At 40.6% G+C, this 144,179-nt stretch overlaps 1 protein-coding gene across 2 annotated transcripts; it reads left to right on the top strand.

The window, feature by feature from the left end:
• The first annotated feature begins 64,580 nt into the window (after positions 1–64,580).
• TFAP2D (transcription factor AP-2 delta) lies at positions 64,581–138,689 on the top strand. Of its 2 annotated transcripts, XM_080389158.1 has the most exons (8): positions 64,581–87,487; positions 87,851–88,348; positions 92,009–92,069; positions 103,689–103,854; positions 106,638–106,756; positions 114,023–114,164; positions 121,007–121,120; positions 136,126–138,689. In XM_080389158.1, the coding sequence occupies exons 2-8, from the start codon at positions 87,884–87,886 to the stop codon at positions 136,343–136,345; spliced, it is 1,287 nt and encodes a 428-aa protein (XP_080245284.1). In that variant the 5' UTR covers positions 64,581–87,487; positions 87,851–87,883; the 3' UTR covers positions 136,346–138,689. The 2 variants fall into 2 exon arrangements, with proteins under 2 accessions (XP_080245284.1, XP_080245283.1); XM_080389157.1 differs by having other exon boundaries at positions 64,581–88,348.
• Positions 138,690–144,179: the final 5,490 nt, after the last annotated feature.

Here is a 144,179-nt window from a genome sequence, read left to right as displayed (position 1 = left end):
TATTTCTGTTGTTATATTCTGCCATGATGCAAATAATATGGAGTAACGATAATTCCTAGAAATATTTCCCATCTTAAAGCAGAGCAAGAAATCAGAATCTAGCAGATCTTTGGGAGATGGAACTTGGAACAACCGAAGAGCTGAAATCCAGAAAAACCACACGGCTAGAATGATTTCACAGCCTTTCTGGTTACAAAATACTATTTACTTTCAACAGGGTATTATTTCACCACCACCACCACCCCCCCCAAAAAAAAAAATCATGTCAATAAAGGCTATTCCCTCTTCATTACAGATTTCATTTCAGTTCTCATGGTGGTTTTAAGAAAATACATAAAATTAGATGTTAGGGGGCAGAAAAAAATCTATTCTGCAAAGATTAGTACAGAAAAACAAAACAGGTACAAACATTAATCTCTGGCTGCTCTTTTGCTAGAAGTACACATTTTAAAAAGACATGCAGAAGTTTTACAGTGGAAGTCCTCTGCCTTCCTTCTCCTTTCTCATTTTAGTTTTGTTTCCCTGTATCCTCCTGTTTTAAAGGTGGTCCCGAGTTCATGTATATATGTGTGTCTATATATAATAACATATTAATAACATCTCAATTAGATATGTATTGTAATGGGCTCATTAGTATAAGTGTATGTGATTGGCCTCTGTTCTGCTACAGAACTGAAGTTAATCAGATAAACTTCAAAGGGCAAACTGAAGGATTATGCCTTACCTCATGGGGAAACAGTCCTTCCTTTGAAGTACCTGTTGGCATCCAGAAAGTTCTGTCAAGTCATCAATACATTTTAACTACCTTAGGGTAGTTCCTTACCTTTTCCCTATGATGTAAAAGCCTTCCTTTTTCCCTAGTGTAAATATTCTGCTTAGCACAATGAGATCTGGAACCCCAGCTGATACCCTGGATACCATCACCACAACCAGAATCAACCAGTCATCAAACATTTTCTTTTTTAATAGCTAAAAGAAGTAATTTGGTTGTTCACAAGTTATATAAATATAGCCAGAAAATAGAGATGATATTAGGAAGGCTCCAACCTCCAGCTTAAGAGATACCCATGCAAGTACTAGGCAGGGTTATCCTTGTTAATTAAGAATCAATTTTTCTACATATCTAAGAGTTCACTCAGTTTGATGATTAAATAAAAACTGACACCTAAATAACATGCCTGCATTTTAGTACTACCAGTAGACAAGTCAGGCATTCTCTGTTTATCCAACAGCAAACCACTGTTATTTGCAAAACAAAAAAGCAACACAGTGAGAACATTGAAAACCTTTCTTTTTTTTTCTTTTTTTAACTGCTCAGACTAAACTACACATAAACAGCCCATCATTTCTTCCCTGCCAACTGATTATGCAGCCATGTTGTTTGAAAGCTTGCATAATTTACATTAGCATGCCTAAGATCTCAGGTGACTATGCCTTTGAGGCCAGCATGATAGCCCCAGTGGACCAAGATTTGATATTCTTCCCAATATCTGACCCTTTTTTCCTTGTTAATTATAGGCAGACTTCCCTGGCCTGAGCCCGGATCTGCACCTGTTTCCCATCTCTGAGCAGCTGCTAATTAGGTTGCAAATGGCGGTGCTGGGCTGAGCCAGCCGCACATGCTTCAGCAGTCTATTGATCAGATTGGCATGCCATGCATACAACAATTGTTACCTTCTGAACCCACTTCCCACAATAAAAGCTGCTTGCAGACACCACATTGTATTGAGATAAAAATTGTAGCACTTCTTACACTGGTGATATGAAATGATGCTGCTCCAATGGAATAAGGGACAACAGAGGATGAATTTTGGATTCAAAACTCCTTTGTGCAAAGAGAACTAACATATCTTGAGTTACATATATTTAATGTGGGAGCATGACTCCAACAGAGCATCTAAAAATATGATAATGTTACAGTGATATTTGTTAATGTTTTTCTGAAAGTAATTTATTTGTCTTTTTGGTCCCAGGGCAAAGTGACTTCTGAACCTTAGCTCAGAAATGGAGCTGTGAATGATCCTAAAAATCTTATGCTGAATAATCCTAAAAGTTTTATTTTGATTAGCAGTCCTTTATATATTGAAGCTCAGAAGAAATCTGCATATGTAAGAATATTGGAATCAGTACAGTATTATAGGAGTAACTGCTGATAAACCAGTATGTATCAGCTGCAGAAACAGCTTCTCTTTTTCATTTAAAATGAGGAAACAGTGGTGAAAAAAGTTTCATCTAATGCTGAGAGTTAAAATATAAGTTAGGTGTATGTTTCTCTCCCTCAATTATAAGTAGCATTCAGACACCCATCTCAGATGTGGACTGTTGTGCTGTACACATCTTGAGTTGGATGAGATTAATCCTGTGCAACAAATGACACATAAATAAATGCCTTAAACTTCCTCAGTCTTGTCCAAAGAGAGTAAGCTGATGATCATCATGGTAACCCTGGTTCAATGCACTTTCCTCTAGGATAAAGCATGTGATATTGCTGCCCTTTCCAAGCCTTTCAGATTGACTTCTCACTACATATTTTTCCATAGTGTAGAAGTCAGTTTGTGATTAAGGCAACTCAATTTAGGTGTCTGCATATTTATAGGTATGATGGCTGCCTATGTTTCTGTTTTAGTTAATAGAAATCTAATTGGTACAGTCAAGAGAGGCCAGTTTGGCTGCCACCTTGCTAAAATATAAAAATTTACGGTCATCAGAGATACTTTAGGATATTTGAAACATTTACATGGATCTGGCAAATGTGGTGTCACCGCTATGTGATTCTCTCACTATTCTGGAGCAAGAGCTGGAAAACCAGTGGGTATTTCAAATGAGACTAGATGTGGTTATGTATACCAATGAATTGACTGCTATTTACCAGTTGTCTACTGGATACAACAGGAGTTTAGGTGCCTGGGGCACATCTAGATACCTGTATGAACATACCTAAACTTAGTTGTCTTCATCTGGAGCTGAATGGTGACGCATGAACAGGGTCATCATTCAAATGTTGGAGTTTTCTTCTTAACAAGATAGTCTAGAGCATTGAAGTCTGCATGAAGCCAAAGGATGTGTAAGAAATTAACACCTTTCAAAAACAACAGCTGGAGGTCCAGTAAAATGCTTCACAGAATCTAAAATGCCATTAGACTTTGCAAGGATTGAATGCTGTTCTACAGTAGCTTGATTCATTTCCCTAAAGACGGGTTTCTACTTCCATTTAAGACACCCTAAGGTGATGTGCCTGATCTTCAGCTACTGTCCAGAGTCTTCTGTGGATTCTGTGTCATGTCTGCCCGTCCCACGGAGCTGTGCTAGGTGCCCTAGGGCTCTTGAAATGGCACTAGATGAATGACCATGAAGATGATGAGAAGGCTGGAGCACCTCTCCTATGAAGACAGGCTGAGAGAGTTGAGGTTGTTCAGCCTGGAGAAGAGAAGGCTCCAATGAGACCTTAGAGCACCTTCCAGTACCTAACGGGGCCAACAAGAAAGTTGGAGAGGGACTTTTTACAAGGGTATGTAGTGACAGAGGACAAAAGGAAACAGCTTTAAGCTAAAAGAGGGTAGATTTAAATTAGATATGAGGAAGAAATTCTTCACTATGAGAGTGGTGAGACACTGGACCAGGCTGCCCAAAGCAGCTGTGGATGCCCCATCCCTGGAAATGTTCAAGGCCAGGTTGGACGGGGCTTTGAGTAATCTGGTCTAGTAGAAGGTGTCCCTGACTATGGCAGGTGGGTTGAAACTGGATGATCTTTAAGGTCCCTTCCAACCCAAACCATTCTATGATTCCAGACACCACATTTTAGGGAGCTGAATCCAACCCTACATCTAGTGTTACTTTGTGGGAAAGGTCTTGAGAATAATATTCACTGTGAAGTAGCTTCGTCTCAGCTAAACTGGGATGGATAGTCACTGGGACAGAAGAAACAACATCTCAAAGCAGTGGGCTGATTTTGTAGTGATATTTAGTGAATTAAGCTAAAATTTAAAAGTGGCAGTGGTATTGGTCCTCAGAGATAAAAGGAAGTACATTAAAGGCACACAAATGTTAATTTATTTGCACTCTTATACTGAACTTTTCTTATTTTAATTTCAGGGGGGTGGGGGGTGTGGAATTTTATTTCCAGCCCAAATACTGCAAGGGTATTCAGAGCAGCTGAAGGAGGAGTTCCTCATAGAATTAGGCAACTCCATCCCATTCCAAGACATGTCTAAAGTGGGTGGGATAAGTTATCCATGAAGAGTGTAGAAATCCTCAGTTTTTTCACAATAAATGCCCAGCTTTTGGAAATAATATGTGAATTGCTCCAAAACTTTACAGATACAGAAAATGTGGTATAGAGAAGCTAAAGTGACTTGCTTGAGCAGGTAAGAAAGGTCTCTGCAAGTTTGGAAGGGATTCCAAAAGTATCCCAATCATTTTTCTGTCACTGTGTACCCAATCACATTATTCCACCTAGCTGGGGACATATATAATTCCATGTGGTCATAATCATAAATTTCAGTGGATCTTCCACTGTGGTCAAGGAATCGTTGTTACCAATGGACTGCATAACAGAACCTGCTCCATGGTTCTAGCTCTTAAATAAAATAAAATAAAATAAAACAATAATATTAACATTATTTTTCAAATGATTGTGTCAACAAGAGCAAGTACAAGAGGAAATGGTCTGCAATAGTCTGAGAAACTCATGTGTCTTTATCCAATCCTACATCAACTTACTATGAGCAATGTACCCATCGCCTGAAAACTGAGACATATGCAGTCCAAACGGTTCTTTGCCAAAGGAAATATTCTGAAGCAATTTTGCATGGAATGAAGAATAAATCAAAGATTTTCATAAATAGAAAATCATATGAAACTCACCCTATAAATAATGCACTGTGAATTATTTGCTTGTCTTAGGATCTATGGGCCAGATTCCCACCTGGTGTAAATCCTCCTCATTCTGTTGGCTTCAGTGAAGCTATGCTGATTTACACCAGTTGAGTAGCTGACCCAATGTGTTGATGAAGAAAATTTCATCAGCATAATAGGACAGGAGATGCTTTGAAAAAAAGAGTGACATGCATGAAACCAGTAACAAAACAGTTCACCAGCTGTTCACAATCTTAATATGTCTCTGGATGGTAGAAACTAGATAGAAACCCCTTTGTGCAAGCTAATAGTGTGCTAGGAAACTGCAGCAGGTGAAAACACAATAATCATCTTCCCATTTTTCAGGAAATGATGATCTGAAACAATAGTTGGCAGCATAAATCTTGTCAGACTGTTGTTTTACAAAATCCAGCATTTCCTCTACTTTGAATTTGTATTAGCAGAGGATGAATCATTGATGCTGTCGGATCCCCTCATTTTTCATATACAGCAGAATTAATTATTTTCATATATCATGTCATGAGCTTTCTCTATTTTTACATTTTCCCACTGCAGTTGAATCAAAGTGAATATTTCATAGGGATTCCTTTTCTGTAGGGTTTGACCATAAATCAGATTTGCTGCAATCTATCTGCAGAGGTGACCTGTTTTCTCAAAGCTAACACGGAAAAAAAAAAAAAAAGAAAAAAAGAAAAAACCCTAACCCCTAACTAAATGAAACCCAACCAAAATATTCTTTTAATTACAGACACACAATAATGAATATTATAAAAAATTGGCATCACTTACCTTTTATTAAATGTTTAAATACACAAAAGTGTGGCATGAAGTTAGTTTTAATATTTTGAACAGACTTGGGATATACTCTGTCTTAAGCCAAGGAAAAAAGGAAGCAGAAAAGGTAGTGGATAAATCTACATCAACACATGACTGAACAGGAGTGGTTATGTTATAGTTAAGTGCACCATGAAAGATTTGGAAAACTCTGGTCTTAGCTTTAGGCTTAAAGTAATTAGCAATTTTTGCATATATGAATCAGTGGAGATTCTGAATCCAACTTTAAGGGCATTAAAGTTTTTAATACAATCCCTTATCTTGTGTTCAGAGGCAATGTAGGAAGGAACATCAGGGGATCAGTAAGTACCTGATATAGTAAAGTAGTACTTGTACCCTTGCATTTCAGTGAATTGATTCTTCTAGGACTGAATCAGACTTAAACCCCAAATGTGAAAGCTGACCAAGATCTGAATTTATTGGCAGATTCTAATTATTAGGTCAAAGCGATTCAGGAAAAGTATTTGCAAAGAGAGAAAAAAATGAGATTAAATGAGAAAAAAATTACTGTTCCTTTTTGGGTGGAATCTTGGCCAAGTATGAATGATACGATGGACTGTAATAACAAGGAGCTGGACCTGATAACCAATGTCATGCTCTTGGGAGACCAGATCCAAAAGGCAGGAAAAACATCTAGGATTTCCAGTTGCTCAAACTTTTTCTTTTTTTCCTCCTTTCTTTCTTTCTTTCTTTTCCTTTCTTTCTTTCTTTCTTTCTCTCTCTCTTTCTTTCTTTCTTTCTTTCTTTCTTTCTTTCTTTCTTTCTTTCTTTCTTTTTCTTTCTTTCTTTCTTTCTTTCTTTCTTTCTTTTTGTTCCCCACTGCCTCAAAGTGTGTCATTATTAATATACTCCTTGTCTTTTAGGGAAAGTCATCTATGATTAAGTATCTGTGGTTATGCTTTGCAGTTACTATCTATGAAAACTGAATTTAGGAGTTCCTGAGTTAAAAAAAAAAATCTTGTTTACTTTTTGATCTGGAAAACTTAGTCACATTTATCCAAATCAATAAGATATTAAAAAACCTTCTTCATAGTCCATTAGAAGACACAAATCCATTCTCTCAACATAGATTATCCACTGGGCTGACAAAATGTTAAAATGTTGGGTTTGAACCTGGAGATGTTTAATCATGACACTGAAAAGCAAAATGCTTGGATGAAACAGAAACGTTCTGCAAACATCAGTTCATCTCAGCAAGGATCTCATGACTTAGTTGATCCATCGTATAGCACAAAGAACAAAGCAAAAAGATTTGCTGAAAATTTGAGTCTGTGACTAGCCCATAAGCATGCATGCTCACACACACAGATTAATGTGCTGAATACACTCTTTACCCTAATTGCTTATCCTGTCAGTCTGTTCTCTGCTTGTTTTATTATTCTACTTCACTTCCACAGTAGATAAGCACAGACAGTGACCCGCTCTGACAGTAAAGCATAGATACCTATGGTGGGATACCGACAAAAGTTGGGCACATAAATCTAAATCTGTCATTATCAGATCCTCTCTCCATTTATTGAAGCTTCTCAGGTGCTTGACGCATGATCTGGAACTGCTCTGAAAGGCTTCAGTCTCAACATACCAGATCCCCTTCAGCACCCAGCTCTTGTGCAGGTTCCTCCAAGATCACAAAGTGGTGTTCATTCATTTCTATTAAGAAACATAAGCCAAAGAGGAAAACCAATGTATTTACTGGATCAGGCTTTTGGCAAAACACAGCAGCAACTGTACCTTCTTAAGGTACAGCAGCCTGCAGGTGTTTCCCCTTTTTTTCCCGTGATCCAGCTATGCAGTGCGTAAATTTACTATCCCTAAGCCCTTGCAGGAGTTCAAACTTTTTGTGCACTCATCTCAAAACTCCCTAATGAACTTCAGGCAAAATTAGAGACATTAATTTAAACACTTTTTCTTCTTCCCATCCCAGCTAAGTGCCTGAACAAATACGGAGAGCTAACATCTTTCTCAAGCTTTCCCTTTTTCTTAGTTATTCCTTCATTCTTTCATGACAAGTAGAATGGCTTTGCTAGAAAAGGTGAGGAATCACCTCCAAAAGAGGCTATTAGTCATTGCTTAGTTAGACAATGTTAGAAAAATGGGCAGAGGAGGAAATGAAAATGGATCTCTTCTTGGACACAATATTTTCTCTTCTAGGTAGAGAAAGCAGCAGTGTAAGTTCTTTCAGCTGTGTTTCGAATACATGTTACTAAAGAAATATCTTGGATTCAATCTTCAGTAGAGAGAACTGAGGTCAGTCCAAAGAACCTGCTATAGCAGGGGGTCAGACCAGATGGTCTCCAGAAGTCCCTTCCAACACTGACCATTCTCTGATTCTGTGAAACATCTCATACAAGTACCAAAACATATGTTAAAGTTTCAGTACTTGTCTGTGAGGACTGGAATTGTAACATGTCATTCCCATTAGCCTTTCCTGCCTGCTACCCCTAGACAACAACTTCTGCATGATGGCTTCCCGAGGAAAATCCCAAACCAATGAGCTTATTGAAAGAGCAATGCTAATCTGATTACAAATGCAAGTAGCAGCGCACACTAAAAACAAACTAAAACCAAAAAAAGTCGAAATCCTTTCTTTGAATATCTGCCTTAAACGTACTGAAACAACGCTGGCAGCCAGAGACTTGGAAAACCGCATTTATTGATTTGCTTCTTAGCAAATCTTAGCAGTCCAATTGGTTGTAACTATTTGGGCACCGATTCACCAAGCATCGTGCATGTTTGGACCCATGCCAGTATTTAAAAGCAGTTATATGTGAGCTGTACATCAAAGCAGGGAGAGGAAGGGAGAGTAAACGAGAGCCTGTGCAACTTCTTAGTGAGGTGTCAGTTATGTCTCTGTTGTAACCCTCCTTCTCCGGGTCACTTTCTTTTGCCACCTTGACCTGTGTACAAAGAAGAATGTAAATGCACAAAATATACACAACTTAAAAGTAAAAAGCCATTATCCATTGCTTAAATACAGAAGATAGCTGAGGTTAATGAGCTGCTATTCTAAGCATTGGTATGCTCACCGTCACTGATAAGACCCAAACTGATCAGTCACAAGGTAAAAGGGTCAGCCTTCTTGATGTTCCTGGGTGATTTTCTATCTTTTCCTTTATTATTTCATGCTGTTCTATGCTGTTATTTTCCCTCCTGAATAACTGAGCTTCTTCCTATCCCCATTTCAACAATCTTACTTCAGTTTGCAATTTTACTTTTCCTTTCTTGTACGGTGCTACTCAACATATGTGCTCACAGGGTTTTTTTCTGCCATTTTTAGATTAGATATGAAAGGAAGATCTGCATTAAATGAGTTTACTTGTTATTAACAAGGAATATTAATAAAAGTTATATCTTGATTAAATCATCCTGTTTAATTTTCAGGTGTGACTAAACAGATTCCCAAGGGTTTTTTCTCCAGAGCAGTGACACAGGAATGTTACTAAACGTCTTTTAAAACATGGTAATTTAAGACATGGTCAGAGAATGACGAGCACATGTTGTTGTCTGTAAACACTGGTGAAAACACACACTTGGACTCCTCTGAAAAAAAAGAAAAAGGAAAAAAAAATCAAGTTTATCCTTTTTAAATAAATCTGGTCATGGGCACATAGCAAGGCATAAACGGAGGCCACAAAATCATCACAGATGAAGAAATTGAGATCTAGCTCTAGAAAAGTACAAGCCCCATAAATCATGTGTTATATCAACTGACACTCGTCACATTAGTCCCTGTGTGACTAAGCTCCCCTTCCAGACAATGGTCATCTCCATTTAACCAGCAGAAAATTCCCAAGAACCTTCTGAAGATTGTTTCACTTGCTTAACCACATCAGAGTTGCCTTAGGGTGTCTGAGACATCTGCATGGTCATGTTGGGTATAGTACAGGACCTATAGGAGACCCATGACCTGGAAAAACAAGATCATGAGGGATAACCTCAGCCATCTCAAAAGGCACTAGATGAACACTTCTGGGCAACTGAACTATATTGACTGAATTCCCATTGTGAACAATGGAAGCTTAGAGATGCAGTACTTATGCAAGCATCTACATTGCAAACACCTAAATTTAGGTGTGTTAATTTTGAACCGAATCATATCCTAGGTGATTAGTATGAAGTAGACATTGAGTAGTCAGCTGGCTAAACACAAGCATTTAGTGCCATTTGGGAAAGCCTAAAGTATTGCACCTGGACTCCAGCTGCAACTCTTAAGTCTCAGATGGCACTAGGAACCACAGTATGTGTAGGCTATTAAACTGAGCCACTAAATTTTAGATGGCTAAAATTAGGTTAGATGAATCCTGCTTTCAGGGCCTCAGGATGCTACTTTTAAATCTTCTACACCCTATTAATCTGACACCCAAAGGCTAAGACTGGGAATAAAAATTATGCCCTTCATAGGCTTCTAAATGCAAGGGATACATTATTACTCCTCAATAGGAACTAAGGCCTGAGGATATTTTACATCCTGAAGTATTACAAAGGCATTCAGTGTATGAGCTTCTGTAAGCATGAAATGCTGCATCCAGACAAACATGATTTATAATAACTTTAGGTGTCTTAGAGAGGCATAAGCTTGGTCAATACATTGGGTGGATAGAATGGGGGGCAGACTGTTTATTCAGAGGTGGTACTACTCTAAAACTGGTCGTCATCATTTTTGCATGGTTCTAGTGATATACTTTCAAAGATTAAATTATTCAAACTCTCATCAGGGTCTGATGCTACTTTTTGAAGAATAATTTATTATCTGAAGACTTTATTACGTCTTCCACTACTTCAGATTTCTGCAAAACTACTGTTAAAATAGACTGGCTAAATTGCACTTGGAGTTACTACATTTTCTTCCCAATATCCTGTCTTGTTCCCATATCCTGCTGTATTTCCAATTCTGGATTTTTTGATAAAACCAAGCAAATAGAATTTTGGACAAATATAAGTTGAGATGAATGCACAACAGCTAGATCCAGTAGATTACCAAGCAGTTCAATATAAGAACTAAAAATCCTGCTGCTGCTTTAGTACCATAACCAGCATTCTAGCTATGTAAAAATTAATAATGACTGACATACTGATGCCTAGAAAACATTTAAAATCAAAGGCAGGCCCCTTTTCTCGAAGTCCTTGATTGTATCAATGCTCTGTGCATTAACATTTCTGGTATTTCTTTTTTCCTTTCTTATTAAATATCTTCAGTGATAGGTCCTTGACAAAGAAATAAATTATCAATTCCAAAGTAAGTTTTTCTTAAAATCTTGTTTATTTACACGTCTATGGATATGTACACATACATATTCCTAGAAGGGAGTAAGACTCCTTGACATGACGTCATGCTTCCAACAGCCACAGTGCTGCCATGTTTAGGTGAGGATCATTAAAAGACTCTCTTGGCTAACTAATACTATTTTCCAACTTAAAGAAGCATAAAGTCACAATAACTAGAAGTCATTGGCCTTAGCTGTACAGATCTGGGACAGTATTTGGTGTGAAATAAAGGACACAGCTCAACTGAATCATGTGTTATGGTCAGGTATCATCACCCAAAGTTCCTTTGTGCTCAGATGAAACAAATAGGTTCTTCTAGTTATGAATCATCTGATTCATATTGGGTATTTTTTGTCTTTGGATGAGATGAACCACTCTCTAGAGGCAAAAAAAAATAATTTAGCAGTGACTTCTTAACAGCCTCTGCTGTTAACTACAGCAGATTATTACAGGCTAAGAGAGTGTATTTCTGAAGTTCACTAAGAAAACCTTGTCTCCAAGAAATCTAAAAATTTCCCCAGCACCATGCTGAAGATAAAGAATAATAAAGTCTCTCTGACTTCTGATTATCATATTTAGACATCAAATCCAGGGGTTGCAGTGCTTTCGAAGATGTATCACAAACAAAATCCCTCCAGCTTTTCCTTTAAATCTCTATTTCACTCCTGTAAGCACAAACAGTACTGTCTGCATTCTTGTCATTTATAGTTATGGTGCAGGTCTCTGCGTTTTCTTCCCAATTACTCCACCTTCTCTATTCTCCCCTTCCTTATGTAATCCATTTAGTTTCCTCTACCTGCCTCTTCAGGGAATCTTGGTATTATTTTTATACAATGTATTCTTGTAATTTTGACTGCTATGGTATAACAGTAGTGCAGGAAACTAAAAATATCCTCTAGGTAGTTTGGGCATTTGGAAAAGAAAGATGTTCTAAGTCAGAATAGACACTGAAGCTGTGTCTGAATCAAAAACCCAAGTCTAAAGTAACAATCTTATTAAGGGGTATTAAACACTCCATTGTTTCAGCATTCTTATTTCAAATCATTTTATTTGGGCTATTGTTACATAAAAATATGAAATATTTATTAAATTGGACTAAAACAGTCTGCATGAATAAAATGAATAAAATGAATAAAAAGAATAAAATATTTGAATACAGTGTAGATGTTTTTTTTAATAGGTAAGATCAGAAAGATAATGGAAAAGAAAATAGATATACTCCTTCCCGCCTCTTCCCTCATTCTTTTTATCAGTATTAAAGATTTCAATAATAGCAAAATGTGAGTTTTGGAATGAAAAACTGGTGTTTCATTTTTTCTTTCTTTGTAGACCTGTTCCTCATGCCAACAAGACCTGCTTATGACCCCTTAATCTATGAATCAAAAGCCACGGAAATAAAATATAAAAAGATAATGTTTTCCTCAAGCACTTCGCTGAATTGCTGAGCTTGACTAGTTATAAATCTGTAAATACTGTGGCTGAACTGACACTTGACAGGAGCCACAATGGTAAAAAAACTCCTTACTATTCTTTAAGAAAAGAAGAAAATGAGAAAAAAAAGAAGATGCAAAAAAGGAAATCACAGCTTAGAGGCTTACTCAAAGTTGAAACGTTAGTCACTCAATTGTGTCATGTTGTGTACTAATGAGCGGAACTCTGTACAAACTCTATCACCTTCTGATTAACTTTTGCCATTTCCAGTTTTCTGATCTTAAACTACTACACTAGTAGATGTGGAACACCTATTTCACTCCAGAGCCCACTGCTCTTCTGGTATGTTAAAAAAACTGCTGGGACAACTTCTTGCTTTATTTTCCTTGAAGTATGGGATGCTTACCAGGAGAGAAAAATAAACATTTGCCCATGCACAGACAGAGGTGACCAGAAATTCTTCTTTCAATTGGCTCCATCCAAATAAAACCTAAAAATACAGCTACTCTTAATATAAACAGGAGTCAAAACGGGATCTACCAGCAAGTAGTAAACAAGGAAGAGAAGATGTACTTTTCATAGTTAAACAAACGTTGAGCCAACTTGTCTAAATAATAGCAGTGAACTATTCTATGAAATATTTATTCTCCAATTCAAAACCTGTTGGGACTTTTCTAGATCTTTTGTTTCCATATATGGAGAAGATCAGGTCAGATTATAGTTTTACTTTAGAATCTGTAAATCACGATGCTATATCCAACACCTCCCCGTCACAAATAGAATCACCCAAGAGGACAGGAACCATCAGTGTCATTCACACGATGAGCTAACCATCCACACTGATCGGTTAAACTGGGATTACAGGTGAACCTGGGACAAAAGCGAACGTATTGCAATAATCTTAATGACTGATTGATTTATACTGAAATAAAGCCTTGAAAGTAGCAGTCTTTGATTATGTGGGGGAAAAAAATTGTTTCAAACTTATAATGAAATCTCATCAACTTCATTGAGTCCATTTGTATGCCTGCAGGTTCACCTGTGTGAAACACCACACAAATTTATGCAAACTTTAATTCTGTTCTCCACGGGTTTCTATACCTCTTTTATCCCAGAATTCTCTCAGAGGCTTTCAAGGTGTGCCAATAACTGGTGAGTAGAAGCTACTACCTGCAGCTTGCTTTCTCACTGTCTCCTGAGAAAGAGAATTGTTTGAGCAGAAGAATGAATCATTTCATCCAGAATTTAACTTTGGCCTTTTTTTTTTCCTCCTAATCTACACACTACCTTGAAAGTGATATAGTTTTATATCAACAAAATGTTTTATGAAAGGTCTTATGAGGTCATTCAGCAGCATATGGACTTCAGTTTTCATGGTCAGTAGTTACACGTGGCCAGAGTTGCTCTAGTTACATCTGTGAAGTCCTTTTTTCCTTGGTACTTAAAATCTTATGCTTCAAGTAGCACTGTCAGGCAGATATATGGCACAGGAAGAGAATCCAAGGAACTCAGCATCTGTTGGAACTGCCCTCTATTTTGTCCATGCCATGAAGCAAACACCCTTCTGCAGGACAGCCCTGAAGGCTCCCTTTCAGCCAGCAACTCCATACAATCATATCAAGCACATGATATCCAGAACTGAGTAAACGCTTCTGCAGTGCTAGACTTGTACATGTCGGAGGTACAGGTTTGGCTCCAAGGGACAGAACCAGTTGTCAATATTTAAGACTTGACTGGCCTGTATTGTTGATTTTAACATTGCTTTTAGAAACTTATTTGTGCTGAGGACTCTCCTGTTACGGGCGATAGGATTGTGTTTCACAATGTAAAAGATTCCTGGCTTGAGCCATGAAAAAGTCTGCATCAGTCACCGATATTTCTTCCACAGGCCATGGAGAAAGAAAGGGCTTTTCAGAGTGTGATTCATCCTATTCTAACAGGCTTATCTGAAATAGATAGAACAATCGGTCTCTGGAGATGCCTGACTCTTGACTGCAGAAAAAGTCAAAACTGATCTAGAATAGATGTTTAACATTTAGGCAACTTTATTTAGGCAAGGTGACTACCACCTGATTTTAGCAGCCCTGACTCAAAGTCTTGTTATATATGCAGAAAAGACCCATAAAGAAAGCAGCACATCTTCATTTCACAGTCAGGGAAGGATGTGGTAAAAAGGGTGGCATTTCCATGTGCACTTCAGTGACACAGGAACCCAAATCTCAGAATATTACTTAGATCCTTGCAAAAATGGACCAGCAAGATCAAATAACTCACATAAAGTCACACACAATGTCTGTGCATAGGCAAGAACTGAAGCCAGCTCTCCGGAGTCCTGAGCCACTGCTCAACCTCCATCCTTCCTTCAGCAGTCTCATGACCTGACTAAACATCACTGTGAGGGTCCTTTTCTTTTCTTTTTGAAGGAAAAAACCTGCGCAGGTCTCTGAAAATAAGCTAGTTTCTTCTGCTTTACACATTGAAATTAAAATCTATTTAAGAAAAAACTACAAGACATAGTGCAATTTTAAAGTCATTTGGCAAACTGATTCTGTCAAGAAAGCTTAGGTTCATTCTGTTTGCTTGCAACAGCTTTTTTTTTCTATAACTCTGCTGTTCTTGTTCTTTTAATACATTTGGGAGGCCTGTCAAGGCCTATCCACTCTCTAAATAGCTTTGCAGATTAAATTTTTAACTCTACTCTCTTCATGCAGATGTATATTTCTGACAAAGAATTGCACTGACATGTCATCTCCCATCTTTCTCACAAGAGAGGAAATAGCTACGTGCCAGTACTGTTTGAAACTCTGACTCTCCCCAGCAAACAATAAAATAAAATAATTATAATTATAAAACCCTGCATGAAGAAAACCTACTTCTTCTTTATCTGAGCCTTTGCTACGCTAATTTCATTTGTCATAGCAGTTTTGGGCTTTTTTCTTCTTCACCTTCAGCAATACTTGTAACCAACTAATGAGAAACTGGGGAATATGGGGCAGAAGAGAAATGGGTTTTGTTGATTTTGCTGCTGCTAGAGGCACACCTGAACTTCTAACCAAAACCAGTGCAGTACACCCAACTCTTGTTCTCACTTGGAAACATTTTTTCATATACACTGGGTTTTTTACACATAAATACCAATAAAATCCTACTCCACTGCAGATGCCCTGCCTAGGGAAAGGAATGCCCTGCCTTCATAGGAATGAGGGGTTTTCTGATTTAGTAGACCAGGATGCCCAATTAAGGACTTTTCAATCCCAGTTGTTTCCTAGAAGGGGCAATAAACAGTAAGGAGGTGACAAACTGAATTTCAGTTTGCAGAATCCATCCCCAGATTAGGTATGTAAATTAAACGGGTCTTCAATGTTTCGTGCAGTTTGCCATCCTAGGTTCAGTTTCCCTCTCCCCACAGAATCAATTGCATGTAAATAGGTCGTTGCTTATGCATAAGTCATTGCTTATGAATTCTTATTATCAAACACTTCTTTGGGACTCAAGATGCTTTTCTGAGATAAATATAGAGCAGAAATGGATGAACATGGAAGAAAAAACACTGGTAAAGATAATGGGAGATCTCTGGGGTAGCTCCACTGCATCTAGTACAAATGCCCATTAAAGAGTCTGAGTATTTATGGTCATAAATACTTACTCAAGGTGTGGAGGAATCAGCAGGAATACTTCATGAACCAAGATTATTAAAAAATAAAGGAGGTTGCACTTTCATGGAGCCATTATGTGACAGAACTGTTACTTTGAGAACAACTGAGAACTGCCAGTGTTTGTCAGCTTAGGGTATTTTCACATCCCTGTGCAGTCCTGGAGACAGGAATTAGGTAGGGTATGTCCTCTTCCCATTTTATTATAGTGTGCCTAGTTTGTGTCTCCCATTTAGAGGTTTGGGTTAAAATTTATTCTTATAGTTGGAATGCTGAGACAGTTTTTATCCATTGGTCACACTGGAAAATTCTCATTTTTAGTTTTATTTTATTCTATGCTATATTATTTACAGCAGGAGGGAAGTGTCTTCTTTTAACATAGGGCATACCATGCTTCCTAGGATTATTGTATTATTTTCATGAACAAATTCCCTGCTATTGTAGAGTTATTGGCCTTTGGTAATGTTCTTGCTATCCCCTGTTCACTTTGTCATATTATGACAAAATTTTGATCATGCACAGCAATCTGTATTACAGCTACCACCTATTTTCTATAAGGTATGAGGAAGTGTCTTATGGGCAACTGTGTACAATAGGGTGCATAGCTGACATTGTGGTTGACGCCTATTTTGTGGTTGCCCATTTCCTCAGGACATGAAACATCTAGTCTTTGAAGTCCAATATTCTGATCTTGCACTTGTGTTTCATGATGTCATATACGGTTGTTCTGTGCATTGTGGCATTTGTGTTTTAATTAATAAAATGGTTTCAGAATTGGAGACTGTGACATCAGGTACGTTGTAGAAGACAAAAGCATCATCCAAACTGGTAAAATATAAATTCAATTTATAGATATATGAATGTACAGATACAAATTTAATTAACACCTACTTGTTTTGTTATAAAGTATTAGCATATTAAGTTCTTATAACTAATAATAGTCATTTTTTTAAAAAAAATCAAGATAAATCCATGTCAGAGAAAATAAACAAGCAATTCCTGTATGTATGTTGTTGTGATATTTTTACATACTTTTGTGCAGGGTCTTTACTAAATTTCACCTCTATGCGATTAAAAGCAATCATAAAAGCAAATAATCAACTGCAAAGCTTTAACAGTTTGCCATTAATACTGAAATAAGTATTTTCAATCTGAGTGCTCAAAGTTAAACTCTGAAAATTATCTGGATGTTTATCTGCTAAGACTATGCACTCTGTGCTGAAAATGTTGGGGATCCCACTCTTCTATAGCATTTTTGGTGAATTTCTCCTGTCTTCGGAGGTTCTAGATTGTTCCTATTGCTCTGGATCAATTAAACCTTCCATGGAGCTTAGGGAGTGTTTCCTATGAATTCAATAGGAGCAAGATTTTGTCACAGTGTTGGAATAGGTTAAAATAATAACAATGATGTATTTTGAAGTAATTTTCTTTTTGCTTGTAATATGCTGTCATGCTTGTCTTTTTCCTTTCAGAAAACGTCTTGCTGAGAACTCATATGCTAGCATGTTTTTATCACTCTAATGGACTTCAACAATTCACTACTGAATGGAAATGATACTTGTTCAGATCTTGCCCTCAAAAAAACTGTTTCCCTTTCTTAGGATCACAGTCGAACTGCAAGCATCGTGGCTATTCAAGAGCAGTCACAGAAAAGCTCCATTACCCTTTTACATTGGAAATTGAGTTAAGGAAAGGAAAAAGCAAAAATCCTCAGGGTTATTGATTGTTAAATAACTAAAAATCTTTTGAAGCTCTGGATTTCAATGGCTTTAATGACCCACTCAATAAGTCTGTGGGAAACTGAGGAACTGAGACAAAATACTTCACATTCGATCATCAGCCACTCAGCTGCTTAACTTGGTTTCTGATGATACATTTTAAAGTGATGGAGTTCATTACTCTGCCGATTACCCTATGTGACCATCTACCAGAAAGAAATAAAGGTTTTCACTCATCTCTGTCTGGAAACAGGGGTTGGATATTTTTTTCGGACTCAAATACAAGCATTTCTTATCATAGCACTGGAGTTTGATATGTAATGTGCTTCTTGTGTGTGTATGCTGTTCAGCTCATCTCAGCCCATAAAAGATGCTAATATTCACTGAAAATAAAGCAAAACATCAAAAAAAGGAGTAGGGGGAATCCGTTGTCATAGAATCGTAGAATCATTTAGGTTGGAAAGGACCCTTCAGATCATCAAGTCAACCATTAACCCAGCACTGCCAAGTCTACCACTAAACCATGTCCCTAAGCACCACACCTACACATCTTAAATACCCACCACCACCCCGGGGATGGTGACTCAACCACTTCTCTGGGCAGCCTGGTGCAATGCTTAACAACCCTTTCAGTGAAGAAATTCTTTCTAATCTTCAACCTAAACCTCCCTTGGCACAACTTGAGGCTGTTTCCTCTTGTCCTATTGTTTCTTACTTGGGAAAAGGGAGCAACACCCCTATGCCTACAGCTTCCTCTCAGGTAGAGCAATAACATTTCCCGAGCTTCCTCTTCCCCAGGCTGAACCCCCCCAGGTCCCTCAGCCACTCCTCATCAGCCCTGTGCCCCAGCCCCTGTCCCAGCCCCCTGCCCGGCTCTGGACACGTTCCAGCCCCTCCACGTCCCCCTGCAGTGAGGGGCCCAAAGCTGAACACAGGGGTCCAGGGGCGGCCTCACCAGTGCCCAGAGCAGGGGGACGGTCATGTTCCTAAAATCAGTCTCATGAAATGTGAAAAATTGCATCTATTTAGCTGTTCAAACCAACTCAAGAATTTGGGGTGTCAAATATGTAATATTTTTAATATGGGAGCATTGAATCTTAGAGTATTCAAACATATGGCACATACACACACCCAAAACAGTCCAGAACCTGAATTACAGGATTACATTACAAATTTAAAAAATGATTTTTTATTGGGCAGTGATTACTCTGCATTGTTCTGCTGTAGTCCTCAGTCCTTTGTTTAACCTTTGAGAGGTGTTGAAATACATTGTGATTTGATGTGTGGTTGGGGAGAGAGGCTGAAGTAAACAAGGCTTTCTGTAGTGGAGCTTCTGAGCCAGTTGTGATGGAAAAGAGAATTAAAGGACTGAGTAAAAGGTTTTATTAGTAATTTAAATGTTCATCTTTTTTTTTTTTTTTTTTGGGGGGGTGGGTTCTGATTCATCTGCTACCATGAAGCAGGTGAAGACTTTAAGCCACAGTTCAAGAGTGAAGTTGACAATTTGTTGAAAAAGTGTTACATTTGAGAAAGTATCCAAATCTGTTTTGCTTTTACTCACATCTTCCTTAAGGAATTTCAGTGCAGAGCATAAGGTCTGTCAGAACAATATTTTAGAGGAATAAATCTATCAAAAGCAAAATAGTTTCAATATGAGAAAAAAAATTGCATTTGCAAAATACCATTGCATTTCTCATTTTCTGCATCCATTTCCATTCAAGGGATTTGAATTCCACATAAAAGCTGACAACATTTAAAACACTAAAAGCAGGTTATTTCCATTTCTTCCTTCATTTCTGAAAGTCCTGAAGGGCTCAATGATCATCAAAGTTCAAGTGATCCTGTAGATCGGTTGTGCTCAGCACTGTGCTCACACACACATAAATCCCTGCCTGTAAATCCAATATTTTCAATCAAAAGGCCCTGCTAAACAGAAAAGAAAAAGGTGTGAGATCATACCCCTCTGAAGATGGTGGTTCCACTCTGTCACAGTAAGACAGTTGAATGACATAGGAGGTCTAAGAGTGGAAAGGTTTCCTTATAACTAGAGGATTTCAGGATTTAACAAGCTAATTTATTTATTCATGGGCTAGTTTTAACTTTTCTGAGTGAAGCTGTAATAGCTACCAGGGAAGAGCTGAGGGATCCAGGTAGCAATTTTTGCACATTATAAAAGGAAGAAGGTTTGATTCTTCACATATATTCTCATTCTTGGTGTGGTATTAAAAATATTATTTTGCATTTCTTTTTCAGAGAGGCTCTCAGTTCACCTTCGAGAGAGATGGAATTGCTGGTATGTCACCTCTTAGGAAAGGTTTCAGCCCGATAAATGATAGCAAAGCAGATCTGCACAAACAGATGCACACTCTGTTTTGCCTATGTTAGTTGTACTCTTTATGGCACTTGTAAATTAAGGAACAGAATGTTATACAGAAGAATATTAAACAAAAATGCTGTTACATTTTACATGTTCCCTGCACCCATTTGGTTTTGCCTTGATCTATTCTCCTTCAAACTCATTCCTTGTCAGACCACCTTGTTCCGTGCTGTTTCTCTTCTTGCAAATATTGATCTCTATTGATCTGGACCATAGTAATTAAATATTTTCTCAAAGAAATGAGCATTTCTGTTTCCACCATGACCTTCCTCATCTGTGCAAGTGTTTTAGGCAAGAAATCTTCTGCTCCCTTTTTGATGCAAACTTGACCTCTGTTGTCTTAGTTGGAAAATGCACTTGATTTCTAACAAGAGCTTTCAAAATGTAACACTGCTGATTTGTTGGATAATGAAATCCAAATTGTTCCACAAAAAAGGTGCAATTATACAGCGTGTAATACACAAATAAATTGACTTAATGTTACATTATAATGAAAACTGTGCAAAATCCTCTACACAAGCACAATAAAATAATAAAAAGTAATAGAACAGGTAATAGATGTAAAATAAATGCTAAAAAAGTAGTTCAAATCATTTTCATACCAGTCAAAAGATACTGAGAAGGGCGCATCCAATCACAATAAAACACCAGAATGAAACACTTCTAAATAGTAATATAAATTTTTGTGGACACTTCATGTCCCATGATGTGGAATTGACATATAGTTTGATTTTCTTTTTCCTAATGTAAGCCACAGTTTTACAGTCCTAGTGAAAACATTTTATTGCTGGGGATGTATTAGACATGGTTCATTTCCCTTCTCAGTATGGCTTTAATTTTCCACATCCATGGCTTGACACAGACCCAAACACCAGAAGATGGTTGTCTGCTATAAAGTGTTTGGTTTTCTTTGATTGCTTTACAATTTAATCTATAGTTCATTCCATTAACCCTTTCCATTTTAATGCCACAAAAGTCTTCCCCCTCTCCTTAATATAAAGATAAACTTCCCCTGAAACAGTTATGCTCTCATGTCCAGAGGATTACAAAGAGAACTGGAAGGAGATCGGGACTGGGGGGGATGAGCTGTCTCTTTCTTAGTTAACTTCCCAATGGCCATATGTAATCGGTGAAATAATTGAATGCACCACACCAACAGGATTTTCCCTTCTGTTTTCATAATACATTCATAATTATTCATTCATTTGGTTTGGTCATATTCATACCAACACACAGAGCCAAGAAAGTGCCACTGTCATTCTAACTTTCTCCTCAATCCCTGCTCTTCAGGGGGGAAAAGAAAAAAACCACGTTCCCGTCTGCAGTGTTGTCACATCCGATATCCAGTTCCTTCCGGCAGAGAAAGTGTATCTGGGAGGGTCACCAGATCAGCCTGTGCCTCGGGGCTCCTCGCCTAAAGTACAAAAGACTCGACTCAACTCATGTTAGTCATCTAGGTGGCCTATCGGTGGTGACGGACTGCCAGCTCGGTCTGTGGGCTAGCCGTGATAACTGCCTTGAAATGCTAAGTGCTTAATTAAGGACCTTTCATATCAGTTATTGAGGGCTCCATCTCCCATAGCCCAGGGCATTGTACTTTACAGAGGACTCCCCAGAGCCACCTCCAACTTTATTGCAGTGACAAGTTAAAAAAAAAAAAAAAAAAAAAAAAAAAAAGAAAAGAAAAAAAAAGGAGAAAAAAAAAGGGAAAGAAAGAAAGAAAAGAAACAAGTGGTTTTAATCCTCTTGCAAGCTCCCAAAATCTAAATACAAGCAGACAGCTGAGACGACATCACGATCCCCCTACTAAAAATAGATTTTTTTACTGTTTATGAGAATATTGCTTGCTCGTGTTTTGGGTAAGGTACGGAATCATCCCTGACAAGATGATCAGACCACTTGTCTTAACCCACAGTGAAATTTTGCAGCGTGCATCTCTTCCCTTCCCGGTGAACACTCCATACCAGCTGAAGGGACATGTTTATTTAAAAGCAGAAAAAACAGATGTTTGTGGCTAAACCTTGTATAATTAATACTTGCTTTTCATAAACAGCAGATCCAGTTCTGTCAAGGAAGGGAAGAAATATTTCACAACGGACTAAGTAGCTGCAGGTCTGGAAAGAAATACCTTTTGTTTCTGTCTGCAGTAGAAAAGCCCTGCGTGAGCGATCCGTTCCGCTTTTGATTACTCATGAGGTTATCTATCAGCAGTAACTCCGCTGAAGTCATTAAAGTTACACCACTGTGAAACTACCGTAAGGTCAATCAAAGTCAGACCCCCAGCTTTCATTCAGGAGGTTCATAGATGGGAGGAACGCAGTGGATACAGTTCTTATTGTACACCAGTTACATACCAGGATTACTTTTAATTTGAAGCAATGTAAGAGAAGTTCAGAATCAGGACAAAGGACAAAAGGTTGCTCTCTGTCCCTTTAGCACCAAATCAAAGCAGCATCCATAATGTAATCCTAGGTGGAAACTAGAATCAACAAGATTAATCATGGTCATAACAGAACTAATTGCCACCTCCTTTACCTGCACTTACAATGCAGCTGGGGGGTTGAACTGAGCGCAAAACCGAAGTAATCAAAACCTAAATACAGTCCAAAAAGCTGCTTGGAAAGAGTTCTCTGCAAGTTAAACTTGAGTTTGTAGAGCCTTTGGGGACCTCTTGAGCCTGCATTTGGGCTACTCCAAGTGCTACAGGCTGGACAGAACTTTGTGAAGACATCCAAACGGGTGCACCGCTCCTGTGTCCCAGCAAGGAACATGTGCGTAATGTTGCAATGCAGATGTAGCCAACCTCCTTGCCATCATCCCCAGCAAGCTAATTTCTTAGGAAGCCAAGGAGGTAACAAACAGCAAATAACCAAATCCAAAATTCCAGCAGCTGTAGGCTGACAATTCTTCTTTTCATATCTTTTCTCCAATATGCCGCCTTATACTTCCTTTTTTTTTTTTTTTTTTTTAACCAACTCACTTTGAATTCTTTCATGTACCTGCAGCTCTGCATCTCCTTAGTTGCCAACTGATATGGAAGCACTGGGTGTCTAAAAGCAGGTTACACCAATATGATTTATTTTGTAAATGCAAATGACAAGTATTTAAAGTAAAATGGCACTTCTTAAACCTAACTAGAGTAATATATTATCAGCACAACCACATAATCATTTTAAAGCTACAGGATTTTCTTCCTCGGTCTGTATATATTTTAATACAGACCAAGGTTTGTATTTTATATTTAAATTTGAATATGGTACCCTAAATATACTAAATATATATTACATTCGGTATGTGATACTCTGTCTATTGTATTTAGTATACTAAATTTAAACATCATATACACAGTTTATGTTTTATAAATAGTTTATGAATGGTACTAATCAAAAAAATAGACCAAGTTTATCCTGGGGCTTCCTTAGTTTTCCACTAAGAGTTTAGGCAGGGCTCAAGTAGCAAAGATCAGTGTTATCTGAGATACACATTACTGCATCTAGGAGAGAGCTCCTGGAGCCTTGTTCATATGAAATATTCTCACACTCCTTCTGCACTTCACAATCTCCAAATAAAGGAGAAAAGATTAAACCTATTGCTTGTTCATTGTGGTGAGATTCTTTGAAATGAAAAAAAGCTGTATAAATGGAAGATGTGATTGCTTCTTCATCTGAATTTGTAATTAAAGTCACTTCTCTTTCAAGGCAGAAATCAGGGAGCCTTCTCCTTGTGTACAGTTTTTCATGCCTAATTTAGCAGATTATATTTCTCCCACATCCTGTGACAGTTAAATAAACAGGCGTAGGAAATATCTTTAAAATCATTTAAGGTTCTTCATTAAAAAAAAAAAAAAAAAAAGTAAAATAAAAGGACAACACACAATATACACCCAGAAAATGGGAATACTAAGGCCATTGTTTAATTTCTGAGGCCAGGTTAAGGGGAGGATTATTGATGATTCAGAGCTTGAGCATCTGTGCTCACTCAACAGTGTGATACTGACAATTATTAACTACAAAACTGTTGTAGTGGGGTAAGAGTAAATAAGCTATCACCGCGGAGCCACACACGAGAGCCGCATTCCTCCGGACCGTATTTTACTGCAGCAGGCTCCACCTGATGACAGCTACAATCAACAGTGGCTCCAGGCAGCTGCTTTGCTGCAGGCCACATTCAATTATGTCGGCCCGTATTAGTCCCTGGCGAAGCTGTCACCTTCCAGCCTGTGAAGTGATAGCATGAAGAGTCTCCTCAAGTCTCTGCAGTTCTGCCTTCAGTTAGGGTAGCAAGGGGAAGCGACGTGAAAAAAAGACCATTAGCACTGTGACTGCTTGCAGCATTCATTTTGCTCGTGGAGGGGGGGAAAAAAATAGCTTAGGTGAGCTGGATTTGGAAGGGTGTCTGGTGTTGGATAATTGCAGGGGTTTTTTTCCCCATAATTCTTTTTTTCCCCGACAGGGTTGAGGTTAGGAACAGAATCTGTTACCTTTCCTGGATTTTTGGAGTTACTCAGCCTTGTGGAGAGCAACTCAGACCATACTTAACGGCAGCAGGAAACTGTGCCGTATGTTGCCTTTTTACAATATTTTCCCAAGCAATCCCACGGCATTTCAGGAGGTAGGAAGTCCTGAAGGAACCTTTGCTTTTAGCTGCTCAGCATCTCCCGGCCCAGAACAGCTTCACAAAGCCTCCCGTGGGCAGGTGGGGAAGCACACAGACCATGGGGGGATTTTGAGACAGAGGAGAGGGGGTTTCACTGCCAAGTGAGTCAGGTTATGCCAGGACCAAGGCAACCTGATGGGGAAACAGATGACTTCTCTGTGCCACCACCTCTAGACCTCTGCATCTCCAGCACTGAGACTGCAGGCTGGAAATGCTGGACCCATGGCTGTAGAGCACTCAGCACCATACAAACCTGAAGGCAGATAATACACAGCGAACCAATGGATTTGTATTTCCCTCTCCCATTACCACAGCTTTGATGTGGGCTGTGCAGTTTTCCTAGCCAGTGGGTAACTGTGCTCATGTGCAGGCACTTCCAGAAAAACCCAAGCTCCCTCTGCCCAGAAATTTCACATCCCAGCTTTCAGAGGTACGACAGCAATGATATTAATAGACTATGGTAATAGTTTTGCAATATATATGATATCTAGTGTGTATGCATTTGTGACAATAATGTACTAACATTACTTACTGATGATACTGAAGAGATAAACAGTCAAGTGGCTGACCACACAGCACTGGAAATAACCTTCCATTTAATTTAATGAAAGCAAAACAGGTGAGGTTTTTTCCCCTTTAAGAAAGACAATATAAGCCATAAGACAGGTGGTGTTTTTTTTCCCACAGTCATCTTCAAGTTATAATATTCCACTAGCCTGATTTGATGAACATTCTCTCTATTTTATTTCAAGACACTGTTCTGCCTCTCTGCATATTTTGCTTCTTCACAGAAGACAAATCCACTACATTACAATTCCATTTTTAAGGAGCTGTTTTCAACAGTGCTTAATTCCTTCATACAGGTTACTGAACAATTTGAATGGGGTAAACGCCTGACATACAACCTACTGCCTAAAAAATCTGCTGGAGCTCTTACTGTCCTCTTGAAGAAATGTAACTTGGGACTGTAACATGCTTATAATATTAATTAATCATGTATTAGCCCTTTTTCAATTACTAATACAGGCAAACCTTAATACAAAGCATGCTTAGAAATGACTTGCACTTGAGCTGTAAAAGGAGACTTGTTTCCTGCAGTGTTGCTATCCTTGTAAGAAAGGACCGGCACAGGAAAGAAGCTGGATTTTAGCAGCCTGCTTCTGCCTATGAAAGTGTATTGTGGCGTGCCTCAGTTTCCCTATCTTCAAAAGAAGCAGTAGCACAACTCTATTTTGCACTACCGTTGAAAAATCTCGATTCTTTCCTTTCTGAAAAACAGCAAAGAAGCCCAATCTCATTCCACACAATTTCACAAGCACAGAAACCTTCCTTTTCACAGATTTTTAAAAGTGAAACATAATCATTTGCCTCAGTGCAGCAAAATAAAATTCTAAAAGTCCTACTAAGCCCAAAAAAGCTGCACAAGGAACAGATTGAGCAAGTGCACCTGGGGATAAATGCATTATGGACTTAGATCCATTATCACACCTCTTCTCGTCACAGCCACTCTCCGAACCCCACAGGAAATCATTCATTGAGACGCGGAATGTCATTTTAGTTGTAGCATTAATTTCCCAGCTGCTGGTAAAGATATATTGTGCTCCTTCATTGCGTATAAAAGAAAATGAGCACAACTCCATTTGATAACTTCGCTACTGGATGTAGGTTTTATTAAGGGCCAGGATCTCTGTAGTGTAAATGTTGGTAACATGCATGTTTCGTTCTAAAGATGGGCCCTTTGATTTTATTGTCTCTCCAAGCAGTGAATAACATGCATTGACATGCTGATGAGGAGGTTCTAAATGAAGAATATGGCCATAACTAAAATGATATTATTCTGTCCCCTCAAGGAAAGGTTTTGCTCTCAAATCCCAGCAGGAGGCACTTGTGATAAAACTCAATTTGGGACATTATCCTCCTCATGTTTATTTACTTTTCCCTTTTTTTATATATACAATCAATATGAAAATGGAGCCAAATGTATGTAATACCACATAAAACCAACTGTTTTCTCCCTCTCTCTTTTTTCTTTATACAGCAGATTGAATCCTAAAAGCTTCTACCAATCTGAGTACCGTGGAGCTAGGTTTTTTTTTCTCCTGCATTTGTACAGATAAAAGGCAGAAAATATACTTGGTAGCAGCGTGCAGTCTGGTTCTTTAGTTAGATCCGCATGGCTTATTTTAGACACCTGAGTTAAGATGAAACCTGTAACATCCCGGAGAGTTTATTTCTTTCCACTGATTACTCAGAGACACTATAATGAGTACCACAGATTTATATTTCTATGCTGCAAATGTTTGAATTTGGTGAGATGAATCCTCACCCTATTGTCCAAGGGACTGGTGTTCTTGGAGGACAAGACCTGGAGCTGTGGCCCATAGTAACTAGAAGCATCCACTACTGGTAGATACTTCTAGTATTTACTGTTATGGGTTTGTCCAAATGCAAGAAGCCACATGCATCCATGTGTCTGGGGTGCATTCTGTTAGCACAGATGAAACTGGTCTCAGCCCTGTGGTACTCTGCCCACCTGGTTCTCTCAGCTATCACTTTAAGAGGATGTTCAACAGTGGAAATTAGTTCATGCCCAAATACAAACATTATAAATGTATATAGTATATAGATGTTTATATAAATATAAATATTGACCAGCAACTTGCACATGAGCCAGCAGTGTGCTCTTGTGGCCAAGAAGGCCAAGGGGATCTTGGGGTGCATGAGAAGGAACGTGTCCAGCAGATGGAGGGAGGATGTCCTTCCCCTTTCTTGTACCCTGGTGAGGCCACACTTGGAGTACTGTGTCCAGTGCTGGGCTCCCCAGTTCAAGAGAGACAGGGAACTGCTGGGGAGGGGCCAGGGAGGGGGCAGCGAAGGGCCACAAAGATGATGAGGGGACCAGAGCATCTCCCTGATGAGGAAAGGCTGAGAGAGCTGGGCCTGTTTAACCTAGAGAAGACTGAGAGGGCATCTCATCAATGAATACAAATACCTTAAGGGCAAGGGTCAAGAGGAAGGGGCCAGGCTCTTTTCAGTGGTGCCCAGCGACAGGAGGAGCAACTGGCACAAACTGCAACACAGGCAGTTCCACCTGAATATGAGCAAGAACTTCTTTACCTTGTTACCTTCAGGGTAACAGAACACTGGAACAGGCTGCCCAGAGAAGCCGTGGAGTCTCCTTCTCTGGACACATTCAAAACCTGCCTGGATGCAATTCTGTGCGACCTGCTCTAGGTGAACCTGCTTTAGCAAGGGATTGCACCAGATGATCTCCAGAGACCTCTTCCAACCCTGACCATTCTGTGATTCTTTGATTACCTTAGAGAAATTCCTCCTCTGAACTATAAACAATGATTTTTCAAGGAAAACAGCCGGATTTTTTTTACAAAGTTCCTTGTAAATGTGGCTCTAATTTTGCTTTTGTCTTTGCCAGATCAGTTTTCAATGTTTAAACCCTGGGAATCCTGATCTCGATCATAGACTCGTGCAACTAAGTTAAGTCCCAGTGAAGTAACCCTGTCATATGTATGCAGAGCTAGAACAAGCCTCACTATCCTAAACAGAGGGTATATTTCCGCAGTGAATTTAAGGTAACCTAAGGCTGTTTTCAAAGGGATGATTCCATCTTCTCAACAGTCTCCACTACGGCGTCACAGAGGTCCTGAAATATCAGAATCAGGATATCAGGCAAATAGTTCTTCTAAATACAAGAGAGATTAAAAAAAAACAACCCTGTAGTTTTCATCTAGTGCCTATCTGATCCACCTGATTACTCGGCCACATGATTGCCAATTCAGGGTAAGGAAAAGGAACAGAAGAATTGCTCCAGAATTGCTTCTGAAGGAATTGCTCCCTTAATTAATTGCATGGACTTAGACAAGATTGATTTGTGCTTCTCATTAAACCATAGTCTTAAAAACAATTCTGAGCAGAGCTCTTTTCCATTACTCAGTTTCCATGAAAAAAAATAAACCCATCTTCAGGAAAATCAGAGTCAAGTCAATGGGAATAGTTTAAGCCAATATTGTGAGGATGTTGTGAGCTCTCCAATTTCCAAAGGAGGGATTTCCATCAGAGAGGAATGAGTCAAAAACATTTATCACTACATGGCTGGAAACTGCAATAATGTGACTTGGCATCATCAACTCCCTCCCCTTCAAAAGCCTGAACAACGTCCGTTTTTAATCTTCTACCTTTACATCTTTTTACACTGCAGTGGAAATGTTGCCTGGCAGGAGGAAGAATTGACAGATGCTCTGTGTATTATGTAGATGACCATACTGAAATACTACAACTGGAACTGTAGCAGGTGAAGAAGACCCTCTCACTTAGCCAAGCTCTATATTTATTAATAAGTCAGTATTAAACCGCTGACTGGCCCAGGAACTACATGGTCATTAAGACTTTCATGTGCATTAGGAAAAAAATAGACTTATTAACTGAACTTCATGCACCAAAATGCCTGTTCAGATGCATGGCTACTGTTAGAAGCTCAGCTACCCATACCCAAATTAAAACAAGCATCTATTGGAGTAAGAATTGTTCCCTCTAAGTATGTATATATACTAATAGCAATAGTTCTACACTTCAGAACAACTAACCCATAATTGCAAATTATGTTGTGATTACAGTCAAGGGACACACCCCTAGGAGAAGGGTCCATCACACCATTTCTGTCCCTTTTCTAGGAGTCAGGCTCCTGGGCTCCTTATGGCTTGAGGACGTTCTCATTCTTGAGTGTTAATTTGTAACCTTCAGAAAAAGGGATGGTTCCCCTTTGGGAATGCCTGCGGGTTAGGGCAGTCCCATGAAATGGAAGAAAGGTGGTTTAGGATCCTTTCCTGCCAGAGAGGATGTAGAGGCTGTTTTCTTTCTGGAGAGATGTAGATTACTAAAAAAAAAAAAAAAAAAAAAAAAATGTGAGGTACCACAATAGGCTAATTGCATTTCTCAGGCTGCTTCAAAAAACTAAAATTTAAGTAGTTTTTTTGTTTAAAACTAGAGAAGCATAAAAGAGTCATCTGATGGCAATTTCCCAGAAGACCAAACATGGTGGTTACTACTGGGGTTAGATTTTTACATTAAGAGAAAGAAGAAAAATAGATGGTAGGAGGGAGTTTCTGCTGGTGATGTACATGAAATTCAGGTGCCTAAATCCCCAAATGAGGAAAATTTAGATTAACTGAACCAGCTTCCCAATATTATGTATTCTGTAGTAAAGTTTACTTAAGGCCTAACTGTGATTGTGCCACAAAGTGTCTCGATGCTGACAGAACTCAACAAGTCAATACCTATATGGCTCCTGGCATCCTCAAATTCAGCCTTCTTCCACCTGTCTCACTTGAGGACCTTGCTTTAGTAGGTGTTCTTAGAGCACATCATAAAGCTGGATTATGTTCAAAACATGGTCACACCATCTCCTGTGTCCTCCCTTCCTAGAGTTCCCCTGCTTTTTATGGGTCAGACATGGAGGTGTTAGCTAAATTCCTTCCTGTAGAAGCAGAGATTAAACCCAGGTTTACCGTATATGAAGTAGACACTTTTAAGGTGTGATTCCTCTGATCCATCCTGGAAGAGTGTCTTTATTTCTCTGGACTATAAAGACACTCTCAAGTAAGTGACTCATTCTTACATAGACACTTGCACAACAGATTTCCAGATTAGGTTGGACTGATCCCGAATGCACTCATTTATGACCAACATGGAAATGCTCCAGTGACCATCTCTAACATCATTGCTTTCCTTTCCCCCACATTTCCTACCTTAAGGCATTTTCTTGTCCCCACTTCAGGAAGTGAGAATGGTTCTTTCACTGTAGTTTTGCTTTTCCTTCCCCATTTCCAAACTCATGAGTTTTGCCAGATATTGAAGTGTGATATTCCACAGATCAATTCACATAAGTGTAACTGAGAATAATGTATGTTCAGGCAACATGATAAAAAAAGGGTTGTAGCAGTGAGCTGCCTCCTAGGGTGTATGTCCTCTAGCAAGGATCGTTTGATGATAGGGTTCTGGCAAAAGTCAACACCTTATCCACAACATCATGAAATCTTTCTTTGTGGCCTCATGTACCAAGTCTCACCTGCCCTGGAAGAAAAATCATGACACTGTTCCTCACAGACTTGAGATGGTGGCACCAGAAGGAGGGTGCAGAAAAAGGGAACAATAAAATGGGCCTAATATGTGGCATGTACAGGCTGACACACCTCATCCTGAAGTTACAGTGCTCTTTGGGATTATGGCAATGCTAGTAAATGTAATACTGCAGGGTATGGATGCAGATATTGGATGTTGACCACCTTTGCTTTTAACTTGTTAAGTTGAAGCCTGGTACACAGTTAAGAAGGGCAAAGAGGTCACTGCCAAATAACATGTTAATATGAGCCATTTCCAAGCTGGTGTTTGGAAGAGGTCGTCCTATTTTGGAAACTGGAGGAATATTGCAGTACAAACGTAGAGTATGCAAGATGACCTCACATGGAGAGCGAGGAAAGCCTTATTCTCTAGCCACAGTTATACAAACTGTGCGTCACTGAGTTCTTTCTCCTTCTGGTCTCTTCAGTCCTTTCAGGGCTGGGAGTTTAGGGGACTCCTTCCAGAGCCAGACATTGTCTCTGTCTCATTACTTACAATAATGTTGCCTATTCAGCTTATCTCTCTCCCTCTATATGTAAATATATATATATATGGCGCACACATGGGCACTTTCAGGGTGAGTGTCTCAATTTGGAGAAGTTTCGGACCTGTGCTACACTTAAAACAAGTCTGAAGAATTTGAGACAGGGTGGATATTAGCTGTGCATAATTTGAACCTGCAACTAAAGTCCAGTAGATCTGAGATATTCAGGATGTGTGCTTTGGGCATTCCCTCCATGCATGAGCAGTGAGACCAATTCTACAGATTCAATAGGACTCACTCCATATGATCACTCAGCCTGTGCATAGATGGTGGCCATCTGTAGAGGAGTTCCAGATAGCAGTCTAGTCCGGATAGGATTGTTCTAGTCCAGGTTGTTGAATGCTGAAATCAGACACAAGCATGTTATACCTCAAAAGAGAAGGAAAGAACATAAACCTGATCTGAACTTTCCCCTCTCATATGCTAAAGGTAGGTAAAATGATGACTGATGTGGAGAAAGTGAATAGGAAAGGTTTATTCATTGTTTCTAACAATATAGAAATCTAGATGGCATGCAACAAAATTCCCCAGTAACTAGTTTTAACCAAGCAAAACTAATTGCATTTGCCATACACAGTTAAACTGTGGAAAAACTGATCGCAGTGTGCTGTGGAGTCCAAATGGTAAATAGATTTAAAAAATGGTGAGGTAAAGTCATGGCAAAAAAGTCCATCAGAGGCATCATCATAACTGGTCTCTCAACATCCCCAAGGCAAGAAAAGTCCCAGGAAGGCATGATATGGAAAATGGTTCATTTTTGTATGCATTTCTGTGACACCAGTCAGAGGCAGGACATCAAGTTAAGTGGACTTTTGGTCTGATGTAGATTCCTGTGCTTTTATAGCCTGGGAAATATTCTGAGATATCACCCACAAGACAAACAGTGTACTAAGCCTCTAGACTGCATTTTTACACCATTAATTTCTTTACTGAAATGTTGTATAGGAACACACTTTTTTTCTAACTCATGCCAAAGTTTTCTTTGCGTGCCCGTATCCCCTCCTAGTCAACAGGATTGTGTTCACACCAAGCCTGATGCACATGCAGCTCTTACAAAGGTCATATGGATGCTCCATAGGCCGTGAATCTGACAGCATTTCAAGTGTGATGCTCCTTGGTTTGCTCAGCTGCTGGCACTGTAAAAATATGTTGTCCACTGGACAACGTAGCTTGTCCTGATACAAAATCAACGCCTTTTAGAAATGTTATCTGTCAGCACCTTGACAACTCGTTCATCAAGTCACCTCATGCTAGGAATGTCAATATATAACCTGGTGTTTAGGGGATTGACTGGGAAGGTAGGAATGGTGACACCCTGTGTCCTCATAGAAAAAAGAGCAACACCCCATATTCTGAGTGAATACTCTTAACCCAGGGCTTCCAGATAGAAATGTCATGTCCTTTTCCAAAGGAGACTTGCGAGACAGTGTTCCAGACTGCAGAAGGGTTATGGATGGCTGACCCTGATTAGCCAGAGAATCCAGGCCATGAACCCCGCAGAACACCATGAGGATGAAAGCTGCCCTCCTCTTCACACTCCCAGCCAGCTGCTGGTGAGAGTCCTTGGTCAGAGGGATGGTTCCCATTCAGGGTCCACACCATTCCCCATCCATTATGTACTCTGACTGCCTAACACAGATGTGTTTCACAGGCAGCCGAGACGAGCTTGTTGATGTTGAAGATGCACGGCCACCTTCGTGCTCCTCCTTCTCCTGCTTTTCCCCATGCTCATCCCCAGCACCAGCACCACAGTCCGTTCCTCCCATAAGCTTTCAATGCTGCTCACCCAACTGCACAGCCAGGCAATTCAGCTCACTAATCTAATAAGAATAAGCTTCTTTTGCACCAGGTTATTTTTCAACCTCTTGAAAGCTTGAGTTGGCATTGCCATGCCATGGGAGGTATGCAAAGCCTGGCTCAAGGTAAGTGAGAGATGACAGAGCTCCTAATCCTTTCAGTTGCAATGAACAGTTAATTCAACCCTCGCTGCTTGTGAAACAACCCCTTAAGCTCTTCTGGAGATGTCTAGCTGAGATCACAAGGATGGTCTGTGACAGAGCAGGGAGGTGACTCTTCCCTGCTCAAGTTCTAAGCTAAAAATTAAACCACCGGTCTTCCTTTCTTTTTCATCAGCTTCGTGCCTCTTCATGAGAGAGATTTGCCATTTTTGCAACTCTACTCATGCTGGACAAACTGTGCTGAGTTAAACAAACCTATTTTAATCCCATAATTAGAAACAAATGAGACTTCCCAGTACAGACACTGAAATGAGTGCCTTAATGTTGCTCTGGAGACCACTCTGTCGACTGGAGATCAGATGCGTGATGAGGGATAGTTTCCCATTCAGTAGCTTGTTGGCCTTCCACAGTAAACCAAGCTAGAAATTGGTTAGTGGTGCATAATAATTCTGGTACTGGGGCAGACTGGGGACAATGCCCACAGCAATACCGGAAAACAGAATGCCCCTTTTCCTGAGTTGTTGTCCTCATTTACCCAAATCTTTAACATGGGTGAACTGGTGGGAACATGCACCAGGGAGTTTTCAGTAACCTAATTAAGTCTGAAGTGCTGTATTTAGCCAGGTTTGGCAACTTCAGTGCAGAAAAAGCCATAAAATCTTGGAAAAGCTGAAAAAATGAGTTCTGAGCCTCCTTATATTGCATGTTAGGAACAGCACCACTAAATGCACATCAGTTATTTGGGAATGTGAAAGCCTCGTGGCTCAGGCGTGAACCTAGATAGCTGCACTTTGATAAAAAGAAGCGCAGATGAGAATAAAGGTAGTTTAGGGCCAGGTATTTTGCTTACAAGGAAAAGAATTTAATCTTCCCTTTTAGGACTGGGGATCCCTCATTTAAGTTGCTTGACCTCTGCACTGGGGCAAAATATCTAGGCTCAGCTACTTACATACATGGGATCACCTGGAGTCCAGTGATTTCAGTGGGAGTTGAATGTCTTTGTGTTTCCAGACCTTGGTTGCCTTAGCTCCCCAAACATAAAATTAGACATAATGATACTTCCTACCTCATTGGGCTGTTTGAAGAAAAATCCTGAACAGACTGAGGTACTTACATGTTTAGTAAAGACATACAAGCCTCTAAGATAGCCAGCGAGTATACAGTGTCAATGTACATATGCTTGATTTCTACAGCCTTGCAGGCATTTGCACCTGCACAAAATGAGTGCCAAATAAAAATAAAATTCATAGTAATATAATTTGTGTATGCTTTTTACAAAGACAAATGACTACACAAGCTGTGAGGCATGGCTAGTTGAAAATACAGGCACATCTCAATATCCAGGAGCCCCATGTTTTCAAATGCTGATTATAAACAGATCTGAAGACTCAGCCCAAAAAAAAAGATTAGATTTTCCTCTTAGGTAAATGTTTTTCTTAAGGGGGATGTGAAGAAAAATTTAATTTTATTTTGCTAATTACTTTTGAGGACACTCAGGCTTCTACGTCCCTTTTTACAATATATCTTCATGGTAGATACTCTTCGTTAATTATCCCAATAGGAATAAATATTCTCAACATAACAGCATCATATTTTAGTGCAGCAGGGAAAGAGGATATTTCTTCTGTATTTATGAGTGACAAAAAGCAAAAACCCTGAGAAAAGTGTTACATTATTGCGTCTTGTTTAACTAGTGCCCCCTCTTGTGGTGCTTTGGCAGCAATACCAAAGCCCCAAATCTTTTCCTAAGATGATATAATATATATATATATATATACAGGGTATAATACAGGTTCGTTTCAGAGGTGTTTTAAATACAAGGTAGAGTAAGATAGTTGAAATGGTATTAGATGCATAATCAAGAGGAGATCTATCAGCTATCAGTACTAGGGAAAAGAACGGTGCTGAGGGGACATGGAGGAGATGTAGCAGATAATGATGTGCCTAGGTGCTGAAATTCCGGCTTCCTTGCTGAACTGGACTTCTCGCTCGTGAGCAGCTAGCTGACATTTTCGGTACAACCTTTCTCAATACACAGCTCATTTGAGCACCCTGTCTCTCTTGTCTTCATTTTCCCTCTTATCTCTCCCGACCATCTTTCTTTTTTCTTAGTTTCTGTTTCATCTGTAGCACTGGTTCTGCAGTTTCCCTGCTCTCCAACTTTTCTTTTTCCGTGTTATTATCTCCACTAGCCACACAGACAGCTCAGGTCCAAAACAATGACCTTTTTTTTTCTTTTTTCCTCCCCTTGTTTACCACCCCCAGCTTGGCTTTTCATAATCACTTTGTAAAGACCCTCTGCTGATGCAGCATTGATTTTCCTTTCAGTTTAATTGTATCTGTGCTTGCAGGAGCAGGAAGAAAAATAACCCCAAAATGACCATTTTGAGCAGTGACTCGCAGGATTCTTCCTGGAGAAGTTTTAAGCCAGTAGATGTATCTTGTTCTACAGGGATCTCTGTCAACTTCTCTTTTTATGCATTTAATGTTCTTCCCTAGTGATAGCCTAAGGGTGCTTTCACTAAACAATTAATGTAAGGCATCTCCTGGGAACCTAATGGGTATTTAGCAATAAGTTCACTTCCAGTGAATTGTATAATGTGATATTTTGACAATGGATATAGCGAGGTTCTTGAAAGGTGAAGTTTTCTCCAAAGAAGCAATAAAATATCTAACAGAACTTCTGATAGCATCTTGTGGGGTGGGATAGGCTAGAGAGTGGGTCAGAAGGAGAAGGTAATTTAGCAGAGTGTTATGTGCTGTTGTACAGTATGTTCTTTAATTTTAGTGTCATCCTGTAATAATGTTCACTTTCACTAATACAATGTACAAGTCGTAATCTATTAGCGAAAATAAAATTTGCTGTGACATTTGATACGAAAGCCGCTAGCAATGAAGGATGTAGTACTGCAAGTGATATTTGTATTATGTTAATAAAAAATGATATTAACATATGAAACTAATACTAGGCAAAGAAAAGTGTTTAATATTAAGGCTTGAAATGCAGAAAGTAACATGAAATCTCCAGTCTGGTCTGATAATGCTGTGTTCAGAATCACACTCACTGAGAAGACTGTAGGCAGTAAGTTTTATGAAAGGTAATTTTTAATTTTTATAAAAAATAATGCCAACGGTTATCACAACAATAATTTAGTATATTTACCCAGCCGTTTAAGTTTAGAAGGTGTCATTTTAAATAGAAAAGATTATAGGGCATGCATTCAGAAGTGGATATTTCTCTACTAGAATTATTCTCACTGCTTAATCTAAATAAAAGTAAAACTTCAAAGATGTGGTGGTGTAGGATTTTGTGGCTTTCATCTATAATGTGACAGGCTTTCAAACTGCAAAATATGTACAGCAGTTTAGAATTGTGTGTGTGTAACATTTTTATGGAGACAGTCTTCTATAGGGTACAGCATGATATGATTTCATAAAAAATAAGTTACATGTAGGAATGCATATAAAATCAGCTTTGCTGTTACTAGTTATTGAAGAAGAACGGGGGGGACAGGGGGGTGGGGGTGGGGGGTGTTTTATTATTATTATTATTATTATTATTATTCCTAGGAGAACAGTATTATAGTAGAACTGAATAGATTTGCGACTATGGTACATTCCTATCAGATTAACACATACATAAAAACAGACAAATAAAATGAAAAGGAGATAGATTTGAAAAAGAAAATAGACAGTATTTTTTATATTGTTTCAAAAATTATTCCAAAAAGCAAAATTGAAGTTTTACTTTAACCTTTCATTGTTCTCATACACAAAATAATGAATATCCAAGAAACAGTGAAACTACAAGAAACAAAGCAAAGGCAAGAAAAAACTTCTCTTAACCCAGTTAAGCCATTTAACTCAATTATATAGATGATGCCTTTCCTTTTGCTAATGAATTTTAATATAGTAATTCTTGATCACCGTGAACTTCATCTACTGATTGACTGCAAATTTTCAGTTCCAATGAACTAATGATTTCATTTTCCTTCTAAAACAGAATTTTGTAAGGTAATTGTACTCAGAGTGTAGCCTACATAATATCTAATATCAATAGCACACAGCAAATGGCTCTAGAAGTGCTTTATTTTACAGGGTGGTGTCTGCTCTTCTCAGGCTTCATGGTAAACTTGAGCTCATTATCATATTTGTAAATCTATTTCTTTTTTCAAATATGGGAAACGATATGTTAAGATTTAACAAGGGCATTTCTAAGCAAGGAAAGCATACAGGTTCTATATTTTATTTTTTTAAGGGGTTATTGCCGTTAAAACCAGTGACAATTCTAATATTTAACATTCATTCCATTAAAAATGCAATAAAACACAGCTTACAGCATCTGTATAATTTTTGCTTTACTAAGTTTTCAAAATCAGATAGAAAAATATAGCCTTACAGCAACCCTCGTACCAAACTTTAAGATTCTAAAGCTGATCTGAAATATTGCTAAACTAATATATGGTCAAAATAACCGTAAACAAAACAACAAAAAATGCAGTAAGGGAAAATAACTGCCGAAACTTTTTTGTGAGCTAGTTGCACGGTTATTAAAGTAGCACCCTTATAGCAATTTTTTCCATTTAATAAATGTAACCTAGGAATTTCCAAGTAATTAATTTTAATAGCTGAAACTGTAACTAAACAGTCATTACTTTCCATGAAAACTGTCAAATTCTTTGCTCATGAAAATTGCTGTACTTCTGTTAACATCCCAGAACTCTGGTGATTTGATTTACACATTCCGAAAAATTCAGCCCATTTGTCTTCAGAAACATCTCTATTTGCAGCACAGCATACAGCAGAGCTGTCCCTGGCAAAATAAATATTTCTGGGGATGTATTTGCAGGCTGATTTATCAGTTTAGCATTACAATGCATTGCTTTAATTTTCAGGGAGATGACTGCAGTATTAGTCCAGGTGCTAAATACAAGCATTAATAACAGTGTATGCCCAGAGCCTTAAACCTGTGTGCATATATGTGCATATATGCAGCTTCAGCTGTTCTACAGCACTTGTAGCCTTATGTTATAACGGATCCTTAGCTGCTTATTTTCATAGAGGCAGAGCATAATCACAGTTAATCAGGGTAAATATGGAGTGTCTTAACTGAGGCCAGTAGGATTGCCCAGGATTCATGCCTGAACATCTCAATTAGCATCTGGCCTTTGGGCTCTACTGCTCAGCAATACAGGGCTTGCTGTTTGGGAAGTATTTGGCTGCAGAGAGATAGCAGGGATGCTTTTGTGTTTAAAATCACCTTCTTGAACTTATTTTAATATCACCTTCTTGAACTTATTATAAAATCATCACTCATTCTTCTTTCTTCCTCCTTTCTTTTTTTATTCTCTGCTGAGTGCTAAAGCCAAAGCAGAGCCAAGGTGGACTTCAGGTCCATTGCAACTCACAGCTACCATCCTTTGGGTTCCCTCCACCAACATCCAGTGCTCTCTAATGTTCTTCAAGGCTGTTCCCTGGAGCATTCCCAACTTCATTTTTGTGAGTCTCACTGGGTTTTTATTCCGAGTTGCTCAGAAATCAGGTAGAAAAACGTCCAAACTTGCTCACTTATCTACAAATTTAACAACTGGAGACTCACTTTACTGAGAGGGCTCAAAAGTAAACTTCGTCTCTCTCTCTGAAGAACACTCAAAGTCACCAACAAGGATGAACGACTGAGCTGTGTGCAGGGGGTGGTGCAGAAAACACTCCCCTGAGATTCTATTGTAGGGAAACTCACTTCAGTGGCGCTGCAAAGACTGCAAGCAAGAAAGGGCTCAGACTGAATGCTCCAAGGCCAGGAACACCTGGGTTCTGGTCAATGGATACCATCTGTACCTTGTCAGTCAGCCGCTTTTTTTTTTGTTATACTCATCAAAGCATTGTAAGTAAGGATCAAAGGGAGCATTCCTTCTTTTTGAGGGAAAAGAGGTTTTGTTGAGGATTATACACTAGTAATTTTGTAAACTTTCCATGTGAATTTATTTTGGAGTGTATCGATAACTAAAAGATGTTGCCATTAAAATAAATAAACAAGTAATTTTTTTTAAATGGCTCTTCACTAAAAATACTTCAATTTTCCTCTAATTTTTCGAACAAGTTACACTCTCTATGGAAAGTACTAACTTATCAACTTTCTTGTGATAATAATGCTCTTAAAATATTCCTTTGCTACACAATGGAGTTAGAGATATTGAGCAACAATGCTTTTATTCTTCTTGCAGGAAGCTGAACAGTGTATGTGAAATATTACATTTAATTTTCAAGCTAATAAAAAAATGCTAGCAGTTATTCAAAGCGGACCCATGTTCTGCTCTGTCCATATTTATCAATAATTAAGTACTTAAAAGAAAAAAAACATTACTGGAATTAAAATAAAGAGATACATTGCTGCTGTTTATAAAGAGCAGGAATAATCACACAAAAAGGCTTAGTATTATCTTCTCTTTGTCCACTACACTGGAAAAGTAAAAAGACTTTGCAGATGAAATTTCTGTTTATGAGGCATTTCATCCTTCTGTGATTTCTTTTCAAAAACCAAATTAACTACTTTCTCCATTAAACACACTGCGGATTCCTCAGTGTTACTGACTGCAAGTTGCCCTTTTTGAGTCAACAGCATCACTTACAAAAACATAATGGGAAGGTATTTTCTTGTCTTATGAAAAATATGGGATTTTTTTTAAGCTAGCCACTTCCTATTAGGACTGGTACTTCTGATGGATGCCTTCTTGTCATAATGTGGCATGAAAGATTGGTCTAATGTGATAGTTCTCAGTAAATATGTGATTCCTGACTGTAAAACCAGTTTAAACCAGTTTGAATGTGTATATTAATAAATTATAAAGGTATTCATGGATTTATTAATATACTAATAAGGAAAGGTATGGATAAACACAAGTTCAGAATTCATTACCAAAATTACCAAATAATAGGGGCCAGAGAGAATACAAAATGCAGTGAGAAAATGGAACATGTTTTTTTTCTAACGAAGACAGGAAAATATTTTCTTATACAGTGTGTTTTTCCAAAAACAGTCTTCTCAAGCTTTTAGCAATAAAAGCCTGCATGCTTTAATGGGAAATGTAAATCTGAATGCATTCTTAACTAAGCTGCTTTATAATTAAATCTGCTTCCTTTTCCTTTTGAAGTAGCTGAAGACTTTCTGGGTTTCCAGAGGGAAATACCCCACCTTAGGTTAACCAAAGCATCAGATCACTTAGTTGAAACACAGGAAGAAAAATTCAAACACCTGGGCTGAATTAGGCAGCGCAGAGCCAACCTGGGTCTCCCCTGCCCCAGATGAATGCTGTAGCCCAGGGCTGTTGGCCGCTTTCCAGTACACCTATAGCCAGACAGAAATTCTCCCTTGGACCTGAGAAACGTTTCCCAAAGCATGATGTCTTGACAAAGTTATTTTCCTAGAACGTAGATTTGTTATTGACAAATCATCATTTTGCAAACAACTGTTCAAACTAGCTCTGCTGTCCATCAGGCCTGCAGCTACGCATCCATATAATTTTTTCCAAGCTATGACTAAAAATGATGGTGAGCAGGGCCCCGGTGGTGGTGTCTGTGCACTGTGAGCAATCTCATTGCCTTTAATGGTGCATGTAAATTTTCACATGACCAAAGGCTTAATGAGTCATGACTTACACGTTCCAAGTAGAAGTCCATCCTCTGATAGGTCCAGTTATCCCAGCTCTTAGGCTAACAGCAAACACTCTAGGGGTGGTGGCCATAAAGGCTAACACCAGCCTACAGCGCTTGGTTCCGTTGGGTCAGAGGAAAGAAATAAGTTCTGGAAGGGGCTGTCCTTAATCACTGCCTGAAGGAGCCTGTCTCCCCCTCCTTCTTTTTCCTGACTATAGGGCAAGTCAGAGATATTCATCTCTTCAGGCCAAAATTAGCCTTTGTGAATTCTCCCCTGAAGATCTATTTAGATGCATGCACATACACAAACAAATGCTTTTGCTACATAAAGCCCTGAGGACATCAAGCCACTTTGCTTTGCTCCACCTTTAATACCACATTGTCTTCCCAAAAACTTTACTAGTGACAATATGAAGGCAACTCTTATCAAGTTACGGTCAACTACTAATTCATCAAGGCTATCTTGGCTGTTGCTCAGGTTGTCTTGCAAAAAGCACATGCAATTTCAAACGAAGCGTTGAAAAAGAAGTGAGGTTAGAGAGAATCTAGGGACAAATGTGATCCACCTAACCAAATGAACATGAAACTGTGATCACTCTGCATGCCTGAACGTATAGCAGCTCCACTGAAAGCACTTAGCATACACAAGGGTGAGCCAGTATGTAACTAGAACAAAGGACATAAACTTCACACTGGAACTCACAATGCCTACTTTGCTGCACATTTCCAGTAAAATGCCATTTTTATTTGAGTAGCTGTGTGGGGCTGGGATTCTTCCTGGTTAGTCCTTACACATCCATCCCTTCCACATCAGGAAATAAAATATCTGCTCTGAAGTAACACTAAAAAATATTTCCAATTAAACTCCCCTAGACCTCAAGAGGAATGATCTAACCCTTCTCTTCTTCCTTCTTTCCGAAGTCATTTGACAAATCACAGACATGCACTGCTTCAGTAAATTAAGTGTTGATCTCCAAATCCCCTTTACAAAAAGAGTTCGGGAACTTCTCAGGTTCATCCTGAACTACTCTACATTACAGAAATCAACCACAGGAACCACATGCAATAATGAAAAAGCAGTTTCAGGTGGTATCTTCTCCTTGATTTCTCTTCTTTGGCTATTTGCATGACAAGTTCTCAGGAGTTGCCTTTTGCTCTGTTACACTTAAACTTGATTTTTATATATTTTTCTTAATCAATCACTGGGAAAAAATTATCTTGTATCTTCAGTTTACCTCATGTTCAATTGCCAAGATGATAGTGTATCTTAGAGCAAAACTTCATTTTATTGTATTATTGTATTAACTAATAATATAGCAAGAACTGACCTGATGACTCAGTGTTGACAAACGTCTTTTGCAAGAGATACTAATCAATGTGGGGATCTGTTTCTAGTTGATTAAACTGTGAAAATATACCTCACATCCTAGGTTCTTATCCCTCTGATGGCTGCAGTGTGAGAAAAGACCCAATATAAGACACATTTTCTGAAGGTTTAAAATAAATATAAGACTAATACCTTTGACAAAGACCAAATGCTCACTATATCTCTAAAAAAACATGCAAATAAAATATTCCATTAGATGTTCAGCCTTGTCAAGTGAAGAACCCCCCTAATTCTGCTCCAAAAGAAATATCTAGAGATAGGCAGGTAGCTAGATAACACGCTTAGAGGTAAAGGTGGGTTATTTTTCCAGCTGTCAACCCCACATACTCTACGTTAGGAGCCAAAATTTAACCCATGTTCCTTCTATTCTCATGCATCATCAGAAGTGACATGGTTTCTGAAATTGCAATTGCTGGCTGAAGTCAGTGGGTAGCTTGCCACTAACTTTTGTTAGAAATTGTATTAACTCCAGTTAACAATGCAGTTGATGACACACGTGCCAGCCCACAGACTCAAAGCTGGGTCTGCAGAACTAACTGGAATCAAAGGCATTCAACAGTTATGGAGTTTTGGTCAGAAAAATAATGGCATGAAAAAATTCCCATTATAACCTAATCATTTCCTAACCAGGACCATGATTCATGAAAAGGAGACCAGTTCTCCCACCTTGCTGGTCCTCCCTCCCCGAGATGCACATCCACATAGCACTAATACAATGGCCAGTTACATGTGGTATCTTAACAGGTGAAAAAACTCTTTTTGAAACTAGGAAGGTGTATTTTTTTTCCCCTTCGCCTCACAATAGCAAGTGCAAACTCCTGTCCACCTTCCTTACTGGCTTTGCTTTACTGTCTGAGAACCCTGCAAAGCATAGCAGGTTGCCAGGCTGCCAACAGCTGTCACCAGTGGTGGCTGTGGAAGTGGCTTGCCTGAAACCCGTATTCCATAGCACCCTTCCCTGAATCTGCAGGGGTGATGCTGCCGTTGTTGCCCCTCCTAGTCATCACTCTTGTTGCATCTATGACAACATGACATTTGAGGGGACTAAAGACATGAATCAGCTTGTGGGTAAACCAGTTTATTGCTTCCTATATAGACAGGGAACTGACTGTAGCAGTAATGCTAAACACATAACCTTGTGCACAAAGTAGGAAATATTTCTTTAAAATTGTGTTGTGGAAATTAAAATGTTAATAAAAAAGAGAAAAAAGGTATGATAATTTTGCAGCCCCTGTGGTAATCCCATGCATGTAAACTGTCACAGAATGCATAGAAGCATAATTTTCTTAGTCCACAGGTAGCCCACTCTAAATATAAAAAAAAATACAATCATGAGAATAAGAGCTGCCTGCGTAAACATGTATTGAGTCACTCAGCAGTTTGTGCAATACTTATAAAATGTCATTAGATACTCATTTGTCATATTTTGGGCTGAGGGATACGGTCAATGGAAAAATCCCAAGTTGTTTTATGTAAACTGGGAGGCTGTAAAGGTTGGTGTGTTTCTTATCTACTTCCCAAAGCTGCTGTGTCATAGAACAGCCTCCTGCAATGCACATACGTGTTCTGAGTACAAAATTATATAGCACAAGTAAAACTGAAACATGAAGGGCAGATCAAAGCATAATGAAATTAACTTCAGATTAAATTAAAAAACTCCCAGGAATGAATGACTCATCAACGTGCCAAATCCAGTAAGGATGCTGAACTGCAAGGAGCTGTTCACTCCATAGTAAGTGTGATTTCTGGAGGCCATCAATTTCTCAGTGCCTACAAAAGCAACATAGAATTTAGATTCCCAGAGTTGAGGTGACTCTGATGATTGAAGCTTTACACTTTATGAAAGCTTTATGAAAGTTGGTCGTGCTATATAAAATGCTAAATAAAAAAATAAATAAACAAATGCAAACTTGCAGGACCTCTTCTTTTGGTTCTTTCACTGCTTGTCTTTGTGGTTATTTATCAGTTTAAAGCTGGTCTATTCCACTACAGAATTTTGCCTGTGGAGGAAGATTGCCTTTTGACTGTTTAAGACCAAAGAGATTTATATGAACTTATAGTTCATACTGTGTACGAACACTTCGTTGTCCCTTTGCCCTCTCCCAATAACTTTGAACCCAATTTCAGTGAGAAGCTTGATATCAGTCTACAGGTCTCACAGATGTTAAACCAAATAAATTTCATAACTGTGAGTGACTCTACTCCACAAGAAGACCCTCATAAATAATAAAGAGATCATTTATAAATATTTTTTTTAAAAAAGATTACTTTTTCATTAAACACCAGAGAATCTAACCAAGTTTTCATTCCTTAGTTTGGCACTTGGTTAAACTCTTCTTTATTTTATATGTCTAGGGAACTCTGAAGAATAGATAATACCACATTATTACTAATGGTAGTATTAGTTCTTTTCTTTTTTCTTTTTTTTTTATGGTAATAAGTTGTCCACTATTTACTTCATCATTAGCTGAAGGAACTGAGGGATCTTGAAGCTCTAATTGTTACATATTTGCTGAAAGTAGCTATACAAACCTTTGGATTCTTTTTTAAAGGGATTGGTTTGCCATGTCCACCACAAGATGTAGACTTGATACCCTGAAGATTACACAAACCAAGTAATAAATAATAATGATATACAGTTTTGATACACATTTTAGCTTTTCATCTTGAAAAATCCTGTCTTACACTTGTCTGCTTCTGCTTTGTCATATATATAGAATTTCTGATAAGAGACAGTTAACAACAGGAGAATAACAACTGTATTTTTTTTAAGTTTTAATAACTATTTGCATTGGACCAGTCTTACATAGTGTAACAACTGCTTTAAAACCCTTACTGTGAAAGCAAACCTGACTGCATAGAGCACAATGTTTAAAAGAGAAAAAGGGAGGAAAGGAGAAAAGAAGGGCAAGAGGGCAAGAACAAGCTGACAGGAAAGAGGGAATGAGAAAAGGAAGGAGGAAAGAAAGGAGGGAGGAAGGAAAGAAGGGAGCGACAAAGTCTGTATTTTTCCATATAACAAGGTATTAATAACAAGAAATTAGGGCTGTTATGCATTTTCCATGTCATTCAGAATCACGCTTTGGACTGTACTTTTTCCTGATAGGTTCTCTTTTTCCATTGGGAAACTTTCTTTGTGGAAATAGGAAATCTAGCCAATTCTCTGCAGTTTCCAGTGTCAGACATTCAGTCAGAACATGTTTTCTGACACTGTTCCAAAGCCACAGCATGCAAATAAACTGCATATAACGTGGTGCAATGAATCCAGCAAAATCCAGCAAGGCTTGAATTTAACAGAGTGGGTCTGGGGCCAGTTTGCAGGACTTGTGCCAAGGCTGAGATGCACCTTGATATCTATGCAATGGTCTTGGGTCTACATTCCTACCTGGTCTGCGTTGCTACCTGGTGTATTAAGTGTGAATGCCAACAAGTTCCAGCCACAGCCTGCAGCAAGCTCCCTTGATTTCAATGAGACAATGCCCATATAAGTTTTTAATGTGTTATAGAAGTATTTTTTTATATAGGCAAAACAGACAAGGAGTCGAATGACAAATAATTTAGAGTGGTAAACTGGACCCAGTAAAAGACTCCATAATTTCTCCACCTTCTTTGCCTCTGTGGAAGAGAAAAATGATTTGTCGTCGGCACAGACTGTGAGGTGCATACAGCTGATCTCTGCCTTTGACCAGCACACTAGAGCAAAGATAGCCTTTTAATTCCTTATATAGCTGTTTCTGCAAAAGGAGGTATTAGGATTTATGGGTTAATGAGTCTATAATGAGTAAATGAGATTTTTTTGCTCCTGGAAATAATGATGATCACTCCCATGGCTGTTCCAAGTAACAGCAGGGAGTGGCTTTCCCAGTTCTTTGAGACTTCTGATCCCAGATGCAGGGGGGGTGCCAACCAGCTCCACTTTAATTACTCTACTGGCTAACGTTGGACTGGCTTTTCAGGCATTGCTTTATTTTGTAATAAAGCACATGTTTTCTTGTGTTGAAGGTGTCAATCAGGCAGAACCTTATTTTGTTCAGAATAACTCTTCTGGTATGGCCATGCAAACCAGGCTACCCGGTTTCACAAGCACGTTCAGACAAGGAAGGTAGGATGCACTGCATATGTTAAGGCTGGAAAGGGCCATGGAGTTTAAATATAGAACAAGAAAGAAAGACTATAGGAAAATGAGTAGGATACAATCAGGAAGATGGGGCATGTAGTTAGTTCTGGTACTTCAATCTAAAAAGACCATGATTAATAGATTAAAGGCCAGAAGGGACCACTGTGAAAATGTAGCTTTACCTCCAGTGAACTTCAGGGAACTCTATTTTGTGTTGGAGTTGAGTCAAAACTGTTGCAATTGGTACACGTTTGCCTAACATCAGGGTAAATCAAGCTTGATATGAAGATTCCCAAGGTATCTTCTCCAAGTTGGTGTAATTGCCTTTTATTGTATGATGAAAGTTGTTATTTCTCCACCTAATGGTGTTTTGAGAACACTGAAAGCAATTAGGATGCAGGAAAGTGTGTGCAAATAATCAGTTTGTGTTGACTCATGTTGTTACTTGGTTTTATATTATTGCTTTCTATATCCAGTATCTGTTTCCTTGTTGAAAAGCAAAATTAAGATTAAGACAGGGCCTTGGAAATCTGTTTTCAAATGTTTACCTAAGATGTATAATATAAATTATGATATAATTTGCACACAAGATAATGTCATTGAATTTTCATTTCAGAGAGCAGTATCTCTGTAAGGATTTATGCAAGTCCATCTATAAAGGATATGAATGCCATCCACCTTACATTAATAATAGCAAAGAGAGTTTCATGGTATGATTATTTTGTTATATTATTATTATCATTATTGTTATTATTATTCTATAAAGCACTTCTATCATCTGTGTGATACAAGAAAATAATTCAAAGTCAGCACAATTGAGAGATAATTATAACTTCTTGCCCTTGATTTTGCATAGGGTTTTAGCACATTGGAGTTCAGCAGAGCAGTGATCCTGTAGAAAGAATTATTCATGTGGTTAAAACTAAGCAGAAGTGCTCTGCTGTGTGGCTATGATTTCTGTTTTACAGACTGGAAACTGCACTCCAAGCTTACTTACATTTTATTTCAACCACAAAAATCCTGCTGAGTTCAGGGGGACTGGAGCCTGGTTCACTGAAGATGCTATACAATTTGCTTATAGCTACAAAGAGAATGCTAAATATCAGCCTGGGCTATGCTAATGTTAGTGGCAAGGATGACTCAAGCTCCTATGAGACATCCATTCCAACAGTGTCCACACCTTCCAGCCATGAGGTCGAACTATGACGCACCCTCTACCTCAATAAAATCCTGGCAAGGAACTTCTAACATGGACAGCTGGCCATTTGAGAGCAGATTTTCTCAGAGGGGGGGTTGCACCCTGAACCCCTTGCTCAATGCAGAAATCCTTTTGCCTGGCTGAGGTAAATGGGGGGAAACAAGGTCTGATAACAAGGTTAAAAAAAGGTATTTCTGAGGACTTTCAAATTAAGGAAATCAGGCAGATAAGTCACAGCTGTCAGCAAAATGGCAGGGCAACAGTGGAGTAAATATGGATTCAGCTATACATTTAAAATAATGGGAAGTAAAAGTCCAGCCGATCTGGAAATGACAGGCACTGACCTCTGCTCTTTTGCAGTCATGCTCAAGCGTGCCAAATGAGTTGCATGCCTCGGACATAGATCCAGTCCTGCAAATACTGAAACACTGAAACCAATTTATATATTTATAGTTTGACAGGTGGGTAAGATTTTTCAGAACTGGACCTGTAGTTTGCATTCAGAAAATATGCTGAATATAATGCAATGCCTCAAACACAAATTAATCCTAATGTTGGGACTGCAGATTCTTAAGTCACTGAGGAATATCTGTCTCACCAATGACATTCCTCACTTGGGTGAATCCAGATCTATCTGTTTCTCTGTGAATCTAGAATTTATTTCTCCATATTTTAAAAGCCTAAGTCTATACAACTGATTTGATCTAGTCATATTCTAAAAACTGGAAAGAGATATGTTTCTCCAGAGGATGTTTCATCACACCAGTTTTAGAATCAGCTCCTGAATACATCTCATACTCCGTTGACTGTAAAGACAACTTAAATGGCAAACCAGAATGGACACCTAATTTATAGATGATTGAAGTTAGATTATACAAATCCCACCCACTGAGTTTCTAGATAAGAATATAAAAGTACCAACTAGCTTGGATTTTTATAAAGTTATGCTATTGTTCTTATTATTATCAAAAAAAGACTTACTGTAATTAACAATTCATTATTTTTCAAGAAAGTCAAATTAGATAGTTCCTCTAGATAGCCTCCAGCGGTCCACACACTTCACAAACACCCAGCAAGAGAGTGTCCTTGGTTCCAGGAGCCTGCAAGCTGAACGAGGAAAAAGATGTAAAAAGCAGGCGATGAAGCCATGCCAGCACAAGGTCTTACCAAAGAAATGAAAAAGGGTGGGTTTAGATTAGATATGAGGAAGAAATTCTTCCCTGTGAGGGCGGCGAGGCGCTGGCCCAGGCCGCCCAGAGCAGCTGTGGGTGCCCCATCCCTGGCAGGGCTCAAGGCCAGGCTGGACGGGGCTGGGGGCAGCCTGGGCTGGGGGGAGGGGTCCCTGCCCATGGCAGGGGGGTGGAACTAGGTGGTCTTTAAGGTCCCTTCCAACCCAAACCATTCTGTGAATCTATGAATTGAAATGTGGTGTTCTGGCATGTTTTCAGAGCCATGAACAAACTAAAGATCAAAAGCTGACTGGCTTAGAGCTGGAACCAAGGACCACAGAGTTGGAACCAAAAGAGCCAGCAGGGATTCAGCCCTCACCATGTAAGGACAGCAGAGATTATTACAAGGTCTCAGCCAAAGGTGGGAAAGAAGAGGAGGAGCTTCCTGAAAGTACCTTTACAGTATCCACGGAAAAGCCAGTTACTAAACCAGACCAAAGCACTGACACTATCCTCTTCACTGTCTTCTTCACTACACCCATAGAACAGTTATATACTATGAACTGTCTTCTTTAGCTGGAATGTGAACATAAGAGTATAGGCAACGCTTAGAGAAACACTGAAATGTTTTTTTCATCCCACCACCAATTTCAGCCAAATACAATTTGTATCATTTCACCGGTCGTCTTATTCCTGATGCTTTGTTGTCCTGCCTTCTCTGCAGTTAGTGTTGTCAGGACCAGGGATTCTGGAGCCCTGACCTACTTTATGTCAATGGCCCCCAAGTTTATCTCCAGAAAAAGGGCACAGCAGAATGAATTCCTCTGTTGTGTTGCAAGGAAGTGGAAACATTTAGACATGGCAAGAAAGTAACTTCCTTTTCCAGCCACTAAATATAAAAAATTGTCGATGCTCTGCTCTCTGAAGGGGTGCTACTAGCATTACTTTTACTAGTAAAAAAAAAAAAAAGAAAAAAAAAAATTATTTACACATTTCAGCAATATGAACCTCCCCATCTGGTAGCCCAGTGTGAAATGGCCCAGAGCACCAAAAGATCACCAGCATTATCCCTTGCCTGCTGTGGGAGTGATTTTGGTTTTCCTTACCAACTGGTAGTAGACAGCACTTCAGAGGCCACAAATATGTGGACAGAGGTCTAAAATTTGTGTCAATCTGACCCCTGTTTTGTCTGTCACTAAACACAGTGTGAGCTCTTCAGCAGGAGTGGTGAGAGCAAGCTTTATATCAGTGTCTGTGAGCCTAAGTTAACAGAAAAACAAAACTTTTCTGCAGACTCCTCTTTATCTTGTCTTACTACTACCAAAACAAGAAAAAAAAATCCAAACCAAAACCACCAACCGGTAGAAACTGTATCAGTCAAACAATATTTCAATATGTGAGGAGTACTGTTTCCTTCCTGGGAACAGAGAACACTGCTAGACTCTTCCAGCATGGACCATGGGGAAGTTCTCCATGACATTATGGATCTAGCTCTACCAGTAATTCTTCAGTTCACCTAGTAGAAATGAGTGTAGAAACTATTTAATTTTTTTTTTATTATTATTTTTATTTTTTTTCTATTGAAACATTGCTTTATTTGTTATTTTGGAAAGATGATGCTGAAATATATTCTCCTTCAGAACAAGATTGTTTAGAGAAGGTGATAAGGATGCTTTGATATTGAATGACATGGTCATTTTGCTAAGATATTTGTAAATCTAAATTGTTTAAACAGCGAAGATTTTAATATGATTTTTGAGTCATATGCCCTCATTAGTGTTGCTAATTAAGGAGTGATACTCATGTGAGATGTGTGAACAACTAAATAAACCCAAATATAGTGTATTTTATAAAAGGAATGTTTGGCAAACAAAAATAACAAATAAGGCCAGACCCTATTTAATCTCAGTCTTGTCTGATTGTCAACACATTGTCTGCTGTAAACAGTATTTGTGGAGAATTTTGAACTGTTTGCAGATCATCTACCCTGGTTTGGAAGATGCTGCTGGTTATGTGAAAGTATTTGCTGTGTAGCTTGAATTAACTGATTTATTTTCATTGCCCATTGTCAATCTTCCAATAATTGCTCTTAGCTATTCGCTGTTGCAGTATGTAATTAATAATGGAAATCTGCTGCCACTTATTCTGATATTATGTGAAAGCTTTCTAACAATTTGAACAAGACTAAAACTAGGCTACAAAAATTGGTAGGATTCTAAAGAAATTATGTTTCTCAATAAAGAAAAATGTTCTATTGGCTTAAGTGACAAAAAAAATCTTGTTGCTCTCTGTAACAGGTATGATTTTTTACTTAATTCGGTGTAGTTTCTGAAAATTTAAAAAATCATTCTCAATATTTACTGAAAGGAAGTGTTATCATGAAATCAAGCTTTCAAGGGAGATGACAGTACTTTCATATACAGACCACAGATACACGAAAATGAAAACAGTGCAAATCACGAAGGAACAAAAGATGGAACCGACCTTTCCAAATCAGTCTATACATGAAGTATTAGTGTGAAGGTGGAGGTTCAACGCACTTTTTGTTTTAGGCTTTGCTCATGGCTGTGACTGACAGGTCTGATGTTTGTAACATGCAGCAAGAGACTTGGAAATTAGCAGGCATGTAGAAGACATAAGAGAATTCAGCTGGGTCAGAAAGAGGGCAGGAAGGAGGAGGCAAGTCACAGAAGTCTTGTAGAACAGGTAGGAAACCAATTCTTGGCCGGATAAATACACAGAGAAAGAGACAAGAAAGGAATGCCTCAGAAGCAATTATCACCAGATGAACAAAAATAGTTTCATTTGTTCACATTTGGTTTTTTACCTTTACAAGGCCTTCTCAAGTTTTTTTCTTCCTTTTTTTATTTCCACCCACATGCTTTCTTTCCTCTTTATCACGATTTAGCTGTACGGCAGCTTTTCTCTTCATAAGCCAACATCCTACAAGAAAATAAAAAAGTGGTGTTTCCTTTGTGGTCATCAGCCTCCAAAAACATCTAGCTGTCTCCCTTTCTGTCTCTTCCATGTCTTCCAATCATGTTACTTTTCTATTTCTCTTATATATTATACCTTAGACACTGTCCATGATCAACAGATCATGTCTAACATCATTGCCATGCTCTGCAAGGGGGTTAATTAAACCTTGTTCTCAGCCCTTGACGCAGACACAGTGACTCAGCTTTTACTTGCAGTTTTTACTTCTTCTACTTCAGAATATCCTCACAAAAAATTCCATATGCCAGACTTAGTTCTTTGTCATTCTTCAACTTTTCATCTCTTACTGAGCTTTAAAGTCCATTTGTGAAACAAGTGCTTGGTTAACAACTGTGAATAAATGCCAGAATTTTGAGAAGAAAATCAAACAAAATGGACAGACATCTCAACAATTGCAATTTTGGCAAATGAAATTTGAGAACAAAACCAAAATGCTAGTTACTAATAGGTAAAATGTGCCACGTCACAACCCAAAGAGCATAGACAACTTTCTGTTGCACTGGAATTAGAGCAGAACAAGGCACTCTTTACAATGTTTATCTTAAACACAGTTCAGGAGTCTAACACAAAACACCTGAGTACCTTTTTCCAACAGTAGATAAAGAAATGTCCAAAGGACTGTAGTTCCAGACACCTGGTTCAGATCCCTAGCGTCAGCTATGGTGTTTGAAAGAACAAAAGGTAGCACAGCTTACTGAAGCACCCAGGTTTATACCGTCACCAATATTTTGCATGGTTCAGGTTGGAGAAAGCCAGCAGACTGCCTTTCTACACCAGCTATCTTTATTGAGAAACAGGTCACTTTGTTCTGTTTCAAATGAAAGTGGCAGAAGGCAGGAACAAAGCGCATGCAAGGAAGTTCATTACACTGCCTGCAGTTAAGCTGAGGGCCTGCTTACCAAGGGATGCTGTGCGTGGTTAAGTCTTTAACATTGGTTTGCAGGAAGATGGGACACGTTCCTTGATTACTGAACACATCAAAAACATGTCTGGCTCAGAGAGTTCTGAAGCTACAGATGGTTAGAGGCTGGGAAAGAAGCTGGAAGAAATATGATATGTTAGCCCTGTTTTTATAGCTCTTCCCTGGGCATCTGCTTTTCGACAGCTATCAGAGACAGCATGCTGAGATAGATAGTGAGGTTCAGTAAAATCTCTCTTATGTTCTTATCATCTTAGTGGAACTCAGAATAATCTGACTGTGAATTAGCTGATCATTGCTTGTACCTCTGAACTGCTGAAGGATGGAATAGCACTCAGGGGGTACTTTAGACTTCTCTAATGTAGACATCTACATCTGCCCTTGAAGGAAGCAGACCCGTTCAGGCTTGATTCATTTGACCTACTTGAATGTTCTACTTTTGCTGAGATCAGTTACAGCCTTGAAATACCTATTCCTCTCCATTGACCACAAAATAAGCCCAGGGTGAATAGCTCAACGGTAGACTTTTACATCTCCAACATCAGCATTACATTAGATTAATTCTATCTGGAGTCTCTTTCCAATGATTTTGAGGCATTTGATTCATATTTTGAGAGAAAGAAAAATAGCTGCAAAGCAAATTAACCACTGATTCCCTACATCCCTCCCCACATGTCCCCACCCCATCCCAAAAAGCCACGATTCATCACACAGATGAGACATTACAAAGTGAAGCAATGCTTGAGTTTAACTGTCACATAGACAGCAGGTCTAAATGTGCATCAGTTTTACAGTGTAATGACTTTTTCCACAATGTCCAACATTATTATAGGAACAGCAAGTAGAGATAGCATTAGATCAACACGTTCTACAATGGTCTAACTCCAAGAGTTACAATGGTCATAATTTCAGACAATATCAAATAAGTGTAATGTGATTGACATACTGCAATGTGTTCTCCCATATCACTCAGCTTTAGGGAATTGATGAGATATGACACATCAGGACTAGCACAAACCAGTATGTTCATATCAGAAAGAAAGAGCAGTTTTATAAGGCCTGATCAAACATCTTCATCTTCATATATCTCCATACCTGTCTCTAAAAAATGGCCCCAAAACAGGCGCCTTGAGAAGAACAGAACATAGAACAAGATTAGGTAGTACTCCCCTTGAGTACTATTCCCATCTTTCAGCAATTCACGGCCAATAGAATTCTTGACTCATGTTATCCACACCTTAGGAAACCCCTGTGGATTTCTCCTCTGTGAACTTTCCCAGCCTTTCATTGAAGCCCTATAAATTTTTAACATCCAATTAACATCAGGTACTTAACAGAGGTGCCTAGATTCACCTTCTCTAGTTGGAGAAAGGTGTTCTTCTAGATTGCAACTCAGTATGGCATATGACAGCATCTCATAAAATAGGAACCAGTCCCCTGTGGATTATCTTTCTCTATTAGCTCTAGAAGCAGTCAGCATGATGCGCTTATATGAATACCTGGTGGGTTTTGGTTTCCAGTGTTATATGAGACTCACTGTTGATGTCTTTCCATTAATGACTTACCCTGAGCTCCCAATTTAGGCATCAGAAGCTTCCATCTCAAAAATAGGGTCTCTAAAAGAAAATTGCTGCACATGATTAACACCAAGGAGCAGTAATTTCTACTTGTCGATCTGGCAACTTTTCCCAATTATGCTTAAGGCATCCGATTTTATCTTACTACACATACCGTACCTTAAAGCACTGTAATTCAATGAGGATAGCTGTCATTCAGATTTGCTACAGGTCATTTTAACAGCAATTATTAATCATTGTAGACAAGGTGTGAGTACCATGACACTTGATTTCTAAGACCACCAGCCTTTGTCATCCTGCTCTCCCCTCTCTTGTTATTTATATTCAGTTTCATTTGCAGAAAATCTTACCACACGTTCACCGACTGGTGGTACCTAGACATCTTCACAACCTGATCCAAACTCAAATGAGAAACTGAATGGCTAAAAAAGAAAATACTTCACTAGATCAAACTTGTAAACCTTGAATATACAAGAAGTGGAGAATTCAAATACATTTCCCCACCATAATGGATGACATTTTCAAAAAGTGTCTGTGCTGTCTCTGTAGAAGGAGATTTTAGAATAGAACAGAACATTTTCAGCTGGAAGGAGCCTGCAACAATCATCTAGTCCAACTGCCTGACCGCTTCAGGGACGACCAAAAGTTAAAGCATGTTGTTAAGGGCCTTGTCCAAATGTCTCTTAAACACTGACAGGCTTGGGGCATCAACCACCCCACTAGGAAGCCTGTTCCAGTGTTTCATCACCCTCTTTGTCAAGAAATACTTCCTAATATTCAGTCTAAACTCTCCTGGTGCAGCTTTGAATCATTTCTACAAGTCCTATTACCAAATATCAGGGAGAAGAGCTCAGCACCTCCCTCTCCACATCCCCTCCTCAGGAAGCTGTACAGAGCAATGAGGTTGCCCCTCAGCCTCCTTTTCTCTAAACTAGATAAATACAAAGTCCTCAACCGCTCCTCACAGGACGTTCCTTCCAGACCCTTCACCAGCTTTGTTGCCCTCCTCTGGATGCATTTGTGTACCTTAACACCCTTCTTATACTGCAGGGCCCAGAACTGCACACAATACTCAAGGTGGTGTTGCACCAGTGCTGTGCAGAACGGGATAATCCCCTCTTTGGAGCAGCTGGTGATGGTGTTTGATGCACCCCAGGGTGCGGTTTGCCTTCTTGGCTGCCAGGTCACACCGCTGACTCCTACTGAGCCTCCTGTCCCAGCACCCCCAGATCCCTTTCTGCAGGGCTGGTCTCCAGCCACCCCTCTCCCAATTTACATTTGCACCTGGCATTACTCCATCCTATGTGCAGGATCCAGCATTTGAACTTCTTCATTTTTTCATTTTTCAAATTTCATCCCGTTAATCATTGCCCAATGAATTTCATCCCGTTAATCATTGCCCATTTTATCAGTGATAGATAAACTCCAGCTGTGCTACTAGATATGGGACATCTTGCTTTGTATGCATTCACAATGCAAAATCCAGTCATTACATTTTAAAACATGGCCTTGATTTCAGCTGATCTGGGACAATCCTGCTCTTTAAAAAAAAAAAATGGAAGAGTAGTCCTTCATTAGAAAAATCCACCCATCTATCTTAGAATTTTACACCAGTTGTTGCCAAGTTGAAGAAACCAAATTTCTATTAATTTTTTTCAGGAAAAAGGCATTTTTCATTTGTCATATGGGTGGGGAAAAAAAAAACACATAAGGAGTTTAACTTTAGAAACAATTGCTTTACACAAACTGTAAAAGTCATGTCTGAGACTCAAAAATAACAACTGAAATTTCATTACAGGGAGAAGGAAGCAGAAAGGAATGAAGGAAAGAAGGAAACAGTGTTACTTCAGGATAAATATTTTTCCAAAACAGAACTGACATTCTTAACTATGGGATTCATGAGGAGCAGTAGCAATGATTAAGGCATTTCACCATAAACCTGTGGCACAAAATTAATCCTCCCTCCAGATTCATGCCAAAGGCAAGTTGACCTAGCTGTCACATAATCATCTAGGCTGAAACTGGGGGAACCAAGGTAACCACTAATCCTGATGCTGGCCATACTGCTGCCTTTGGCTACAGAAACTAGAATGTTCTGGCTATGCTAGTCAGACAGGCTTGCATGGATCATTGGTCCCTTTTGATAAAGGATCATATTCTTATGCATGAGAATGATTTTACCCAAACCTCTGGGCTTCAACTTCATATGAAGAATATCAATAGCACTTTGTCATCAAGGAGGACAATTCTGGTATACATATGTGTGAATGCAGCACCCTTTCCTATAGAACGTTGGCAGGGAATTTAATATTTTCCCCTTAAAGCACTCAGTATGGATCATATTTTTATAATCTCTGGATATGTGCCTATAAAAGAGGGAAGGATGTTCTTTTTATTGTGTTTGTATTTCAAATGGTTGCATCTTTACCAATATACTAGAGTCCCAGGGTCTGTTCTGTGTCTTTAAGATAACTGGGGACAGTCTGGTCACATCCTTTTAAAACACAGTGACAACACCTAAACTACCTGCTGAGAATGATCTCTAGCCCATTCTAACTCTTGACCATGCCTAGGAATTATTTCAGACTGCTAGCTGGATCAGGCCAAAATGATTCATTAATAAGTAAATAGTACAGATGACCAAGTTCCAGTGTTTGGGAACAAACCCTGGCTCTGCTTAACGTGATGGTATACGTGCCAAATAAAACCTAGCTGGGCCAAGTAAAATAGCTTCAAAGGCATGAGGAAAAAAGCAAATACTTGCCGTTGTTCTTGTATATACAGAAACTAAACACCCAGTCTTCTCACACTCAAGGATATTTACACAATCACCACCTCCTAGCATGAAGAGCTGTAGCTATTAAGAAGAAGGTCATCACTACACTGACATTTCTTCAGCACCTTGAGAAGCCAAACACAGACAGTAATCTGTGAGCTACTAATCCACAGCTGAACACCATCCACAAGAGAACTCAGCACAGTGACAATTTCTATCAACAAAATTACCATTTCCAGCTGCATCTGGGAACCCATCACTTTATTCCCAGACACTCTTTATAGGTACAAGAGAAGATGAAGGCAGATGCAATCCATCTCAAGAAAAAGCACAGAAAGTACCAGGGAAAGTAATATATTTGCCCACTATCTGATTCTTAGCTTTCCTGTAACAGGTTGCCCAGAGCAGCTGTTGGTGTCCCATCCCTGGCAGTGCTCAAGGCCAGGTTGGATGGAGCTTTGGGCAACCTGGTCTAGTGGAAGGTGTCCCTGCTTATGGCAGCAGGGTTGGAAGTAGATGATCTTTAAGATACCTTCCAACCCAAACCATTCTACGATTCTGTGATTCTATGATTCTGTGACATATGTAATAATAAGTATGTTTGGGTTGTTTGTGGAATAGCTGTGGTTCTTGATAATGTTTTTTACAAAAAGTCATTCTATTGTAATATGAGTGCTTTCCACCCTTGGAACACAAATTAATGGTTCCAACAATATCCCTATTTACCACTCCTACTGCAGCAGCAGAGAGAGGCCTTAGCAAGGTAACAATTCACCCTGAGAACTGCTGTACAGACATAAAGTCAGTTATAGCCCCTTCTAGCAAAAGGATTTGCAGTCAGGTGTCATAAAAGATTTTTTCTTGGTATATAGAACTGCTCTACTCTTTCAAAACACCTCAGTGTCTTTATGTCTTAAGAATTTCAAGTGACCTTTCATGGCTCCGATCCTAAGTGTAGGAGAAGGAGAAAGGGAAAGCAGCTTTATCTACTTCATTTTTATCAGTCACACGAGGAGGGTTTCAGATGAATTTAGGTACCTCAGTGATATGTATCCTGCATAAGCCAAGCTTCTAGCCTTCCTCTGCTCCTAGGGGAGAGGGCTGGGTCCCTCCAGAATGTGAACCAACCCATCTTTTCCAGATACCACTGTTAGGAAGGACGAAATCAGCCCTTGGAGGTGTCTAGCTTGCTCTATTGGTTCTCTTCATACTTATAAATTTAATCTAATTTCCTTAGATTTGAGCTCAAAACCCATTATAGTGCACAAAGTGGTATTTGATATGCCTTACAGGGCATAAGACATCTGTCTGGGGCTAGCAGATGTAACGACTTAATTGTACGTTCACCTTTCTGGACTGGCAGCTGAAAATCAAGTGGGCAAAGACCTGCTGTGGATTCAGCACAACCAGAGGTGGCTGAAATTATTCCCACTGCTACAATTAGAAGTATTAAATTTCACCCTTGGTTGCTAACCTACGTGTTTTGATAACAGTTGCAGGAAGCTTGCACCAGCCTGAACCACCCCACTGTTTTCAGTATGTAACAACTAAAATCCTCACAACAAATAAATTAGATACATATAGAAGGTTGTCTCCAGATAACACTTCATCATTCTGCATGTTAATTCTTCCTCCAAAAAAATGAGAATAATTGCTTCTCTCACATCTTCTGATTATAAACTCTCTGGGCTAGTAAAGAATTATTTTTTTCCTGTATGTCTAAGTACAGCAGTGTGCACAGCAGGCACCTGATTTCACCTGGGACCTTGTAGCACTGCTAAGCAATATGCATTTAAAATAAAAGATGTCATGGATTACTTAAATTCTGCAAAAATCTGTGGATTCCATACTATACTGAAATTTCCAGTTCAAAATTTTCAAACGTTAAAAATATCAGTGTCTGTGAGTTGTGGCTATTTTTTTTTTTTAGTTTTTTTTTTTTTTTTTACCTCTCCCCTGTAGATCTATGGTCACTTGAGACAGAGTGATTGTGCAGCTTCAAAAAACATGAGGCTAACTTGCTTGCCATGCTATTGTACTTGATATGGACTGCCAGGAAATCATTACATTAGGAAAAAATATATATAAATATCTTATAGAAATAACCAGAGAAACTCATGATACTGTGGAAGTAAAAGTATGATCCATCACCTGAGCCATGCCATTTAAGAAACCTCATGCATTAAACATAATGGAAGGGAGTAGTACAGCTCCAGTTCAATATGTGACTTGCGAGCTATCACAGGGCTTCTGACTCAGTATTACTAAGAAATGTTCACTGACTGTCACTGCAAAGGTATGCGAGGGAGATTCTCTAAGGACCAATTAATGGAAATGGAAGAAAATTCTGGTAGATTGGTTGCCAGTGGGAGGAAAGTGAGTGGAGAATGGTGAAGAATAATGTATGTTTGCAATTTACTTATTAGTCCTAAAAAAAAAAAAAAAAAAAAAAAAAAAAAAGCAACACATGCCAAATGAAATAACAAAAGATCTTAGCAGAATTTGTAAATACCGATTTAATTATTTAAGCCGAATGTGAATAGGAAGCTGCTTCTTTTTTTTTTTTTTTTAAGGGACACTGTTGCTAATCAACTCAACAGCCCTATTTTATGTCATAAAACCACAGTGTTCTGCCACAGAGGAAGCTCACTGCTGCAGTTTCTTAAAGCTTGTATCCTTTAATCACAGCTGAAATAATGGCATTTTAACTCTGGCAAGCCCATGTAGAGATTTATTATTTTCCTGTTTCCCTTTCTGTTCATTTGTTTGTTTTTCCACTTGTGTATCAATTTCTTTTATCTGAGGATCTCCAACCACCACAATACAAAGGCTCATTAATTAAGCCTCACAGAACCCCATGCGAAGTAGGGCTCTGAGGATAAAATTTACCCAGTACTGCACTGCTGTAGTTCAGTTTGAAGGCAAAGTGTTTTGTGATTAATTATTGCGCAAATTTGGTTGGCGCTATACATTTCCTCTCCCGCTTCTATTTGTGTGTCTGGTGTTGTACGTCTTAAAGGCTCATAACCAGTTTATTCTTTGGCTGATGTTCTCTTTGTAATGGAAAAAGCTGGGGTTTTTTCCAAGCTTTATTTTCAGGAAATAATCTAGCTAATCTAATTCTTATTGAGGAAGGTAAATTGTTGTCACAAAGAAAACCACCTTGCTTTTGAGAATGGCAACCCAAAGCCAAATTCTTCTTTCAGCTACACCTGTGCAAACCATCCTGGTAAAGCCAAGTATATAAGCATGATTACACCAAGCATGATCTTAACTATGACAATATCCATTTTTCAAGTCCAGAAGGATCATTATTGTCATCTTATCAGGTGAATAGTATCAAAGATCAAGAATTTTAATGAATTGCTGTTATAATGTGGTCAGAAGTCTAACAAAGTAAATAGGCACAAGGCTTATTCTGAATTTTGGCATGTAAATCTGGCCTGCTTTAGAAACGTTCCATTGTCACTACAGTGGTTTCACTTGACTCGTAGTCACAATCACAGGCAAAGCAGAAAGGGAGATGGGCTTGGCATTTGCTCCCTTAGGAAAGTGCTTGCTGTGCTTCTGCCTGCAGCTTGCTGTGACAGTAGGAAGCAAAAAGAATGGAACTGCTGCAGCTTCCAGCAGATAGGGAGTCACCCAGGAGATTGTTCTGGGTTTCTTGTCAATATAAACTTCCTTTGAGTTAACATGAGAGATAGGAAACTGGTGACTTACCAAGGTAAGGGATGAGGATGAACTCAGCTAATAATTACTGCTTCTTTTAGCATTCAGAGAGCAGTTTTGTTGGCATGCTAGTAGATGGCACAGTGTCTTGTGTTGCTTGGAATATCATACATCATGTTATATAAAATCAGTCTTTCCTACTTAGCTGGCAAAGAGTATAGTGTGTGGGTATGTGTGCATATATATGCGTACATCAGTTTTCTCCACTTGGGAATTACAGTCAAAAAATACAATTACAAGACAAGACTCATTAGGGAAAAGAGATGTCCCTCGATTATTCACAAATGGTGTGAATTCTGTTCTTACTCTCAGAATTTTTTTCCTTACACAGAAGCTCTTACAACAAAAAACATGCTTAGCAGAAAATTGAACATAGAATGAAACTGATTTCAGTTCTGATCTAAGTAGTTACTAAACTTCGAACTCATCTAGGAAGAATTCTGTTGGGGTTTTCTTAATGAAAGTAGTAATAATAGGTTTTGGTATTAATTAACCTCAATATTTATATTCATATTTGTATTTATATTCCTATAAAAATGACATTTCTGTGGATGTGAATTCTATGATTAGGAAAAGAGTAAAAAATTGGTTTCTACAGCCCCTGTTGGTGAAAAGTGAAACAGTCTGTATGATTCTCAAGTAATAGCTCCAACAAAAGGATCAAAAATACAGAGGTCTTATCTGGTAAGAGATAGATAGATAGATAGATAGATAGATAGATAGATAGATAGATAGATAATGGAGGCCATCTTTGACATCTAAACCTAATATTTTAGATATTTTTCATTTTTCCTATCCTAAATTATGGAAATTCTTCCAAGCTACTTTTTTTTCCCTGGTTTCAAGAGGTCGAGATTTTCAGACTAATGGTAGAGACAGAAAAAAGACTAGAATTACTAAGCAATTCTAGCTTGGTTGCACAAATACTACAGATGAAGTAAAAACTATTTCAAGCAAAATTTTCCTGGTACTACACTCCTGGGACAAGTCTCCAAGGATATCAGTAGTAATGATGGGCCTGTATCCTAAATGGTGATCTCAGGGAGTTGCACTGAATTGAGACAATTCATTTTGAGGTGAGGTCTGATGACCAGCAAGGGACTCACGGCTGGAAAATTACATAATGACAGTAAGAATGAGGATGTCCATTCCAAAGACAAAGCTGAACCCTCGTTTCCTAAAACTGCTTCTATTTAAGCATAGTATTTGCTTGGCTCTCTGGTAGCGCAATGTCTGTTTAACTGCATCAGCCCAAAGCAAGGTAGAAGTGAACCAGGACTGCTATAAAATGCCCCTGAATCATTTAATGTATTGAGTAGTATTACAAAATAGAGAAACAATTAGTTCAGGCAACTCTTTATAAAGGTCTTTAGATGCTTTATATAAAACATCATTACTAACAAGGCAATTTCTCCACATCAATGAATCAAAGCCAAAAACTTGAGCAGAATTTCTCTTGAAATAGAATATTAAATCACTCCATTGAAATGGTGCCATAATCTACTTGTTTGGTGGATGAAAAGCAGTTGGCAGTCATCCGCAACAAGAAGGAACACACAAAATACCAAAAAGCAGTGAAAAGAACAATTAGGAGCAGATGAAGAGGGGGAAAGTTTTGTATTTGCAGCTTCCAAAATATAAAATTGCTAACTTAGGATGGGATTCACCCCCTTTAAAGAGAGACATTTGAAAGTCAGATGTTTTGTTTCATCTAGGCAATCATGTGGGATGACTCTAGAGTTATTGGAGAGAAAGACATCTTCACGGGCCAATTCACCCAGGCCTAAACAGATGCCTAAGGTAGATGAGAAGCAGAAAACAGCCATTCATTCACAAAGGTGTAAAATTCAAAAGAGTATGGAGCAGGCCAGGTGGAGGCATTTCTAGTCCCTTTAACCACCAAAAATATCTTTTAGAACCTTGCTGAAAAGGATTCAGCCAAGGAGGAAATCCAGAAGCAGTCAAAAGTGTGGCCCTGATGGTGTCCAAAATAACTCTTCTTGGTCACTTAGAGCTAAATTCAGCTGACACAAAACATTCTGCTTTCTGGCAAAAAAAGTTGTCAAGCTTCACCGAAGATCAAGTCTGTGGAAATCTGACCAAACAAATTACTTCTTTTGGGGTATTCACTTGAGGGCTGAAGGTCTGACGAAACGCTGAAGGGATATGAGTCATACGTCAATATTCATTGAAACAGTTGAGCAGTATACATTTTTCCTAGAACAGTCAAAAGTTATAGATGAGCTGCCCATGGGCCTGAGAGGAGCCACCATATATATAAAGCCTGTGACAATTTAAAGTCACTAAAAGGCCAACTCCTCCAACAGGGTAGAGGAATTGGATAAGCAAGAAAGAGAGACCATAGATTTATCATTTTCCCTATTGTCTATAGCCATTCAAAAATATCAATATCTTCCTAAACAGTAGGATATGCCCCCACCATGGGCAGTAAGACACATGACCTTTTTTTAGAGCATTTTATACAAATACACATATGCACACACACACATACACAAAGACCTTTGGAAAAAAAAATCCAGCAACTTCTGTTTTCCCACTCATCCAAAGATCTCCTCAGCTTATACCTTCATTTGAAGCCATGCAGTGAAGAAGATCCTAGGTCAGGATGTCTGTATTCAGACCAAAAGGGCAGAAAAGGTAGGGTTAGTTTTCTTTCTAAGGTAGCATCTGTATAGGAAAATACACAACAGTGATTATATCTTGTTTCATTTCTTAACTCCAAAGGATTAAATTCAGCTGACTGCTTTGCTTATTCTTGCCTGACATCCAGATGTCAGCTACATCGATTGTTTGTACCTGGAGATATCATACATTCTTCTGTCCTGTCAAACTCCAGATAGACAGGATACCTGATGGTGGCAAAGGATGTTCCCATCTCAAAGTCTCTTCTTTGCTGCAAGCACTTGTCCTTTCTTATTCCTTCAGCTCTCAGGGAAGGGAAATTTCTTTGCTTTGTTATAAGTGCAGTATGACCTAGACACATACTCAGTCTTTGTGGGCATAACACAGAGTGCTGCCAAGGTGGTGAGACTGGGCTACCAGAATCTGATTAATGCAAAAAGGCTTACTTAATAGAGAGCAAGCAATGCAATGAGGCTGATTGCTGCATTCCAAAAATAAGATCTGAGAGTGTCTTGAAAGACAAAGAGGAAAGAGAGAAGACAGAGAAAAAATCTAGATGTGAAATCAGTGTCCATATGAGAACAGGTCAGCCATGGCACCTCAGAAATAAACTCTTGCTGCCTTTGGACAGGCTTGTGAAAGGAAGAAGAGGTTGCTCACCTGTAGCTCGTCCATGTGAGGGAACTAATCATCAAACCAAATGTTGTAGAATTCTTGGCTGAAGTGTGAGTGGCTCAGTGAGACAAGATGATGATGTTGTACATATACCATAGGAATCTGGTATAGGCAAGAGAGTGCTAAGTATTATAAATATTGTACAAGTGGTATCACAGCCATCCTATTCATGTTGGATGCCAACTGTAAGCTGATGGAGGAAATTAAAGCTGAGGACACAAGGATCAGACAGGCAAGCACCATAGGAAAAAGTATCTTTAAGATGATGAAATGAAAGGGGGGGGGGGGGGGGGGGGGGGGGCGGGGGGGGACGGGGGGGGACGGGGGACACAGAAAACAGACAACAAAAATTCCTAGAAGACTAAGTTCTGACCAGGTACGCAAAAAGTCATTTGGAAAATTGAGGATCTTTAGACATCTAAATCTGGTAGTTAATGGATTTAAACTGATAATAAATCCTCCAAATATTCCAGGAAGACAGAAGGGGATGGTAGGCAGCACGAACCAGAGAAAGAAATTGAACTACCTAGACCTCTCCTATGCAGATATATGTGAAATATGAGTATGAACACCAGTGTACATTGACATTAATTTCAGATGTGTTGTGACATTTTAAAATGGAATGAGGATATTTAAAGCCAGATATGGGGTGTTGATTTCAAAGCTAATAGGATTTCATAGCCTTTTGCATCTAAAAATGTCAAGAGGATTTTGACCTCTATATGCCTTTTAGATTGCTCCAAAACTTTCAGCTTGTGGCTCTTCATATAATGGACAGATTACGATGCAGTATTTTTACCTAATTAGAAGTGTTTTGCTTTCAGTTTATGAATCCTTGTTAATAAGTACGACTGTCATGGTTTGATTCCAGCTGGCAACTCAGCCCCACATAGCTGCTCACTCACTCCCCCCGGTGGGAGGGGGGAGAGAATTGGAAGGGTGAAAGTGAGAAAACTCATGGGTTGAGATGAAGACATTTTAATAAAAAAAGCAAAATCCCTGCACACAAGCAAAGCAACACAAGGAATTCATTCACCACTTCCCATGGGTAGGCAGGTGCTCAGCCATCCCCAGGAAAGCGGGGCTCCATAACACCTAACGGTGACTTGGGAAGACAAACACCATCACTCTGAATGTGTCCCCTCCACCTTCCTTCTTCTTCTCCCAGTTTTATGTGCTAAGTATGACATTATATGGCCTGGAAAATCCCTTGGGTCAGTTGGGGTCAGCTGTCCCGGCTGTGTCCCCCCCCAGCTCCTTGTGCCCCCCCCAGTCTACTCACTGGCGGAGTGGGATAAGGAGCAGAAAAGGCCCTGGGTCTGTGTCAGCACTGCTCAGCAGTAACAAAAACATCCCTCTGTTGTCAACACTGTTGATAACAGAGCATTATACTAGCTACTATGAAGACCACTAACTCTATCCCAGTCAAAACCAGCACAATGACCTGAGGTTTACTGAGGGCTTAAAATTCAAAATCCAGTGACCATCCTACTGTTAAGGTAAATGTCCAGTGTCAGACAACATAGCTCCTAAGACTATTAATGTGATTACCTTTAAATAGCTAATAAAACCAATATTGTTGGGATTCATCCTGCCTGAGTTCAGCCCCTAAACAAGAGAACTGATCCAATACGCTCATTAGGGTCTCTACCATCTAATGGAAAGATGTAGAAACTCCAAAAGGTGATTAAGATCTTAAAACTGATGCCCAAAGCAAAGAAGGTAAAAAACTTTCTGGGTGCATCTGTCCATTTCCATTGACTGGAATCTAGCTAGTTATTTAAGGATAATTAATATTGGATTAGTTCTTTTAATTGGCTTTTGAGTGGTGAGAGGGAATCATAATCGTAACACTGAAGTTATCTGTGTTATCTGATCGACAAGCAGGCTGGTGTAATTTGTGTTTGGCTACTGTGTCATGGTCCTGAATGGACTGAAACCTTTGTCAACAAGAAGAGGCAAATAATTTGATGGGCAAAAAATAAGCTTTATAGAGGTCTCTAGGAAATAATTTGACTGATCTCAGAATAAATCAGTTGTCAACAACGTATGCAAAATGTTATCACTATTCCCTTTATAATCTATGCCAATAATACTATTCAGACAAATACAGATTCATTCTAAGACATCATCGTCCTGCAAGCATATCCAAACTTTTGTATATGTAGTTTGTATAATAAATTCTGTGACTGAGCTATTATCTTTCAGAATAAAAATTAGCTGCTTCTACCCTACCCCCAGCCAAAAGTCTGGCTTCAGAACATGTCTTTTTTTGTTCCTCCAAGAAGTATTGAAGAAGAATCTCAGACAGAATGGCGATGAGTGCAGTATTAAATGCCAGATCAAATCCTCAACTGGAGTAAATTGGTGTAATTCTATTGAAGTTACTGGTGCTTTGCTACCAGAGTCTGATTCAAAGCCTTTGGGAATCTTTTCATTGACTTCCCTGGGCTTTGGCACAGCTAAAGATCTGATCCTTCCAGGGAGAATTGACAAGATAAACAAGGTGGGCAGTTGTGGGAAATGTGGGAGGGTTTTCTTGCTATGGGAGCTGTGGTCAAACATATGTCAGAAGAATTAGTCCCAGTTCAAAGGTGAGACTAGTTCAGTACAAAAAAGCATGAAGGTATAAATTTTAATGGTAGCAGATGACTCCTAGCAAAAGCAAATGAACACAAAATACTTAGCTAGGAAAATATAAGCTTCGTCTACTTCTCATTTTGTATGAACACATTCATTTTGCAATCCTCTGTAAATCCTATTGAAACAAAAATGTGTTTACAATGTTACATATTCCATAAAACATGTTTGCTACTCAGCAATCTGCTTGCTTCTCCTAAAATGTATTTTTGTGACAAACAATCATTAAACCTCACAACCACCGTGTGCAGATAAATGAAACTAGCACAGATATTACCATTTGGTTGACACATTTGTTTTGACATTGTAAAAAAAGCGTTACGGATATTTTTTTAAAAAACTCTTCCTTTTTTTCTCAGAAACAATAATATGTTCCTGCAAATGCTGCAAAAGATCAAAAGCTGTTCAGATCATATTTACAGTACTAAAAGCACAATGAATGCCCCTGTAAATGACATGTAAATTACCAAACGATGATTCAACTTCAGTCAGCTTTGCAGATGAATTGAAGGACCTTAATTCCACTTTAGCTTAGAAATCTGATTATTCTGCTGCTTGTAAGAAATCAGCTTTAATCCTCTTTTAGATGTCATTCAACAGGTTCTTTCTGCACAAAAGATGTAAATTAATTTTCCTTTACAACATCTTTTCAAATTAATTTTCTTTCCACAGGATATCCTTAGAAATAATTTAAATTTGGGCTATCTAACCAATAACGTTCCTTTTCTACATCTGTTCAGGAATAATAGTCAGGATGCACATCTTAGTTTTGTAATAGCGTAACTCCATTGACCTGCTCTTTATTCCTACTGATGCAAATGAGATCAGAATTCAGCTCCCTGATAACACTTGTAGCTAAATATATATTCAAGAAAACAAAAGAACTATCTTCATTCACTGTTAAAACCCTAATTCCTTAAACCAGTTGTGTCCACATAAAACTGAACACTTGAACATTCTTTCATTATCACTTTGTTTTATCCCTTGTTTCCTGCATTCAAGGAGTCATTCTGTGCTACACCGAGATGCTTCTAAATTAAGGACTGTCTTTTTGGCACCTAGCAGTACAGTAGATCCCAGTTCCTGATTAAAGATATCCTTATCACAGGCAAATGATAATTTTATTTTCTGTTCATGAAGAAAACTAAGTGCTAAAATCACAGGCTGGCTGAGCCACATGTCCGGTGGGTGTAAAATCAACACATGTCCTTTGGGAGTTGTGCTGATTTACACCAATGGTATATCTGGTACCCCAGGTTAGAATGCTGTTATTTAAGCAAAATGTCATAGATGATCCACTTATGCAAAAAATGCAACTCCACAGACCATGTGGCACTTAAACACTTGTTTCTCCTATTTCTCATCAGAACTTTTGCTCTCCTGGTGGCTGTAAGACAGAAAACTCAGCCCTAGGTTAGGACGTTAAACAATGCAAAATTGCACAAGAAAGAAAGTTCCCTCCTTGTTCACATGAAGAAGCTTAAACAACATCTGAAATAGACCTGTGGCACGAGTAGTGTGCATGTAATAGGAGGGGAGCAGCGTGCTGTCAAAGAAATTCCAGGTGACTAGAAATTCAGAGCCAAGGGCAATGGATATGGAAACAAAGGTGGGGAACTGGCATGGGTGACAAGAACTAACTCCAAGCAAGAATATTGCTTTTGTAGTAGCCTGTTCAAGGGCCTGGCTGTAATTTTAATTATAGAATCATACCTAATGGCCTTCTATGATGAAGTGACTAAACAGTAGACAAGGGAACACCTATAGAGAAGTCTATCTGGACTTCTATAAGGCCTTTGACATGGCTCCTCACAACATCCTTCTCTCTAATTTGGAGAGTGATGGATTTGATGCATGGACTGTTCAGTGAATGTGGAATTGGTTGGACTGTCACATCCAGGGGGTAGTGGTCAACAGCTCAATGTCCAGATGGGGACCAGTGACAAGAGGTGTCAGGGGTGTCAGGGGTCTGTACTGGGACCAGTACTATTTAATGTATTCACACATAGAGGGATTGAGTCCAGCCTCAGCAAGTTTGCAGATGACACCAAGCTGAATAGTGTGGCTGATGTGCCTGAGGGACAGGGTGCTATCCAGAGGGACCTGGACAAGATTGAGAAGTGGGCCCATGTGAACCTGATGAGGTTCAACAAGGCCAAGTGCAAGGTCCTACATATGCTTTGGGGCAACCCCTAGTATCAATACAGGCTGGAGGAAGAAGAGGTTGAGAGCAGCTCTACCCAGAAGGACTTGGGGGTACTGGTGGATGAAAAGACAGACATGACTCAGCAATGTGCACCGCAGCCCCAAAACCCAACTGTATCCTGGGCTGCATGAAAACAAGCATGGCCAGAAGGTCAAGGGAGGTGATTCTCCCCCTCTACTCTGCTCTTGTGAGACCCCACCTGGAGTATTGCATCTAGCTCAGGAGCCCTCAGCACAGGAAAGACGTGGACCGGCTGGAGTGAGTCCAGAGGAGGGCCACAAAAGTATGAGAAGGATGGAACACCTCTGCTATGAAGAAAGGCTGAGACAGTTGGGATTGTTCAGTCTGGAGAAGAGAAGACTCTGTGGAGATCTTATTGCAGCCTTCCAGTACCTAAAGGGGATTTATAAGACAGATGGGGACAGACTTTAGTAGGGCCTGTAGCAATAGGACAAGGGGTAATGCTTTAGATTAAATATAAGGAAGAAATTTTTTACTATGAGAGTAGTGAAATACTGTAACAGATTGCCCAGAGAGATGGTATATGCCCCATCCCCGGGAACATTCAAGGTCAGGTTGAACAGGATCTGAGCAACCTGATCTACTGGAAGATGTCCCTGCTCATTTCAGGGGAACTGGACTAGATGACCTTTAAAAGTCCCTTCCAACTCAAACCTATAGAATCTATAGAATCTCATGACCCTGTCAAAGGCCTTACAGAAGTCCAGGTAGACAACACTCATAGCTCTTCCCTTGTCCACCGATGTGGTCATTCCCTCATAGAAGAACACTAGGTTGGTCAAGCAAAACTTACCCTTGATGAAGCCATGTTGGCTGTCTCAAATCACCTTCCTGTCCTCCATGTGTCTTAGCATAGCTTCTAGGATATCTGTTCCATGATCTTCCCAGGCACAGAGGTGAGGCTGACAGGTTGGTAGTTCCCAGGGCCCTCCTTTCTACCCTTTTTCAAAATGGGTGCAATGTTCCACTTCTTCTAGTCAACAGGGACTTCATCTGACTGCCACGACTTTTCAAAAATCATGGAGGGTAGCTTGGCAGCTACGTCAGCCAGTTCCCTCAGGACTTTGGCTTGCATCTTATCGGGTCCCATAGACTTATGTTCCTCAGTTGGTCACAAACCTGCTGTCTTGCAGTGGGAGGGACATTGCTTCTACAGTCCCCATCTTGCAGTCCATCCACTCAAGAGGTGTGAGAAGAGAGTTTGCCAGTGAAGATTGAGACAAAATGTTGTTCAGTACCTCAGCCTTCTCCTCATCTTTTGTAATCAGTTTGCCAGTCTTGCTCATCAGGGCGGTACGCTTTCTATGACCTTTCTTTACCAGCTGACAGACCTGTAGAAGCCCATCTTATTATTCTTTACATCCCTTGCCAAGTTCAGCTCCAGCTGCACCTTGGCCTTCCTGACCTCATCCCTACACAACAGGGCAGCGTCCCTGTACTCTTCCCATGATACCTGTCCCTGCTTCCACTGCCTGTGCATTTCCTTCTTGCCTTTAGTTTGACCAGCAGGTCAAGACTCACCCATGCCAGTCTCTTGCCTTCCTTTCCCAGTTTCTTAGACCTGGGCATCAACAGCTCTTGTGCTCTACAGAAACATCCTTAAAGATCTGCCAGCTCTGTTCTGCTCCTTTGTACCTGAGGGCAGTTTCCCAGGGGATCCTATTGACTAACTCCTTGAAGAGCTGGAAGTTTGCTTTCCTAACATTCAAGGTCCTGACTTTATGCTTCACCTGACCCATATCCCTCAGGACTGTGAAGTCCACCAGTGCATGGTCACTGCAGCTCAGGATGCCTCCAATCTTGTCGTCACCAATGAGTTCACTTGCATTGGTGACCAACAAGTCCAGTATTGCATTGCCTCTGGTAGGGCTGTCTATTACCTGGCTTAAGAAGTTATCCTCGATGCATTCCAGGGCTCTCCTGGATTGCCTACAGCTCACCATGCTGCTTTCAGCAGATGCTGGGGTGGTTGGAGTCCCCCTGTAGACAAGAGCCTGCAAGCACAGTGCCTCTTGTAGCTGGAGGAAGAAGGCTTCATCGATAGATCCCCTTTGACGGGGCAGCCTGTAGTAGGCACCAACTACAAGATTCCCTTGGTTGACTCAGTTTCTGATTCTTACCCGTAAGCTTTCAACCTGCTCATGGCTGTTCTTCAGAGACAGCTCTTCACACTTTCCTTGCTGTAGAGGGCAACGCCTCTGCCTCTCCTTCCTTACCTATCCCTGCTGAAGAGCCTATAGCCATTGACAGCTGCAATCCAGTCATGGGATTCATCCCACCGATTCTCGGTAATGACAACTAGGTCATAGCTTTCTAGCAGAATGGTGGCTTCCAACTCCTCCTGTTTGTTGCCCGCGCTGTGTGCATTGGTGTGGAAGCCTATCAGCTGGTCTGTTGGCTGTGTCACCTTCTTAGAGGAACACCTCTTAATTCCTTCGAGCTATTTCACTGGTTAAATGTCAATAATGTAAACATAATAAATGTTAATAATGTTAAAATACAAACAGAAGAATCCGTAATTCCTATTGTTGGAGCTCTTTTTCTCTGGAAGAGTTGATACTGGTGATAAGCTGACTTGGCTGATGATTTAATTTGGACCTGATCAGTATAGACCAGTATAGAAGTCCTTCAATTTTTCCACTGGGATTCTTCTCACATGATTTCAGCTATGTGAAAGTAATGGAGATCAAAGATCTCTGTATAGCCAAAGGACATCAGTAGATACCTCAAGGGGACAAGCTATTCCATTTACTTTAGGATGCATTGAATTGCCCTCTGGAGGTACCGGAGTCTTTACATCATCTACAGGATGCTGTGTCACCTTCTTAGATGAACACCTCTTAATTCCTCTGAGGTATTTCACTGGTGATTTCCTGAGGGGTCCTATTACATCAGCAGCCCCTGGCTGTAGGGGGACTAGAATACTTCAAGTGTGCTGCAGTGTAGCCAGCATATCTTAAACCAACAGGTTTAAGGCCCTTGCTAGCACTCCATCCTTCTAACCTTGGCATGTCATCCCACAGCTTGCCAAGGGCCAGCCAGATCTTATCCCACTCCTCTTTCAAGTCTGGTTTAAATAACCCTGCCTGCTGTGGCTGTATTTCTTTTATCAGTGCAGACCAATCAACAAAGTCTGAACCTTTCATTGGACTCCTCATTTCACCTTTTCAGGCAATGGAATGTCTTTTTATGCCAATCACAGTAGCAGACTCATGCTCTTTGTATGGATCTACAGCCGGGCTGTTACACAGCAAAGTCTCTCAGAACAAGTTAAAGTGCAGCAAGTCTTTAAGGAAGTCCTGATGATTCAAGGTTTCATCTTGTGTGTTACACTTCCTTTTTTTCCCCCACAAAAGAGTTGCAAAACTTTTAAAACCTTTACTTTTTGCATTTTGGGTGTGGCCTCAAGCTCAAATCAAGGTTCCCATTCTCTCAAGCAACATGCAGTCACACAGCAAGACTTAGTCTTCATCCTGAGAAGCTAACATTGCAAAGAGGTAAGACATAAAAAGAAAAGAAGAAATGGATACACCACACAGGCAAAATATGAGGAATATAACTTGGTAGGTGATTTGTCCAAGGTGACACAGAAAGTCAGTAGCAGAGGCAAGAAGTGATCTTTCACTTTACAGCCCAAAACCTTCACCAATCCCCACCCCAATCATCCTCTGTCCTCTAATCACATGCAGTGCCTACTATGTCACATATTGCAGCACACATCACAGTGACTTGGAAAATTCTCCCCTTGGTCTGTCAAGCATAAACTTATACAGTGTTCCTGTAAGACGGTTCTAAAGGCTTTGAAAGCACTAAAGAGCCTGTCTGCTAAGGATGTGGTAAGGTCACAATACCAGGAGCTACTACTGAAGGAGAGACATTTTTCTGCATGACTGACAACAAGCAGCATCTACCTATGCTGTGTAACAGGTGTAAAAGACTTGCACTGGCATTTCTCTTCCTAAAGTCCAGGGGCACCACTGGAAAATATTATCTGGCAGAAGCTGATAAAATTCAGTGACATAAATCATGATTAGTGTGACAATCCAGCCTGCAGGATAACAATAAATAATGCAAAGAAGATGCAAATGCATTGCATTTTAGCAAGCAGCAACATAACCCTATTGAAAATACCTGCACCAGCTTGAGACAGAAAAGAGATTTCTTTCATGACAGGAGTTTTCACATTTAAAATGATTGTATATAAATATTATTAGCCAAGCCTATCTTTGGCCTGATGCTTTCAGTTTGATATGATGTGACCCGAATTTCTGCCCTAATGTAACTCTCTTATCTAGTCCTCATCCAAGCAGTCTCATGGGCAGCTGCGTTTATGCTTTGAATACAAGAAACCATTCTCTGCTTTTAAGGGGGGAAAAAAGCACAACAAGGCACAAAGCCTCACAAAAAAAATACCCTTTATCTCAAGGGCAGGGTGATATTCAGACACCCCCAAAAATTAAATTAGGCTGAGAGGTCTAGGAGGTATAAAACACCTCAAAACAGAGGGAGAGGTTCCACAAATAAATAAATGAATAAAAGCAATTGATTATAAGAGGCAAAAATAAACGTCTCCTGAGTTACTGTATAGTGAATGGTATTCCTTATATTTCTTACATCATTCAGGCATTCAGGAAGTCTTCTTGTCTATTCCCAGGAATGCTTCCTCTTCCATAGTTTGCAAGAATGACTGGGCAATCCCAGCATAGGATACTCTCTTCTGAATCCAAAACAACTGCATGCCTTACCTGATGAGTCTTGCCCAGGCTTCACCCAGTACCTCAACATTGTAGGACAGTGTATTGTTTAGCTCAGACAGATAAAATATGAAATTAAATCTCAGCATTGAAATTATATTCCAGATTATTGGCAGATATGTGTGTGCTTTGGAGATGGGGAGCGTGTATGGTAATTTTTCCTCTATATCTCTACACAAAGCTAGTGACACTGTATTTTTATTACTTTTTTTTTACAGGGAAGTCTATGTTGCTATTTCTGGAGGTTCCTTGACTCAGGATGGTGGCCAAGAGAAATTATCATGAGATTAGGCTGTACTTTGTTGAAGCCAGAACTTCCAGTGAGATTACTCTTAACAGCAATAACTCCACTAAAAAATGAAAATGGTTGGCTATGGGCTGTTCTGCTGTTCAGACACTGCAAAGCAAACAAAGAACTTGATGGAACTTGTCTTGTGTTAATCCTTTCTTGCCTTTGTAGAAAAGATCCAGGGCTTTCTTCTTGGAAATAATAAATATATACCACCCCACTGAGTTTTTTCTTACGAAATTAACAGAAATCTGTGGCAATGCAATCATTCATTTAAATAGGACCAGACATTTTACCCTTCTCTCATTTTTTCACCCAAACAGCCTGAAATATGAATAAAGTAACTCTTGATTTGAAAAGCAAAGAATTTCACTGATATCTCATTATTGAGGTGGTTTTTAATGAATATAGGTACAGTAGGGCTGTAGAAGGAATGTCAGGACTAAGTGCAGAAACGTCTACAACTTAAGAAAAGCTTTAAGCTGTAACAGTCTGTCCTCTCATGACTCACAAAAAGAGCCAAGGCTCGCATGATGATGTCCCCCTACACACCAACTGCCCTCCCCACTGAGAGGTCCACAGGAAAGATTTTCTGTATGTGTCTTCATTTGATTTATGGCCCTTGTCTCTTTACTTAGTTGAAGAGAAGTTCTTCTGGACCCTTGCCAAAAGTAGTGTCATTTTAGCTACTACACTGAAAGAGGAATTACAAAGGAGCTGCACACCTGTTGCATGGGGAAACTGAGGCTAAAAAAGGAGATGGATTTAAAGAAAGCCACCACCTCCAATGTCCCAAGATCTGTGTGATCTACTAAGTTATTCTCTTTTCCTAAGATAACAGCTCCTCACCCCTCCATCATCATCAGCAGGAATAAGCAACAGGCTGTGGGAAGGAATGCCATGCTCCAATTCATGCTGTCTTGTTTTGTTTTGTTTCACCTTAAAAGTCTCTTTGATATTTTTATATCATCAGACAGCCGCCAGCTCTTTTTTTTTTTTTTTTTAAACTTCCTCCCTCTGGACAAGTAGGATATTAATATTATCCCTGTAACAAGCAGCAGAAGGAATAAAACATCTAGGTAAATACTGCAAGTGAGATTAAAACTCTCTAGCTTTCTGATGTAACCCAGTGACATAGCGTTTCTAGTGAATTAAACCAAATGTACAAGTATTTAACGACTAATCCTTTTAAGTATTTTAATGCCCCAATGAAGATTTCTTATAGGGAGAGGCAAAGCATATGTGGTTTCCGTTAGAGTCTGCCTGCAGGCAGAGGATTGAGCAGATTGGCTTGCTTTTTTTTTTTTTTTTTTTTGCTTTTTTTTTTTAAGCTCTCCCCCCCCCCCCCCCCTTTTTTTTTTTTAATTAATTAATATTTCCCTTCCTTTGTGTTTTTTGGCGGGCGGGCAGCCGGTGGCGCGGGGTGCTGAATGGACAGCTCCCGCCGGCGGGGCGCAGGGGGGACTCACCCCGCGGCCGGGGGAGGAGGGGGGGGAGAGGCGGGGTGGGGGGGTGCGTCCACATCCCAGACTGCTTCTTGCTGCAAGAAAGAAGAGGGATACTAAACAGGCTTTCTTCCTCCCCTGGGCTACTACAAACAACTAACCTAGCTCAGGGGGTTCTTTGAAGACAATAAAAAAAAGTAACTTTTCATTTTAGAAACCCACCCTGCAGGGCAGCAGGTATTAAGCCCATGATAACATTCTATGTATGTATCTAAAATATATATATATTAACAAAAATACACGCGCAGATATATATTTATATAGATTCAGACTAGATATCAGGAAGAAATTTTTTACAATGAAGGTGGTAAAACACTGGCACAGGTTGCCCAGAGAGGTGGGAGATGCCCCATCCCTGGGAACACTCAAGGTCAGGTTGGACGGGGCTCTGAGCAACCTGATCTATTGGAAGATGTCCCTGCTCATTGCAGGGGGGTTGGACTAGCTGACCTTTTAAGATCCCTTCCAACCCAAACCATTCTATGATTCTATGATATGTAGCTTCTTTTTATGTTATAGAACTTCCTAGCCATAGTGAGTAATATTTTCTCCTCTATTAATGGCCAGGCCAGTGTCATGCACTGCAGGGCAAAAAATCAATGCTCATTGCTATAAACAAAATTGATCTTCTGTTTAAGCTAATCTTTAAGGGTTGCAAATTTAGGGTCAGGGTTACAGTTCTATGGAAAGTCAGTGTTCATATTTCCATCTGAGGGAAATATAAGCTCTTCCTATGTACTTTTGATACATATTAATGGAAAAAGTAATTTGGGGGGATATGAGTGGGCAAAAGTCTACACTATGCACTGGCATGTGCAGGTAGATAAGATTGCTAACACTGTCTCAGCACTTCCCACCGATGTGATGAAGAATTGCACATGCATAAGGAGTGTGCTTCTGTATTTCAGAATAGTAGACCAGAGGTTCAGCTGATGCAAATGGGAAGTGAATCAATTACATTAACATAAATATGTTGATTGTCTAAAATGAAGATATAAAATAGTGGTGTAAATTATTGCAAAATATCTCTCTTTCTATGTCATGTTTACACAAAATTGCATGATGCATCTGTATTGTGTATTTATGTGATATACATGAGGAAGAGACATAGATGTACAAGGAAGAGACAGGGTCATTATTGTGACAGATTTATTTCATTAAGGAAATGGAAAATATACATAAGCATTGTTAGAAATAGCAAAGTGGAGTCTTTTTATGATATATAATATATTCATTTGACCATCATTTAATACATGGCCCACGTCCCTCACCCCTAAAAAAGGAACCAAAATTATATCCTGGTCTCTGCTCACCTGAATACCAGTTTCTGTTTTCATCCTGAATCCATGTTGCTTACTAGTGCGCTTCCTTGCAATTATTTTTTTTTTAAGTCTACACTCAGAAATAAAGTTAAACATTTTTTCAGCTAAGCACTTTGCTGAACAGGGTCAGTAAACTATAGCTCATTGTCTTTAAACTACTGAAAACATTGCACTTCAATTGCAGTCATTTTATTGTATAATCAAAAATTGTTGCTCGTCCAATGTTTCATTCACTGGTCTGCAAATAATCATTTCAGAACAGCCAGATGATACAAACTGAAGGAAATTACTGCTGAAAATCACACTTTAAGTCACAGTTTAGAAACTGAATAATTAGGCTGTCCACAACATTAGTACATACATATACATATATATGTATGTATAATGGTAATACTATACAATAGGGAGAGAGGGAAGGAGAGAGGGAGGGAAGGAGGGAGGGAAGGAAGGAAGGAAGGAAGGAAGGAAGGAAGGAAGGAAGGAAGGAAGGTAAATAATTGTTTCTCATGGTTCTCAAAAATATAATAAATCTTTTTCAGCTTTCAGACTATGGAAGTAACATTTTTAATTGCTTTTTAAAGACATTTTCTAGGCAAACATTATTTCACTGCTATTTTTCCTTTTATTCTACTTATATTTCAGGCACAATACAAATCCAAATACTTGTTTAGGACATTTTCCACATTTCTTTGAATTCCAGGGAAAGAGTTCTATTGACTTAAGATGATCTTTGGATCAGATCCCTCATGCAAGAGAGTACTAGTCTTTTACAGCCTGACCCCTGTACCTTCACTAGAGTACTCAGGCCCATAGAGGTCAAAGAGACAACTGGCTTATACAGGGATTACTGACATGAGTCGAGGATGCAGAATGGAGCTCAGTGAGCTCTATCAACACATTCATTATCAGTCTTCTAGTAGATCTTGTCAGGTTATGAATGATGTCTCCCCTATCAGAGATATCACTCCAGAATCAGATCCTGCAAACAAGATCTTACTTCTGGAAAGAAACTGGGAAAAAAAAAAAAAAAAAAAATCTCCTTCTGCCATATGAATTTTAATGCCCAATTTTAAAGCAATAGAAATCCCAAAATCTCTTGATTTTATGCATGAGCTATTATGATCAATTGGGAAATTAAAAAATACTTTTAAAGCATAAATAACTATTCCCTCAGTGGAATCTTATGTCTCTGAAGTAGCTGGCTTCAGTTTTGGGGATACATCTTATGCATTTTAATAGCAAATGCCTGAATACTGAACCAATAAAAAATATATAGTGGTTTCTTCGCACCTACCCAGGATTCTTGGGTCAATACAAGTCCCATTTTTAAATATGTTAACAAATATATGTGTTCAGTGAAAATTATATATTGCTTAACCTAAATACAGATTTACTTGAGCTATTCAGAGCAATTCCAGGCTCTTGAGGAAAGTATCTCTTTAAAATATTAATATTATTACACCTAATTTTAGTGTTAAGGCTACAAATTAAATGTAAGGGATATAAAAAAGATCCATGAAGATGCATATCCATGCAGATATGCAGGTGGTGGGGAAAAAATGGAAGAAGCCATCAATATATGACTCATGAGCGCAGGACAAAGATGTCAGCCTTACCTTTGAATTTACTCTTTCAAGTTTGTGACACAACCTTAATGCTATTTAAACATATAGTAGAACGCAGTGTTTAATTAGATAAGGAAACTTTCTCACTATTACTGCCAGTGCATAAGTATATGAGCACAGTGGAGTACACTCAATAATCCAAAGAACCTGACACTGTATTATTTATTGGAATGTCTGCATTAATTATGGATGATTCTAATATAAGGTACATATTTAATACATCACAGTCTACAAATGTTTTCATTCTCCACTACCAGAGAGAAGTTTAGTGATAAGATTTTGCCTCCTATATCGAAAGGCATCCAGAAAATAATGTGGATAATGTCATCTTAGCCAGTTTGTGATCAGGAATGTTTCTAAAGTTCTAGTTTAGCTGGTTACATGTGGTTTAAAATTGCCCTGTGGGCTGACTGGCAAGAGAAGAAAAACACCAAAAACTTTTGGCTAGATGCACTAGAAGATTTCCAGTTTCATCACTGGTGTTTTCTTCTGAGCAACAAAATATAAGGTGGTGATGACAGTTCCCACTGAACTTTGATGGCCTGATACAAAATCCTTGTCACATACAGATTTTTCCTGTTGCCTTGCTTCAGCATGGATATTATGCTACATCAATGAGCAGGAATATCCCACACAGCTTCCTATAGTGCTTTCTATAGTATTAGGCTTCATCACTTTTCTTTGGTAGCTGGTTAAAAAAAGTCAATGAAAGCATCTCACAAATTTTGTTGAAATCAGACTATTTTAAGTATGGACTTCACAGTTTAAAGAGCCAAGTGGAAATATCAGACAACAGTTCTCCTACCTTCAAACTTCCCCACCGTTCCATTCTGGTCCTGAGGAATGTCCCTCTTGAAACCTATAAACTTTTCCACAAATGATTAAGTCTAGAAGGACGAGTTTCAAATGTCCACTTCACAAGAAGTGGAGCAAGAATTTGAACCAGGACTCCTGTTAATTTTCAAGTCACATTTTGAGGCTTTTCACCATTGTGTGGTTTCCCAGAATCAGGTTTCATGCTGCTTTTACCATTAAACTGCTAACCTCATCCCATTTCATGAACAAAGCTGGTTGTGTCTCTGTTTCCTTCTAACAGCTTACCAGTGTGGCATTAATAGTAGAAATAACTTACAGCAGCAATATTGCTAGAGAAATCCTAGTTGAAGCAGTTAGAAAGCATAGTCATAGCAAGAAAATACATGATCACAATTTGAAGAAAAAAAAATGTTATCATAGTGAAAGATTTAAGGGATAGTTTCTGGCTTTTTCCTTGGTATAAACTTGAGGGCACAAAACATTGCTGAGATATCTGTGACTGCTTCCTTTCCCAAAATTTAAAAACATCAATCACTTACAAGCAAAGAGGAATTGGCTCACGAGCTACTGATGTGAAGGAAGGCAAGGCTTTCACATAGAGGAGTAATTAGCATCTAGTTAAGTCTGTGATTAGAACCAAACATCTCCTTTCAGAACAGCAAAACACACAGAATAGGAGAAATTTGACAAGTCATTACATAGACAGGAAAAGCAAAGAGATTGTTAAAGGGTTCTCCAAAATTGTTGTGATTCTGTTACCCACAGCAGTAAATACTTCCAGATAGCCACAGAATCAGAAAAGAATTTAAGGGCAGAAAAGGTGAGCTGTATGGGTGAGATAGATCAAGTAAAGAGAAAAGAGGTCTGGGGGGATTACCTAATGAAGGGAAGTCAGTGTAAGATATGTGAGAGGAGCCAAGTTGAGGGATGAATGAACTGCACAAGAGAGCAAGATAAATAAAGTAATAGCATATTCTTCAAGTACAGATGAGGTCAATGGAAAATAAAAATGGCCCCTAAGAACTGGCAGAAGCAAGTGACAGAAGAAGTAGCTTTTGCTTTCAAGAGAGAGCTGGAAGGAGGGAAGGAGGTTTTTCATTGTCTCAGTGTTTGCAGAACTGGAGAGAGGACAGCTGCCACAGACAGTCGTCATGTGTACCCCCCTAAGGGATGCGGTAGAGATGCTGAAAGAAATTAGGAACATGGCAGTAAAAGGCACTGGCAAAACTGCAGTGTTGTGTGAAGATTGAAAGGGGGGAAATCCCAAAAGGGAAAGAGTGGAGACAGCCTGTTTTTCTTGATGCAGGTGCCTAAAGCAGAGAGAAAAAGGCAGATAGACAGCTTGAAAACACAACAGTGGCAATGAAATAAATGCCTTAAAGCAGGAGTGTGTGAAGGACCAAGATACACCAGCAGCTATTGTCAAGGAGGACCAGGTGGAGGGGCCTCCATGGAGCAAGTACAGCCCTAGGAACCATGTAAGAAGGGGCCCTAGGCAGCTTCCCCAGTAGGATCTCCATGCCTCTACAAGTGCAAGCCAAGAGAAACTGCTTTCTTGAGGTCTGGCTGGAGAGCAAAGACAGATGGGATGGGGCATTCAGCACCTCAGGGAGCTGTGGGGAAACAGTCAGGAGGTGGAGTAATGAGATGGCTGCAAGATCACTGAAGTGGAGAGTATAAACATGTGGAGCAGCTCCACATAAGGAGTAAATCTGTGGTTGTAGGACAAGGTGCTTGAAGGAGAAAGCAGGGAAGTCACATCACCATGACTTCTCACAAGAAATAAGAGGGCAGGGACAGGGACTATGGGGCTCACAGTCACATTTGGCCAGCGGTAGGCAGCAGCCAGCAGGAAAGAGAGAGTCTAAGGAAGATGAGGACAGGGGTAGGTGAGCCAGAAAATGTAGGTGAAGAGAGTTTCTCAGTGGATCACCCTCACCAAATGTCTGGAAAGTCACATTGCAATGCAGTGGCCACAAGCACAGCCCTCCTGATCCTGGCACAGACCGGTACAAATAGCATTCACTCCAAGTAAGCATTGGTCTGGGTTTTTGCAAGGCGATATTCATCGATATTTACATCTTTGAAGCCATCTCGCCTCTTCCTTTTGCATTTACTCTGAGTGATGCCAGGCACCTGGGTTGAAATATAGCTGCCTTTGAGTCTTCATGAAAGCCTCAGCAAGCAGGAAGTCTTGCTGCCATCAAAGAAATGATTGGAGACACCAGTTATCTCCTTTAATTTTCAACTAATATATTCACGGCATTTTAATTGCTTGCAAATGCATTTTCTCTGTCCCATTATGTTGCCTTTTGGCGGTCGTGGTGAAGCAGAATACAAATTTACAAGGAGGAGGAAACGTGGTGGTGGGCATTGGAAGGGTTAGCTGAGTTCAGAGGGAAGGCGAATGGGCAGTGTTCTGCAGGACATCTCTGATCTTGCAGCTTGAAGAAACCCCCCTCCAAAACTCTCCACACTTCTTGCCCACAGCCAGTGTCAAAATCTTTCTCTCTCCATTTTTTCCTTCTTGGAAGAGAAAAAGCAATACAATGTAACCCGTACTTTCAAAATAATGATTCTTAAAGGGAAACAAGAGGGGAAAAAACCTCCAAATTTTCTCTCTATGGTCTCTTTTTGCTTCCCCCTGAGAGTGTATAGGGTTTATTTATTTAACAGGCAGGGATCGTCTTTCTCTATTTGGGTGAGTGGAAGGGTAGGCACACATACAGGTTTGCCTGAAAATGAAGGTGGGTGTTCTGTGCATGCATGGAGGGGTGCTACCAGCACCTCTAGCCAAGGAGGTCTGGGCTTCTCCCAGGGTCTTCCCTGCGTGTGAAATTCAGGGATGGGCGATGGGGTGGTGATGCTTAGCCCAGAGAGGGCCCTTGTTCAGCTTCACCCACTCTGTGAAACAAGAGGGAGGACTTACACGGACCAGGGGAGCAGGAGAAAAAGATTTGCTGGGGGGGGGGGGGGGGGGGGGGGCGTGAGACAAAGGATCGACAACAACAGATCTGCAAACAATGGGCAAGACCAAGTGATACACAAAAGCAACCCCAGGGCTGCTTTTTTTTTAGGTCAGCTGAGTGTCCCCAGAGCTCACAGCCCCCAGACTTTAGGAACTGCAGAGGATGAAGCAGATAGAAAAGAGTATTAAGCAAAATGCCTTTGCTAGCTGCTGAAGGGGGACTTCTTTTTGGGTCCTTCACAGAAAAGGGCGTTGCAGAAGATGGACCCTGCCCTTGGAATGTCCTGGCACTGCTGACCCCAGCTGCCTGTGGTGACTTGAACTGCTCTCTGGTCTCATTCAGACACAATAAATTCCAGGAAAAGTGGTCAGAGCTTTAGGTCTAGCAAAGTCCAAGTTTTGGTGACTTTCAGTGGAAGAGAAGGCTCTTAATTAGAAAATAAATAAAATAAACATTGGGTGACCGGCAAAATGCAGGAGCTAAGGCAGGAAGGAAAAATGAAAGGAAAATGTATAATTTCAGGCTCCTAAATGCTGGGAAACGTTTGTAAGTCAAACATGAGGTGAGAGAGCTCTGTGAGCCCAGGGAGCTGCTCTCACACAGCAGCCAGACGCCAAGCCCAGACTGTCCCTGCAGCACCACCAGCCACTTAGCACACTCCAGTGAACTACCAGGGAAACGAAGATGATCCCAGGGAGGGAGCTTTTATTTGCTTGGGGTTTTCTCCCACATCCCTTCCAGCAGCCAAGTCAGCCTTTTTTCAGACCCCTTGGGGGGAAAAAAAAAAATTAAAAAAAGACCAAAACACCCCTTTTCTGTAGCTTAGGAGCAGAAGCAAACTGTAAGCAGGGGATAAACAACGCACCCAGCCACAATGAAACTCAACGCAAAGTCTGTCTGCTCTGACCATTATTAGCTCATGCTGTTGGTTGGAAACCCAGAAAGCTCCCAATTAACTTTCCTGAAACATTTTCTTTGGGAGCAATTAATAAGTGCTTTGCAGTTTGACTCGCGTTATTAATTGGATTGGGGAGGGGAGGGGGGGGGTAGTTAAAAGCGCAAACGGTCTATATGATTTTTTTAGGGTCTGGAAGCGAAGCTAACAGATGGAACTGACCAGTAACGTGCATCTGGCAAGCCGGGTTCCTCATAAACTTTCCTCCAAACAAAACCATTTCGGTGGCTTTGTTGTTGTTCGAAACGAAGTGGGGCTCGGGGCTGGCTGGTGCCGGGGCTGTGGGGATGCCCAGGGTGCGTGGGCGTGGGGAGGGAGGGTGGAGAGGGAAGGGGTCGGACCCGGGGGGAGATCTCTCACAAGACGGATCTCTTGCAGCGGCGTGATCTCCTGGCAGCTCGGGAAGTGAGTTGGGAAGGCATCAGCCCTTGCACCGTGCGTGTGTCCCCCCGCGCAGCCCCCTTCCCAGAGTAGCACTTGTGTGCGGGGTGATGAGAACGGCACTCCGGTCCCCGCAGGATCAAAAGAAGGGAATTTGCTCCCAACTCCCTTCTCTGCCTCTCCCACACCCCTAGTTTTCGGGGCGGGCGGGAATGGGTAGGACACAAAGTGCCCTGCAGAGGTGAGAGGGTGGGATTGCAGCCGACCTGCAGGGAACCAGGACAGGGGCTGGGCTGCGCTCCCCGCTCCCCTGCCCGGGTCCCCACGGTATGTATAACCTTCCCCCTAAAAAAAAACAAAAAACAAAAAACAAACACAAAAAAAAAGCCACACAAAAACAAAAAAAACAAAACAAAAAAAAAACACCACCAAATAAAACCAACACCCAGACCCGAACAGGACTAAAGTTACACTACTCAAATAACCGGCTAAGGGAAACCCACCGAGCTTGGGGGGGGAAGGGGGGGGAGGGGCGCGGCGGTGACCTGGATGTGTGGAAGGGGGTTTGCCTGTCTCCTCGAAGGGCAGGGACACTTCTCCCTCCGTTAGGAAGATGTGCTCGAAGTGTCTGTCACTTTTTTTTGTTGGGTCTAAGCCGTCCTGCTCCGGGCTGGTGTGGCGGTTCAGGCTGCGCTCGCCAGGCTCCAGCCGTGCGTTGGGAAGAGCAGAGTTTGCCCATTTCTGCATGTTTTTTATTCTCTCTACCAAAATCTTGAGGAGTCCAAACAAAATGTGAACTTGGAAGGGTGTCTAGAATTTTGTCAAATATATATTGGGGAGAAATGTTTTTATTTTTATAACAACATTAGAACTACAGGAAATCCAATTGAAGAGAAAGAAAAAATTCCTTCCTTCTTCTCTTCCTGCCCTTCTTCCTTTCCTCCTTCCTTCTTTCCTTTTCCTCCTCCCTCCCTTTCTTCCTTTCCGCCTTCCTTCTTTACTTTTCCTCCCTCCATCCTTTTCCACCTTCCTTCCTTCCTCCCTCCCTTTCCTCTTTCTTTCCTTCCTCCCACCTTCCCTTCCATCCCTTCTTCCTTCCTCGTTTTCCTCCTTCCTTGTTCCCTCCCTCCCTTCCCTCCTTCCTTTCCACCTTCGTCTTTCCCTTCCTCCTTCTTTTCTTCCTTTTCCTCCTTCCTTCGTCCCTCCCGCCCTCCCTCTCAGCCTTCCTTCCTTCCTTCCTTCCTTCCTTCCTTCCTTCTTGCTTTCCTCCTGCTTCCCCTCGCCCCTGGGGAAGGGGGGCGGGGGCTGGGGGGAGCCCAGCCGAGCCCCCCAGCAGCGCGCCGGGGAGGTGCGAGGTGTTTGCTGCCGGCCCCTCCGCCAGCCTGGGTAATCCCCCTTCCCCATCCCAGACAATGCATCCCCATTCCAGTCGTGTGCCTTTGTCCATTTGGAGAAAGCAAAGAGGGCTGAGTGACAGCTCCTGTTAGCCTGCATGAACAGATACCAATAAACCCTCCCAAAACCTGGACCTTCAAAAAAAAAAAAAAAATTGAAAAAAAAAAAAAAAAAAGAGGGAAGCGAGAAGGAGAAAGCCACATGCGTATTTGCCTGCGGCTTATTATTAAGACACCTTCGCAGCTTAAACGCTTAAAAGCAACCCAAATTAAATGGCAATTAGAAGCAAGTTACACCCTCTCCTATCTCCAGGCTTATCATTTGTGGAAGCTAGCCATCAGCAGAGCCACCCCGCCGGGAAATGCCATTTGGGCTGGCATCTTCTCGGAGGGTGTGTGACTCCCCTCCCCCCGCCCCCCTCGCCCCGAGCTGGCCCGGCAGCGGGCGGCCCCCCCCCCGGGCGGTCCCCGGGAGGAGCCCGCAGCACTTCGGGGTCTGGAGAGCCCCTACCTGGGGGCAGAGGGACAGGGGGGAGCTGAGCAGGCAGAGGGGACTCACTCCCCGAGTGACAACTCCTCGGACCGGGTGTCCCTAAATAAATAAATAACGTACCCCCCTCAGCTTTGCAACCCAGGGCTACGCAGCCTCCCTGTACTTCCATCACTAAAATACATCGGCACTTAGAAATGTCGAAACAGCCATCAGTGGTCTTCAGCTCACACGTTACCTTCCCTCTTTTTCTTTCTCCTAGTACAGGTGTAATCCCGTAGATCTATATGTATGTTATGTATAATTCCATATCATATGTCACTGCAGTGATACTTTGTGGTCTCACCCTAGTTTTATGTTGAAAATGCTATTTAAAGAAGCCTGTAAGATAGCATATTAGGAAGCTTTAAAAGCATGTTGGAGTGTGGGGTGGACTTAAATTCGATGTAAATGCAAGGGTAAAAAAAAAAAAAAAAGTAAAAACAAACCTAAACCAAAACAAATCACATAGTTTTCATTTAGAAAAAAAATACAGTTAAACAGACACATACAAATGTGCAATGCTAGATTCTGGTCAGTATTTAAAAGCAGTATAATCAACAGGAAGGAGCACTTACCTATTGAAAAGGATGGTTTAATAATATATATTAATATATATTAGCTTTATGTCTTCCCAATAAAATGTACACAAAATACCCCCTTCGATCAGATTCGCTCCCATATTAGCCTGGGTAAGAAAAAGCATTCTAAAGAGTGGAGGAAAAAATGTATAAAAATGTTGAAAGAACCTACAGTTCCTTATTAGGCGAAGATACAATATTTATTCCTTGTCTCCTGGGATGAAGCTCCTCTATCTATTGTCCTCCCAGTTCTCAGTGCTGATGCTTAATTTTCAAAACTTCTATATTACCAAGGGACCTACGACATCAGCCAAAGAAATACCCAGCAAGTACAAAATCTGATCCAGGGAGCAGCTTTTGTGCAGAGGGAAAATTTTGTTCCTACAGGTTTTTAAGGAGGTGCATGGAAAAGCGAGAGATCTGATCTATGCAGATACATTGCAAATTCTCTCTGTCTGTAGAGATTTTTTCTAAAAAAATTTGGGGAAATACATGAACTTTGGATTTTTCAAATTTTTCCTTTTTTTTTTTTTTTTTTTTTAATTTGGAGAGGGGAATTTTATCCAGAGGGGGTTTTTTTTCTCTCTTTTTTTTTTTTTTTACGGAGAACCAAAAAATGTCAACTACCTTTCCAGGTCTCGTCCACGATGCAGAGGTATTTTGTGTGTGTGAGTGTGTGTGTGTGTGTGTGTGTCTGTGTGTCTGTGCGCGTGTGTGTGGATGTGTGTGTGCCTGTGTGTGCATATGTGTGTGTGTATGTGCCTGTGTGGTTGTTTCCATTTTTTTAAAATCCATATTGGACCGTTACATTTAATTATAATCCGGCTTCAGAGATAACTTAAAGAAGTATAGAGAGAAAATTCGTTATGACATCTGTCGCCAGAAAGGGCAACTCATTACCACGTTAAAACCGTTGCCAGAACGAAAATCAGAATAATACCCCTAATAATATAATGAAGTGGAGAAAAATCACCACCAGCTCGCCAGGAATGGGGAGTTCTCACTAAAAAGCAGGACTCTCCTTTCTTTCGAAACGCAGGAAAAAGAGGGGGGGAATTTTGGATCTGATTCGTTATTTTAAAAAGAAAGAAAAATAGGGGTTCAAAAAAAAAAAAAAAAGAAGGGAAGGAAGGAAGAAAGGAAGGCGAGCAGGCGGCAAAGCTTTCTCAATGTGTAACGCTGTAACATAGGGACGGGACTTGTGTGTATTCTCGGTAGTTTCCTCTGTTTGATGACTTTTTGTGTGTCAGCCCCAGATATTACAGCTGTGATTAGGAGGTGGATGGAAAGATGAATGGATGGACAGATAGATAGATAGTTTTTATTTCAGCGCGTGGATTCCTTTCGCTTGGCGGTTATAAGGGCAGGCTGGGCTGTTTATGATTTTTTGAACAGACCTTTATGGCACCAGCCCAAGGTAGGAAAGGATCTTTTGTTGCTGGGGTTGCCGCTTGCAGGCTTAGACGCCTCTGCAGGGGGAGAAGCTATGCAGGACAGCGTGCTTGGAAGAACCGTACCCGGGGTTTTCAATGACAAACCTCCAGTTTTGGGGTCTTCTTTTCACTTCTTCCTTTCAGATACGTCATGACGGATCAAACAGTTACCGTTTGATGCAGCTTGGATGCCTGGAGTCTGTGGCCAACTCGACCGTCGCCTATTCCTCCTCATCTCCTCTCACTTACTCTACCACGGGCACCGAGTTCGCCTCCCCGTACTTCTCCACTAACCACCAGTACACCCCACTGCACCACCAGTCCTTCCACTACGAGTTCCAACACAGCCACCCGGCAGTCAACCCCGACGCTTACTCCTTGAACTCTCTCCATCACTCCCAGCAATACTACCAGCAGATCCACCATGGGGAACCCACTGATTTTATCAACCTGCACAATGCGCGGGCGCTCAAGTCCTCTTGCTTGGACGAGCAGAGGAGAGAGCTGGGGTGCTTAGATGCTTACCGCCGCCACGACCTGTCTCTTATGAGCCATGGATCCCAATATGGGATGCATCCAGATCAAAGACTCCTGCCAGGACCAAGCCTCGGGCTTGCAGCCTCGGGAGCAGACGATTTGCAGGTAAATAGCATGCGATCTCCTTTCGAGACACCTTCTCCTCCCCTCCCCCTGCCCCGGTTCCCCCCTCACCCTCCCCACTTTCCTCCGCTCAGAATAGCTCATACAAAGGTGGGAAGATTCATCCAAAATCCGATCCAGAGCCCGTCTCCTCCAGAATAGTAGCAACAAAAAATGTGGGGAGGAAAAAAAAAATGGGCAAAGGCAAGTGGCCTTTCTTGGAAAAAAGAAAAAAAAAAATAAATAATAAAAAAAAAAAAAAACCAAACAAAAAAAAACCCCAAACTCGAGCCTGACTTCCCCGCGTGGGTTGTGTCTCCGTGATGGCTGAGACCGTGGAACCCACCCGGAGATCTTGGGGTGCGTGTGTGCCCGTGCGGGTCCCCGTGTGCCTGCACAGCCCCTTATCCATGTCACACAGACCCTAAATCAAACCAAACCAAACCCAGCTTCTTGCTTTCTCTAAACTTTTCCTTTCTTTCGGCGAACGGAACCGTTTAAACGAACGGACGGAGCAGGGAAGTGTGTTTAGGAAGGGATGGAGTAGGAAAAAAGAAAAAAGACAGGACAGGAGATAAATCTCCTTTCCGACATACATACAAAGGCAAACCTTCCGTTGAACTCCGTGGCATGAGGCAGGGAAGAAATAAACGGGAGCAAACGTTCGTCAGAAATACTCAGTCCGATAAAAATCCCTCGCAATATGCGATCTAGATGTTAATAGGGAGAGAGATACAAGCAGATAACGCTGAATTCATCTATCTATGCGTCTAATCACTCATCCATTCCCCCCTAACCGGCATCTGGACTCATCCAAAAAAAATTCTTTTTCTATGTATCCAAACCATCAGCTTTATCCGCTCAAAAATACTTTCCCCCGCACTAAAACTTCACCTCCGGTAAATCGAGCCGGTGGCTGAACTGAAATTTCTTTCCAAAATTACAAACAACGCCCTCCTGTATCTCACACCCATTTCGCAAAGTCCCTTCCAACCAAAAGCAAACCTTCCTTCTCCCGACGAGTGAGGAACTAAAGGCTTCCCGATCAGCGGGGACAGACAAATGGGACCGTATTTACTGTACTTACTTTTCCCCCAAATCTGGCTCCCAGTCATACAAAGCTTTCTATGTTGGTCTTTCTAAAAAAGACGTAGCGGTCAAAGACTCGGGGAAAAAAATATACCGAAGTTTGTAAAACTAAGAAGGTTTATTTTCTTCCTTTAAAAACAAAACAAACCAACAAAAAAAACCCGCCCAAACCTCTATTGGTAGAGAAGAAAAGAAATCTTTCCCCCCCCACCCCACCCCCCTTTTTTTTCTTTTTCCTTTTTTTTTTTTTTAAGGAGAAAAGAATCCAACAACCCAACAACAAAGAATGTTATCTTTTATACCTCTGAGAAGGAAACCCTAACTATTTAAACCTAGCTTTCTGCATTAAAATTCACTATATAATTTTACCCTCTCTGGCCATTTTTTGTTTACATTTTTCACAAGGATCTCCTTATGTTACCCCCCTCAAAAAAAAAAAAAAAATCTGCCATTCACTGCTCAGCTCAACTAAAACCTATTTACTCCTTTTTATAACCACGTCTGCTGCTGATTTTTTTGTATCTGTACAAATTTTTTTTCTTTGGCAGGCACAAAGCCTTGTATTTTTCAAAAGAGGGGATTAGGAACGTTTGCAAGACAGCAGACAATGCCTAAGTCCCGGGCAAAAAAGCACCATAGTTTATCCAATTTTCGACTTAGTGCCATTCAACTGGTCATTTATGCAATGTCATCCGACCAAACAACATGTTTCCCTTTTTAAAAAAAAAAAAAAAAAAAAAAAAAAAGGAGAAGAGGTTGGTTAAGCTGCTAAAGGCACATTCTTTTTTTATTTATTTAAAGAAGAAAAAATCAACAGCTTTTCTTTGGAAAATATTAATTTTTCGATCACACTTCATTCGAAAGTAAAAGACTTACGCTTTTGTACCTAATCTTTTCTTTATTTTTCCTCCTCCTTCTTTTCCCGAACAGAAGAGGGAGTGTACTGAGGTATCGAAAAGGCTGAGCGGTGACAACTTGAAAATATTAATATTTCTCGTTACGATTTAGATGATTCAGAACAAACTTGGACCCTTGCGAATATCACCTTGGGCTTAGAAAGAAGCGTTTTGCTGGCAAACAGAAATAGGACTGCACACAAATACTTTTAAACCAAAATTGTGGTCTAACCAGTCTTCCCCTTTCTCCTTAGTCTTTCTTTTTAAAACGTTCATCAGCATATGCCTCATTTCAAATGCAACAAATGTAAATATACTTTTCCCTGCACAGAATTTTAAGTGAATGTCCAATAGTTTCGAGGGCGGTTTAAGTCAGCCTAACAGATGCAAACAGTCTTGGAGCTGGAGTGGCATCTTTCAGTGCCCTAAAAAGATTTTCCATGGGCAACAAAGAAAACTGTCACACCTTTTCCCATCACCGCTTTAATTTATGCTCAGTCGCCAAGTTTTTTTCATATTGATTTCATAATCACTTTAAGGCAGAACACTTAAAATAAAAAAGAGCCTTGAAAAGGAAGGTCTTACAGGGCCAGCGCCAATATGGTGAAAGTGGGGGAGAGAGCCAGGACTGTAAAGATTGTTTTGTAAAGTGGGGTTTTTATTATGCACCGACTCTCTCCGCATTTACTTAACTCTTCACGGGCTGTTGAATAGGTTAACACCCTTAAAGGCCTCTTTCATGTCCAATACCTCGTTTGTTTGTAGAGGAAAATGCGTCTTTAACACATTTCCACTGGGCAAAGATTTAGGTTTGGTTTGTTGTGTTTTTTTAACCCCAACATAAGGAAAAACCCAAAGAAAACCCAACCCTTTCAAGTCTTTTATCATTCCAATAAAAATATTTATTAAGGAGGGCGAAGATCCCGAAATAATCAGCCTTGTAACAGGAGAATAAAGAAGTGAGATCTCTTCGGATGTGCACCAGAAGCCCTAGGCAGGTTTTTGGATGGTTCTTCACCCCACACTCACACATGGGTGCCTCTGTTTGTGTGTGCGCAAAGATGCATATTCATCCCCACCTATGTGCGGACACACGCATTGTTACAACACTCTTACGACTCTGTGTAGCCGGCAAAGCCCAATAGGTCGTCTGGTGTTTGTGCTCTTTGTCTACTTCTATGAATACTTTGTAAGTCGGTATAGAGGTGTCGGGAAACAGATACATGAATTTAGCTCCGCGTGTGTGTAAATATATATATATATATATATATATATATATACACATAAAATATGCAGCTAAACATGCAAAAATACTACATAAAACTGTTATTTTTACCTTTGTGTGTGCAACGGTAGAGTGGGAACACACCTCTCTCAAGAGTACTTGTTTATCTTCTGCCCTGTCATGTAACTGCCGACCTAAAGTCCCCAGTTCAGGAGAAACTCTTATTTAAATGGAAATGAAATTGATAATTATTTGGTGGAGCAGGGACAGACTGCAGGGTGGTGGTGGGATTTCGCCAGAGTACTGGAGTTCGATGAGAGTCACTGGTTTTCCAGTTCACCTTAACTATTGTTCCTGAGTGAGTCGTGTGACAAAGCAAAAGGTCTGTGGGGTCTCTCTGGGATTCTGTGGCTGATTTTCTTTCTTTCCTGTTTTTTCCCCTCGTTACTTAAGAGCTCAGTGGAGGCCCAGTGTGGACTTGTACTGAACGGGCAAGGAGGTGTGATAAGAAGAGGTAAGAGGTTACAAATACTTGCGTCTATCAGTTTTTGTAAACATAAACCCCTCTCCATTTCTCTCTCTCTTTCTCTCCCTCACTGTTCAGTGCAGTTTGGATGACTGCCGAAATAGTGATAAATTGACGTTTGGCAGAACCACTTTCAAACTAGCTTAGAGCACTTCACATTTCAGAGTCCATTTGCACTTTACAAATGACCTGTTCCTCAGTAGCTCTAGGATGCTCCCGCTGAATCCAGAGCCGCCTTGACTCCTTTTATCATTCCCCCTTTAACCGAGTTGATCCCTGATAGTTTGAGAAACGTGTTCCCTGGCGCAGGACTGTTAAATCGGCAGTTTGATCTCGTGTGGGGAAAGGAAGGAGGTTTTTTGGAAATGTGTTTTTAGTAGCGCTACAGACCGGTGTGGAACTCTCTTTTGAGTGTCACTTCATTTGATAACCATCTGTCAATGTAAATATCTAACGTCAAAGTTAGAGGAAAGATTTGGAACTCTTGTTAAATAAGCATTTCTTCAGAGTTTGTGAAACCTGAGCGTTCCGGGGAGTTTGTTATTGCTGTCACTTACCCTGAAAGAGAAACAAAAGTCGTCTAAAGGCCTGAGGAACACATTCTTCTTACAAGCTTAAACACATACTTTCCTTTCCAATATAAAACGAATAATGCAGTCGGAGAGAGGACACTTGGTGGCTCAGGCCCTTGGAACTCGAGCTCCTTGACCCGTTACTGCCTTTCTTTAGTCATTCCATCGCCCTGAAAAGCAGATGTTTAAGAGGTGTTTTAGGCGATGCGATCCTACCGGAGCAGCGGGCTGATTTCAACCTAAACAAACTTTACACCGAAACAACAGTGACACGCAGCTGTGGCGGGCGGACCTGGGCGCACAGGCGGTGACATGTACGGGAGGGGAGGTTTGGGGGTGCCCTCTCCCCGCACCTGCTGCAGAGCAGGGGGTTCAGCTCAGCTCAGCTCAGCTCAGCTCGGCTCGGCTCGGCGGGGCGGGCGGCAGGAGCGGCGGGGCGGGCGGCGGCGGCGCGGTGGTGCTGAAGGGACAGCTCCCGGCCCCGCCGCGCCGCGCCGCGCGGCCCCGGCCCCGCCGCCCGCCGCGCCGCTCTCCCCGGGGCGTGCGGGGAAGGCGAGCGGCGGGGCCGGGGGTGTCCACATCTCCGGGCCCCTCCCTGGGCAGCGCTGGGCGGACGCTGCGGAGAGGGCTGGCAGCGTGCCGGGCTGGCCAAGTCCTGCCCGAGTCGTGGTGTCGGTGCCTGCGCCTGCCCAGGGGCTCGTCTCTGGGGTTTCGGTGGGCTCTAGTTATCCCGAGGAAGAAGGGGTAATTCTTTCGGGTTTGATCCCAGAGCTGACCTCCGAGGAGATCGTTAGCTGAGGGAGAGGAGGACCGAGTCCCCATCAGCTGGGGTCTGTGCCTGTGGAGTCTGGCTGCGTCTCTCATTTCCCAGCTGACGGGCGGCTCAAACCTCAGCTCAGCTCAACTCCGGTTTATTCAGCTCTCCAGCTCCTGCTAAGCAGATTCCAATTACCTGTGCAGATGATTGCAGTCAAGACTCTCTTCCTCTCTCTCCCCTTCTCTCTTTTTAAAGCCATCAAATTATTCAAGGATTTAAAGATTGATAGTAAAGGAAATCCAGCATGAAAATGTGAGGGTTTCTCCACCCTGATTTAAGTGTTGAACTACTACTGCACTGCTATCTATCTCCTGGCATATTCAGGGAAGATATCAAAGGCGAGAGGATAAGTTTCAAATGTATATTAAAAATACATAATAAATATTTTGTCCGACTTCAAAAAAAGCGATAGGTGTTAGCAGTAATCAAAACATCCTGCGCCTAAGCGCTATACAGTATCCCATATAAATAAATCACACTTCTTTTCTAGTAATACATCAATAAGAATATATTAACTCGAGAGCGGCTTCCCTAATATTTTAAACATCTCGTGTCAGATTTTTTATTTTATTTTTGTCACTAATATATACACTTTTTTAAAGGTTGGTTTTGAGTGCTTTAGATGCAGCAGCAGGAGGAAAAGGGGCAAAGGAAGGAAAGAAGGAAGGAAGGGAGGGAGGGAAGGAAAGAAGGAAGGAAGGGAGGGAGGGAAGGAAAGAAGGGAGAAAGGGAGAAAGGAAAAGAAAGGAAAAGAAAGGAAGGAAGGAAGGAAAGAGAAAGAAGGAAAGAAAGAAAGAAAGAAAGAAAGAAGGGAAAGAAAGAGAAAGAAAGAAGGGAAAGGAAGGGAAGGGAGGGAGGAAGGGAGGAAGGGAGGAAGGAAGGAAGTAAGGAAGGAAGGAAGGAAGGAAGGAAGGAAGGAAGGAAGGGAAAAGAAAGGTTCCCATATACTTTCCCAGAGGAATACAGAGTTCCCTAGTCCTCTCTCAAAAAAAGCAATCTCTAAAGAAAGTGCCATGGTTTGCAGTCCTGGTATTAATACTGATAAGACTGACGAACATCACAAACTGCTTCCATCTCTGGCTGCCATTGCACATATCATCTGCCTTCTAGATTGTTTAGTGCAGTGATTTGGTGTTTGCTTTTAATGAGGCTCGGAAAGTAAAAGATTTTTGCAAGGCTTAGGTGCTGGAGAGCTAATTACTAGCTAGAGAAAATATTTGCCACCGAGTCCAGGGCAGAGATCCCCATGCTATCACTTTCAGTTAATGGTGTGCAGGATTTAGCCCGGAGCTTCCCTGCTCTAACCATCAGAACCAATAATCTTTACTTTTCCTACTGCTCCTGTATCGATAGCTTCTCTAGCCTCAGGCACCGGCTTTGATATGTTAATATTTCTGAGTACCAAATTCTGCAGAGATCATATTAATGTTGTACATACAGAGTGGAGCTTTGCCTTAAAGTTGAATATTCAGATCGCTCGTTTCAAAAGAAATCACTTGAAGAAATGAAGCTTCTATTTACAGGAGTCGTCTATGCTTTTTAATCATTAAAAAAATCCCTCCCCTCTTATATTTTCCTATTAATCGTCTCAGGCTTTTATTACATACCCATTCCCTTTTAATTCCTCTCTAGGTTGCCATTTTAAAAGCAGAATAACCTGATTCCTGTTTGATTTTCCTGTCTCTCTTTTACCTTCTCTCTCTCTTTTTAAAATAACCTTTTTCTTTTTTCTTTTCTTTTTTTTTTTTGGGAGGGTGGGGGTGGGGGTGGGGGAGGGGCCGGGAATGTCCTTCTTTTTAAAATGCCCTCCAAGCCCCCTTCCACACCCATCCATTCTCCATCCCTCGGACATGAAGTGTATGCAGTCTTGGTGTCCTCACCTCCACATATTTGGATTAAAAAGACAACACGGTGACATTTGGCCTGCATCGTTTTATGAAATCGAGATGGCAAACTCCAAAAAAAGCCCTTGTTTCGCTTTGTGATCATCCATCGTTCCTGCCCCAGGCTAATTTCAGAAGCTTAAATACTGCTATCGCCTCTGGGCCATGAAGAGAGAAGGGCCAACCTATCGGCAATAGCTCTTTTTCGATTGCCCTTGGCAACATAAAATACAAACTACTTTGAATCAAAACATTTTTGGGGAATTAATATGATCTGAACTCTGCACGTTTTAAGAGATCTTGAGTTTGTCAAATCGCTTAGAGGTGACTGACATCCGAATGCATTAGTGCCTAGCTAGGAACAACCCTCAGATCTTATTTGATTAAAAAAAAAATAAAAAGAAAGAAAAATAAGAAGGAAAAAAAAAAAAAAAGAAAGAAAGTAAAAAACACCCTCTTCTTAAAAGCTCAACCATCAGTCACCATAAAGTCTACCAATAAAATCCGGGGAAAGGCGCTCCCCTTTTTCGCCTGTGCCTTTTATGTACTTCGTGGTGGTATCACCTCTTATTTGAAAGGCACTCGCTGAGCCTTGATCCTCTCCCCCATTCTAATTTTACTTTTGGACACTCCAAACTACCGCCTAATGACTCAGTCATTAAGGACGAGACTTTGGGCAGAGATTGGAGAAGGCGGGTGAGGGCAGGGGCTGAGGGCTTTGCGCCTCTCCCCAGGCGAATCTTCTCCCCTGTTACTTTGTGTGTAGATGAAAGGGAAAAAATTAGGGTGCTGGCGTGTCACCCCACCCCACCACCACCGCAGGCTCCTCCAGGCATCCCGGGATGCAGGAACGGGCAGAGGGGCCATCCCCTTCACCTTGCTATCCCCTGCTCTGCCAAACTGACTGGAGTTACCTGGCCTGACTGGAGTTACCTGCCAGAGTGACCTCGCAGGGTGACTGAGGACCCCCTGGCCGCCCCTGGCCCCCTCCGGCCCTGCCCCCTGCCTTGGGGGAGGGGAGGGGCAGGGCAGCTCTCCTTCCCGCTGGGCAGCGCCGGGCGGTCCCGGGGCGGCGGCCGGGGGTCCCCGCGCTCCAGCCATCTCCCCGTGCCCGGCCGGGAGCCCACCGAGAGCAGGGCAGCTCCCCTCCTCGTCTTCCCTTTGTTGTCCTCTTCCCTTCCTTCGCCCGGCTCTTCTGAACCTTACAAGAGCCTCGGGACTCTTGTAATAGCTCGTCATTGTGTTCCGATCCTAATGCACTGTCATTAGCACTGTTGTCTTTTTTCTTTTCTATTCCAAGGGCCAATTTAAATCGCATTAAAACCCTAAATAGATGGCTTAATTAATGGCTCTCGCGGTTCCAGCTGAGATAATCTCCAGCCGACTAAAGCCAAATCGGTCGGCGACTTTCAGGGGGCCGGAGTTGGTGCTGGGGAAGGGGCCGGAGGGGGCTGAGCAGCCGTCCAGAGCGGGCTCTGCCGGGCACCGAGCGCGCCGCCGGGCCGGGGGGGGGGGGTGGGGGGGGAGCGGAGTGGAGCCGCCCCCCGGGTCCTGCACCAGCCAGACCTTTGGGAGAAGTTTGGGGAAGAGACGTGAGATTGAGGGTTAGGCTGCTTTCTCTTTAGTTTGGTTTTGTTGTTGTTTTGTGGGGTTTTTTTAATGGATTTTGGGTTGGTCGGTTGTTTTGCCTTGTTGAGCTGCAAAGGGATGTTCCAGGCTTGGGCATAGAGAGGCGATGGAAAGCTCCTGGGTGGGGATCTCACCCACTTTGGGGGTCTGTGCTGCTCCCCCCTCCTGCTGGGGTAGAGGTTGTGTACGCTGTGTTTTTCTTTGCTCCGTTCCGAGCTGTGGGTTGTCGTGACCCACACAGTCCCAGCTTGGCCTGCCTCAGTGTCGATTTCAGAGCCATGCACACCACACCGAGCAGTTCCTGGCACCCCGCAAACTCAGGCACGCACGCAGGGAGCAAAGTGTGTCGAAGCACAACACAAGTGGGCACCCGACACGCACACACCACATGCAACCTGCCAGTGCCTCCTGGGACGAGCACAGCTCCCCCACGCTCAACACCATTTCCTCGGCCCCATGCAGACCCCACTCGTGGGACACCAGGGGCAGAGCCTCAGCCCCTCATCCCTCCTTTGCACACACAACCCACACCATGCACAGCCTGCTCAAGCCTTCGTCCTGCAGCCCCACAAGTTCACCTACACCATCCAGTAATTTTCCCAAACGCTGGCTCAGGGAGGGCCCAGTAAAGGGATTCAAAAGTGCTGAGTTCTTATGGCTTGTGCATAGGAAAGAGAAAAGCAGTAGGTTTATTTTCTTTTGGCTCTGTTTTGGGTCCTATCCTTCACCCCAGGAACTGTACAAGTGCTTCTGTGCTTCTGTCGGTGCCGTCTCAGTCACGGAGGGCTGGTCCTGGGTGCCTGAGATTTAACATCCTTTTGCATGTTCATATAGTCTTTAAAGCTGAATTCCTGTAACAACCCCCCTTGTTTATGCTATTCTGTTTCCCACCATAATACCTGGCTTCTCCCCAGTTATTTTTTTAACACTGCTTACGCTTAAAACCCTTAACACTCTTACTAGCCTTATAAACGTCATGTAGGTAAGAGACTGGTCTTAAAAACGGCTAACCATCCCCTCAGTCCTGTTGAATTTTCTGGTTAATATTATAAGCAAACAAACAAACAAACATGTTTTGTGCATGCAGGCATGATTTTGTTTTCTTAGCATGAATGTTGTAGTGAGGGATATTATCTCAGAATTACATTCATGGAACGAGCTGGTTTACAAGACTACATACATGATGCTAAGTTTTTTAACTTAAGAAAAACCGTAACAATAAGCGATAAACAAAGCAGCACTTACATTTTTCCTGACAAATATTGATGAGTTTTAGAATTTTGAACATTTAGCTCCAGAGACCGATGAATGGGTCAAGTGAGAATAATTTGGAGAATAATTTAAATTGCTTATTGACTTTTTGGAACTGAACACAGAATTAAATAGTACTAAATAAACTCTATACTGTTCACTGCTTGCTTAGATTTGCTACTTACTAGGGGAAAAAAAAGCTAAGGAGAAGAAGATTTTCATTTTTTAATTTTGTAATGTACTGTAAACTTGCCAGAATTTCAGAACAGAACAGAAAATATACTATAAGCTGAAGACTCCCACTAACAACACCTGTAGATATAAATAATAGACTAATAAAAAGCATAGCATGTTATTAATATTTTATGTAAGATTAATCTGTAGGCATTCAGGCGTGCTTATACTTAATAATGTACACAAGCACACAAACATGTAAATCCTGAAAAACAAAATAAACAGTACTTCTGCACTGTTGTCACAGTACTTCTGCACTGTTGTCACCAGTTTATTATGATGTTTCTTTCCATAAGTGCATTATATTTATGGATTAATATCTTGGAGAAAGGGATTACCTTATCTTGAATGAACGTAAAATACCCATCATATTGCAGCTGTTATGATTAACAAATAAGAAATGACCATGCAGAGTGTAAGGGTCTGTGTATCTATACAAAATTAGAGACCTGCATTAAAAAAAATGTTTGTACTTAAAGTGTAAAAATCATTCATTGATGTCAACAGATATTTGTCTTTCTCATGCCTAATGAAGCAATAACATTACTTATGAGAAGCATAAAATATGTAAGAATACGGATTTTGTCAATTAAAAGATGCACAAATATTTAACTCTGAGTGCATCAGAGAGACTTACATTTCAGCAGGTGCCCAAGCACATAACTAAATCAGAATAAATCATTGCACTCCAGCCACCCTATTGTCCTCTTCATCTATACAAAGAGAAACCTACAATCAAAACAGACCAAGCTTTTTTCACATCATGTGTTATTGGGATTTTCATTGTGTTGACAAGACTGTTGAGTTAGAGTATGGCTCTGTTGTTCTTGCTGCTGTCATCTACACAACCCATCATCAGCTTGTGTTGGCATTTTGTACTGACTTGTGCTATTTGATGGGGAGACAGAAATAAGGAAGAGGAAACACTCTTTCCATGTTTGCTGTAACTACCTTTCTCAGTATCACATGGCCTAACTTTTGTTCATTCTAGGCTTGGGAAACAAAGCAAAAGCACAGTTCACACAAAGGAGTATGTTGTGATGAGCATGAAGCAGTCAGAGGGAAAAGGATTGGGCCCCAAAAGTAAGCTAGCAAAAATGAAAATAGTCTTTCATTATACCTCTCCTTCAGACCACTTGACAATAATCATAGAATAGAAAAGGTTGATAGACTAGTTTGGGTTGGAAGGGACCTTTAAAGGTCATCTGGTCCAACCCCCTGCAATGAGCAGGGACACCTTCAGCTAGATGAGGTTATATATAACCTCCTGAGGTGACCTGGTGGCTGGGGCGATACAGTATACAGCAGCATTGGGTCCTGGGTCTTTCGCCCAAGTGTGGTCTGCTGCACAAAGTATATCTCTTCCTCACCCATCTTTTTCCTTTTGAACAATCATATTTGTTGAAACCAACATGAAGGTAACAGATCAGAGGGTAGGACTCTGTCATGAAGAAAGAAGCAATTGAATAGAGTTGAATGAAAGAGAAGCCCTGAAGAAGGGTTTGTGTGCCTCAAATCTTCCCTTCTTTCTTTCCTTTTTTTTTTTTTTCCCCTAATCTATCAGTTGCACTATAAAAGATTTTTCACCTTTGTCTAAATCTTGCTTGCTTGTGTCTTTAGACCTCTGTGGCTGTAAGAGTGCAACAATCACCATTTACAGTCATCTCTAACACAGTACCTTATGGCAACAGATTATGTCAGGCCAGACCACGTAATCACTTCCCTGTGGGTATAAACAGTTGTCCTAAAAACAGTCTTTTTAACATTCACAGGCCCATTTCATGTGGTACTCGAAGCACAAAATTGCTGAGGCAATCTGCTGGATGATCCAGCCAGCTATTTCCCCTTCTGCCTGCTCTCCTTTTCTTTCTCCTAGCCTTGCAGTAGGACCAGTGGTGTGGGTAACCAGCCAGGGAGCAATGGCCACAGTTTTTCCATCTTTATGTGCACTGGTGGGCACATTACTTTGCAGTGGCTATGTGTGCGGCTCTTCATCTGATGAGCTGATGGGGTCTTATGTACCAGAAGCCAGTCTGTAAAGATCGCTAAAACAAGTAAAAGCTGCTAAGAGGAGTAGAGATCTCCAGGCTGGACTGCTAGACTCATGAAAGGCATTATTTCCATTCTATTTTTGAGGGTATTTTGTCCTGCTTGTTCAGCTGGTATCTGTTAGCATCCCACCTCTCAAACACCCTGTTTTGACAAGGCTGGCTTGGCAATTGAGCAAGGACTGGCATTTCCAACAGCACCTACAGTGGTGTTGGGTGGACAGGAAAGAAAAGATCATTGTTGCCACTGTTGTCTAGCGCAACTTAAAACATACCTTGCCCTCTCCCCATTGAGATGCACTTTTTCACAAATCATTTGTCTGCTCCAATGCATGATCAGAACACTGGGGAAGGAACACACTAAAAAGTGTGTGTTTGGCAAGAAACCTAACCCTTCATCTTCCAGTGTGGTTGCATTTACCCTTTCCTTTCTCTTCCCAGCAGCCCTCCCTTTGCTTACTGTCATGCCTTTTTCTGTTTACCACCTAGTGTAAAGGCCAGGACTTCATCCATCTCTTCTTCGAGGTGGTGTTTATGGTAGGAGAGCGGTGTCTTCAAAACTGCACACAGTTTGTGACAAAGACATAGCTTCATCTAGAAAGCACCACACCGCTCTCTGTTGCTGTGTCAATGAATAATTAATATGGTGAAGTAATTATATGCAACAGATTTTACCTTCTTGTAATTTGCAACTTGTTCTCCATGATTCTGGAAAGCAAATTACTTAGGCTTGTTGTTTTCTTTTACTTTTAACCCATACCTGGCTTACCTAGAATTGCTTTCTTTAAGATCAGGTTGCATAAGTGTGATGTTTTAAAATATTGTAGAGGGTAAACAGTCTTCTATTTGATAGTAATGAGAAGTGTTCCAGTAAATTCTGGTTAGGGTAGGAGCAGCTGCAGGGTAACAGGTTTTTGGATTAAAGGAACAATTATTTATCTGGCATAAATGGTGCACATACTGGCTTAACCTGGCAAGAAGATACACTTTAATATGACACTGATTTCTGTACAGTCTCGCTCATTATAAAATTTACAGACTTATTGAAGTAAATAAATATGTACACATTGCTACTGTTTTCTCGAGACGTGTGTATGTACACGTGTGCATATGTACTGCGTGGCAGAAGATGCCAAACAAACAAATCTACTCAGTGCTAACACTCTTCACAAATGTACCTGACAGACCAGAAGTTTGAAAATGTTGATTGAAAATATTTATAGGTTTCTTTACAGCCTTGCCTCAGATATGAAGAAAAAAACCCACCACCAAACAAACAACAAACCCAAACACCAAAACAACAAAAAACCAAGAACATTTTAGGCATGTGGCACCAGAGTTCTGCATTTGAGCATATGAGCTCATGAACTGTAGCTTTGAGCTGTGCAAAAATGTGCATAAGTGCCCTTGATGTATATATACATTTGGCGATGCACGGTTTGCCTCTATATTCTGTCTGAGATGTGGACACTAATAACTATCCTGTAACATAATTAGAAAAGGAATAAAATACCCTGCTGTACTGAGTCAGGATCTCACCCATCTGGGATTTATACCAAGAGATGTTATTTTCTGGTGTTGCTGTCAGCACAAATGTTTAAATATACCTTCAAGAGCTGAAATATTTGGAAAGAAATTCTGTTTGCCTTATGCAAGCAAGCAATAGTCTGCCTTTAAGTTTCGTCCTTCAGTTATATTCCTCTGTCTCTGCTAAAACTGGAACACACATAGTCACCTTAATTTTAAGAAGGTTTAAATGTGGAAGAAAATAAAGGTGTTAAGATCTTGCCTAAAGTGGACTATTGTTTTCTATTCCATTCCATTCCATTCTGTTCCATTCCATTCCATTCCATTCCATTCTATTCTATTCACACTACAGAATTTAGATTGCAAACTAAAATTTTTAAGCATAATGAAGTGAGCTCTTGCAGTGCAAAAAAGATGGGGTTTTGTGCAAAAAAATAAGGTGTTTGCAGGAAAGAAGAAATTCTGGTAGCTTAAAAAATACAGTATCTTTCTTTTAAGCTTGAATGATGAGCACAGTTTCATTCTGCTCTAAGAAGGTCTTTGTATCATCATCCTCACATAAATCATCTGAACTCCTTCTAGTAGTAGTGCATTGAATTCTATGATATTTATATCACTGTCATATGCAGCTCATTCTTTTTTCTCATATATCCCTCAGGGAAGAATTGTGCATGCAGTGGTAAGATTTATTTCTTCCACAGAGATTTTTATTGTAGTCAGGTTGGAGAAGGCAGGTCAAGGAAAAGTGTTTTGCACTTGGTGATTAAATATATGTTAGTCCTCAGGATGTTTGGTTGGCTGTTTTTTTGCCCTGGGAGTTTGTTCTATCCTCTTGGATCAGTTGCAGAGAAAGTTTTCTCTCTTGCTCTCTCTCATATTAACTTTAAGTTAAAAGCTCGATTTTGCCTGAGGAGGTATTGATCACAGGCTTCATTGAAAGATTTGGTCATCATTCAGCAGTTTTAGACCCAGGCCAAGTAATCGCCATTTTCAATAAATAATTCTAGAACTAACCTGAGATAAACTGATGTAGCTCAATAGATTTCAATCATTCATATCAGCTGAGGATTTGACCTAACTTTAGAAGGAGTATACGAGGGTTCAAAGGTGTGGAAAGCCGTTCTAACTGCAAATCTCTGCAAACCTATAGTGCCGGTGCATCTTTGTAATCCTAAACACTGCTATGAGAGTTAAAATGAACATTTCTCGGCAGGGCCAACGTCCTACATTTTTCCCCAACTGCATTTTTTTAAATTGTGAATGATACCTGAATCCGATTCAATCTTATGTTGTTAATCATACTCAGTACAAGAGTCTTGCAATGATATTATGTAATTTCTACTGAGCATAAAATCAAATTATATCAAAGAGCCATAACGATCTAATTTGACTATAAAGCTTATGAGATCTAATAACTCACTTTTCCCAGGCTGAAATTTTGATGCATTCATCTTCTCAAAGCAACAATGTGATACAATGTAAAAAAAAAAAAACCAAACAACAAACAACACACCCCTAAAAAAAGCCCCAAACCCTAACAAAAACAATAGCAAAACCAGCCCCAAGTGAACAACAGAATTTTTCTTCATGACTGAGCTTGTCAAAACAAGAGGTCTTCCCAGCCTAAATCATCTGTTGTTTTGTAGGTGGCACCTGTGTTGTTAACCCCACCGACCTGTTCTGCTCTGTTCCTGGTCGCTTATCCCTGCTCAGCTCCACTTCCAAGTACAAAGTGACCATTGCAGAGGTGAAGAGGCGCCTTTCACCACCAGAATGCCTCAATGCTTCCCTCTTAGGAGGTATTTTGAGAAGGTAAGTTGAAGGTGAGAATAACAAGTCCTAGACAGTGCTGTAATTTCTGTAATTGGGTTTTCTACAAATAGGTTTTGTTCCCTTTCCTTACTTGGATAGGTGGTCCCCATGTGGGAAAACAGGAGATGGACTGGGGGTGAAAACTATTTCTAGGGAAATTTTCAATAAATACGAAAAATGAAGACTGTGTTGATGTTTTTCACAGAAGGTTTGCATTTTTCAGTGAACTCATTCATTTTTTTTACCCTCTCAGTTCATTTATTCATCAGAGACTGATAGGTGTTGCTTTGCTTTGTTTTGAATGATTTTTTTTTTAAAAAAAACAAACAAACAAAAACCCAACCAAAACAGGAAAAGCCCTTAATGTGCAGAAAATTTCACCAGAGCTACAAATCTTACTTCTTCTTGAGAAACTATTTAAAAGTAAATTGTTTTACCGAATGTAGTTACAGCCCTCGCTCAATAGAAAACTAAACCATGGAGCGCAGGGATGCCTTTTTCTTCCTTTCTCCTTCGCATGCCTTTTGAGTACAGAAAAGACAGAATATGCTGATTTTATTGCTCTCCTTATCCTGTGAGATACTGGAGGGAAGTAATTAGGTACAGTTTTGCCTCTGACCCTTCACGGACCAGAGCAGCCACCTCCAGAGAGCCACAGCAGAAAGGAGGGAAGAGGCAGTCTGTGTCCCACCTTGCAAGTGGAGGACAAGGAGGCAGCTGTAATTCAGCCAGGCATATGTAAGTCGCAATGTCCCTGAGGCGTCAGCTTAGATGGCACAAGCTACTTGAATGCCCTTTGATCAAAACTAGCTGGAAAGTCATGGGCTATTGCATTGCTGTCACTGAAGGCCACACTGATCCTCCTGCTTATACTGAAAGTCATTTTAACCAGCTTGCGATATTCTAAGTTATGTAGTACTCCAAGAGCTGTCTCGAGCCATCTTGCAGAGTAATGACTACAGATCATCAAATCTTAAAATTGTTTCAGGGGCATGAGCCCCATTTAACTGCCTCTATAGGCACTGACATCCAAAATCTACATCCCCCAAAATTTTCTTCCATTATTGCTTCACCCTGCAGAGGAGGCCTTCAGCTAATAGTCAGATGAATATATGCTTTAAATACTTATACCGCAGACTTCAACACTAGTGCAAGCTATGAAGAATGCAAGGACATCAGCCCGAACACGGAGGCCAATTTCTTTCTTCTGTTAAAATGCTAGAATAATCCCCATCGATTTTTGGCCCAGACCAAGTATCACTCTTTCAAATCAACCCTGGGCACGGTTCAGGAGTTAGCAAAAGCCAGGGACTGGTCCCAGCCAGCAGCCTGGCTACGCTAATTCTGCTTTACAAAGCAGAGAGTGTAAATGAATAGATTTGGTCAGGCTATACCTGTTGGTGTGACAACTAGAGAAAAGACTCAAACACTCTGTAGTTGACCAGCAGAGATGTAGCAAAACTAAATCCCATTCACGGTTTGCCAGAGCCCTGGCAGGGTGGGTTTTGCACCCTGTCAGCAGTCACTGTCTAGGTGTTTTCCCAACTAGCTTTTCTTCAGAATAAAGTGTTCTCAGAAGCCATTTCCTGATGTACAACATGGCCAATGTTGTGGTATCTCTCACTGTGTAAAAACGGTTATCTAAATGGTGGTATTCCAAGTTTGATTCCTTCCTCGGCCTGAAGGAACCTGAACCTGCACCTCAGAACACCCAGTTAAGCATGCTTAATAGTCATAATAGCTTAATAATTCTAAGATGAGAGCCCCTCAACCTCCATTGGGGTTAATTAAATATTTGTTGGACAAAAGCAAATGTGTAATTGTAGTGATGGCTTTATCACTTAATGACCAGGTAATTCATTTGGGATGGGAGAGATCTGGGTTGCAGTCACTGTTTGATGTTTAAGCATTTTAACACCAGTAATTCCCTGCCAGCTGGCTGCTGCATGTGCCTAAAGGACACAGGTTAAAATTCCCTCAGGCTGAGGAAGAAATTGAACCTACATCTTCTGTGTAAGTGGGCATGTCTCAGATATTTCAAACGCTGAGACACTGCAGAAAAGCAGGTGTGGGATGCACCAGGAACCATTTTCTGAGAGCAAAGTAATGTAGGCATTTGGGATAGGGGCGTGGGTAACCAGCAATGGCTGGGATTTTGGCTTCAGCATTTCCTATTGCCTTATCCTTCTTCCTTGCAAGTACTGGGCTTCGTAGCCTACATTTCTAAGTACCCAGGTCTCCACATAAATCATAGAGGGATCGCTAGAGCTGAGTTCCATGTAGACATCTACATTTGAGTAGCTATCTGGCTTCCTCCTATAGCCAGGTGGGATAGATGGCTAAAGCTCTTTCTTTCTAGATATCTGTTTAATTGTGCTAGAAGTGCATGTTTCTCTCTTGATTGTCTTTGGAGCTTGGGGTGGTTAAATCAGATATAAGCGACTGCACTGTTAGTATTTATATTCAGTCATTGCAATCCCAGGCTCTGTGCCCAATTCAGGACCACAGGTTCCACTAGGTGGAAAGCTGTCTGAGGATCTGATGCCCCTGTGACAGGCATTGTAATGTCTAACATTGTCAAAGGACCAACATGAAAGACTTGTACAAGGCGAGCAGGATGTTCAGAGTACAGCTCTGCAAGATTTTCCATTGTTGTCATTAGTGCAGGCATTACCCCACACATTTGTCACTAATCTGTATACAATTTCTAGGCATCGATTAACATGGGGGAAAAAGTGCAGAATAAAGACAAGTTTCTCTCTCCTACTGTTCTCTCACAATAGAGCAAAATCCAAGAATGGAGGACGCTGCTTGCGAGAAAAATTAGACAGACTGGGACTGAATTTGCCTGCAGGAAGAAGAAAAGCAGCAAATGTCACACTCTTGACTTCTTTGGTAGAAGGTAGGGTTTATAATATTGCAATATAATATAAACATAATTAAAATGTTTCCTTGTATGCAACACTTTTTGGCCACAGTGTTAAATATCATAATCTGTATTTTGTACAAAGAGGAGAACTGGTGTGCCTAAAGCCACAGACAGAATGAGTGGCAAAATGGAAGTTCACTCTGAGACGTCTTGGCTCCCAGCAAGTGATTTGGTCCTGAAGTTTCCTCAGCATTGATCTGTGTTTTTTTGTGCTGGGATCTGACTTACAAATCGATGATCCAAGTGTTCTTGTGAGTGAGATGAATATCTTATACCAACTCTACAAGTAGGTTTGTTTATCCTCCTTTTTTAAAAAACTTGTGAATTTCCTGGAGCTGATCCAAAAATGTGATTTATTTTTTTTCTCCCATAAGAAGGCATAATATTTAGACAAGCCTTTTCCCCCCACACATAAATGAATGAAATCTGTTTTCAGATAAACTCTAGAGAGGCCCAGGAGATACTTTCTTGGCCTTTATTTGTTGTTTAAATATCATTCACCAAATACTGCGAGGCTCTTCAAACCTTCAGCAGGGAGATGCAGGTTCAAACCCCTCAGGCAAAGGGAAGAAACTCTACCTGAATCTCTTCTATTCTGGGTGAATCCACTAAGTACTCAGTTTGTTGTCTAGCTGCAAGTAGCAGCTCTGGGAATTTCAGATCCCTCCTCCTTGATGTTGAGAGCACTCAGCTCATCCTAAAGGTCAACACCTTCTAGGATCATAACCTGAAAGGTCCATACAGATCTAGCCAAGTAGGCTGAGTTCTCAGCACATATTACCACAGAATCACAGAATTATGGAAAGGTTGAGGCTGGAAGGGACCTCTGGCCATCCTCTAGTCCAATCCTCCTGCTCAAAGCAGGGTCAATTAGGAGAGGTTGCTCAGGGCCTTGTCTATTCTATTATCTCAATGGATGGAGACTCCACAAGGCAATGGAGTGCTGAATCCACAACAACAGAGGTTTTTCAGCATCTAGGAGGAGGGGCAAAGGTTCTCAGGGGCCACTGAACAGACAGAACTACGGTGGGGCTGCTCTGAAATACAGGTGTGTCCTTATCACACCTGCTTGTAATAAAGAGAAAGCTGTAATGGAGTTACAGTCTTGGAAAAAATACCAGTTTAGAGGCGCAAAGACTGTTCCTACCTTCACAGTCCTTCATACATCTCAGGGCTTAGCAGGGAAGAATAAACAGAGCTATATGGCCAGTTACTCATTCGTCACGAGAGACTGAGAGTGAGGAAGCCCTCTTTCAACTGCTAGCCTGGTACTGATGGTAAAGTACCTCTACTGTAAGTCAGAATTAGATTCCTCGTTCCCAGGGATGGAGCTGTTCTTGCCTCCCTGCCCTTTACTCAAAGCCAATACCAAACCTATTATCAAGCCCATGGTATTGCTTTTGTTCTTAGACCGCCTTACTTTGAGTCCTAAAGACATATACTGAGACTGAGCTCACTTTAACAGAGACCTATTTGCCTAGACATGCTAACGATGAATTTTTTTCCACTGGAATTTCTGGGAAATTCACCACCATGTGCGTTAATGTTCCAACGGAAAACAAAATGAAGCTCATTTTCTGTCTGTGTGACAAATCCTTGGCCAAACTTGGCAGTGCTACTTGAACTCTTTGTGGTATAAGCTTCCTCCCTTTGGACATGAAGATAATACTCCCAGGTGGTACTAACTCATAGCACGGTTTCCCCAAGGAACCCCATCCTTCATTGGCTCCTGCTGCTTTAAGAAGCAGAATACAAAGACACAGGTTTATTCTGGGTTTTAGAGGACATGAAGAAAATAATATCGGCTTTTTCTGTGTGACATCAATACAGAAATTGACATCATGATTTTTTGGTCTTATTAAATCCCTAAATATCAGGTGCACTGTGTGGACTTCTCATAAGGAGCCAGGATTGTGTCATTTTTGATTACTTCAAATGGTTCTAAGTTTATTATTACTAAAAATGTTCACAGTCTTCAATGTATTGAGGCCTTTAATTAATCTCTGTAAGGCAGGAATATGCTCAACCTCTGGAATATCTGTTTAAGCTACAAAAAGACAAAATTAGTTGTACGATGATTAGGTATATTGATCAAAGCCATCTCAAAAGTCTCTGGCATGACTAATACTTCTCTTTCTCTAAAACAGACTAAAATAATTGAGTTTGGGGGAGTACTGCTAAGTCCAGCAGAGGAACTGCAATGAATGTCTAGGCTGCATGGACATGTAAACATCCAGACTTCATGAAAATTATTCTGTTGCCCCTTGTTTTCTACAAACTTACTTAATGTGGGGTTCAGCGTGGCTGCTGAGTGTTTACTATTATTCTTGTTTTGGTCAGGTTGCATCTTTAGTGTCTAGGTAGGGACTTCTAGGACCCGAAGTAGGGATTCTTTGAACAGCTCATCTCTCTTTACGTTGCCATCCACATAAATCGGCACAATGGGTGGAACGACAGACTGGGAGAATGAACTCAGCGTGGCAGGACTCTCCCCAGCGGTACGGGACAGATCTTCGTGCAAACCCGTAGGTGAGGGATGCCCTCTAGTGCCTAGATTAGATGAAGGGAAAGGTCATTTTTCTTACCAGCTCTAAAAGGAAAATTCCTATATTTTAGCTGATACAATAAAGGCTCCTCCATTAAATGCTAGCATTGCCAAGGCTAAGCCTTACTGCTGGCTCAAAGGAGTCAAAAGCTTCACAAGTGGGAGCAAGAAATGATTTGGGGAGAGATGTCCACTTCTGTTTGGACAGGTCACTTATAAGGTAGAGATATAGCATGAATGTAATTGCAGATGCAGGTAAAATCAATGCATGAATTATTTTAAAACCACCAAATTTTTTTACAAAAAAAAAACGCAAACCCAACCATAAAAAGCACTTATAAAAAAGTCTGGAGTTTGTTTTTCTGTCAAACCTAATTAAGACACTAAATTTCCAGGACACAGAATTGATGGCATTCATCATTTGGGGACCAAAACTCTTGAGAAAAATAGGTCAGCTGTTACTTTTTTCACCGTGCTATCAACTGTCACACTTCTCCCCCACCAACCTTTGTTTAAATGTCTTTCCATTTGTTCCTCCTCCCTTCTCACCCTACAAATAGAAAAAACTTTCCCTCCACCTCCAGCCTCTCCCTCCTCCCCCTGGGTAGCATTTCTGCTGGGTAGAGCATCCGGAGGAGGAGAGAGTAGGAGATTCAGACGCTGAGTGTCCCTCTCCTGGGATGCAACTTCTGCCTTCACTCTGCATAGGAGCATCTCTCACTCTTGCTAGACCCAGGAGACATACATGCTGCTCCATGCACCTGCCCACAGAAACCTGTCAAGGTACGCGGCTGGTCTCTCCGCTGAGGCTTTCCAGAGTTGTCGCTGCCAATTCAGTTTCAGCAACTGTCCTTTTCCATCAGGCAAAGCTTTCTGGTCAATTGTCAAATTATATAGGAAAGGCAGCACTGCCTATAGCTGCAAAGCCACGTGCTGGGTTTGAGGAGAAAGGATCAAGACGCATACTTTGTCTCTGCGGAAGGAAAGAGCTGGGGATATTGCACATAGAGATATTCGATTTAGATTGAAACAAGGCAATCGGTTATAAAAGCCAGGGATTTTAGGCATTTCTTACTTTACTATGAATCCCCCCTGATGTAAATAATAACTGGGCAGAAGGCAGAAAATCTAATGTAAAAGAGGTCGGTTCGTTCACTTTTCCCACGTTTCCACATTCTCCCTTAAAATTAATGTTTGTCCAAATTATGATGTAGAAAAAGAAAGACCATCTTTTACAACATTTTGTGCAAACTACTTTCCCCACCAAGCAGACTTACTTCCTATGTACAGTAATATGAGGGACCTCTATTCACAGAGTTTAACAAAAAATAATATGTACAGAAGTGTATCACAATCCACTCCTAAACACCAAATCATCATTTGGTCTGGCTTAAATATTCTATCTTAGCTCAACAACGAGATATCACAAATCATGTTCTGCAGAGTGTTTTCATGTCCAGGTTTGTATTTTTATTCAGAATTTGATGTTATAATTTAGAATTCCTACTCTGTATGTCATATGGAAGTGTGTGCTTATGTGAATAAATACGCATACTGCTAATGTGCATTCGTAGCGTACATCAGCTTTCCATTTCCAGTAAAAATATGTTTTAAAAATATATTTTAAACATTTTTTATTTATTATCTCACAAAACACAGTAGGTACATTTCTATCTACATTTTTAGCTATCTATAGCCACAAGCAGATAAGTAATTTTGTTTCTTTTTGCTCATGATTTTACCTCTTCATATCCCATTAACATTCAATCACAATAATAATCCTAGCTCCCGGTAAAGTGGGCATGTTTTATATTTTTATATAATTTTCTCAGATCATCAAAACATTTTAGTATAATTTCTTCAGCTCTAGTAAATAATATACACCATCTTTGTAGAGATAAGTTTGAATGACAATTCATCTTTTCATTCCCTTTTTTTCTTTTACATTGAGTGAACACAAACAAATTCCAGTCAGTTTGTTGTTGACCATGTTAAATAAAGGCCTACATTTCATCACATAAAGTTTTGCTTTTCCAATGGCTAAATGTTTAAATTATTTGGTGATTATAGGCCTTATATTGCTACTTGGGTCTGACTGGAAGCAGGACAGAGCTGTATGGACAATGGTAGTTCCACCTGATGACAGCTTCATCTTCTTTCCATGCTGGCATGAAAACAAACCTATCAAGTTGTTTTAATGGAGTTTTGTTGAAAAGCAAACCCTGGTGCTCTTCTACAATTGATTTACTCTTTAGGTCTTTATTTAAGGAAGAGTAAAGGTGTAGCTGAAGTAGAAATTTTGAAGCGGCTCTACAGAAAATTTAGAAGCTACGGCTTAAATTTGTACTCTTTCTCATCCATGAGGAAGTCTGAGATAGATGTTTTAAATACAAAACTGGCAGTCAGCTATATAACTGTTCATTCTGTCTCACTGTTAACATACCACTGAAATCCATTTTAATTTCACCAAAAAATTCTTTTACTTTTCTGGAAGCTGTAAACTAAGTGGAAACCATTTCTCCTTTCAACTCAGAGATAGTGGTTACTTGTTAACTTCTTACTGGTTTAGGCATACGGGAAATCATGTTTAAAAAATCCAAATAAATCCAAATGTTTTTGAGTATAATCTTTATTTTTTTTCTGTAAAATTGGTTACAGCTGCGAAAGTTGTTGTTGATTGGCGTCAGCAAACAAATTCTTTGGGAGCAGTGCATGTATTTTAGTAGTACTTGAATCCGATTAGTTCAGATGAACACAAAACAAAGTACTGGCTCGTGGAAACAAAAAGGTATTTTTCTGCTAAAAACTCCAATGATAGAAGGGGAGGCAATAAACTGAAAAAGTGGAGAATAGAGTCTGGAATAGAGGTCGGTGCATGCTGTTCTTTGTGCCTCACATTGCCCCTGGCACAGGACCACTACTCCCGTGGAAGTTTCCATCGTCCTTGGCTTGGCCAGGTCTGTGCAGAGCAGACCCAGTCCTGCTGGGGACGGGATTTGTCACACCATCTCTATCACAGTTGTGTCTGTCCTCTCATGTCACATTGTAGTCAATAGGGAGAAATCAGCACTTCTGGGTGATTAACGATTAAATTAAATTAAATTAATAATTAAAAATTTGATTATGTTGCTCAGAAAATCTGTGGAACCTCCATGGTCGGAAATGTTAAAGACTAGGCTCGCAAAGGCCATGAATAACCTAATCTAAGGCCATGCTTTCAGCAGCAGGTGATCTCCTGAGCTCACTTCTAACCCGTACTTTTCTGTAATTCCTCTGATCAGCTTTTGCCTTCTACTTTAGTATAGGATGACACATGCTTCAAGTGCTAATTTGTCTCCACTGACTTGAAAGTATTAGGTCAGACATCAATACTGACATTTAATGAGATTAATTCCACTTGCACATGTCTCAAAGGGAAGTGTGACAGTACCTGCATCCTTCCTAATTGTTCACCTGGAGCATCAGCCTAGTCTCCAAAGAGCCAGGGTCCAATGCCACTTCTCATAATGACAAGCAAATACACAACCGAAAAAAAGAAAAATAAAATAGAAACCCCACAGCATCCTAACCCCAAAACTGTTCTGGAGCACATCTCTGTTAGTGCCTCATGCAGATGTGCTTCAACATACACTTCTGGTAGCTGACCTATTTCTACTTTCTACAGTGAGAGGAGAGCAAGTGTCATCTGGAAGTGCCTATTTCTCACCAGGGAAAAACTAACTTAGGCACAGATGTTCACACCCCAGGCAGCTGTGTTTGATCAGATAAATCCCACACCAAGGTTGTCAGAGTCACAGCACGCAGGCCAGAGTGTTCAGTAAACCCTAAAACAAAATTCTGGGTTCTCTAAGCTAGTGGAGGGGGCCAGGTTCTTCCAGAGGCATTTGGCACCAGCATGGAGTTGGGTTATAGTGTCCAGTCTCCATGGTGCGGTAGGGAGATACTCAGTGCCTGCCTCTGTCACAGTCTTCTCACAAAGGCTAGTCAAGCAACGTACTCCCTTTGCCTTGTTTTCCCCACCTATAAAACATCAATTGTGATCTTCATTGTCATCCCTTTTCATTTCGTCTGGTCAATTTTGGTAGCAATATTTTTGGACACAGGATTGTTTCTCATGCCCTACTTTGGGGTCTACTCATCTTTAGCATGGGACACTTGTATTATGCCTGCTGGCTTAACCCTTAAGCAAATATGCTGAAATGTATGTTACCCCTACAGCTCCCTCCTGGGGTAGAAGGCTATTCTTCATTTAGAGATAGAGAAGTGAAGCACCAAAGTCTGAATCTCAGCTCTTCAGAGTTATATATTCCTACCTTCTGTTAATTTTTGTGTCTTAAATATCAATGATGAAGCAGGCTTACAAAACTTGAGCAACTTCCCAGTACTCACGGGTGGCAAGGGAGGGAGCTAAACCCGAGTGTCTTCACTAGTATTTTCTCATGAGAGAAATACCCTTCCTTGCTTCTAGCTGGCACCATCTGATGACTAAGCATGAGCCCAACGGGGCTGAGATCTGTAACTGAGCTTGGGAATAAATGTCTACAAAAGTGATTTGCTATTGTTTGGGGTTTCTTTAAGAGCGGAAGAAATTCTGTAAGCATAACAATAACAACAATAATAATAATAATAACAATAACAACGACAACCACCACCACCACCCTAAAAACTGACTGACCCATTTTGTTTGACCGCAGGGGAAGCGTTACATTTGGCCAGAGATTTCGGCTACACCTGTGAAACAGAGTTCCCTGCCAAGGCAGTAGGAGAGCACATTGCCAGACAGCACATGGAACAGAAAGAGCAGACAGCGAGGAAAAAGATGATCCTAGCGACAAAGTAAGAAGGGAGGGGAAACTAAAAAAGAAATCTGTCTGTCACTTCTCCATTTTGGATCTGGGGGCTGGGGGAGGGAGGAGTGGGAGTATGGAGCTGAGACTGCGGTGACTGCTATCACAACAGTACTCACTGACAGCAAGCGAGAGCAAGCTTCTTTAGAGATGCTGTAAGAACCTTATTGACTACAACGAGATTTTTGTAGCTATGTTCTCATTGCCTGTGGCTAAGGGGGCACATATATCTTCTCAGGTGCTTTGGTTAGGTGAGAGGATATTACCTGGTAAGATCTATAGGACAGAGACTGGCTTTGCCTCCTGTTTGTGAGCAACAGATCTAAGCTTCTACTGAAGTGCTAGTTACTGTGGGATAATTATCATTAGTCTGCTGAGGGAGAGCTGGTTTGCAGAGGGACAGATCCACTCTGGATGGAAATTGTAAGAGTTTCCCTGAAGTCAAAGACACTGGAACAATGCAGACCAGCAGGGGAGCTTTGCTAAAGCCATTAAAGACACACAGAGACACCCGACTGCTCTAAACAAGCCACTCACCACCCTGGAGCAGTAACATTGTGTTAGGATAACGTTTCATCTAGGTTAATTAGCCTTGATGAGGGAGGAATTAGCCTTCATGAGCTATGGGAAGCAGGAATAAATAGTCTGCATGGAACAACGTAAACCTACACTAGGTGTGTGATATGCCTGCATGGGGTAACCTTGAACTTGTTCATACTCTTCCTGTGATTACTGCAGTGTTACACAGTGAGGCTGCAGGAGAGCTGAGGCCAGAAACCTGAGCTGCCAAACCACCATCCCAGTGCTGGAAATGTCTGGAAATCATCCAGTCTGGGAAATACCCAACAGAGAGGAATGAGCCTGTAGTAGGGCAGAAGGTTGACGAGCAACAGGATTGCCCTTTGTATCCCAGCGTCCTTCTGCTTTGCCAGGATCCCTGGCCTTGGTGTCCCTTTTGTATCTAGAGCTCTTTGGCCTGCGGGTGACCCAGAGGTGACACGTATTGAAACATCTCAGGCTTAGGAATCCTGTGATTACAGCCTGTGATCCTTCTTTGGGGTGATAAGCAGAGCACCATGTGGCTCAGGGGGCATTTGCTGGTAATGAAGGTGACGAAAGACCTCACACATCATGGTCTTAAGTCCCTTGTAGATTCAAAGGAATACTGTAAGTGGAATATGGTTTTATTGTTACCTGTATCCACATTTGTTTTAAGGGCCTAAAGGCTTTCAGAAACGTGAGAATAAACCAGCTGGCAAGAAACATCTCCTGGCTGCAAGCTGTGTCTCCCCATCGCTGCATAGCCCATTAACAATCTGCCCCCCTGACTCTGTAAGAGCTGATGGTCCTGCTGGGCAGCACAACCTAACCAAGAGTTAAGGCTGCAGGTTGCCCCAGCTGGAGAATTTGTCCCATCGATAAAATCTTACTCAATGATAAAGATACAGAACTTCCCCCTTCTTTTCTGGCTCTAGCCTCCAAAGGTTGTCCCACTGAGGGACACACAAGGGTCTCACTACCCTTTCTCACCACTCCATACCTACTTTTTCACCACTACCGACTGAGATAGGGAGTTGTGGGCAAGCATTACTCCAAACCCCCATGAACTCTGGGCTTGTAGCCTGCTATCCTGCACTTGCAAGGAACAAAATTACTTTTCTTCCCCCTTCCATCACTTCAAAGCACCAGCAAACTGAGCAGAGAGGTCTGTCGCTAACACAAAGGCAGGCCGTACTCTACTGCAGTCCAAGTGCTTGTTGAGTGGGACAGATGGGTCAATGTGTGTGCTGCTACTGCCCTCTCCTGCCTGGAAGGAGAACAGTGACTCACAGACCGGTCCTGTCCAGGTACTACAGGAGACGTGGGTCCGGGACATAGCTAACGTTAGCATGGTATTTCCCAGACATGCTTCCATGTGTCTGATAGTAAGTACTCTAGGCATTTGCCAGGAGTTTCAATTATTCACTAGGCATATGTAAGCTCTAGGTTTGTCAATTTAGTAATGTCACCATTGCCCTGTCTCATGTGCTTGTGAGTTATGGCACCAGAAAAAGTGGTGCATTGTTATGCTGCCACCAAAAACAACAGTGAGATTCCAGGACGGTAAAATAACTCCTGGCAAGCTTTGCATACGGAAAGAACCGGAGTACCATTGCCTTTGTGTGTTGCCACTGTCCACTGTGGGACAGAGCCAGAAGCCCTGAGAGGTGTGCCTTTGGCAGAACTGAGGAGATCTTCCACACGTGGGGTCTTGAGGAAAAACTAGGGGAAAGAACAAAATTATTTCCAAGATTCCCAGTATATAGGTGAAATTCCATTCTGGAGTCAGACATCCAGCTTCAGTGGCTTGATTCTGTTGCCCAGACATAGGCACCTACTGCCATTTGAGATGAACTGGGTTATCCGGTTTGGTTACCAGCTGCTGCTCCAGAAGCACACAGGTCTCTTTGTGTTACTGTGTTGTTATGGATGAGTTGGGTACTACATATCTATGTGTGGGTAACTGAACAGAGCCTTTACTGTCTGCAGTGCAGCAGTGTCTAGCGTCCTGTAGGAGCTCCCAGTGTTATCAATGGCATCTATAGCTTGTGATCAAGCAATCCACCCACCCTGAGTGGAAGTAGTTCAGCTGCCATGTACAGAACAGTGGTCCATGGGCTAGTGAAGGCTAAAGACTGCTACTTCAGATGCCAGTAGCCCTCTTTAACACAGAGAGGTCACTGAGTTTCAGATGACACTGTCTTCATTGCCCTACCTCATCTGAGGATGTGTTGATATTAACACAGTGAATGAAATCAGGATCATTTTCTATCATGGAACAAACCACATTAATAGTGTCAAACTACCTGACCTACCAAAACCTCTTGGAAATGCTCTCTCACATTCTCTAACTCAGAACCTGCCTAGGACAGTATAAGTTGGTGCAACAAGTTATTCCAACAATACGATGGTCTAAACAATGAAGAATCAGACTTGCCTCGTAATTATCATGGGAAGAAGAGATGATTGGGCTGTGTAGCCAGTATACAGCACTGCACACAAGTGATAGCAAGGGCAGGATGGGAGTGAAGCAAGTTTTGGTTAAGAGCTGAAAGAATAAGAAAGGGGTAAACAACGGGAGAAGCAGGTCTCCTATGATTCTCTTTCTTTCCACTCACCTCCTTCGACTTAGATGATTATCTGGGCACTCCAGAGGAAGATGCTTCAAAAAAAAGGTCTGAATTGTCATAGTTCTGGCCAAAGGGTGTTGATACTGGCCTGTTAACCCTAGACTCTTTAGAAAGGCTTCAGGACATGTCTGTGCAATCCACACAGAAAAAAATAAAATTAAATTAAAAAGAAAATGCTGGCACTTGGTTTTAGAGGGTCTTTAAGCATGTATTAGTTCACCTTGCAGAGGAGTGGGAGACTCTGAGTGACTTTACAACAGGGGATGGAACCTGATCATGTTGCAGCTAGGACAGATGCAGAACTGCTGAAGGCCATATCAATAATTCCACTTGATGGAGAGGCACACTGTCCTTTGGGAAAAATCACAAGAGTTTCACAGCACAAGGCCTTCTACATGTGACAGATATCCACACGTTTATGTGGACCAAAACAGAATAGTGTGAACAACAATTTTATTGTGGCATTGCTTACAGCCAGACCACAATAATCAACATGTGGCTCATGACTCTGGACTCGATTTGCTAGTTTTCTGAAAAAGGAGCTCTGAGACTGGATGCACAAGACCTGCTGAGCATCTCTCTGATATCTGGTCTTTGAATGTCTGGCAGCTCCACCTCACTTTGAATATATCAGACCCATGGGCACAAATTTGTCCCACTCTCGTACTCATCATGAGGCATTTGCTTTGGCCACTGCTAGGGATAGGGTCATGACTAGATGAGCTCTTGCTCTGATCCAGTACAGAGTGTTTTATCTTTTCGTGATCATATACTGGAACATCTGACCATCTATCACAAATCACTAGGTGCCTCCCTTGTAGGAATGACCAGGATTTCTTTTATTAATCTGTGGCCCCTAAGACAGCATAACCATCTTTCTTTGCTTTTTCAAAGTCACAGTCCAACTCGGCAAACAACTGCCAGCCCCTCCCCCTGCCACTACCCCAGGTGATGTTTTATTGGTAGTGGAGGCTCTGAGATACCACTTTGCCTAGAAATCCCCTTGAAAAAAAGTAGGTTATTGCTTTTTACAGGTTTTCATGTATAATAAAAAAGTTTTTTCTTTTCTTTCAATCTGCCATCATTCAGTAAAGACTTTTGACATGTGGAGATGGAAGGGAACTTAATTGCACACTTGGTTCTGACACTTTCCTTTGTCAAAATATAAGAATTTTTAAGATGAACTTTTTCAACAGGTAGAAAGTAGAGGTTGGAGCAAGGAGAGAAGAGCAGTGCTGACAGGGCCAACTGGGGATAGCAGATTGTTTAGAAGCCAAAATGACTGACTGTTTTCAGTTGTTGAAAGGAACTGTTTTTCCTCTAAGGACCTTATTCATTAAAACTGTATGCTGCATTTACATACATTTCTGCTGAATACCTCTCTTTGCCTGAAAGGCTAAGATGATGCTGTCTTTTCAAGCAGTCAGTGTCTAGGTCCATGCAGATGACAAGCATTTACAGAAATAAGACTTGGATGAAGTCCAGCAGCACAGCAGGAAAGAGTTTTCTGCACCTCTTCTCCTCTCAGCTGAGAGAAAGCTATGGTGTCCAAAGTCTATGTCCACAGGTCACAGAATGGTGATATAATGAAGGGTACAACCAGGTTAATACAGTTTCCTTGCTTGTAACTTGGCAATGGAGGACCTTGTAAAGACCAAGAAGCTGAGTTTACCCACTTATTTTCCATTATGCCCTGTTCCAAGGGACAAGAGTTAAAAGATGATAACGAAGAACTCAAACTTTATCTAGGGCCATATGTGCAAAGAGTCTTCTAACAGAAATCACAGACCACAGAGATACTCTTCAGTATTAGAAATTGGCCCCAGGTACAGTGGTTGCAACTATGCTGACAAAGTAAATCACATACACACTGAGTCATCAGATTGCAATTGTCTTTATTATTAAAATGTTAGAATGGCTCCTTGAACTCTTCCAAACACCTTCTGAGCATGTTCTTGGAGATAGCCCACACCAGGATCCATTCTTAGGAAGCCACCCTGTTTAGGAGGCTAGAGGAGCATGACTATATGGACCTCATCAGATGGTGACAATTTGCATGAGGGCATGAGAATGAGCCCTGGCACTGTATACTCTACTAGGTGGCACTGTTTGCTAGGTTACGTGTAGTGGTTGTGACCGGTATTAGGTCAATCCAGCTGAGTGTCAGGCTGGTATCAGGTATTTCAAGTGAGTGTCCTGATCATCTGCTAGGCATCATGCCCTCCTGACCCCACATTATGTGCCTTTATTTCCAATACAGTCAGTGGAGAGTGATATCCTCCTTTAGAGAGGTCCTGATAGAGTTATCCAGACACCTCTCCTTTTTTTGATTAACTGTATCATAAACCCATTGAAAGTAAGTGGTGTTGCTGTTCACCCATGGTCCAGATAGCACTCTTCTAAGGATGTGCACTAAGTGGAGCTCATTTGGTTTCTTTTTTAAAAAAGTACGTTGTTAGAATATTCCTAGACTAATTTATGAACTGACCCAATCCAACAATATCACAAGAATGAAAAGGCCTTATTTTCAGGTCTCTCCTAGTGTTAGGCTCTATATAGAGGCGTGCCAGGGGATGTTTTTAACCCAGGTGCTGAGGCATCCTGAGAAACATAAGGGAAGACTTGAGAGGGAGGACAGCAAGACCATGCATCCTTTCAAAGAAGTTGGGCTACTACGCTGGGGGGAGACCAGGCAAGACAAAGCCTGAGTTCCCGTTACAGGGTGCTGAACTGGGGTCTCGCATCCTACCTACTGAAAGTGTATATTGCCCAGGAAACCACCACCAAGAAGAAGTGGAGATCATGGGATTTGCCTCACTTGCCTGTCTGTTGTGTAGGCACTGACAGCTGAGTGAGTCACTGAGCTCTTCCTACAGTCACCAGCAAGAAGGAAGCACTGTTAGGAAACACGTTCTCTGGACTGCTGTAGACACCTTAAGTTGCCTGATACATGGTAGAAATGTAAAGCAACTTTCATGAATGTTTCAATAAGATATTTAAATCTTGCTGCAAGAATGAATTCTCACTCTGGGCAGACCTGTAGGAGAGGTCTCAGTTGAGGATCTAGCAGTTCTTCTGTCCCAGACTTTTCAAGAAAGCAGAGAATGAACACAAATGGAAGCTAGGAGAGCAAAGGTAGCATTTTCCTTCATAACTCCTAGTGTTCCGTTTGTCTTAAGAGTCAGGGATCAAGAAGGCAAAGCCAAAATGACCAGGACTTCTATTTGCAGATAAACCAGTGCACACAAGCAAACGTACAAGTAGTGGGTTATTTACACAAAGGCTTCAGGCATGTTCTAATGCTAGTTCGTAATTTTCTTTGAGCCATAACCCTTGCTTCTAATGTAGGTGAGCTAACAGACTTAACACTGCCAAACTGGGCCCAATTTGGGAGAGAAATCACATTCTAAAATGTCAGTGTTAATACAGGTCCAGAAGGGATCTATTCCTGTTCAAGAGATTCTGTATGTTGCTGGCTCTGAGAATTTTGGGCAGGGAAGCAAGAGGGGGATTTCTTTGCCTTCAATTTCTTTGACAATGCCTCTGCCAAACATTTCTGTTATGAATGAGATCACTCAGGATAAGGTGACCATGTTATGGGAATCAGCTTTATGGAGTGGATTACACCTGTCTTATTTAAGGTTTTCAACTTTCCTTTTAGACAAATATGTAAAGAATTCCAAGACCTTCTAAGTCAAGACAGATCACCCCTCGGATCCTCCAGACCAACTCCAATATTAGACCTCGACATCCAGAGACATTTAACGCATTTCAGGTATGATTTTGAAAGAGGAACAATTAACTAAAATCCATATTTTGGGTAAAGACTACATATGATATCATAATGGTATTTGTTCCCTTACATAGAGGACTATAATGTCTATAATCCCTTTGTTGTCTGTGCCTATTAAAAGCACATGGCTGCCCAGCAATGTAGTTCAGGTTACTTGCATCCATCCTGCTTCTAGGACCACAGTCTGAATTTGAGTAAGTCATTTTCTACATCTGCTGGCCAGATCTCCCCATCTGGCCAGAAAGCTGTCTTGGCCTAGATATGAGCCAAATCACAAGCCCACCAATGAAGCGGATGGTCCAGAAATGTAGAAACTCAAGTTCAGAGCCAAAAAAACAACAATATGCATGAATCGAAGCAGCAATGAAAGGAAGAGCAGTTAGGCTGCATCCTTACCAATTAACTAAATAGTTCCAGAGCCACCTTCATGCTACTGAGACCATTTGACATCACCTTACCATGACCATACCATTAACTCTTTGGCCTCCAAAGCAGACTAGCCTCAAAGTACACTACCTGCTGTAAGTCCTACTGCACTAATTCCTGAACAACACTGGAAAGGTCTGTGAGAATGTGAGCTGGTTCAGACTGAGAAGCCAGAGACTGCTAATATATTTAGATTCAGTTCCTGGGCCTGTGCCCTAGTGGTATTTAATTTACTGGTGTAGAGAGCCTAAGAAGCTATTATGAAGACAAGGACCCATGGTACATACAGACCAAGTCTAAACTTCATCAGAATTTTATCCAGGTTATGGATAAAAGTGTATAGATGGTTCGGGAGCAGAAACGTTTGTTAGCCCAGGAGTTGCCGTACAGTTTCACATATTTGCTTTAGGCTATGTGATAGATACATTCAAGAGTGATATGGGAACTTCCAGAGGGTCACTTTGAAATAGTAGGGTCATCTCAGATATTTATCAAAGATAAATTTGATGAAAGATCCTAGAGGTGCTCCTGTCTTTGCTCAGACCACAGAGGGGAATACATGACTAGCTGAGGCTACAGATTATTTTTTTCCTAGCCATTAGCTGATATCTGAAAAAATCAACATGTATATAACCTTTCCAGAGAGATTTTACAGACTGTAACACCAAGCCTTAGGATGATGTTGGATGGTTCTTCAGCACAGCCAGATGAGCCATTCTTCACTCATTGGCTGGACAGGCAATTTTTATGCTCCAACATCCCAGCATCATTTAGTTATTAAGTTTCTGATAGAGCATGAGGCACCCAGCAGTCAGGTGGTGTGATGCCTAATGGTTAGTCCCTCAGACTTTGAATGGAATCCAAAATACCCACCATCCCACAATTTCCATCTATTTGTTGGGGGATAAGGAAAGGCAAGGATAACGCGTGGTCCACAAATGCACACATTCCTATTTATACATACATACCTGTGTGGATTCGGTCTGTATACAAACATACCTAGACACTCCCACTTCCATTCTCATGCAGTGATGTGCACACACATATACATACCACTTACGTCTATGTACCCTTTCCCTTATACACATGCACCCCAAAATACCTAACTACACTTGCACAGCAAAAGAGATGTTTATACAGGATACTCATAGAGGGATTTTAATGGGCTACCTAGGCTTGTGGAAAAATAGATAATTCCCCATCACATGCACACAAAGTAAATGTGATACAAGGTAGCTAGTCCCCAAGGATTCCTGTGTTTAAAGAAGAAATAGCAGTCAGGATAAAATGCTGAAGGCTTCAGCTACAAAAGCTGTCAGCTGGTACAGCTCCCATCCTTCTTTCTCTGCCACACTTCAGTAGGTTGGAGTACAAAGCTTCTGTAGGCAGCTCCTGGATCATTCAGCACTTTCATGCCTGCTGTAGGCAATAAGTTTTGGACTGAAGATGGGCACCTAGTAGAGCACAGGTCCTGATCCTACACAGATACTTCCATGGGCTTCAATCAGACAGCCTTCTCTGCTTATGCTTCAGGAACGATGAGTACTGCCAGACCCACAGGCGGAGCTGACGCCATGTTCCTTTTCCACCTACTGTAGAGAAGCTGAGGTCAGACCGAGCTTCTGACCCAGACTTCTAACTCTACTCATCTACATGAAGGTGCTTCCGTGTCAGCCAGGTGTGTAACTCCTGCTGTCGTCTCTAGGGATCTTGTCTGTAGAACCCATGAAATCTGCATTACAATTAAGCAGTCTCTATAAACTCCCTTGACTGAACAGTCTAGTCTAGATCTCCAGCTGAATGGGAGCTTAGCCAATCAGTACACACTAGGCACTTACATTGTAAAGATAAATCTAGTGTAGGCAAAAAAAATATTGTTATTCCCATCCCCTGTATCTGGCAGCCTTCACAGCTAGGTCATTTGAACTCCTACCACTACTTGCTTCTTGGGGTTAAATATCAGAGGAGGCACTTAAGCCTGTCTCAGGTGCCAGGGAAGATGTGAGAATGCAATTCACCATATTTTCCAGGAGCATTAACTATTTTCTGAGGCAAGTTTTCAACACAGACTGCTCCTGGCTGATCGTTTGGTTTCTCTGTCTTTGAGAGATGAGCCTCAGACCGAACCAACCTCTGTCACAGGAAATTTGCTTCTGATCAGCTGGGGATGGGAGAAGAGGAAGAAATTCTTGGTACCCCAACACACACCTTGTAACCAAGGAACAACAAGCTCACTGCTGTCTGAGGCACAGCACAGCTTCCTACTGGTCACAAGCATAAATAGCTGCTTGCCGTTATACATCAGTCAGGAATCTTTTCATAAGAAGGTGTTGAAAGCGTCTACCTAAAAAAGCAGATGCCTAACACCAAGAATTCAAATACTCAAAGTACCTGGGCCCCCACATCCCTGATCACAGGTCCCACTTGAGATTAGATTTCCAAAAGAGCAGGTTGTCCTTATTTATATACAATGAAACGAACACAATTATCATGTATCTATAGATAATGAGCTTTGCAGCAGTATGCTGGAGAAGGATTTGACCTCCATACTATAGTCATCAAATACTCTGATGACATCTACAATAGTCAGAGTCTAAAATTAGACTGTCTTAATAAGTGGCTGGAACTGATTACGCACATTAAATTAATGTTATTTATGACTGAAATGCCCAAGAGCTGTTGATGTTCTACAAATAGGTCTTGCAGAGGAAACATAAATCTGAAGTAGTGACGCCATACAGTCATCACAATTTCTATAACATCCTTTTTCAATAGTGAATTTTTCATCTTCATTTCTATCTGTATTCCAGAACTGTAGGCTTTCTCACAATAAATTCTCTGTCTCCATGCTATATAAATCTCTAGATTGGGATGGAGCCAAAATAGTGCATTTGGCAAGGACAAACCATAGTCTTTCACTGGAATCTCTGACAAGGTTTTGTGAATGTTTTTAGCATAAATATAGCATGTTTTTCAAGCATTATCCAATATGAGATGATTTTTTATTTGGGGGAATCTCATATAGTTTCATACAGATTTAATGTAACAAGAAGAGGTTCAGAAATTCTGCCTTGTAAACCATAATCAAGGCAGTAAAGAAACCACAAGATTAAAAGTGGGTATTTTATACATATATGTGTATGCTTATGTTATAAGATGTCAGAAAGTCAAAGAATTTTTAATGACCAGAAAAATTCACAGGAATCACACAAATCTCTATTATTAGAATAAAATCTAAGATAATGAAAGTCTTTTTGAAGAGCTATAACATCTGACACCTACAGCAGAATCCAGCCTCTACCACCTTGGGGTAAAAAGGAGGGGGTTTTACGAATAAATGACCCTACAGCTGTTAAATGCAGAGTTATGTGCTCCACTTGCTTATGATGTTACTTGCTCAGTGTTATTAAATTAAGACCAGGGTTCACAGGCTGGCACAGGTCAGATCAAAACAGTGTTTCCCATTTCCTCTATTTTAAATCTTCAAGCTCACACTTTTCTCTGAAGTTTTTTTTTCACTAAGTCCCAATTCATCAGGATCTGTAAACATGTGTCCAACCTGAAGTACAGAATAGTTCCCATGAAGGGATCAGAATTGCTGGGTTTGCTCAAACTCCAAACTCAAAGTCCATACAAAGCATAAAACAGGGGAAATCTTCAAAGGAGCTGCCAGTGAGCCTGAAAACTGCTGAGTTTTGCACAGCTTTACCAGATACATGGAAAACAGAGGCTTTCCTACACCCCTGATACAGCCACGTTTGTGCAGCTGCTCTCTGAGATGTCCATCTGACCTGAATACAGAAAACTCAGTGTGCATGAAGAATGATTTCCCAGTCTTGTTTGACTGTGAACAGGCAATTCCATGGATCTTTACCTTCACAGCAGCAGCTGCTGTGCACTACCCAAGCCAGGGCAGTAGTACACATGCTTTATTGAAGATTTCTCCCTTTTCAGCAGATTTTGAGGTAACGTTGCAGAGAAATTATATTTTTATTAGAAAATAGAAGCAGTGCCAGGGACACAGGCATGCATTGCCTGCTTGTGCTCCTTTTTTGAGGAATTCCTGTGGTTTTGTTGCCTGGTCTAACTAGCAGTGTCCCAAACTCTTCCTGGGTGCAGTGATGCATCGTATCACTAATATATATGTAGCTTGAGAATTCAGGGAACCACCAGCCTTTATTACAACCCAGTCAGGTGCTTTACCTTTGCTATAAATAATATACTAAGACTTAGAGAAATCCAGCCTTGTCAGGGCTGGGTCATATAAGCCACTGACCTCACGGGCTAGGTGTTGGAGGCAACTCAGATTTCTAAGCATATATGTAAGTGTAGGTTCAAGAAGTGGTGGTATGTTGCAGGGCTACCCAAGCTGTCCTTCAGGTCTTCTTTGTTTCCTTCATGATAAAGGCAGAGGAGCAAGTGGAATAATCCTGTGCAGTGTATCTGACCTGAAAGGCAAGACTTGAGCTACCCTGTGCCAAGTTTCTGAAGACAGAATCAGCATTAAGCCACAGGGCAAACAAGAAAACCCTGGGAAAATCTATTTCCATTACTAAGTGCTGAGACTTTTTGTCCTGATACTTGTGTCTCTTTGTTGTCCTCTAAAGGCTGATCTGTGTAAATGCATTTAGGAGTCTACTACAGTAGAGAGCAAAGTCAGCACACCAGTACCAGAAAAGAACCCAAAAGTTTCTACCGCTTTAATTAGAGGAACGTATTTCCCTCACCCCTTGCTTTCAAAATAGAGTGAGCATCAGGAAAAGGAGAGTGAAAGTGAGAAAGAAAGAAAGAAGGAAAGAAGAAAGAGGAAAACAAATTTACATGAACCTTAGTTTCTTTTTAAATGCCTTCTATTACTTATAATTCAGTAGTCTTCTCTCCAAAACCACACAAAATCATGTGAGACTTATGCATATATGTGTGTGTATCTGTGTTTGCAAAAGGGAAAAGCTGAGGTTTGAATTTCTCCTGAAACTTAAACTATTTTCAAATCCTCCTGATAGCAGTAAAGCTGAGATTTCATCTTTCTTTATTTTTTTCAGGACAGAAATATTATACAAATCTATCATTGTAAGCTGGTTGGTTTTGGATTCAGATCAGGCAAAGATGCCTGGTTTCATGCTCAGTGAAACCGAGAGACAGCTTTCAATTATCCAGGGTGATGGGAGGGAAAAAGGGGCTTGGAATATTTAGAGGAAGCAAAAAGATGCATGTAAACAAAACACATATATAAGGCTTTGAGTATAATTCACTTTTAAAATGCCTGGAAATGGTGAACCAGGGCATTCATGTCCTACAGCAGATGAAGACAAGCCTGTCTAGAGACACAAGAGCTCTGAGACACACATTCAGAGAATATACGGTGCAGGCAGTTGTGATGGGAGATGGTGAAGCCTTGGGTAACCCCCAACACCCATAATCCTGCCACTCTGAATGGTGACATTACAGGCTAACAGGTTCTTCTGCTGGATCTGGAACAATGTTGACCAGCACAATCAGCAAGCTCCATCCTTTTCTTGTTAATGGCACACAGATAGATCTGAAGCATGTCAGTATGGGACATGGTTGAGATTAACTTGTGTATCACTCATCTACTATTTTTGCACTTCCCAGACATACAGTGCATCCAATCCTCTTCAGAGTAGAGAACCAGACCAGATGAATGAAACATTTTCAGTTGTACAGTTCCCTGCTGTGAAGAAGGGAAATGTTTCTGTCACATTTCAGAGAAGGAATGGAGACATGTAGAAATTAAGATACACAAAAAAAAGATACATGCAAGCTAATCCAATAAATTGTGTGGGTATGGTCCTGGACACTGGAACATAATTGTCTGTTAATGTCTGATTGCTGCTGTGGTTCCTGGTTATGGATTTGGCCTAGAGTACCTCTTCCTGTCCCAAACAATTCCCAGGCACCAGTCAGCCTTATCTCAGTTAAGAGGATGTTCTCAGATGGAAGCTTAGACATGGCTATTACTTGGTAGGTTAAAGTGTTTGAATAATGGAGATGAGGCCAGGCTACACTAGACCACTCATGATCAGAGGAGGAGCCTGGCCGCTCTTCACTTTGCTAATGCAGGTACAAGTGACTAAAGGCATTCCCTAGCTTCGGTTTAGGAACCTCAGAGTGATTCACCTGTCTGGTGAAGCTAGGGATCTAGGGTTGTTTTAGATGAGATATTCTGTCTCACATTCATCTGTCCCTCCCTCAGTGCAAGGGTCTTTTGTGAGTAAGCCATCATATCTACCAGCCTTACAGGTACTCTAAAAGTTCCATGAACCTGCATGTTCACTTTCCATTGCTCCTCTTGAAGCTGTTCCCTTTTGCGGAGGAAAATTTAAGGCTGGGCTGAGAATGAAAGACCATGAGCATTGTTGTCTAATGTAGTAGTTTCTGCATTAAACCAGAGCTAGAGTTCTGGATCTGAGATCATGCTTTCTTCATTTCACACTTAAGTCTGTTGATGAAGTGTTAAACCAGCCTTCAGTCTAACGAGCAGAGTTTAGGATATGCCTCCAGCTGGACCAAATGTCCAAAACACTACATTAGTATTTTTCTTGATTTTAGACCCTAACTCTCTCTTGTTGAGTGGAGAGAGCATGTATCTACTTCTCACTTCCATTCAAATGTTATAACTGAGCTTCCTGCAGATTCAGCAGGCAACCTGAAAGTCACACTCACATGTGTTGTCTTGTCTTTGCCTTCATAACCTGCCCTTTCATCAGAACAGCTTTGATTTTTATTCTTTTTATTCCTAATTTTTGGCAGAAGTCTTTTTTAGTTCCCCAAAATCTCATGAAAACTAGAGTTACCAGAAAACAAATGACCCACATTCTGTGCCGGGAAGCCAAAAATCATCACAAAAAAAAGACTTGAAAAGAGAAGATTTGCTGAGATTATACTCAAGAAATCTGTGTCTGTTTCTTGGCTTACATGTACAGACTCCCTGACCTCATTAGTCAGCCTCTTAATCTCACTTTCTTCACGTGTAGAATTGGGTATAGACATATCTTCTATGTCTGCTTTTGGGACACTCTGTGTCTATAAGAATCTGTAATGTTTGGAAAGTTCGGCTACCCTACTAATATCATCCATCGTATAAGGAAAGACGAATACTCACTGAGTACGGAAGTTGGCTTTGATCCTTTACCTTCAAGGTTACATTTCATCAAGATGCAAAATCACACCCAGATCATCTATTTTATATATAAAATATAAAGACAGCAACACAGCAAAGGCAAAACTACTTTTTTAAAAGTGACACTTCCTTCAGTACAGAAACCTTATAAAACCAGACAAAAATAATAGACTCAGAATAATAAAACTAGATAATGAAAGCCATCAGCGTCCTCACAAAATATTCTGTGTTTTGCCTAGCTGTCCAGCTGATATGAAACACCTTTCCTATGAAACTGTTTGAGACAAAAGGTTCGCTGTTTAGGTAATCTCTGAGCCTGGAGCTGTCAGTCTCCTGCAAGTGCCTGACATCACACTGACAAGGTGACACAGAAAAATGACAAAGAACAAAAAAAAAAAAAGACTCAGACTTTGGGAGCAGTGAGAAAGTAACAGCCCCCTTCCTGAAGGGTAAAAGGGAGCAATGAAATGAGTTTTGAAGCTCAACATGTTTTTTAAATTGTAACAAAGAGACAAGCCCAAAGGCTTACTTCTGGCTTGTCTTTACAGATGTGCTTACCCCCTTATATATTGTTCTCTCTTTTTTATGTTTCTTCGCTTATCAGGAGGTAGAGTGACTGCTGTCATAATTCCAGTCATCTTGATTAGCAGCAGAAGCCTTCTGTTTGGATGCACGAACTGGAAGAAGCCTGGTGCGCAATGAAGTTTGTGGTGGAGCACCACTGGTGCCCTCTAGAGTTCCCTGATTTCCATAATCTCTTCCAGTCTGGCTTTAGATGCAGCTAGCTGAGGGACAGCACTGGTTCCTACAGTGCTGGGGTACTAGTAATCAACAAATTGTTCCTTTCTTTTTTCCTTTTTTTTTTTCCTTTTTCTTCCCCCTTTCCTTTCCTTGGCTCTTCATTTACTAAAGGTATTAGAGTTCATTCCTCCAGGATTTCCCCCTCACTGTCCCAGGGTTTATCTCTTTGATCTTTCCATAGCAAGGGTTCAACCACCTTCTCCTGCTCTGCTGAGGAACAAAATCCTTTTGAAAGGGTGTGAAATTCCCTGAAGTCACAATTTATAGAGTCAAGAGAACAGATAAATATCTCTTTTCTTTATCCTCTTTATTAACAAATAAGTTCCACGATTACCAAGGAAAAAGAAAATATACATTTATTAAAAATGGAAAAAAGTTTGGAGAGTTTGACTTTATTTTAATTTTTGACTTTATTTTAATCCAGCACTTAAAATTTCTTAAAACATTTAAGGAACATTCATGTTTCCCAAAAAAAGGAATGCCATCCCCTCACTTCCAAATTACTGGATTACAAAGTTGCATTGTCCCTTGTCATCAGCATGTTTACAATGTCTACTTCATGGTCTTTCTCATTTGAGGAGGGCAATGGGGCTTCTCAGCTGCATTGGCTGCCTCACTGGAGAAAGTCTGTGCATGGTGGCAAGTTGGATGAATCTCATTCATTTCTCCACTTTCCCATAGACCAGAGATGTGAGCATTAACTAAATGAAAGGATAAACTGAAGGAGCTGAAGCCTGTGTGAGTGATGTGCTCATTCTTTTTTAAAACTGTCTAGTCATCTTGGATCTGTGGTCTCGCTGGTGTGTTTGGCTCCATGGGTAGTAATGAGCAGTGAGGCCACTTTTCATCCACAGTTAGCCAACAGCTTGTACATCTTTTCCCCTTTCAAAACCAGCAAGTCACAGTGTTATCCAGTGGTTTATTTGGAGAACATAGTGTGCTATGCTGGAAACATTTTTTGGCAAACATCTGAGGGATTCTGTGAGTGCCATGTGCGCCACAGTGCCGTGGCTTCATCTTTGGTCTATAGGTCAGAAATATTCCATAGTCAAAGTCTTGGATGTTTCAGGTATGTTGCCTGGGTAATTCTCCTAGTGTGGAAAATCAGTCTCAAAGTCAAAAATAAACAGAGCTGAAATGGAATATTTTAGAAGTATGGGGTATCAGCTCTATCTTCTTACTTTCTCCATTGCTTTCACACATGGTAAAAGGAGGTCCATCTGCTTAGGAGAACATGTCCTTCATATACTTGTCTGATTATGAACAGAAGACAAGCATGAGGGCCTGCTTTGCAAGACAACTTTCATCTGTGCTGTTTGTCACTCTGATCCTGTAGGCTTCTTATCCCTGTAACACATACTGGCCATGTGCTTACCTTGACTATCAGTCTAACTTGTGTCGTGGTTAGACCTACTGACCTTCCAAAGCAAAGTTATCACAATTTAATTCTCTAGGCAACCTTCACAGGACAGACCTTGAAATCAACAGAAGCACCTCTAACTCAGTATGGGCACCTTTAACTTAGGATGTTACATGGATCAGTGAAAAGGTTCAAATCTTTTTCTGTTCCCTTTACAGCCATCAAAAGTCTTATCACACCTTGTTATTTGTCATCTGCCATGTGTTGTTAGATTTGGGTAATCATTAAGTGGTTTTCACATTCAGAGTTCTGAGAAAGCCTGACCAATAAGTTCAAGCTTGCTTTTTCTTCATTATTATTCTTTTGAAGTATTTATTTATTTTAAATGAGAGTGTAAACATTCAGTGCAGATGGCCTCTTCCCCCCCACCCCCCCATCCACCCACCTGCTGAGAGGGAATCTGTCTCTTTTGCTGCATGTCTTAGTTTCACCAGCCTGGGGTATGGAGGAGTCCTTGAGGTAGTTGCCAAACCAGAGTCCAAGCCTTCAGGCACACTTGGATCTTTTCACTTTTAAGTAAGGCCATCATTAAAACATGAGCAGCCATAACTGCATCGTAGTGCTGGGCAGAATCGCAGGCAGGTCTGAACGTCCTTAAGCATACAGATTTATAGTATGTTGGCCTGATATTCGTCACCTTCTTTCTGCAGCTCTCCATGCACAGTACCAAACCCAGAAATTTTAGCCTCACTTTTCAAAACAATAAAGTTTGTTTCTAGGAGCTGCCATGAGGTACACTACAAGGCTGAGAATACTCAGAAGACTCCATTATGAAACCGTTGTTGAATTGCACACTTTTAAACCCAAATGAAAATATAATGAAAGCAAGCTGTTTCATAGGTGTGGAGCGTACCGAAAATGAACCAATTTCAGTGGGAGCTCAGTCAGCCTGAAAAATCAGGCAACTAAATTTGTTTCAGGAAACACATTTGAATATTTTGCCATTAATCTTCTGTCTGTCATGTCTGATTTAAATGTAAAATCAGATTTTCTCCCCAACTTGAAACTTACTTTCATCAGCAAAGGGAAATTACCCAACTTGCTTAGATTTTTCAAAGACTTCAACGTGTAGAGAAATAAAGTCCACCAAAATTAGGGCAAAGGGGAATTACCTGATAAAAACATAACATAAAGTAGAAGATAACATCTCTTGGCCTTTTTATGCTCATTACATAAAGCTAGGCTAAAAAAATACGCCCTCACAGGAGCACAGCAAGGAGGCCTGGTCAGAAATTTTCCATAAAATGGTTTCTCTTAATAAGCTTCTTGAGAAAATTAATAGGCTCTGCATATACCCATCTGTGGAAAAGAATATATTCATCAGGAACTGAGAGTTGCCATGAGACTCTGCAGCATCATTTCAATGAAAAAGAGTTGCCTTTTTTATAAGAAACATGTTATCTTCAAAAAAACTGCCATACTTGATGATTAGTGGAACATAAGAGGCTAAACTGTAAAGGTGATAGACCCCTAATCCACCCCACAAAATCCTTTTCCTATGAATACTAGTTTTCAGACTAGAAGTTTAAGATTCTGCTCAGGATAAAATACTTTTTTTTCTTTTTTCAATATGTTTGTTTCAATATAGTATGTTTCAATATAAGATCGATGTCTAAGCTTCTCATGTAGTCAAGGGAGATCTAGGAGAAGATATAGCTGAGTAAACAGTAGCATGCAACATCTTCTTAGATGCTATGATGTATACCATCAGTCCATTGCTGCTTTAAAAGGCTGCTGATCCCCTGTAAACCCTCTGTGTTACCTGCTCACCTGACACAGATGTCTTACTATAAGACATCTGAAACAGCACCAGAAACATTTTTATTCCCCTTGCGGGACCCCACAGCGTAGCCAGAAGAATGGTGCAGCTCACCATAAAGGAGACACATCCACTTTGTGTATAAATCGTTGTCCAGACTTCTCTGACCACACTGAACAAAGCCCCAGGGCTCCATTCAGTTGCCTAAACATCGACATCTAGGGATATGTGAGATACTCAAGGGTAACATGCCTGGCATCAAAATACCTGGAAGCAAGGTGGACTTCAGTCCTATATTGTAACTAGCAAATCTGTGCAGATGTTTCAGATGTCATAGGACATCTCAAATCACTGTAGACTCTTACAGGTAAGAAAGTGCCTGAAGTCCCTTTTGATGGTAATGGGAGCTTAGGCACCTCTGATGTACACACCTTCAAGCTGGTATCTATGTTTATGTACCTTAATATCAGATTTTGCCCCATTCTGGTATTTTCTGCAGTCTTGCTCAGCATTTTAGAACACTAAAGTTTTCTACCCTTGTTTCTAGTCCTACAGATCATTTCTGAGGCGATCTCTGTAAGTGTTCACTGTAGTATTCCCACTTTCCTCTTCGGGGTGCACTGAGCTATCAAATGGACACAGTACTATTCCTTTTGCTCAGGAGTCGGAAGGTTCAAAGAGAGCAGGCTGGAAGATTGATTTTCTATTCAATCCTCTGTTAAACTTACTATTTGCATCTACATGAAATGAATGATTCTAGATGTTGCCAACTTTTAAAATAGATAAAGTAGTTTCTTCTGCATGCAAGATCATAAATATATGTCTCGGTATAGTCTGTTCCCCAAATTGAGACCCAGAAGATCACACAAGCAGTGTAAAAATCATAAGATATTATAATTAGTAATGATCCATTTGAATTTTCCTTTTTTTGCTTTCTGTTATTGTAAGCTCCATCACATTTTCATTTCTCTGGAGTTATGAAGACTAGAAATTATCATAAAATGCAACACAAAATCTCAGAATCACCTGACTCCTAAAAGGACTTGAAAAGGCTAAAAATACTCTTACCTATATGCTATTGCTGATCTTGTTTTTACTATTTTACTATTAAAAAATGACTTAAGATGTTGATTTTTATTTTCCTAGTATGCTAGGCATTTAGGAAAAAAATGAATAAAGCAAGGTAAGTTTACTTCTTTTTAATGCTAAATGAAAAAGATGCAGATATTACTACAAGTCCAAACTTCAAGAGTCCAAATTTAAGTCATGTGCTATTATTAATTGATGTCTGCAAAATAGTCCTTGTAAATATTTAATTATCATTTTCCTCTCATTACTGACTGGAGCTAAACATAAATTCCTGCTTTGAAAAGTGCCTGGAGACTGGTGGATAAACATTCTAAAAGCCAGTTATTTGTTAATAGCCTTTGGGAGACCTTTTATAAAAGACTGGGCCACTCCCAGTCTCAAATGGGGAGATATTTCCAAACTTAGCTCTCGTATTGGTTAGGACTCCTGTACGTTTGGTGTCTTCCCTAGGACACCAGCTTTCCTAGCAAACAGGGCTCCCATGCCCAGCAGACAGAAAGATCACCCTAAAAGGTATCTCGGAGCCATTTCTATACTGGCTTTTTTATATACATCTTTCCAGCATCCTAGCAATTGTCCATGTCCTGTATAACCTCTTTTCCCTTGGTTCTTACTTTTTCATTTTTTTTCTAAAATAGCTGGAAAGACTGAGAAGCCAAAGAGCAGAGGAGAGGGGTTCTTGCAGAAGTGAAATGTTCCCATTTCTAACCTATGTGTGGGTCTGCATTAGATCAGGGTTTACTGATGTGGTGCCTAAGACACCCAGAGACTTACCACAGGAACAAGATCTTATAGGTCATGGGATGGAAATAGATATTTTTTTTGTCAGAATCACTGTAATGTGGTTTGGTGGGGGTTTTTTCCCCCTCACCCAAACCAAAATAAGATACTGATTTCTCAGATATGTCCACAACCGCAAATCAGCTTCTGTTCCTCTTGTCTTCTTTCTGCCCTGAGCAGGATTGAGATAACTGAAACCAGTCTTTTAAAAACTGCAATGACATTTCAACCTTTGTAATAATTTTTCATTTATATTTCTAAATGAAAAGTAAAAATCTGGAGGATTTGGGTGTTGCTTTTTTTCACTTGCCACTTCTCAAAATGAGCCATTATAATGACGAGAATAACTTGGTGGCCCATACTAAGATGTCTAGTACGACTTGAGTTTCCCTGGCCCTCACATGAACATCTTACGCAGTTCACATATGTAGACAAATAAGGCTGAAGTTGATTGCCTAAAAACTGGTCCCTAGTGCCATTTCTAATACCCTAAGGTAGCTGAGACATCCTTACAGAGACAGTATCTAAGAGGTGGGACCTGTAGGAATCCTGCACACTTCTGGATCTGCAGGTGGAACCCAGGCTGGATACCCAAAACATCTCAAATGGCTAGATATGTATGTGTGCACTGAAATGCTACTCTAAACTGAGATGAAATTAACCCACTATAGCTCTGCCAGGCAACTGCATCAATACATCGTTTCAGCAGCTGTTAAGTGGGGAGCACCACTGAAATTCAACTACTTTACAGTGCAGAAAAACAGTAAGAAAAATTAATCTTGAGAAAACACCTGATTTGGGTGAAAGGTGCAATAGGGTGAATCTATACGAGCAAATACAACACCACCAGGGTAACATGGTTGGAACTTGGTTGTTTTTACTGTTATTTGGTTAGTATGGTCTGTGAATTTAGCCTGGCTGAACTAGCCTTATCTGAAACATTGTCTGGGCATTAGCACTGGCCCGGGACTATTCCCAACAGGCAGTTCCGATTTCACCCTGTTGGATGCTGAGGGAGCTTAGCAGCACGGATATTGCCAAACCATGCCAATTGTGCTAAGGTTCAGAGATTGCACGCTTGGCATTGCTTAATTTCCTAGTATAGATGCAGTCATATACCCACGTAGAATAACCAGGTCTTGTTCAAGAGTCTGACCTAGAAGAGTGAACAAACCACACAGAACTGGCTTTATTTACCTGAGAAGGGGGGAACCAAATCTTCTGGGACTGGAAAAAGTAGCAGTGCTGGAGAGCCTAGGGCACGGATCCTCTCTGGGCATCTCTGAAGTCAACAACAGTGTGTCAATCTGCATCAACCAAGGATCTGTCCCACGGTGTTTCAGAACTGAGACTCCTACAAAGCCAGCCTTTGAAGCTCTATGGAGTCTGCTCTTCGGCTCTACTCTTTTCTTTTCTGTTTCTCCCATAGGTAATAAATAGTTTAGGGAGCAAATCTTGAATTTCACTATAGAAAAATGAGTATACTGTAAACTCTTCGATGTATGAGAGTGCATTTATATTTATGTGTGTGTGTATTTCTTTTTCTTTTTCTGTCTCCTTCCCATTTGTAGTTTGATCACTCATGGTTTTGGAACTCCTGCAATATGTGCTGCCCTAAGCACTTTCCAAACTGTTCTCAGTGAAATGCTGAACTACTTGGAAAAGCACACATCGCACAAAAACGGAGGAGCGGCGGAATCCGGCCAAGGACACGCCAACGCGGAGAAAGCCCCCCTGCGGAAAACTTCAGAGGCTGCTGTGAAAGAGGGCAAAACAGAAAAGACAGACTAGCTACATCAAACAGAATCTATTTCGAGAGTCTTGCTGCTGATATTTTTTTTTAAATATATATATCATTGAGGGCAATTTATCTCCAGTGGACCAAATCCAAAAAAAGGGGGAAAAAAAGAAAGAAAAAAAAAGAAAAAATCAGAAAAAGAAAATAAAAAAGACAAAGATTAAGAGAGAGAGAAAGAGGCAGCGTGAGAGAGGAAAGTATTCAACCTTAAGAACAGCAGTGTACAGTAATTGTGTGATGAAATTGTCACTTTTTTTAAATTTATGTTGCTCTAAACTACTTTTTCGTGCACGTAGTATTTGATTGTTCTGAATGATACACTAACACTGTTTTTTATAAGCACTTCTGGACTTGGCTGAGGTGGCACATGAAATCTGAAGCACTTTCTTCTCCAGCAGCAGAGTTAGGGCCAGTGTGTCGGTTGTGGGACACGCAGTTCCAGCATCCTGACTTTGCTTGCATGCTGGATAGATTTAAAGAAGGGCTTCCTCGGATCCATCGGAAATGCCTGATCTACTCACCATTGGGAAAACTATATGGAAAACTGGCAAAAGAGGAATTCTTGGGTCGTGGGACAAATGAACCATTCAGTGTTGGGGGCTGCTCATCCCCATATGGGAATGTACAATAAAGCTGCACTGGAATGAGGCCAGAACCTGTTGGGAATCTGTTCTGACCATTCAAGCAGCAGCCATGGTGTCTTGTGAAAGAGCATGGCAAACTAAAATGAAAAAAACCTTGATAGTTTCAATAAGAGCCCTGATCCCTCTGTGAACTTCAGATTAACTGACAGCACAGGCTTCTATCCTCTATCTTCTCAGCCCCTGGTCCCACAACACTGCAGTCTGCTGTACCTGGGTCTCTATTCAACAGGATCAATGCAGGCAATTGGAGTCACCTTTTGTGTTGTGTTGATTTTATGATGCTTTCTTTTCTTCAACAGCTTGTTTCTGCAGCTTTATTGTCCTTAGAAATCCAGCTGAGGTGCAGAGGTCTAACAGAATCCACTCACTTACCAAAAAGAAAAGAAAAGAAAAGAAAAACAAATGACAAATAAGACAGATTGGCTTAGTCCACAGCATTTAAGTGGTAATAACCTTGTTAATGTACTTCTGAAACATTTTACCATCTGCCACACATCCTCACACAGAAAACATTGGAAGCATAGTTTGAGCTCAAGCCTCTTTGAGTCAAGAGTCTTTTTCCAGCCATGTTCTAACTTCTTCAAGACTTTTATTACATTCCCTTTCTTGTTTCTCTGACATCAATTTACTGAGAAACTTAGGAAGGATTGGAATTACAGGGTGGGGTTATGTTGGCCATCTAAACTTCCTTTTAAGATCAGCAGAACCAGACCTTTTCTTCCAAGGGACAATTCATGTCTTTCTAAGGTAGGAAATAATATAGTTGTCTACGTGTAAGTGTTTAGAGCCATTTGAGATGTTTCAGGGTATCTAAGACAGACGCAGAGTTTTGGCAGATAGGACATGAAACCTAGAAGAGAACTAGACTCACCTGGAGGATCCCAGAAGACAGCAATAGAGACCTATGAGTGGCCACTTGACTTGCACACCAAGTGTCTAGGATGGGTGCAAGGGATCATCTGGAAGTGCCTGTCATTCTTCACAGATAATAGTTGGAACATAATGGTGGCGTTTTTGCATTGCACGTGACTACAACTGGCTTAATCACCCTCCTCTCCCTATAATCAGGAGAGAGAAAAAGGCACTCACAGTATGCAGTTTATCTCACCTCAAAGTAACAATGAATCATGCCCTGGAAGTGTGTACTTTTCTCAGCTAGGTATAAAGGAAGCCAAGGATAAAAGCGTTCATACACGTGTCTACATCGTAGCTTTCTAGAACTGGTTAGCATGCATTACATCTCGGATGACCAGCTCTAGGATAAACCTAGGGACTATGACATATATCTAAGGGCATTTGCAGCCATGATGTAAGGAGTCAAACTGAATTGACAAGATCAGCCTCGCCTTTCAAATGTAAGGAAGAAAACAGAGTGAATATGGCATGATGCTGTTCCTCTTGAGGTCAGTAAGGCAATTGCCAACATGGTGAGAAAAATACACTAGGAACTAATGAGTCCCTATTTGTTTGCATAAAAAAATCGGGGGGGGGGGGGGGGGGGGGAATCCTATGATTTTGCCCAGATTTGTCTTTGCTTGTGGTAGGTATATAACTTAAGATACCTACTTTAATGCCATCTATGCACCCTCTATGCATTGAGGGAAACAGATGTATCTCCATGGGACTCCACCTCCTTAACATACTAAGATCAGCTAAGTGCCTAACAGAACTTAAACTCTGCTCAATGAATTTTTCACTCCAGCATCTCTAAATGAATGATCCTCAAAGATGTCTTCAACAGAAACATTGTGGAACTGTTCTAGAACATTAAATACTTCAATGTGAAAGTAGTAACCATGATTACAACTGAAAAGGAAACTTTTTCTGCTGCTTCTATTGCCCAAATTGAGAGAGAGAAAAGGAGGAGGGGGACAGATTATATGTCTGGCTGTGTCAGATACACAGATTTACCACGTGAAAATGTACTGTAAAGCAATTTGATTGTGGTCTTCTACTCCAAGATGTGGATAATTTTAAATTAGATTTTGATGGAGGGGGAAAAAAGAGCAGAAAAAAAATGTTTAAAATCCTTTTCAATTTTCTTCGCTAAAATATCAACCTTCTGCAGAAGGAGGAATGACTGGCTGGGTAGATTATTCTGTGAAACTGTTGAGAAAGCTGCATTTTATCACAATCAAATTCAAATGTCTGATATTGGAAATAATATGTATACAGCATTATTTGAAACATTTTCCTATTCAGGATATGGTCCAAGGTCCCAACAATAGTTTATTTAAGGACTTGCATCTTTCATTGTTACATAATCACTATAAGCCTCTGTTCTGCAGAAAACAAAGTTTTGACGTGGATTGCCCTTTAATCTATTAATATTAATAAACCTGAGCACTCTTGAAGCCCCAAAACTTCCAGGTTTTGACTTAATGACCCCTACATATACCTATCAAAGTCAAGTTCAATCCAGATCTGATTCAACCTGATTGACTGCTCTATATTCTTACCATTAAGAGGCTACCTGCATTTACATCCCAAACATTCTGGGTTTTCCTTTAGCACGTATCAAGAGCAAAATTATTTTTAAAAGGTAGCTGCAAGTTTGCTGACATTCACAGGCTCTCTGGGTTTTATTTGTAATTGTACTCAATAATTTTATTGAAAGGAAAAAGTAATTATTACTGCCTTTTCTGTTGAACTAGTTATCAGAGCGGTTCGGTGTCAAAATGCCTTTGTTTTTTCAAATTGGAACTTTCAGTGGGGTTTTAAGCAATGAATTCACTGTTGTGAATTAAAATCTCAGCCTAAGTTCTCATCCGCTTATATCTGCACAATGTTCCCATATTGTCTTTTTTTTTTAATCATTTTATTACTCCTCATCTCTATGGAAATGTTGCCATCTAAAAACACATTCATGAATTAGATCAGCCTGAAGGAAGGGCATGGTTTGAAGTTAGTGGGTGCTCTTTGGTAACAAATTCTAGTAAATCTGTACCTTTTTGACTTTAAAAATAACCTAATGTGGGAAAAAAAAAAAAAAAGTTCTTTCTTTGATCTATCATGGAATTGTTTATTGCATTCAGGTCAAAAACATCAAAGGGGTACAGAAAAGTGTCCAAACTTTTGTGGGAAGGGCAATGAATTCCCATTACTTTTGAAACCCCCAAAAACAGATTCATAGCTCAAGTGCTGTCTGAGTGTTTGGATCCTATTTGTACTTCAGCCCACTGCTCAGTTTTGTATGCACTACACCTTTCCCACCACAAATCTCAAAACACTTGCAGAAGGTCTCTGAACTTATTTCTTGTATTAAGCCCTGACACATTTGACTCACAAAGATCAGCTGTTGATACTTGGGTTTATTAGCAAATTACTCATAAAGTAAACACACTGACTAACCACATGCCTTTCTTTCTAGAGCAAGGTGTTACTCATTGTGAGTACAAACAGCTCATGTGTTGACTAAGCTTAGAAGGTAAGTCTCTAGCAGAGCCAGGAGTGACATTCTCACCTCCAACCTCTGCCCTAAGATTTGGATATCTGTTTATATAGCCCTCCATTAGTACCATTAAGTGGCAGAGATGTGTAGGAAAGGGAGAGTTTTATGCAGATGATGAGAACTGGAACAGCATTTGAATGGCCTGTAAAGGGGAGTGAACCACAGACAAGCAGTGATGACCCTGCCACCTACAACTGAAGACTGTCAAGAATTTTGTCCTTCATGCTGCCATCTTAAGCCCTATAGCTCCTTCCAGGTATCATTCTGTTGCCTTGGAGAACTGGCACAAGGGGTGAATTTGGACCTTTAATTTACTGCTTTTTAAAGCTAAACTCCAACATTCATTGGGAAAAGACTTCAGCTCTCCAAATCAACAAAGAATCTGCTCTTTGAAGCTTCTCTTTACCTTTTCCTAGAAACAAAAGAATCTGCTACAAAGCAGGCACAATGTATAGTCCTTCCAAATCCTGGACCTCTGTGTAAATATTTCCCCAGCTCATCTCTTCCTTTGAACGTGACTCAGTGGCACAGCTCACAACTTTGCAGCAAGGCTCAAGAAGGGCTGTTTTACTGTCCTAAGAGCCCATTTCTCTAACTTTTTGTTTGTTTGTTTTCTAATACCAACAAGCAGTTTTGGTCTTAGATATCTTAGGTATCCAAAAGGGCTGCTGATGAATTCCAAGATAATTTTACTTTCAATTTTCCTTTGGAGAGATAGTTCTGCTGCTCTAATTCTTTATTTTTAAGGACAAGAAAAAACAGCATAAATAGAAGACACAAGCCTGCAATACAAGGAAGAATTAATAAACATAACTGTACAGGAACTGTATAAAAATATCCTCTGCCCTCATTACAGGTTCCACAAGACTTCAAGTACAGCTGTGTGGGGAATGGGGGAGGAAGATAAAGTCATTTTCCTTTGCCAGGTGAAGGTCATTTGGAGAAGTCTGATCTTTTTTTTTGCTATTCTTTCCTTTCCTTTATTTTGTACAATTAATTCTGTTCTGTACAGCAGCTGTTGTGATTGTATTTAAATGTGAGTGCGCACTTGGTCACCAACAAACAATGTCCTATATATTGGTTTAGGGGTTTGGTTTGGTTTGGTTGGGTTTTTTTCCTTCCACTTAATTTAACTTAATTTATAATTCAGTGGTGAAAAACATAATCTTTTATATTTCTATTTCGTATACAAGCTACCTGTTTTACATGAGTCTATGAAGATAATGACCACATTTGATCAAACATTTCACGGCAATAAAATCTATGTTGATTTAACCCTGATTTGTCTGGTGCTTGAAAATAATTTCCATCTCTGGATAAATAAAAACAATCAAACCTGTCTATGACATTATAGGACTTAGAACTTCCACCCAATAGATAAGACATACAAAGCAGAGGAACAACAATAATACTACTCCCATATTCCAGAGAGAAAATCAGTTTATACAGAGATTAAAGGTAGGATTTATCTCATCTAACTGTAATTATATTAAATAGTTATCTCATCTAAAATCTGCTAACCAGATTTAATGCTTGTTATGTCAAGAGAAAGATATAATGCCAGGCAATTTGTGCTGTCTGAAAGCAGGAATCCAAGATAGTTGGGATTATTTACATTAGATTAGTCTCTCTCAATTGACCACAGGGGCAAAAGTGATAGGAATGCTAGTCCCTATCCATTGACAACAGACACAACCTAGAAAATTTTAAAAACCTGTATAATTAGTATTTAGATGACCAGAATAAATCAATGTGTATGCCCTCAGAAGTGCCTTGCCCATGATTGCATAGAAGGGCTGTGACAATGCTAGCAATCAAGTCTGCATCTCCGCAGTCTCAAACTAGTTCTTTAAACTTCTCCCTGAAAGCTTACAGTAGTTCGTTTCCAAGGTTAATTGCCAACACTGGATTTTAATCCCAGTGTTGTGGCACAAGGTTTGACTCTTTCCAGGCAGAAACAACAAGAATAATAAAAAAAAGTCTTTAGCATCCTCTTTCAGGTATGACTTGCAGCCACTCTAGCTTAGATGTTTAGCCAAACTTTCCAAAACAAATGGATCTGAAAAGTTTTACTGAAAAAAAATAAAAAATACATGATTTTTTAAAGCAATTTCCTGGACTTACTCAGTTGCAAAACTGTTAGGGAACCTGATGTCAACCCTTCATTCTATGTTGTTTCATTCAGAAATTACTTTATGAGCAATTCTAGACAATGACACACCAAGGGCAAAGCTGCAATGGCAGAAACTTCAGACAGATTTCAGGTGAAAAAGGCAATGGTTTGGGAGGCAGTTCCTACATGCTTAAACTTGGTTTACCCAACCCCCACCTCTGTTCCCTAACAAATGAACTCTCAACAATTAGTATTACCCCTCTAATCTTCTGGAAAATACAATTTCCCAGGTGCTACAGTGAATTCCTCTGATCAGTTCTGTATGTGCTCTTCCCCAAAGTCAGAGGAAACACAACTGTGACAAACTCATCAGTATTTTAAATACAGTCACATAAGAGGTTGCCTCTCCTATCTCTCTTCACTTTGGTGTGTAAATTTCCCACTTGCTCCATTAAAACAAAAAGAAGACAAACCCGCTGAGATTTGCAGAAGTACAGTGTCAAAATACATGTCAATGTGCACAAGTAGCCTCTAATTTGTAGACACTGCAACATATAAAATGATTAAAAAGAAGAAGTAATAGGGGGAAAAAATCCATCTCGATCAGATTTTATATGCAAACTGCATAGAGAGAGCTTGGGCAAATCTGCATTCAAAGTAAGTGACCAGGCCAAAAAGGGACCAAATCTATAAAATGCTGGGTGTCCTGAACTCCCAGAATTAGCAGAATTGATGAAATATGTGTAGTAACATTTGTCCCTGTGTCCAACAACAGAACTCCCACTCACATTAGAGAGGCTGAGTGTTCACTTATATTTGGCTGGAAAACACAGTTTAGTTTCTAGGTAGGCACCAAAAGCCAAATCTAACAAAATGTTTGGCCTCCTAACTCCTATTCAGGTTCACCTTCCCATGGAAAAGACATGAACAAGAGATTATTGAGAACGTCAAGCTTTAATAGAAAGGGCATTATGCTCTGGGCAAAGTTCATGTTGTGTTTTTTTAATGGAAATATATTTGAATGAATAGTATATAAATGGAGTTCCCGAAGCAACTCAAAATGTCAAGCTTTTGGAGAAAGGACTACTAGGATTACACCACAGCATGAGGCAGAGATCTGCTCATTTAGGATCTAGCACACCAGGCAGACCCACACAAAGACAGTCAAGACATAGTTTGCTGTCATTTCATACCGACAGACACAACGGAGGCATGATTCAATCACCCACATACAAACATCAAGCGACATGTTAGACAGCCCTGTCTATCCTGCCGGGCTTCCCACTGCTTCTCCAGAAGGATCAAGGTCTCACAACTTCACTATATCTGTGAAGTTACACACATGTGGGCCACTGAATCATTTTGGTTCAGTGGCCCACACGTAGTCATCTGCTGCCATTTCAGCAGCCCAGGAGCACTCTGCTTGGTATCCATCTGCCAGTCCAGAATAGAATGGGCTTCCCACGGATCCTTGTGGATACGTCTTAGCAATGTATATAAATACCTGATGGGAGGCGGGGTGGGGGAGTAAACAAGACAGAACCAGACTCTGCTCAGTAATGTCCAGTGACAGTACAAGAGGTGATGGGCACAAATTGGAACACAAGAAACCCCACCAA

This window comes from Falco punctatus (assembly GCF_963210335.1).
Source record: "Falco punctatus genome assembly, chromosome: 5".
Classification (NCBI taxonomy): domain Eukaryota; kingdom Metazoa; phylum Chordata; class Aves; order Falconiformes; family Falconidae; genus Falco; species Falco punctatus.
This window is presented reverse-complemented; position numbering and strand designations above follow the sequence as displayed.

Excerpts from the sequence above, each read along its gene's own strand:
- TFAP2D (XM_080389157.1), top strand. The coding sequence starts at position 87,803 with ATGACAAACCTCCAGTTTTGGGGTCTTCTTTTCACTTCTTCCTTTCAG. Across the intron at positions 92,070-103,688 it reads AGGAGGTGTGATAAGAAGAG|GTGGCACCTGTGTTGTTAAC; the intron begins GTAAGAGGTTAC and ends GTTGTTTTGTAG. Across the intron at positions 114,165-121,006 it reads AAGATGATCCTAGCGACAAA|ACAAATATGTAAAGAATTCC; the intron begins GTAAGAAGGGAG and ends CTTTCCTTTTAG.